We start from the raw sequence: 107,325 nt of genomic DNA, 5'->3' as shown, positions 1-107,325 counted from the left end.
AAATATGATATGCACCAACAAAACATAGTAGAGCATGCCTGTAATCCCAGCACCCTGACTGAAAGCCGAGGCAGGAAGATCAACAACTTCCTTGCCAGCCTAATACATATTCTGTACAAGATTTCACTTTATTGATCGTACTTCACTGAAAGTAGTCGGAAAACCTAGCAAACCATGCCTGGATGGATGCAGATACACTTCCTCTAATTTTTCTTCAGAGAATCCAGGAGAAAATCAACCTGGAAGAGCCTTTAACTCTGGACAAACAAGCTGCAACACCAATTCTTTTTTTTTTTTTTGGGTCCGGTCCTGGGGCCTGAACTCTGGGACTGGGCGCTGTCCCTCAGCTCTTCAGCTCACTTGAGCCACAGCGCCACTTCTGGCTTTTTTCTTTTTGCTTACGTAGTGCTGAGGAATCAAACCCAGGGCCTCAGGCATGCAAGGCAAGCGCTCTACCACTGAGCCACCTTCCCAGCCCCATGCAAGACCAATTCTTAAGATTCCCAGGTGCTTCCTACATGAGAAAACCTTCCCAGGCTCAGGAAAACCTGAGAGGCTCACTGGGAAGGCCCCAGTCCTCACCTGTGGAGGCTTCCTCTGCCCCCACCCCCTCCCCCTCCACCCGCCCCCAGCCAAAGGAAAATCCATGATCACCTAAGAAAATGTGTGAGAAGAAGGAAGAACTCCACACCCAATCAAATCAAAACACTTCCTCTGCTACATGAAGAAAATAAAGCTTTTGCCAGGCTCTGGTGGCTCACGTTTGTAATCCTAACTACTCAGGAGGCTGAGATCTAAGGATCTAGGTTCAAAGCTGGCCCAGGCAGGAAAGTCCATGAGACTCTTATCTCCAATAACCTACTCAAAAATTTTTTTTCAAAAGCTAAAAGTGGGACTCTGGCTCAAGTGGTAGAGCACTGGCCCTGAGCAAAAAGCAGCTCAGGGACACACTCAGGACTAGAGTTCAAGCTAAGGGACCAGCAAAAAGAAAAAGAAAAAAAAAAAGGAAAGCTTGTATCTAAATTTTAGGTAGCCAAGCACCGTGAAACACATCTATAATCCCAGTTCTGGGAAAGTTGAGGCAGGAGGATTAGAGTTTGAAGTCAGCCTAAACTACTTAGCAAGATCCTGTCTCAAAAAATAACAAGCATGGCCAGGCACTGGTGATGGCTCATGCTGGTAATCCTACTCTGGAATCTGTAACCTGAGGATCCTGGTTCAAATCCAGCCTGGGCAGAAAAGTCCATAAGACTCTTGTCTCCAATTAACCACCAAAAAGCTGCAAATGGAGGTGTGTTCCCTTGAGGGAAAAAGACAATTGAAGAAGGAAGGCCCTGAGTTCAAGTCCAATTCTGGCACTAAATAAAAATATAAAAATTAGAGAGTGGAGGTGTAAACCAGTGGTAGAATCTGTACATCTGAAGGCTCTAGATTTAATTCCTACCACTAAAAATGTTATTAAGAGATGGGCTAGGGCTGGGAAGGTGGCTCAGTGGTAGAGCACTTGCCTTGCATGCATGAGGCCCTGGGTTGGATTCCTCAGCACCACATAAGCAGAAAAAAGCCAGAAGTGGCACTGTGGCTCAAGTGGCAGGGCGTTAGCCCTGAGCTGAAGAGCTGAGGGACAGCACCCAGGCCCAGAATTCAAGCCCCACAACTAGCAAAAAAAAAAAGGGAGATGGGCACCTGCCATCTTGTATTGCCAGTATTAGATTCTTTCATGGTGATTTGAGAGACGCTGGGGTACAAGTGTATGCTCACATGGGAATCTGCATATTTCTGGAATTTTCTACCAGACTAGCCTAACTCCAGAGATGCTATTTTATGTACTTGTTGGTTTTGTTGCTTTTTCTGTTCTTCTTTTTGTCAGTTGTGGGGCATGAACCCAGGGCCTGGGTACTGCCCATGAGCTTTTTTGCTCAAAGTTAGCTCTACTACTTTGAGCCACAGCACCACTTCTGATTTTTTTTTTTTTTGGGGGGGGAGTCTGGTCGTGGGGCCTGAACTCTGGGCCTGGGCACTATCCCTCAGCTCTTCAGCTCAAGGCTAGCGCTCTACCACTTGAGCCACAACGCCACTTCCGGCTTTTTTCTCTTTGCTTATGAGGTGCTGAGGAATCGAACCCAGGGCCTCAGGCATGCAAGGCAAGTGCTCGACCACTGAGCCACCTTCCCAGCCCATCCACTTCTGATTTTATGATGGTTAATTGGAGAAAAAGATTCTCCCACGGGGCTGGGAATGTGTTTAGTGGTAGAGTCCCTAACATGCCCAAAGCCTTTGTTTCTTTGGATTCCTTAGCACAATATAAACAAACACCACAAGTAGAACTGTGGCTCAAGTGGTAGAGTGCTAGCCTTGAGCAAAAGAAGCTCAGGGACAGTGCCTAAGCCCTTAGTTCAGGCTTCAGGACTGGAAAAACAAAACAAAAAGTCTCACAAACTTTTCTGCCCAGACTGGCTTTGAACCATGATCCTCAGATCTCACCCTGCCCTCATCCTGCCCTCCTGAGTAGCTAGGATTATAGGCTTGAGCCAAAAGCACTTGGCTAGCTTGTTGTTGTTGTTGTTGTTGTTGTTTATTCTTTGAAACAAAGACTAAAGCAGATGGAGGAAGAGAATTGCCAGAGGAATAGACTTATACCTGCTATCCAAACAAGTGATTGACCCCACCCATCACCGAAAAAAGAAGAAACAGAAATGATGACAAGGGGGAAAAAAACTTAAGTCTCTAAGGTAAAGGCTTAGGGAGACATCACAGAGGAGCAGGAAGACCATCAGGACCAAAAGAGGAATCAAATTCCACAACGGTTGGTAGGTTGGTTTCCTGAGGACAATTACCCAGAATAAACCAAAGAGAAGAGAGAAGAAAGGGAGAAGGCTTGATTTTTCTTTAGGAAGTCGCTTCTGGGGTTGACAGTAAGTTCCAATGAGCTGACCTGCAGTGTGAATTGATAAATTAGCACTTTCCTAATTTCACTCAAATATGAATTTACAAAAGAAAAAGAAAAACACCCAATAAAAAGAAAAAAGCCTAGTCCAGTGGCTCATGCCTACAATCCTAGTTACTCAAGAGCCTGAGACCTGAGAATCATGGGTCAAAGCTATCCCAAGCAGAAAAGCCCATGAGTCTCTTACCTCTGATTAAGTACAAAAAAAAAAAAAAAGCTGGAAATGGAGTAGTAGGTCAAGTAATAGAGCACTAGCCCTAATCAAAAAAAAGCTCAGGGACACACACACACACACACACACACACACAAAAAGCTCAGGGACAGTGCCCTGGCCCTGAGTTCAAGACCCACCAGGACTAGCATAAAAAATAAAAGACAGAGCCAGGTGCCAGTGGCTCATGCCTGTAATCCTAGGTACTCAGGAGGCTGAGATCTGAGAATGGAGATTCAAGCCAGCCCCCAGGCAGGAAAGTCCATGATACTCTTATCTCCAATAAACCACCAGAAAACCAGAAGTGGAACTGTGGCTCAACTGGTAGAGCGCTCACCTTGAGCTGAAGAGCTGAGGGACAGCACCCAGGCCCAGAGTTCAGGCCCCATGACTGGACCCCCCCCCAAAAAAAAAAAAAAGAGTGTTACGGACTTTCTTGCCTGGGCTGGCTTCAAACTGCTATCCTCAGATCTCAGCTAGATTACAGACTTGAGCACTGGCTCCAAGGCTTCTTTCTTTCTTTCTTTCTTTCTTTCTTTCTTTCTTTCTTTCTTTCTTTCTTTCTTTCTTTCTTCCTTCCTTCCTTCCTTCCTTCCTTCCTCCTTTCTTCCTTCCTTCCTTCCTTCCTTTCTGTTGTGGGGTTTGAACTCTGGGCTTGGGTGCTGTCCCTCAGCTCTTCAGCTCAAGGGGAACTCTACACCACTTGAGCCACAGCGCCACTTCCAGTTTTCTGGTGGTTATGTGGAGATAGGAGTCTCATGGACTTTCCTGCCAAGGCTGGCTTTGAACTGCGATCCTCAGATTTCAGCCTCCTGAGTAGCTAGGATTATATGTGTGAGCTACCAGCCAGGTTTTCTATCATGACTTTTTGAATGTAGTACATTGATAGGTAAATAATATTTTAGTGTTAAAACCTGTAAGAGCCGGGCGCTGGTGGCTCACGCCTGTAATCCTAGCTACTCAGGAGGCTGAGATCTGAGAATCGCGGTTCAAAGCCAGCCCGGGCAGGAGAGACCGTGAGACTCCTATCTCCAATAAACCACCAGAAAACCGGAAGTGGCGCTGTAGCTCAAGTGGTAGAGTGCTTGCCTTGAGCTGAAGAGCTGAGGGAGAGTGCCCAGGCCCAGAGTTCAGGCTCCCACGACCAACCAAAAATAAATAAATAAACAAACAAAAAAACCTAGTAAAGCTTTACCTGACTCAGGAAGAGGTGAGGAACTGCCCCTCTTGAGTGTGCAGATGAAGGGCAAAGAAACTCAGTCCCCTGCTCTGAACTATACTGGGTTACATTTCCACGGCCATCCTAGCTAGGAAACACTCTAAGGAAGAGGTTGGCAAGCTTCCAGTTTTTCTTTCACTAGTTTACATCACAAGAAAATCTATTTATGTTCCTGAATCCTAAAAATCAATTATTTTATTTATTTATTCATTCATTCATTTATTTGTTGGTCATGGGCCTTGAACTCTGGGTCTAGGCTCAGCTCTTCAGCTCAAGGCTAGTGCTCTACCACTTGAGCCACAGCGCCACATCCTGTTTTCTGGTGGTTTATTGGAAATAAGAGTCTCATGGACTTTCCTGCCTGGACTGGCTTTGTACTGCATTCCCTAGATCTCAGCCTCCTGAGTAGCTGGGATTACAGGCATGAGCCACCATTACCCAGCTTAATTATCTTATTTTAAAGAGGAGCCACTTTTGCAAAAAAACCAACCCTTAAATCGGGGAGGTAGTAAATTTGCATTCTTTTCTCCAGTGGGTCCATAACCATATTTTCTTTCCAAAGATGACCAGAGTCCTGGTCCCTCAGATCTGGCTTGTGGATGAAACTATACTTCCACCACAGCAACTTCCAAATCTGGTGTGTATGTTGGGGGGGTGATTGCCCAAAAGTAGGTATGCAGTCTTTCCGTTAACTATTCCATATACCCTCTATTCTGATGTCAAAATCTTCCACACGGTACATTCACATCGTGTGTGTGTGTGTATGTGTGTGTGTGTGTGTGTGTGTGTGCTGGTCCTAGGGCTTGAACTCAGGAGGGCCTGGGTGTGTGTGTGTGTGTGTGTGTGTGCTGGTCCTAGGGCTTGAACTCAGGAGGGCCTGGGCTCAGTCTCTGAGCTTCTTTTGCTCAAGACTAATGCTCTAACTCTTTTTTTTTTTTTTTTTGGATCAGTTGTGGGGTTTGAACTCTGGGCTTGGGCACTGTCCCTGGGCTCTTCAGCTCAAGGTAAACGCTCTACCACTTGAGCCACAGCACCACTTCCGGTTTTCTAGTGGTTTATTGGAGATAAGAGTCTCACGGATTTTCTTGCCCGGGCTGGCTCTGAACCGCAAAACTCAGATCTCAGCCTCCTGAGTAGCCAGGATTACAGGCATGAGCCACTGGAGCCCAGCTTAATGCTCTAACTCTTGAACCACACTTCTGGCCTTTTCTGAGTAGTTTGTTGAAGAAAAGACTCAGGATTTTGCTGCCTAGGATGGCTTCAAACCATAATCCTCAGATCTCAGCATCCTGAGTTGCTAGGATTACAGTTGTGAGCCAGTGACACCAGCTAAATGTTCTTACAGGCACCAGTGGTTCATTCCTGTAATCCTAGCTAATCATGAGGCTGAGATCTGAGTATTACAGTATAAGACCAGCCAAGACAGTAAAGTCTGTAAGACTCATCTCCAATTAACCAGCAAAAAACTGGAAGTGAAACTGTGGTTCAAATGGTAGAGTACTAGCCTTGAGCAGAAAAGTTCAGGGACAGTGAGTTCCAGGCCCTGAGTTCAAGCCTCTTTTTATTTGTTTGTTTGTTTTTTTGTCGGTCGTGGGGCTTGAACTCTGGGCCTGGGAGCAGTCCCTCAGCTCTTCAGCTCAAGGCGAGCTCTCTACCATTTGAGCTACAGCGCCACTCCGGTTTTCTGGTGGTTTATTGGAGATAGGAGTCTCACGGTCTCTCCTGCCCGGGCTGGCTTTGAACTGTGATCCTCAAATCTCAGCCTCCTGAGTAGCTAGGATTACAGGCGTGAGCCACCAGCGCCCGGCTGAGTTCAAGCCTCTTAACTGGCACAAAATATGAAAATGCTATCTGAATCCGCAGCTGGCAAGCTCTATTCCATATATTCTATTCCTTCCTACTTCCATCACCCCTGTCCTTCAGTCACTCCACCCCAACACCAGGGCTTCCTGGCAACATAGGCCCCTGGGCTCTGCCCCATTCTCCTTTCCAATACTGCTTCTCTCCAGCATACACTGATACCCAAGGCAGTTTCTGCCTGGCATTTCAAACTCAGCCTTCTCCTCCTCCTTGCAAGCTGGGATCTATCTCATAGCCTTTCTCCTAGGATTTGAGTAGACCAAGAAAATATGGTAGAAGTACTGTTATGGTAATTCCTGATCTAAGTTTTCAGACACAGAACCTTAGTCAGCATTCTTTCCATCTTTAAATTTTTTTACTTTTTTTTTTTTTTTTTTGGGTCCGGTCGTGGGGCCTAGACTCTGGGCCTGGGCGCTGTCCCTCAGCAATTCAGCTCAAGGCTAGCGCTCTACCACTTGAGCCACAGTGCCACTTCCAGCTTTTTTCTTTTTTGCTTATGTGGTGCTGAGGAATCGAACCCAGGGCCTCGAGCATGCAAGGCAAGCGCTCTACCACTGAGCCACCTTCCCAGCCCCTACTTTTTAATTTTTTGTGCCAGTATAAGGGTTGTCCCTTAACTCTTCCACTTGAGCCACAGCTCCTCCACTTTCAGCATTTTCCTGCTTAACTGGAGATAAGAATCTCAAGGACTTTCCTGCCGGAACTGGCTTCAAAGGTGAGCTTTAGATCTCAGTCTCCTAAGTAGCTAGGATTACAGGCGTGAGCTACCGACTTCTGGATAACTTTCCTTATAAAGAGATCAGATGGCTGGGCACCGGTGGCTCACGCTTGCAATCCTAGCTACTCAGGAAGCTGAGATCTAAGGATCATGGTTCAAAGCCAGCCCAGGTAGGAAAGTCCATGAAACTCTTATCTCCAATAAACTACCAGAAAACCGGAAGTAGTACTGTTGGCTCAAGTGGTAGAGTGCTAGCCTTGAGCTGAAGAGCTGAGGGACAGCACTCAGGCCCAGAGTTCAAGCCCCATTACCAACTAACTAACTAACTAACTAACTAAATAATAAAGAGATCAAATGCAAAGGCCCAGAGTCTAATGGAGATGGAGAAGGGACCACTGGACTCCAGGTTGTTCCCACCAGGGTGGCAGATATACCACTGAAGTCATCTTGGGACATTCCAACCTGAAGCCCAGAGGCTGGGAATGTGGCTTAGTGGTAGCTTGCTTGCCTAGCATGCATGAAGCCCTGGGTTCAATTCCTCAGTACCACATAAACAGAAAAGGCTGCAAGTAGTGCTGTGGCTGAAGTGGTAGAGTGCTAGCCTTGAGCATAGGAAGCTCAGGGTAACTGTATTGGTGGCTCATGCCTATAATCCTAGCTACTCAAGAGGCTGAGATCTGAGCATCACAATTTTTTTGGGGGGGTCCGGTCGTGGGGCCTGAACTCTGGGCGTGGGCGCTGTCCCTCAGCTCTTCAGCTCAAGGCTAGCGCTCTACCACTTGAGCCACAGCGCCACTTCCAGCTTTTTTCATTTTGCTTTATAAAGTGGTGCTGAGGAATCAAACCCAGGGCCTCAGGCATGCAAGGCAAGCACTCTACCACTGAGCCATCTTCCTAGCCCCTGAGCATCACAATTCAAAGTGAGCCCCAGCAGAAAAGTCTGTGAGACTCTTTTTTTTTTTTTTTGGGGGGGGGGTCTGGTCGTGGGGCCTGAACTCTGGGCCTGGACGCTGTCCCTCAGTTCTTCAGCTCAAGGCTAGCACTCTACCGCTTAAGCCACAGCGCCACTTCCAGCTTGTTTCTTTTTGCTTATGTGGTGCTGAGGAATCGAACCCAGGGCCTCAGGCATGCAAGGCAAGCGCTCTATCACTGAGCCACGTTCCCAGCCCCTGTGAGACTCTTATCTCCAATAAACTGCTCAGAAAAAGCTGGAAGTGGCACCATGGCTCTAGTGGTAGAGCATGAGCCTTAAGCACAAAGAGGCTCAGGGATAGTACCCAGGCCCTGAATTCAAGCTCCAGGACTGGCACAAAAAAACAAATAAACAAACTTGGTTTATTATTATTATTATTATACTATTGTATTATTAACAGTAGTAATAGTGGTAGTATTAGCTCTGTGCTGTTCCTGGGGCTTAAATTCAGGGTCCTGGAGCTGTCCCTGAGCTTTTTTTTTTTTTTTTTTTTTCCGGTCATGGGGCCTGAACACGGCTTGGGTGCTATCCCTCAGTTCTTCAGCTCAAGGCTAGCACTCTACCACTTGAGCCACAGTGCCACTTCCGGCTTTTTTCTTTTTGCTTATGTGGTGCTGAGGAATAACCCAGGGCCTCAGGCATGCAAGGCAAGCGCTCTACCACTAAGCCACCTTCCTAGCCCCCTCTGGTGGTTTCTTAGAGATAAGAGTCTCATGGACTTTCCTGCCTGGGCTGGCTTTGAACTACAATCCTCAGACCTCAGCCTCCTGAGTAGTTTGGATTACAGGCATGAGCCACTGTTGCCCAGCTCCCTGAGCTCTTTTGCTCAAGGCTAGCACTGTATGTCTTTTTTTTTTTTTTTTTTTGGCCAGTCCTGGGGCTTGAACTCAGGGCTTTGGTACTATCCCTAAGCTTCATTTGCTCAAGGCTAGCACTCTACCACTTGAGCCACAGCGTCACTTCTGGCTTTTTCCTGTGTGTGTGGTGCTGAGGAATCCAACCCAGGGCTTCATATGTATGCTAGGCAAGCACTCTACCACTGACATACCTTCCCAGCCTGCACTCTACCTCTTCAGCCACAGCTCCATTTCCGGCTTTTTCTGCTTATGTGGTACTGAGGAATTGAGCCCAGGGTTTCATGCATGCTAGGCAAGCATGCTACCACTAAGCTACATTCCTAGCCCCTGTGGTATTTAATTGGATGTAAGAGCCTCATAGTCTTTTGTAACTGGGCTGGCTTTGAACTGTGACCCACAGATCTCAGCTTCCTGAGTAGCTAAAATTACAGGCATGAGCCACCAGCACCTGACTTCTTCTTTTTTTTGTGTGTGTGTGGAGCCTGAACTCTGGGCCTGGGCACTGTCCCTCAGCTCTTCAGCTCAAGGCTAGCACTGTACCACTTGAGCCACAGCACCACTTCTGGCTTTTTCTGTCTATGTGGTGCTGAGGAATAAAACTAAAACCCAGGGCCTCATGCATGCAGAGCAAGCACTCTACCACTGAACCACCTTCCCAGCCCCTTCTTTGGTAATTTTTGAAGGGACCACTGTACCATTTTCACAAAGGACATATTACTTCCACTCCTCTGCAGGGTACAGGGTTAGTTCCCTTTTCTCTTCACCCTAGGGCATTTGTTGATGCTGACCATGATTGTGAGGCTGAGGCCTGCCTTGTGAAAGTGTGCAGGCTCAGATGAGAGGCAAACACCTTGCACAACTCCAGCAGGGCAGACATTCAGGCTCCAGATATTTACCCACCCCTCACCTTGGGATTTACTTAAGGCTGACCTCTGTGCTTTGTTCCTGGAGTCCCTCTCCCTCTGCAGTATGTCTGTCCAACAATCTCAGCCATCTCAGTCCTCAGATCCCTGCTTTGGCCCACTTCATTCACTCCAAGCCATGGCTGAAACTTTGCCAAGTAGTCTCCTCTCTCTGCTTTGGCAAGCTGCCCCTTCCACCTTGCTCACAACTCCCTTCTCTGATGTGCACTTGGTCTTCAAACCTACTTCAAGATCAGCATGTTAAGCTGAGAAATGTGGCTCACTCCTTTATCTTAGCCACTCAGGAGGTTGAGAGCTGAGGATCAAGGTTCAAAGCTACCCCAGGCAGAAAAGTTCATGAGACTCTGTTTGTTTTTGGTCAGTCCTAGGACTTGAGCTCAGGACCTGAGCCTCTTTGTGCTCAAGGCTAGCACTCTACCACTTGAGCCATGGTATCATTTCCAACTGTTACTGGTAATTTATTGGAAATAAGAATCTCTTAAACTTTTCTGCCCAGGTTGGCTTGGAGCTGTGATCCTCAGATCTCAGCTTCCTGACTAACTTGGATTATAGGCATGAGCCACCTGCACACAGCTCCATGAGACTCAACTCCAATTAACCACCAAAATGCCAGATGTAGAAGTGTGACTCAAATGGTAGAGTGCCAGCCTCTAACAAAAAGCTAAGAGACAAGCCGGGCGCTGGTGGCTCACGCCTGTAATCCTAGCTACTCAGGAGGCTGAGATCTGAGAATCGCGGTTCAAAGCCAGCCCGGGCAGGAGAGACTGTGAGACTCCTATCTCCAATAAACCACAAGAAAACCGGAAGTGGCGCTGTAGCTCAAGTGGTAGAGCGCTCGCCTTGAGCTGAAGAGCTGAGGGACAGCGCCCAGGCCCAGAGTTCAAGTCCCACTACCGACCAAAAAAAAAAAAAAAAAAAAAAGCTAAGAGACAGTGTGTGTCATAGGCCCTGAGTTCAAGTCCCAAGACTGACACCAAAAGAGAGAGAGAGAGAGAGAGAGAGAGAGAGAGAGAGAGAGAGAGAGTAAAGAAAAGCAAACACTTCCAATATCACCTCTAAGAAATAAATCATTTCAAGATTCCTTCTCTAGATTGAAATCTTCACTCCTATTATTATGCCGTTATTGTAGTCGCTGGAGATACATCCTTAGTCCTTAACCATACATGAATTTTTTTTGGGGGGGGAGGGCTGGTCCTGGGGTTTGAACTCAGGGCCTGGGCACTTTCCCTAAGCTTCTTTTGCTCAAGGCTAGTGCTCTACCACTTGAGCCACAGCTCCACTCTCAGCTTTTTGGGTAGTGGATTGATGATAGAGCTGCGAGCCTGGCTGGACACCGGTGCTCAGGCCTGTAATCCTAGCTACTCAGGAGGATGAGATCTGAGGATCATGGTTCACAGCCAGCCTGGAGAGGAAACTCTGTGAGACTCCTATCTCCAATTAACCACCAGAAAACTGGAAGTGGCACTGTGGTTCAAGTGGTAGAGCACTAGCCTTGAACTAAAGAGCTGAGGGACAGCACTCAGGCCCAGAGTTCAAGACCCATGACCGACCAAAAAAAAAAAAAAAAGGAACTGCAATCTGAGACCTCAGCCTTTTGAGTAGGTAGCATTACAGGCATCTTCCACCAGCACCTAGCTCTTACATGAATTCTGCATGCATTTGTCTTCCCCATAAAACTGCCAGTACCAGGCTGGGAAGGTGGCTCAGTGGTAGAGTGCTTGCCTCCCATGCATGAGGCTCTGGGTTTGATTCCTCAGCACCACATAACAGAAAAAGCCGGAAGTAGGAGCTGTGGCTCAAGTGGTAGAGCACTTGCCTTTTCTTGAAGAGCTCAGGGACAGCGCCTAGGCCCAGAGTTCAAGCTCCACGACTGACAAAAAACCTAACAACAACAAGGGGCTGGGAAGGTGGTTCAGTGGTAGAGCACTTGCCTTGCATGCCCTAGGTTCAATTCCTCAGCACCACATAAGCAAAAAGAAAAAAGCCAGAAGTGGCGCTGTGGCTCAAGTGGTAGAGCGCTAGCCTTGAGCTGAATTGCTGAGGGACAGCGCCCAGGCCCAGAGTTCAGGCCCCACAACCGGACCCAAAAAAAAAAAAAAAAAAAAAAAGAACAACAACAAAAACAAACACACTGCCAGTACCTTGGAGGCTACAGCTAAGTCACAAACTCTAGTCTGGCCACCAGATGCCCACAGTAACATTCATTTGGAGTGAATCCTGTCTTGCACAGTCAGATAGCACCACTTGTCTGTGTGTCTGTGTGTCTGTCTGTCTGTCTGTCTATCTATCTCTCTATCTAATTATGTAATTCCTAGGGACTAATAATTACTACTAGGAACTCAGGGCCTCGCTTTCTTGTCTGGGTGTGTGTGCATGCTAGTTGAGCACTTTACCACTAAGGCACATTCCCAGCCCTACTCTGCTTTTTTTTTTTTTTTTGTCAGTTGTGGGGCCTGAACTCTGGGTTTGGGCGCTGTCCCTGAGCTCTTCAGCTCAAGGCTAGTGTTCTACCACTTGAGCCACAACGCCACTTCCAGCTTTTTCTGTGTATATGGTACTGAGGAATTGAACCCAGGGCCTCATGCATGCAAGGCAAGCACTCTACCACTGAGCCACATTCCCAGCCCTTATTATTATTTTTTTTAATGAGCCTACTGAATTAAAATTCAATTAATGCAACTTTAAAGATAAGAAAAATTGTGAAGAACCATTAAACAGCACATAAAAAAAAAACCCTTTGTGAAACAGCAAACACCAGCATACTTCTACTTATGACCTTTTGCTGGTTAATTGGATATGAGTCTCTCAGAAGGGCCTGGGAAGGTGGCTCAGTGGTAGAGCGCTTGCCTTGCATGCCTGAGGCCCTGGGTTCCATTCCTCAGCACCACATAAGCAAAAAGAAAAAAAGCCGGAAGTGGCACTGTGGCTCAAGTGGTAGAGCACTAGCCTTGAGCTGAAGAGCTGAGGGACAGCGCCCAGGCCCAGAGTTCAGGCCCCATGACCGGACCCAAAAAAAAAAAAAAAAAAAGAGTCTCTCAGATATGTCTGCTGGGTTGGCTTTAAATCAGAATCCTCAGCTCTGTGCCTCCTGAGTTGTTAGAATCTCTCTTACTCTAGTTGCCTGCTCTACTGACTCTCTATTATTTGAGTCTTGCCTCCAGTCCTCCTTTTCCTGGCTAATTGGAGTCTTGTAGATTTTCCTGCTGTGGCTGGCTTTGAACTCTGATGCTTACATCTCAGCATCCTGAGAATCTAGAACTGCCGGTGATCTACTTGAGCCTTTTTTTTCCCCCCCAGTCCTGGATCTAGACACTATCCTTCAGCTCTGTTTGCTCATGGCTAGCACTCTACCACTTAGAGCCACAGCACCACTTCTGGCTTTTTCTGTGATTAATTAGCTTTGAACAACGATCCTCAGATCTCAGCCTCCTGAGTAGCTAGGATTTCAGGCATGATCCACAGGCACCTTTTTTAAAATTGTTCTTATCAAGATGATGTACAGGGCTGGGAAGGTGGCTCAGTGGTAGAGCGCTTGCCTTGCATGCCTGAGGCCCTGGGTTCGGTTCCTCAGCACCACATAAGCAAAAAGCCGGAAGTGACACTGTGGCTCAAGTGGTAGAGTGCTAGCCTTGAGCTGAAGAGCTGAGGGACAGTGCCCAGGCCCAGAGTTCAGGCCCTACAACCGGACCCCCCCCCCAAAAAAAAAACAAAAAACATGATGTACAAAGGGTTACAGTTACATAAGTCAGGTAACTAGTACATTCCTTTTTTAGACGTCACCTTTTCTGTGCTAAAGTGTATTTATTTGTACTGTTTGCATTTTTGTTTACTTTGTGTTTTGAAATAACTTCAAATGCATAAAATAACTGCAATAAGACAAATAACTCCTATATACTCTTTACTTAGAATATAAAAATGTCTACATTTTGCCAAGTTTGTGTTAATGTCTTCCTCTCCAATATATTTATGTATATATCCAGGGCTAGAACTCAGGGGGTTTTGCACAGTCATTTGGCTTGTAATTTCAAGACTGGCTCTTTACTACTTAAGCCATATTTCTGTGCCAGTCTTTTGTTGGTTAATTGGAGATGGAGATCCTCAGATCTCTGCTTCCTGAGTACCTAGGGTTACAGGCATGAGCCTATTGTGGACTTAACATGTCCATAGTATGTATGGGACTTATATATGTGTACTCATCTGCATACAGATGTACGTATATGCACCATTGTTTTCTCTGAATGGCTTGGGAGGAGAACTGGTAGCAACAGCTCCTCTATTCCAATCATTTCCTGTGCATCTCCTAAAACATGAACATTATCTTCTACAATGCCAGTCCAGTTATCACAATCAGGAAATTTACTGTTGCTATTGGGCCATTATCTAATCCTCAAACGGTATTCACAGCTCATCAGTTGTCCCATTCATGTCCTTTGGAGTCTATTTGTTTTTTTTTTTTTCCCTCCCTGGACTGAGCCCAGGATCCCATGCTTATTAGTTGGCAGGATTCTTCAGCCTCCAGGGCTGGAGGCAGAGCTCCAGCTTGCTTTGCCTCTCAGAATCCTGCAGATGGAGAAGCCTGCAGGCCAACCATCTTATTACCGGACAGGTAACAAGCCTGGGAGACTGCCTCTCACTATACAATCAAACTCCCTCCTCTAGACTCAGAGGAGGGACTCTTTGCAAGGTCTCATAAAACCTTAAATAAACGACATGAACAAATTCCACTTTGACCACTATCTTGTTAAAATTCCTTGAAAAAGTGAACTCACTGGCTGCTCACAGTACCTGAACAGAAGCCAGGCTGCCCTCCTCCTGGTGTTTGCTGTTCACAAAGGGTTTTATGTGCTGTTTAATGATTCTTCACAAATAGCTTTTCTTGCCTTTAAAGTTGGATTAATTGAATTTTAATTCAGTAGGATCATTCTCAAAAAAAAAAAAAAGGGTTGGGAATGTGTCTTAGTGGCAAAGTGTTTGCCTCGTATGCATGAGGCCCTGGTTTTGATTCCTCAGCACCACATAAACAGAAAAAGCTGGAAGTAGTACTGTGGCTCAAGTGGTAGAGTGCTAGCCTTGAGCAAAAGTAGCTCAGGGACAGTGCCCAGGCCCAGACTTCAAGCCCCAGGACTGGCAAAAATATAAATAGGAAGATATAGCTTAGCCATGCAAGTAAAGGGAAGGCTGCTAGATCTAATGAAGATTTTTTTTTTTTTCTTCCAATTCTGGGGCTTGAACTCAGGACCTGGGCACTGACCCTGAGCTTTTGTGCTCAAGGCTAGTGCTCTACTACTTTGAGCCACAGCACCATTTCCAGCTTCTTAGTAATTAATTGGAAATAAAGCTCAGGAACTTTCCTGCCCAGGTTGGCTTCGAACCTCGGTCCTCACGTCTCAGCCTCTTCAGTAGCTAGGATTATAGGCAATGCCCAGCCATCAGCCACATTTTAGATGACTCCTTCTGGAATGACTGCGTGACAGTCCTTTCCTAGTGTAGATTTTCTGCCTCACTCAGAGCAACCTCTTGTTCCTTTGCTACTGCCCCACGAAAAGTCACCTCCTCCACCCAGCAAGCTACCTCCTTCCACACACGGTGCTGGATGTGGAGTCCTGGGCAAGGAATGTAGGAAGCACAGGTTCTACCGAAGAGCTACACTGCAGTCCATGAATCTTGTTCTTTCTCTTACATTCCATTTGGAGCACCTGAGACTAGGTTTGATTGATTACTTATTGGTGATACTGGGTTTTGAACTCAGCACCTTAAGCTTGTTGAGGATAGAATCCTGTGGTTTCTACCTGACTTTTTTTTTTTTTTGTCGGTCGTGGGGCTTGAACTCTGGGCCTGGGCGCTGTCCCTTAGCTCTTCAGCTCAAGGCGAGCGCTCTACCACTTGAGCTACAGCGCCACTTCCGGTTTTCTGGTGGTTTTATTGGAGATAGGAGTCTCACGGTCTCTCCTGCCCGGGCTGGCTTTGAACCGCGATCCTCAGATCTCAGCCTCCTGAGTAGCTAGGATTACAGGCGTGAGCCACCAGCGCCCGGCTTCTACCTGACTTTTGTTCTATCCACTGAGTGGTGTGCCTTAAAGTAGATGTCCAGATGGGATTAAAAATGCAATTGAGTTGACTTTTAATGACTATTATTATTATTATTATTATTGTGTGTATCTGTCAATTCTGGGGCTTGAACTTGGGGCCTGGGCTCTGTCCTTGAGCTTTTGTGTTCAGGGCTAGTGTTCTATCAGGAGCCACAGCTTCACTTCTAGCTTTTTTGGTAGTTTATTGGAAATGAGTCTCACAAGCTCTCTTGCCTGGACTGGCTTAGAACCATGGTCCTCAGATCTCAGCCTCCTGAGTAGGATTACACACAAAAGTCACTGTATTATTATTATTATTCTTAACATCATGTCATGTGGAGGAATATATCTCAATTATATTTGTCAGCTAACAGATATTTTCTCTGGCCCAATGATGACATAAAACCTTGTCCTTGACACACACCACGAACAATTACTTTGTTTTTGCCTGTACTAGGGCTTGAACTCAGGGCCTGGGTGCTGTCCCTGAGCTTTTTTTTTTTGGCTCAGGCTAGTGCTCTACCATTTGGAGCCACAGAGTCACCTCCAGTTTTTCAGTGACGAATAGGAGATAAGAATCTTTTGGCCTTTCCTGCACAAGCTGACTTAGAACTAAGATTCTCAGATCTCAGCTTCCTGTAGGCATGAGCCACTTGTGCCCCTCAGGCCTGTAATCCTAGCTACTCAGGAGACTGAGATCTGAGGATCTCAGTTTGAAGTCAGCCAGGGCAGGAAAGTCTGTGAGATTATCGCCAATTAAATAACAGAAAAAGCCGGAAGTGGCACTGTGGCTTAAGTAGTATAGTGCTAACCTGGAGCAAAGGGAGTCAGGGACAGTGCCCAGGTCTAGTTCAAGCCTCAAGCGTCACAAAAAATTATTATTATTTTTAAAAAGCAGGAGTAGCTCACACTTATAATCCTAACTACGCAGGAAGCTGAGAATTGAGGATTGTGGGATTGTGGTTCAAAGCCAGCCGGGGCAGGAGAGTCTGTGAGACTTGTCTCCAATGAACCATCAAACATTCAGAAGTATAACTGTGGCTCAAGTGGTAAAATGTTAGTTCTGAGCACAAAAGCTCAGGGACAGTGCCAAAGCCCTGAGTTCAAGCCTCAATACTGGCACAGGACAAAACAAACGAAACAAAACAAAAAACCAAAATGATTTCTTAAATCTGAGGCAAAAAGAAAAAAACCACCAGATGTCTCAGAATAAGATAAAGAAAAAGATCCTCATACTTTCTCTTCACCCACAAATAAATTAAAATGAAGTATGAAGCCCTGGGTTCAATTCCTCAGTACCACATAAACAGAAAAAGCTGGAAGGCTGTGGCTCAACTGGTAGAGTACTAGCCTTGAGCACAGAGAAGCTTAGAGACAGAGCCCAAGCCCTGAGTTCAAGTCCCAGGACTGGCAAAAATCAACAACAACAACAAAAAAACCAAAACCAAATTATTTAATAGAAGTAGAGATGTGTCTCAAGTGGTAAAGGGCCAGCCTCGGGCAGAAAAGCAAAGGGAGAGTACAAAGCCTGGAGTTCAAGCCCCAATACCAATACAAAACATAAATTACATAATGGAAAAAGATCCTAAATAAAGTTAAAGAAATATATTAAATCAGCTGGGTGCTGGTGGCTCACGCCTGTAATCTTTGCTACTCAGGAGGCTGAGATCTGAGGATCATGGTTCAAAGCCAGCCCCCGCAAGTAAGTCTGTGAGACTCTTTTTTTTTGGTCGGGTCTTGGGGCCTGAACTCTGGGCCTGGGGGCTGTCCCTCAGCTCTTCAGCTCAAGGATGCACTCTACCACTTGAACCACAGCGCCACTTCCAGCTGCTTTTTTCTGTGTATGTGGTGCTGAGAAATCGAACCCAAGACCTCAGGCATGCAAGGCAAGCACTCTACCACTGAGCCACCTTCCCAGCCCCGTCTGTGAGACTCTTATCTCCAATTAAGTGCCAGAAAACTGTAAGTGGCGCTGTGGCTCAGGTGGTAGAATGCTGGCCTTGAGCTGAAGAGTGGAGGGATAGAGCCCAGGCCCAGAGTTTAAGCCCCACAACTGACCAAAAAAAAAAAAAAGAAATTAATTTAAAAAATGAAGTGAATACCAACCAGGATTGGTGGTGTCAGGAAGTTGAGGTAGTATGAGATTCTCTTTTTTCTTTTTCCCTTATGCTTATCCTGGGGCTTGAGCTCAGGGTCTGGGTGCTGTCCCTGAGCTGGTGTCCTTAGCCATTTGAGCCACAGCTTTACCTCTTGCTTTTTGGTACTTAATGGGAGATAAGAGTCTCAAGGACTAAGCCGGGCGCTGGTGGCTCACGCCTGTAATCCTAGCTACTCAGGAGGCTGAGATCTGAGGATCGCGGTTCAAAGCCAGCCCGGGCAGGAGAGACCGTGAGACTCCTATCTCCAATAAACCACCAGAAAACCGGAAGTGGCGCTGTAGCTCAAGTGGTAGAGCGCTCGCTTTGAGCTGAAGAGCTGAGGGACAGCGCCCAGGCCCAGAGTTCAAGCCCCACGACCGACAAAAAAAAAAAAAAAAAAAAGAGTCTCAAGGACTTTCCTGACCCGGCTGGCTTCGAACCGTGATCCTCAGACCTCAGCCTCCTAAGTAGCTAAGATTATAAAGGAGAGCCACTAGCCCTAGGCCTAGGTTTAGATCTTTTCAAAAACGAGACCAAAATCAGAATGATACAAATTAAAGTGATTATGAACAAAATGAAAATACAGGTAACAAACAAGCACCTAAGTCAGCCAACCAGACCAGGATTTCTCAGGAGCAGGAGCCCGGCGGGCCGGACGTGACAGCGGAACCCCGCCCCGGGTCTGGGCTCGCCGCGCCGCCGCTAAGGGGCGCTCTCCGCCCCCCGGGGCTCGCGCGGCGGCCGAGTTCGGAACCGTGCGGTCGGACCGGACCTGGCGGGACAGCGGATCCCAGCGCCGCCGCCAGGTGGCGCTGTGCGCACGAGCCCGCGTGCGGTGCGGCGGCGTGGTGGGGAAGCGGCTCTCCCAGCCCAGCGCCGCTTCAGGGACCACGTTCACTTTTCCCCGCTGGCCGCCGGGAGACCGCGCCGCGTGCTGGTTGGCTGGGAGAGCCTGACGATGGCACCAACGCTGCGTCCTGGCCACAAAGGCATCCGCGTGCGGCCGGGTGGTGAGGTGGTGCGTGGAACGCCCGGACGCGGCGACGCAAGCCTTAAGGGGACGTCGCCACGTCCCCACCTGCCGGGTCCCGGGGAGAAAGGACCTGTGCACCGAGGACAGCCGCCTTTGCTGGAGTCCCAGAAATGCGGGCCGGGCTGGGGGCGGGGGGCGGGACGCGAGCGCGCGCCGCGAGGACCCTCCCGGGCACGGACAAAGCGTTAGCGTTTTTTACGTGTGAAAGCCCCGCATTCCTGCCCCCCCCCCCCGCCCCATTCACACTGGGGACCACACAGAGCGCCTCTCCCGCCAAACGCTCCCAGGTCCTCGCAGCTTTTCTTTTGACCCAGGCGATGCATACGAAATGTAGATTATTTCCCTAAACGCCGGCTTTGACATTTAATGCGATCCTAAGTAGTCTGAAATGTGGACGGGATTAGGAGGAGGCTGGGGGCCCACAGGGACACTTGGGCAAATCCCCCTAAATCCTCAGGACAATTGTGTGTCACCACACGGATTCCCTTTGCCCCAAATGAGGGGGCTAATGAACTCACTGCCTCCCCTCGGCAGACCTACTCCCAGCCCGGAGGCTGAAGTTCTGCCCCTTTCCCTGAGAAAAAAAGTTAGGTGATGGAAATGGGGGCTTTGTGCCGGGGTGGGTTGATTTCAGGAGGCCAGGTGGCTAGGATTGAGCCTGACCTGTAAGTCACCCACCTGCGCTGTGCCACTGTGCACTTCACTCCCCTGGACACTCAGAGGGCCAAGGGTGCGGAGCCAGTGACCCTCACATTAGCTCCACCCTAGGCCCTGTGGTACTCCCTGGCTTGAAAGGAAATAGCACCGAATTTTCTACCCAGCAGATTTGACTGGTCATCTAGAACCATCCACAGCCTGCTCTCACTGGGAAAAGACAGCAGTTGACAGGGTATGTCACAGATGACATGGACTAAGGGGCATTCTTTTAGATTTTACACTGTCCTATTGGGCTTACCATGAAATCATTAGGCCAGGAGCTAGTGGCCCAAAGGCTCTTACCTTCAACTAACCACCCCAAAACCACAAGTGGAGCTGAGCCTAAGTGGCAGAGCGCCAGCCTTGAGTGAAAAAGCTAAGATACAGTGCATTCAAGGCCCAGGACAGGAACACACAGGTTGCCCCACTGGAACTGTGAGAGAAAATTGAGCAGTGCAGATCAAGGGTACAGCTGGTGTGATAGAAAATGCTAAGTCCTTTTGGGTGATGGCTGGGAATCTGGTTCTAGAACCTCTGGGTGTATGGGGGGGGGGGAGATTTGTAGTTTTGTGGGAAGGCTGGAGCAGTTATCACACACACTCTTGTACAAGTGCTCCTGTGGGATCCTATAGGGAGAAGGTAGCACTGTGAGCAGGAATTTTTTTTTTTTTTTGGTCGGTCGTGGGGCCTGAACTCTGGGCCTGGGTGCTGTCCCTCAGCTCTTCAGCTCAAGGCTAGTGCTCTACCACTTGAGCCACAGCGACACTTCTGGCTTTTTGCTTACGTGGTGCTGAGGAATCGAACCCAGGGCCTCATGCATGCAAGGCAAGCACTCTACCACTGGGCCACCTTCCCAGCCCCTGCAGCAGGGGTTTTTGTTGTTGTTTTGCCAGTTGTGGAGCTTAAACTCAGGGCCTGGGCACTGTCCCTGAGCTTCTTTTTCTCAAGGATAGCACTCTACCACTTGAGCCACAGCATCACTTCCATTTTTTTCTGTTTATGTGGTACTGGGGAATTCAACCTAGGGCTCCATGCACAATAGGCAAGCACTCTACCACTAAGCCACATTCCCAGCCCACCAGCAGGAATTTAGAGGCTGTAATGAGAAGAGGGTAGGAGAAGGTACCCTAGGTAGGGAAGCCCAGGACTTCGCTTCCCAAGAGGAAGACCTGGGCAAGACAGGGGAAGAATGGGTGAGGATCCAAGAGAGCATATTCATTGGGCTACTGTGAACCAGACACAAGACATATGATAAGAACCCGCTGGTAGATGTCAGTACTTCTGAGGAGCTACTGAGTTCCCATGTGAAGATCTGGGATTAAGGCAGTAACAACAGCCAGGCCTCATTACAACCATAGGAAGTAGGTACAGTTCCACTGCTACATTGATCTTCAATCATGCCCCATCTAAGGCACAGGCATGAAAGCAGCGCCTTGTTCCGAATTAACTTGTCCTAATGACAGAGTCATGACTGGAAGCTACATCTGGTATTGAAAACCATGAGTTATTAGATATCTCTCTTTTTAGCTTTTTGTTCTGGTATTGAAGCTTGAACTCGGGGCCTCACATCCTCAACTTTTTTTTTTATTTTTTGGGTCCGGTCGTGGGGCCTGAACTCTGGGCCTGGGCGCTGTCCCTCAGCTCTTCAGCTCAAGGCTAGCTAGTGCTGTACCACGTGAGCCACAGCACCACTTCCGGCTTTTTTCTTTTTGCTTATGTGGTGCTGAGGAGTTGAACCCAGAGCCTCATGCATGCAAGGCAAGCGCTCTACCACAGAGCCACCTTCCCAGCCCCAACATCCTCAACTTTTTCTGTTCAAGGCTGGTGCTCTACTACTTGAGACACACCTCCGCTTCTGGCATTATCATGGTTAAGATCTCAGCCTCCAGAATACCTACGATTACAGGCCTGAACCACTGGCACCAGGCTTCCCAGTGGCTTCTTAAGGCTGTTGTACAGGAATTTGACCAGGAGATGCAGAGAAGCCACATTCTGAGAGGTTGAATCTAGTTTTTACTAGAAAGCCAGTGAGTGGACATGTCTCCAAAACACTCCAATGTTACTGTTAGGAATCTGAGCCACGAGGGTAGCAAAGAAAGAGCAGAAAAACAAACCAGATCAACTTTAATGAGTTGAACAGGGATGCCATGGAGACCTGAGGAGAGTCAGGAGACACAACACCTGGCACAATGGCAGCAGGGGTGGTAGGGCCTAAATAGGGTCATGGTTAGGGGGCAGGGTCACAGGGAGCTCAAGAGTTCAGAGTCTTCATGGTACAGGTCTGGCAGGTCTTGCAACCTATTGTCCAACGGCCCCACCCACCCCCTGCTTCTAGGGGTTGGGGGCCTATCACCTGGGGGTGGGCAAGTGGGATTTCACCTCTAGTTTTCTGAAAGTCCCCATCATTGCCCAAGATGCCATGATGGTGACACTTTGACCCACTATCCACATTTCAGGAGGCCACTGGAGCTGCTCAGTCAGCCTTGATCCTGAAGATTCCACCAGGAGTAGTAGCCCACTGCAGACAGTGGAAGGAGAGCTGGGGCTTATTTTTTTGCCAATCCTGGGCTTTAACTCAGGGCCTGGGCACTGTCCCTGAGCCTCTCTGTGCTCAAGGCTAGCACTCTTACCATTTGAACCACAGCACCACTTCTGGCTTTTTGTTTATGTGGTACTGAGGAATCTAATCCAGGGCTTCATGCATACTAGGCAAGCACTCTACCAGTAAGCCACACTCCCAGCCCAAGAGCTAGAACTTGAACAGAGCCAATGGGGCTCCTTCTCAGGATCTAATCCATCTTGGAGTAATGAATATAGCAAACATACCTATACTCCAGAATATATGTATAGCCAGTCGGACTTAAAAGCAGTTCAAGGGCTGGGAAGGTGGCTCAGTGGTAGAGTGTTTGCCTTGCATGCCTGAGGCCCTGGGTTCGATTCCTCAGTACCACATAAACAAAAAGAAAAAAGCCGGAAGTGGAGCTGTGGCTCAAGTGGTAGAGTGCTAGCCTTGAGCTGAAGAGCTGAGGGACAGTGCCCAGGCGCAGAGTTCAGGCCCCAGGACCGGACCTGCACCCCCCCCCCCCAAAAAAAAAAAGCAGTTCAAGCCAGGCACTGGTGGCTTAAATCCTAGCTACTCAGAAGGCTGAGATCTGAGGATTGTGGTTTGAAGCCAGCCTGGGCAGGAAAGTTCATAAGACTCATCTCCAATTAGCTAGAAAACCAGAAGTGGAGCTGTGGTTCAAAGTGGTAGAATACTAGCCTTGTACAAAAGAGCTCAGGGACTGTACCCATACCCTGAGTTCAAGTCCCAGGACCAACCAAAAAAATAGAAGTGGTTCGATTTAGACTTTTAACTCACCATGATGTGAAAATAATAAGCATGGAAAGCAACCATGCTTGGAAGTTTGATCTTTTTTGTTGTTGTTGTTGTTGGTCGTGGGACTTGAACTCTACCACTTGAGCTACAGCGCCACTTCCATTTTCTGGTGGTTAATTGGAGACAAGTCTCATGGACTTTGCTGCCTGGGCTGGCTTTAAACAGTGATCCTCAGATCTCAGCCTCCTTGGTAGCTAGGATTATAGGTGTGAGCCGCTGGCACCCAGCTAGTTTGATCTTTTCATTATGTGGCATGATCACTCTCTTGTGAGGTGGTTGGGACAGCAGCAGGGAGCACTAGGTCCTGGTCAGCCGCAAATCAGGCAAGTGTACCCAGGCTCCTCCACTTATCAAATGTACAATGGGGTTAGGTCTTGATAAACTCATGGTCAATTAAAAGTGCATTTAGCAGCTGGATGATGATGGCTCTTGCCTATAATCCCAGCTCCCTGAGTAGCTAGGAAGCTAGGATCTGAGAATTCTGTTTCAAAGTCAGCCTGGGCAGTAAAGATTGTGAGATTCTTATTTCCAACTGACCACCAAAAAGTCAGAAATGGACTTAAGTGGTAAGCTGTAACTTATGTGGTAAGCATGCAAGACTTGAGTGAAAAGGCTAAGGGAGCTGGGCACCAATGGCTCATTCCTGTAATTCTAGCCGTTCAAGAGGCTGAGATCCGAGGCTAGCAGTTCAAAGCCAGCATGGGCAGGAAAAGTCCACGAGACTCATTTCCAATTGACCACCAAAAAAGCTGGGAGTAGAAGAGTGCTAGCTTTGAGCAAAAAAGCTCAGGGATAGCATCCAGGCCCTGAACACACACACACACACACACACACACACACACACACACACACACACGCACGCACGCACGCACGCACGCACACACACACACTAAGGAATAATGCACACGCACGCACGCACGCACGCACGCACTAAGGAATAATGCTCAGGCCATGAGTTAAGCCCCAGGACAAGAATACACACATACAAGCTAAGGAATAGTGCTCGGGCCCAATTTCAAGCTTCAGTACCATTGGGTATGTGAACGACGCGCACACCCATTATTATACCCACATTAAACATAGAATATTTAGTCTTGGAAAATCAAAACAATGTCTACTATGTTTTCTTTTCTTTTTGGTCAGTCGTGCGGCTTGAACTCTGGGCCTGAGCACTGTCCGTGCTCTTCAGCTCAAGGCGAGCGCACTACCACTTGAGCCATAGCGCCACTTCTGGTTTTCTAGTGGTTTATTGGAAATAAGAGTCTCACAGACTTTCCTGCCCAGGCTAGCTTTCAACCGTGATCCTCAGATTGCAGCCTCCTAAGTACCTAGGATTACAGGTGTGAGCCACTGGTACCCGGTTACTATGTTTATTTTTTTGCTGGTCCTGGAGCTTGAACTGAAGGCCTGGGCTCTGTCCCTGAATCTCCCTGTGCTCAGGGATAGTGCTCTAGCACTTAAGCCACAGTGCTACTTCAGGCTTTTTCTGTTTATATGCTAGGCAAGCACTCTTACCACTAAGCTACATTCCCAACTCCTCTAACAAACTTTTTTTTTTTTGGGGGGGGGGTCTGGTCATGGGCCCTGAACTCTGGGCTTGGGAACTGTCCCTCAGCTCTTCAGCTCAAGGCTAGCGCTCTACCACTTGAGCCACAGCACCACTACCGGCTTTTTTCTTTTTGCTTATGTGGTGCTGAGGAATCGAACCCAGGGCCTCAGGCATGCAAGGCAAGCACTCTACCACTGAGCCACCTTCCCAGCCCCATCTAACCAACTTCTTTTGCCCAGGCTAGACTCAAACCTTGATCCTAACGATCTTTACCATAAATAAGAAGCTGAAAAAAACCAGGCACTGGTGGCTCCCGCTTGTAATCCTAGCTACTTAGGAGGCTGAGATCAGAGGATCACTGTTTGAAACCAGCCTGGGGCAGAAAAGCCCCCAAAAGATTCTTATCTCCAATTAACCACTCAAAAAACCAGAAGTGGCACTCTGGCTCAAAGTGGTAGAGCACTTGAGCAAAAAAAGAACTCAGGGACAGTACACCAGAACCAGAGTTTAAGCCCCACTACTGACCAAAAAAAAAAAAAAAAAAGGCAGCAGCTTAGAGTATCATCTGGAGTTCCATGTCACCCTGGGAAGCCAAGGAAGCCCACATCTCAAAAAAAGAAAAGAAAAAGAAATTATGCATATTGGGAGACATGAAGGAATGAGAAACCTAGAAAAAAAAAAAAACTTCAGGAAAGATGCTTTTTAAAATCCTTTTGAGGCTGGGAATGTGGCTTACTGGTAGAGTGCTTGCTTATCATGCATGAAGCCCTGGGTTCAACCTCAGTACCACATAAACAGAAAAAGCCAGAAGTGGTGCTGTGGCTCAAGTGGTAGAGTGCTATCTTTGAGTAAAAGCTCAGGGACAGTGCCCAGGCCCTGAGTTCAAGCCCCAGGACTGGCAAAAAAAAAAAAAAAATCCTTTTGAAGCACGGTGCTGGTGGCTCACACCTGGAATCCTAGCTACTCAGGAGGCTGCAATCTGAGGATCACAGTTCAAAGCCAGCCCTGACAGGAAAGTCCATGAGACTCTTATTGCCAGAAAACCAAGTGGCACTGTGGCTCAAGTGGTAGAGTGCTAGCATTGAGCTGAAGAGCTGGGGAACAGCGCCCAGGCCCAGAATTCAAGCCCTATGACCGAGAAAGAAAAAAAAATACTTTTGAGAACAGGTGCTGGTGGATCATATTTATAATCCTAGCTAAGCAGGATGCTGAGATCTGAGGTGTGGTTCAAAGCTAGTCCAGGCAGGTAAGTCGATGATACTCTAATCTCCAATTAACCACCAAAAAGCCAGAAGTGGAACTGTGGCTCAAGTGGTAGAGCACTAACCACCACCACAATGTTCTGCTTCACTATAGGCCCAGAATCAGCAGAGCCAAGTACCATGGGCTGAACACTCTCAAACTATGAGGCCAAATAAGAAACTAAAGAAAGCAAGGGCAGGAAGGAATACTTTTTTTTTTGGGGTCCGGTCGTGGGCTTGAACTCCAGGCCTGGGCGCTGTCCCTCAGCTCTTCAGCTCAAGGCTCTACCACTTGAGTCACAGCGCCACTTGCAGCTTTTTTTCTTTTTTGCTTATGTGGTGCTGAGGAATTGAACCCAGGGCCTCATGCATGCAAGGCAAGCACTCTACCACTGAGCCACCTTCACAGCCCAGGAAGGGATACTTCTGAAAGGCAAGAGTTGGTAACTCTACCAACAGTCTAGGTGATCACTAAATTGTCTGAAGCAGGTCTATATTACTTATTTTTCTACCTACAATTAGTGCATCCAGCCTATTGGCAAATTCTGACAATGCTAATTTTTTTTTTTCTATTTTTGGTCAGTCATCGGGCTTGAAGTCTGGGACTGGGCACTGTCCCTCAGCTCTTCAGCTCAAGGCTGAAGAGCCACAATACCACTTCCAGTTTTCTGGTGGTTTATTGGAGGTAAGAGTCCCATGGACTTTCCTGCTCAGGCTGGCTTTGAACCATGATCCTCAGATTACAGTCTCCTGAGTAGCTAGGATACAGGCATGAGCTACCAGCGTGCCTGGCTGCTAATCTTATATCCATGCCTTGGGAAAAGCCTTTAAATTGTGGTTTGTTCTTGTAAAGGAACTGGCAGGGATCCATGAAGTGCCAAATTGTCCCAAAGCCCGTACCTATGCCTAAGTGTATCCCATGCTAGAAAGTAACAGTCATTTCATTTGAACTTAATTATGCCTGGAAAGCTAAGTTCTTGTGCATTTTCTACTGTTATTTTTTGTGCCAGTCTGGGGACTTGAATGCAAGGCCTGGGTGCTCTCCCTGAGTGTTTTTACTCAAGGCTAGCGCTCTACCACTTGAACAAAAGCTCTATTTACAGCTTTTGGGTAGTGTAGTGGAAATCAAGGTCTTACAGATTCCCCAGCCTGGGCTGACTTTGAACCACAATCCTCAGATCTCAGCTTCTTTTGTAGCTAGGATTATAGGCATGAACCATTGGTGCCCAGCTCCAGTACTTTTTCTTTTTTTTTGGTCAGTCATGGGGCTTGAACTCTGGGCCTGGGAACTGTCTCTGAGCTCTTCAGTTCAAGGCTAGCACTCTACCACTTATGCCACAGTGCCACTTCCAGTTTTCTGGTGATTAATTGGAGATAAGAGTCTCATGGACTTTTCTGCCCGGGCTGGCTTTGAACCGTGATCCTCAGATCTCAGTCTCTTGAGTAGCTAGGATTTTGGGTATGAGCAACAGGCACTGGACTCCAGTCCTTTTTAAAACACTAAATTTAAGCCAGGCGCTGATGGCTCATGTCTGTAATCTAACTACTCAGGAGGCTGAGATCTGTGAATCACAGTTCAAAGCCAGCTTGGGCAAGAAAGTCCGTGAGATTCTTATTTCCAATAAACCACCAGAAAACCAGAAGTGGTGCTGTGGCTAGTGGTAGAGTACTAGCCTTGAGTTGAAGAGCTCAGGGTCAGCGGCCAGGCCCAGAGTTCAAGTCCCACGACCGACAAAAAAATAAAAACAAAAACAAACGAACAAAAAAACCCTACTAAATTTCACATGTGAAAATACTCCAAGAGTTGTAAGAAAGACCACAAGGCTGTTCTGACAGGATCTTGTTTTAATTGTCTATGACACATAGATCAAATAATGGTTCAAAATTAAGTCTGTCAGAGTTTAAAAGAAAAATAGCTGAAAACAAGTTTGTGAATCCTTAATTTTAAGTAACTTTCTGGCAAGAAGAATAAAACAGTCTTAAAACTGTGCTTCAAAACTTGCATCCTTTACCTCAGTCTGTTATTCATTCATTCTGCAGTGATACAAGTGAAAACACGAGTAAATACTGCCCTTTGTGTTAGGAGACTTTCTCAAAAGCAATCACTTCCTCTGAACAGCAGTGAAGGCTGGCATTTGGATGGGTTGGATTGGGTGCACAGGCTGAAACACTGGCTTCTTTCTCATTTCTGAATGTGTCTTCACGGTAGGGAGGAGCTGATTCCTTTTGATGATCTGTAAGGCCAGCTGGGTATTACCTATAAAAACACTCCATATTAAAAAAAAGCATGTAACACTGCCAACAGCAGAGACAGCAGGCTGTGAGGATCCTGTAGGCGAGGTACAATTTGTCTAAAGAAGCAGAGGTCTGAAGCCCTGATGGTATATATATGGGAAACACAAGAGAGCCCCATGGCAGCCTAAGATTTTTTTTTTTGTGTGTGTGTGTGTGTGTGTGTGCGCTGGTCCTAGGGCTCACTTCAGAGGCTAAGTGCTGTCCCTGAGCTTTTTGCTCAAGGCTAGTTCTCTGCCACTTGAGTTACAGCTCCACTTCTAGTCTTTTGCTGGTTAATTGGAGAAAAGAAGTCTCACAGCCATCCTGCCTGGGCTGGCTTCAAATCAAGAACCTCAGATCTCAGCCGTCTGAATAGCTAGGATTACATGTGTCAGCTACCGGCTCCTGATTCTGGCAATAGGTTTTTAAAATTCCTTAAGGATTCTCAGTTGGAGAATTGTTAAAATACAGGCAAGCCAGGTGCCAGGAGTAGAACCCACACCCTCACATACATAAGTGGTATAACACTGAGGGATAACCAGTAGTAGCCCTTGCTGCATTTCATGTAGAAGAACTGGATGAGTACATCTTCTTTTTTTTTTTTTTGGGTCGGTCGTGGGGCTTGAACTCTGGGCCTGGGCGCTGTCCCTCAGCTCTTCAGCTCAAGGCGAGCGCTCTACCACTTGAGCTACAGCGCCACTTCCGGTTTTCTGGTGGTTTATTGGAGATAGGAGTCTCACGGTCTCTCCTGCCCGGGCTGGCTTTGAACCGCGATCCTCAGATCTCAGCCTCCTGAGTAGCTAGGATTACAGGCGTGAGCCACCAGCGCCCGGCCTTTTTTTTTTTTTTTTGATCCGGTCGTGGGGCCTGAACTCTGGGCCTGAGCACTGTCCCTCAGTTCTTCAGCTCAAGGCTAGCACTCTACCACTTGAGCCACAGCGCCACTTTCGGCTTTTTTCTTTTTGCTTATGTGGTGCTGAGGAATCGAATCCAGGGCCTCAGGCATGCAAGGCAAGCGCTCTACCACTGAGCCACCTTCCCAGCCCATGGATGAGTACATCTTCAAGGAAGGCATAAGATTTGATTTTTCTTGAGCAAGGGTCTTTGATTACATACCATTCTGCAGTTCCAGATAGACTGCCAGCAGGATGGCCTCAGGGGGAACCTCCTTGGGATGGATCATTGAAGCCGCCTTTGCTCAGAACAAAAGACATCATGAGCAACCAACAGTTTAAGACACAAATGCCCAAGGAATGTTAAACAGAGAGAAAGAAAATAGAAAAATCTAAAGCTAAACTTACTCAAGCTCATTTCCACGGGATCCCCTCCTGTCTTGAATTCAGGGCCTAGAAGCTATCCCTTAGCTTTTTGCTCAAGGCTGGTGCTCTATCACTTGAGCCACAGTTCCATTTCTGACTTTTGGTAGTTGATTGAAGATGAATCTTATGGACTTTTCTGCCTGGGCTGTCTTCAACCAAGATCCTCAGATCTCAGCTTCATGAGTAGCTAAGATTATAGGCTTGAGCCACAGGTGCCCAGTTAAGACAGGTTCTAATATGTAGCCTAGGCTGGCTTTGAACTCATGATCCTTCTACTTTAGTCCCTCTACTGCTGAGACTACAAAGGAACACTACTAGGCCTAGTCTTAAACACAATACAATTTAGTAAAATAAACTAATTTACTTGTTTCTTTGTTGTTGTTTTTAATGGTCTTGGGGCTTGAACTCTGGGCCTGGGCCCTGTTCCTCAGCTCTTCTACTCTAGGCTAGCACCGTACCACTTGAGCCACAGCACCACTTCCAGCTTTTTTTCTGCTTACGTAGTGCTGAGGAATCAAACCCAGGACCTCATGCAAGTGAGGCAAGAACTCAACCACTGAGCCAACTTCTCAGCCTCTGTTGTCATTTCTTGGTACTGGTTCTAGGGCTTGAACTCAGGACCTGGGAGCGGTCCTCAGGTTTTTGCTCAAACTAGCATTGAACCAATGCTCCACTTCCAGCTTTGCTGGTAGATTAGTAGAGGTAACAGATCTTCCTGCCTGCACTGGCTTTGGAATGTGATCCTCTGATCTCAGCCTTCTGAATAGCTAGAATTACAGGACTGAGCCACCAGCACCTGGCCATAGCACTAGTCAGTACTAAAAGGAAAGGAAACCTAGGCTGCTTTGGTCAAGAGTACTAACATTAGATTCACTTCTTCAGGCTGTTCCTGTAGTCTTTCCCTAGCCTGAATATCAACCTGCATTTTCCAGCTAGTTTCAGTGGTTCCCATCTAGTTTGAGTTGCTTGTTGCTCCAGAGTGCTTCACTTCTTCCCTCAGTGGAACTGCAAATGTGCTTTCACAAATACAGATTGAGTGTAAATACCTAACAACAATGAAGTCACCCAAAAGTTAGGCTGAGTGAGGCAAGTGAAACCATGGTGAATTTGGAAAGGTTTATCTGAATACAGCTGTGGAGGGAGGGAGGCACTGAGGGTCAGATAGGACGGGCAGACCACAGGAGAAATGGCATGGAAAGCTGAGTGAACACCGTAGTTTGGTCCTGACGGCATGAGTGTCGTCCCCAAAGCCTGTTTCTTCAGCTCAGCACAGGCGTGCTCATGAGGTGCCTATTCCTCTCACTCAGGTACTGAGGGGTAGCAACTCAGCCCAGAACATGGGATTTTTATACTAGTAGGCTGAGCTTTAAATATACTAAAAACATCGTTACAGCACCCTGCAGATAATAAAATCTTTTCTCTTAAGTGGCTAGTAAACAGGGGTCCTTTTTGTTCTTTGTACTATCTATATGCAGCTTTTTCTAAAATAAAAGAAATCAAGGCATAATTTTGTGAAACTTCCATGGCACTTTGCTTATTGGCTATTCACACTGCTTAGTCGGGGGCAGGCGCCCTTGGAAACATCTACTGGAAGCCCTCGCCAACTCCTCACATCATGCTTCTGGTCTCCTAGGCAGGGTGGCCTCCCAATTAACAAAGGTCCAGCCACTGGATTAACCTAGAAACCAAGGGACCAAAACAAACCCCCTCAGCCCCTGAACCAGGCTTGACCCCACTGTGTCTCAGCTACAGAGGGCTGTTAAACATTCCCCAGAGTAACTTGCTATTCAACCCTTGCAGAACACTAACTGCTTTCCCCCCAAGTATGTTACTGAACCTGCTGACTGGGATCAGAAATGCTGACCAGATGCTACCAAGTTGACTGAATATTATTTGTAGCCATTTCCTATGGTTCAGCACCATCACTTTTACGAAATATCAATTTCCTTGTATTATTTATTGAAGCTGTTCTGTCTCCTGAGAGCAGGTTTAATTTCAATTTCGGTTCCTATGGCAAGCACATGTGGGCTTTCTCACTATGGGCCATTTGCACAATCTTCCCGTATTAGAAGTATTGAAATGATATAGGGTAAGGGGAAACAAAGGAGGAGGCAACAATGCCTCCTCATTACCTTGCCCATGTAATTGTAACCCCTCTGTACGGTATTTTCACGATAAAAAAAATTCTATAGGAAGTCTTGTAAGAAGCAGACATATAAGTCTATTTGTTTCTGTCTCACTCCCACGGCTTGGCACACAGTGAGCACTTGACAGGTGTGTGCTGCATGCATAGCCTTCGGAGGAATTACCCTTCCCCATGGGGGGGAGTCAATGCTGATGCCAGGTGTCCTCTAGTATAGCCCCATTCATCTTTCCAAGGATGGGTGGTCCTTTGCCTGGAGGCCTGCCATCTCAGTGGTAAAATCCAGGGGCAATTTTAGTTCAACATTACAAGCAGTCTCACTATGTAGCTCAGGCTGGCCTGGGAACTTGCAATCATCCTGCCTCTGACTCCTAAGTTTAGAGATTATAGTATAGGTGTGCAGCACTACACATGGGGGCAAGCAGCTTCATTTTCTCCTATCCCTTTTCCTTCCTGCCTCCTATTTACTTTATTTTGAGCCATACTTCCAATTCTTTTTGCTCTTTTTTTTTTTCCTTCCAGTCCTGGGGTTTGCTGTCCCTGAGCTTTTGTGGTCAAGGCTAGCACTCTACCACTTGAGCCACAGTGCTACCTTCAGCTTTTTCTGTTTATTGAAGAGTTTCACAGACTTTCCTGCCCAGACCATCTCAGCCTCCTGTGTAGCAGCTAGGATTACAGGCCTGAGCCACCAGTGCCCGGCTCTAGACTGGCTTTGAACCACTATCCTCAGATCTCAGCCTCCTAAGTAGCTAGAATGATTTTGCCTTTTTATTTTTCAGGTAGGGCTTTGCATTTTTGCCTGGGGCTGGCTTTGCTCTGCAATCCTCCAACCAACTGCCTCCTGTACCTGGGATTATAAACATTATTATTATTTTTTTCCAGTCTGGGCTTGAACTCGGGGCCTAGAGTTCTGTCCCTGAGCCTCTCTGTGTTCAAGGCTAGTGCTCTACTACTTGAGCCATAGCATCACTTCCGGTTTTTTCTATTTATATGGTACTGAGGGATTGAACCCAGGGCTTCATGCATGCTAGGCAAGCACTCTACCACTAAGCTACATTCCCAACCCATTTCTCAATTTTTTGAAGTTTTTTTTTTTTTGTCGGTCGTGAGGCTTGAACTCTGGGCCTGGGCGCTGTCCCTCAGCTCTTCAGCTCAAGGCGAGTGCTCTACCACTTGAGCTACAGCGCCACTTCCGGTTTTCTGGTGGTTTACTGGAGATAGGAGTCTCACGGTCTTTCCTGCCCGGGCTGGCTTTGAACCGTGATCCTCAGATCTCAGCCTCCTGAGTAGCTAGGATTACAGGTGTGAGCCACCAGCGCCCGGCTAATTTTTTGAAGTTTTAAGTACTAAAATCATAGGATCATAGGATGAAGCCAGGCACCAATGGCTCACATCTGCAATCTTAGTTACTCAAGAGACTGAGATCTGAGGATCTGGATTGAAAACAGTGCAGGAAGGAAAGACTGTGAGACTCTTAGTTCCAATTATCACCAAAAAGGCAGAAGTGGAGCTGTGGTTCAAATAGTAGAGCAAGAGCTATAAGCAAAAAAGCTCAGAGTCAGTACACAGACTTTGAGTTCAAGTCCTAGAATTGTCACGAAACAAAACCAAAACCCCATAGGATGAGATCTGAGAATTGCACTTGAAAACAACGATGGGCAGGAAAGTCCACGAGACTCTCATCTCCAATTGATTAGCAAAAACACTAGAAGTGTAGCCATGGTTCAAGTGGCAGAGCACCAGCCCTGAGCAAAATAGCTAAATGATAATGCCCAGGTCCTAATTTCAAGACCCAGTATTAACACCAAAAAAATAAATAAATAAAAAATCAGGAAATACTTTTCATTCATTAAGTGTTCATGTTCATATACAATGCTGAACTACAAGAATTTTTTTTTTTTTAAGGCAGGGAAAGTAATACTTTAATGTTTAAAACAAACCAACCAGATGCTTCAAATAAATTAAGAAAAGCCGTAACTTCGAATGATTTGCCTGCTGCTTGTAAGAACAAGGCAGCTCAGATTCTTGTGTGGCCCTGTGGCCTTGCCTCACCTGGTGCAGACACTTCCGGGCTTTGTCGTACTCGCTCCTCAGGCAATACGCACTGCCTAGGTTGAACAGCATCACAGTCCGGGCAGAGTTGACAGAACTGGGGTAGCACTGTGGGGCCCGCTTCCCAGCTGGGGAGAAAGGGTAGACATGAAAAGGCTGGGTAAGAGCAACCCAGCCCACCACCCAATCCACTCAGAATAAAGCCAGCACTGTTCCTCAGGCTCACAAATAAATGAAGGACACAAAAGATGTAGGGTCTAAGTCTTTGGGATGCAGGCCAGGCTACTTTAGTATTTACAAAACTTCTTACTTACAGGACTCCATTGCTTCATTGTCACCCTTGTCTGATCCTACAAATACATGAAAATAAATCTGAGGGATAGGACAACAGAGTGTATCTTCTAAAAGCCTAAGTTTCTTTATGAAATGGAAACCTAATGTAGCAAAATTTGTCATGATATCACCTTTCATGTAGTGGAGGTTGTAGTAAAGATGTCAGAATGCCACCCACACCACCCCAAGCCTGAGTGCTAACCCTGAATAAAGTGAATGCTACTCAATTTCACTTCCTCTAAAACTTAAATATAATCTGAAATTGGCTTTTTGAATATAGTACTTTTATTACTGCCTGGATTATGGAATTGGTTCAAACCAAAATTATAGTATCAGAACCAAGTCAAAATGAATCTTAAGCTGGGCATGGTGGCACATATCTGTAGTTCCAGTGACTCAGGCAGCTAAGGATGACCTGAGCCCAGGAGTTTGAGGACAGCCTGCACAATATATTGAGACCCTGTTTCTTACCAAAGAAATAGGAGAGGACAGAAAGAGAGGACAAGAGAGAAAAGGAAAGGGAAGGGAAGAGAATTTTCCTGACTCTACCAGCCTTCAAAAGTAAGATATGATAATCAACTCCCAGGTTTACTTAACAAGTAATTACTTCATTAAGTGCAGCCAAAAAAAAAATGTGACTTCCACCTGAGACTTCCTACCCTCCACACCATGCCCTTAGATTTCCTCACATCCTGATTATGACAGGAAGAACTGGCAACAGTGACCAGTTCTGATCAAGTGTGTCCTCATTAACCTTGGTCCTGCTCATTTGAAGAGATCCCTAAGGAGACATCAGTGACATTCTCTGGGTTCAAATGAGTAATAGCATCGGATATTCTGTCGAGAGAGATGAGGGCTTCTGCAGCATATAAATGGCCCAAAAACCTAAAATGAGAAAGCAGATTTCACACAGAAAAAAAGTAGGTCATCACAAAATATCACATGTATAATAATACTGGACATATTATATTACTATATACTGCGTTTTATATAGTTCCTGTTGTTCAGTTGAAATCTAAATATATTTAGTTAAGATAGATCAATTAAAGGTTGTGCCACTCAAAGACATGCTTGTCTTTTATAAATATCTTGCAGAGTACCTGCGTAGAAAGGAGGAGGGACTGAGTTCCAACCCTAGCACTTGGAACTGGAGGTGTGGCTCATTTTTGTCCTGAGTGAAAAAGCCAAGCCAGAACTGAAGATCTAGAGTTGAAGCTCCAGCAGTGCATCTGTGGTATACACACACACCCACCAAGAAGTGGCAAATTTATGCTGTTCAATTAAGTTAGAGAATATTATACACACACACATGCACACATACACACATATGTATATATATATGTATATTGGTAATGGGGTTTGAACACAGGGTTGGCTTGCTTGCTTGGTTGGGAGCTCTATAACTTTAGACACATTTCCAGCCAGATTTTGGCTGGTTATTTTTGGAGATGGAGTCTCTCAAACTTTTCTACCCAAGTTCCTTGAATCTCAGCCTCCTGAGTAGCCAGAATCTCAGGCTTAAGCCACCAGTACCTGGCTTCTTCTTTTATATTTTCAAGAAAACCTGGGTTATGTTTGGGGAACACTATTTTGAAAGAACACTTAGCAATCAACATTAATTTTAGATGATCCCATAAATTAGTTTATAATATTGGACTAGAATCCAGGGCCTTGTACATGTTAGACATGTAGTCCAACACTGAGCTACATTCTCCATCTAGTTCCTCCCCATCATTTTTTTTTTGTGCTGGGCTTCTACTCAGGGCCTGAACTTTTCTCACACAAGGCTGTCACTCTACTACTAGAATCACAGCTCTACTGCCAGCTTTTTGGTGATTAATCGAAGATAAAAAGTCTCAAGGACTTTCCTGCTTAGGCTGGCTTCAAACTGAACCTCAGATCTCAGTCTCTTGAGTAGCTATAGGCATGGGTCACTGGTGCCTGCTAGCTTAAATTTTTTTTGTCATTGTTGGTCATGGGGCTTGAACTCAGAGCCTGTGTGCTGTCCCTGAGCTCTTTCCGCTCAAGGCTAGTGCTCTCTACCACTTTGAGCCATAGCACCACTCCTGGTTTTCTGGTGGTTAACTGGAGTTAACAGTCTCACAGATTTTCCTGTCCAGGCTGGCTTTGAAACCTGATCCTCAGATCTCAGCCTTCTGAGTAGCTAGGATTATAGGTGTGAGCCACTGGGGCCCTTGGCTTCAATTTTTTTTGGGGGGGGGGATCCAGTCACAGAGCCTGAACTCTGGGCCTGGGCGCTGTCCCTCAGCTCTTCAGCTCAAGGCTAGCGTTCTACCACTTGAGCCACAGCGTCACCTCCGGCTTTTTTTCTTTCTGCTTATGTGGTGCTGGGGAATTGAACCCAGGGCCTCAGGCATGCAAGGCAAGCGCTCTACCACTGAGCCACCTTCCCAGCCCTTCAAATTTTTTTTTTTTTTTTTTTTGGGTCCGGTCGTGGGGACTGAACTCTGGGCCTGGGTGCTGTCCCTCAGCTCTTCAGTTCAAGGCTAGCACCCTACCACTTGAGCCACAGCGCCACTTCCGGCTTTTTTCTTTTTGCTTATGTGGTGCTGAGGAATTGAACCCAGGGCTTCAGGCATGCAAGGCAAGCACTCTACCACTGAGCCACCTTACCAGTCCCCCAGCCCTTCAATTTTTTTAAGATAAGAAAGTATTGGCAGATTCCTCAGAGTATGACCTCACAATTCTAAGTGTACACATAATAAAGGCCATTAAAAGGCAAAAGACAAATAGTTATACTTAACATTTTAAATATAAGCTACACAATAAATGGAAAAAAAAGTAACCGTTAAGGCTAAGGGCATGGCTCAATTAGTAGAGTGCCTGCCTAGAAGCAAGAGGTCCCAAATTCAAACCCACTAGCACCAAACAAGCCCACAAGGCAAACCAAAACAAAAACTGCTCTATATTTTATATGGCTTTGGATAAAATTTTCAGATCAGCATCATAGGACAAATTCAAAGCATACTGTTTTTTCCTTACAACAGAAAAGACAACAATGCCATTATTACTGCAGAAGTATCTAAACAGCCTAAACAACACTGTCCTGTGGGCATGGTACAGCATGAGAAAGCACAAAGTTCTTGTTTGTCTATTTAAACTGCACTCTTCAAAACAGATTATCATGTGGATCAACTTTCTTCCCCCCGGTTGTGGGACCTAAACTCTTGGTCTGGGTGCTGTCCCTCAGTTCTTCAGCTCAAGGCTAGCGCTCTACCACTTGAGCCACACCGCTACTTCCAGCTTTTTCTTTTTGCTTATGTGGTGCTGAGGAATTGAACCCAGGGCCTCAGCTGAGCATGCAAGGCAAGCGCTTTACCACTGAGCCACCTTCCCAGCCCCTCAACTTGCTTTTTTTTTGGGTCCGGTTGTGGGGCCTGAACTCTGGGCCTGGGCGCTGTCCCTCAGCTCTTCAGCTCAAGGCTAGCGCTCTACCACTTGAGCCACAGCGCCACTTCCGGCTTTTTTCTTTTTGCTTATATGGTGCTGAGGAATCGAACCCAGGGCCTCAGGCTTGCAAGGCAAGCGCTCTACCACTGAGCCACCTTCCCAGCCCCTCAACTTTCTTTTTTAATGGGTCTTTTCTTTAGAATTCTGCTTATTTCAGGGCCCAAAGACCTAGCAGCAAAACTAGAGTCCAAAGTGTGTTTCTTAACACTCAGCCCAGCAAATGCCATTCTCCAATCCTTAAGAGCCAACAGAGAAAAATATGTCTATGGCTAAGACATGACATGAAAGTCTGTAAACTTACAAATACATATTCTACTGGAAGAGTAAGGAGTAGTAGTGTAACAGCCCTGAGAGAAGGTGGGCCAGGGACACACAGGGCAAGTGACACTTACTTAAGAGATCCGGACAGCTTGGGTTGCTGAAGAAGTTTATCTGCATGGTTCAAAGCCATAAGGTTATCCCCTAAAGCCAGGGCCACATAAGCACTGCAAGCAAGTATAGAGCACCTAGAATATAAGAGCAAGAAGGGCCAAAGCCTTCAGTAAAACTTGATAATGGTTCCATCTGCCAAATAGCAGGAAAGGTTCTAATTATAACTATGACAGACTGGACGCTACAAAAGAAAGGGGAAACAGTAACACTGATGTTAAGAATTGGCTGCATACTGTGGCTCCTATCTATAATCCCAGGTATTCCAAAGGTAGAGATTAGGAGGACACTGGTTCAAAGCCAGGTCCAGCAAAAGTCACTGGCCACCAGTGGCTCACACCTATAACCCTAGCTACTGAGGAGGCTGAGATCTGAGTATCACGGTTCAAAGCCAGCTGAGACAGGAAAGTCTATGAGACCACCACAAGTTGTGCCGTGGCTCAAGTGGTAGAATGCTTGCCTTGAACTGAAGAGCTCAGGCACAGTGCCCAAGCCGAGTTCAAGCCCCATTATCAACAAAAGAAAAAAAAGCAAGAAAGAAAATGAAAATTTAATGGAAACACTATGAAGCTTTTTTTTTTTTTTTGCTTTGGTTACTGAGTACGTAATTTTAAATCTGAAACATTTACAGAAGAGAGGAGTATGAGGGCAGGCAATCTCCCAGAGGTTTTCCTGGTGAACCTATTAGCAATAACCCTGAGTGTCCAAGAATTAGCTTCATCACAGTGCCCCGACCCCCCCACATGGAACAGCCCCTAGGAAAGGTCTACTCTCCAGCAGAGGACACAGAGGTCCAGGGAGACAGGCTTTTCTAGTTAATTTATCTCTCATCTCCAGAAAGAAGGCAGTGGTTAGGTCTGTATGACAAGATCAGGTATGTAACTTAATTTCTTCTGTTTTTATTTTAAAATGGCAATGAGAATCCATTCATTCAGGAAGTACACAGGGCATTCAGAAGGTGGAGGCAGGAGAATGGAGAGTTCTAGGCCAGTCTCAGACGTACAGAGCAAGACCTAGCTCTAAAACAAACTAGCACAAGATGCCTGCCATATGTTATATATTTACCGTTATATAAACAAAGAAAAAAAGGCTTTTAAATGTCTCTTCTCTAGAAGCTGAAGACCACATTTCAGGGCAGTAACAAAGCTTAAGGTCCACTTTCCTTTGCTAAAGATTAATGTAAAAGGTGAAGCATAAATACATAGTTTCCTACCCTTAGAGCAATTTTTCACCACTCTGTAGTAACAGATGAACTGGAACTTGTTAGGGAATACAGGTTATGCTGAGCGTGGTGGCACACCTCTGATAGGCTTCAACCTTTGAACTTAGGATCTCTAGGCCCACTTGGAGCCTCAGTTTTCTTCCTGTCTGACAGTTTTGCTGAGGAAGCTGATTATCTACCTGGCTCCCACAGCCAGGGGACTGTGCCTGTATACCTTGGGGCTTACAGTCCAGGACTAGGCTGATTTGCAGCAGGCTTGCTGGGAAGAGCCTGCCCTGGCCTCTCCTGACAGTGGGTGGGCTATTATTGTTCTAGCCTACTGTCAAGTCCACTTTGGGTCCAGAAATCAGTCGTGTAAAATTTGCAGCAGGACTGTTTTCTAGCAAGCAACCAATAATGACAAAAAAAAAAAAAAGATACAAATCGGTTTTCCTCATCTTTTAAGTGACCTCACGAAATCATCATAGGATTAAAGATTCTATGAGTACACTAATCATTCTATTAAAAGTAATACTTCAACACCTGAATAAAACACTGGGGGATGGGGTGGGGCTCACAGGTAGATCGCTTGCTCATCAGGCCCAGGCTCTGGTTCACTACTAGGCCCAGTGGCAAAAACAACCACACTGGGGCCAATGCTCTCACAGAGGCATATGGTAAGGATTAAACAAGTTTCACTGCCCAAAGCCCAAACCAACCTTTAGTGTCTTCCCCTGCTACCTCAGTCACTCCTAACTCCACTCTCACATATGAGAAAGGTGCAATCGCCGCAGACTACATGGCTTTATCTAGCAAGCCCTGGAGAATTGCTGAACTAATTCAGATCATTCCAGCTTTAAAGTGGCCTCTCAATGCACACTATTTCCTTATGTCACTGCCCCATTTGCTTCCACAGACACTCAGTGGATGTGACGGTTCATCAGACTGGAAGAACACCACCACTAGGGCAGAGGTAGCTTCTGCCACCTGGGGAGGGTCTGACAAACCTGCCTCCACCTTCCACATGCTGCAGGGACTAGCTATAGGCTACAGACCACCAACCCCTGAAAAAGAAGAGGGAGAAGCTGGGTGCTGGCGGCTCATGACTATAGTCCTAGCTACTTAGGAGGCTGAGATCCCAGGACTGCAGTTCAAAGCCAGCTTGAGCAGTGAAATCCATGAGACTCTTATCCCAAAGAAAATATCAGAAAACCATTAGTGGTGCTGTGGCTCCAAGTGGTAGGGCACTGGCCTTAAGGGACAGCGCCCAGGCCCTGAATTCAAGTCTCATTTCTGACAAAAAGAAAAGAGAAAAAAAGAGGGAGATAGGACAGGCAGAGGGAGAGGAAAGGAAGAGGGAAAGGAAAAGGAAGAGGGAGAGTAATAGGCAGATGAGAAGGAAGGAATGGGAATTGCTTTTCCCTCTCCTTAAAACACCAAATTACAATCAGCTTTTTTTTTTTTTTTTTGGGGGGGGTGTCCAGTCGTGGGTGGGGCCTGAACTCTGAAGAGCCTGAGCTCTTCAGCTCAAGGCTAGCGCTCTACCACTTGAGCCACAGCGCCACTTCTGGCTTTTTTCTTTTTGCTTATGTGGTGCTGAGGAATCGAACCCAGGGCCTCATGCATGCAAGGCAAACACTCTACCACTGAGCCACCTTCCCAGCCCCTACAATTAGCTTTTTGACTGGGCATTATAACCTTTGAAAACGTATATCCTCTGAATTAAATGTAATCCAAGTACCTGAAATAGTAAACCTTAAAAGAAGTGAAAGTTTGTGAAATCCAGTCAGTTATAATTTGCCAAAGTACAGTAAATTTATAATGAAATTCCATAGTAAAGAGTATTTGAAAATTGATTAGGCTAGAGCAGTGTGGTTCCAGTGGTAGGGGAGCCTGTCTAGCAAGTACAAGGCCATGTTCAATTTGTTTTGCAATTCATATCTATGTTTGGCTCTAAAACTATCCCTCTTGCTCAACATCTTGCTTAGAGTAACACTTCTGTCTAAAAACAATCTTCTGGGATTTTGAACTCAGAATCTTGTTCTGTTTTTTTTTTTTTTGTAGGTCGTGGGGCTTGAACTCTGGGCTTGGGCGCTATCCCTGCGCTCTTCAGCTCAAGGCGAGCACTCTACTGCTTGAGCCATAGCACCACTTCAGTTTTTCTAGTGGTTTACTGGAGATGAGTCATACAGACTTTCCTGCCGGGGTTGGCTTTGAACTGAGATTCTCAGATCTCAGCCTCCTGAGTAGCTAGGATAACAGGCGTGAGCCACTGCCGCCTGGCCAGAATCTTGTTCTTGTTAGGCAGGTCCTCCACAACTTGAACCATACATCTAGCCCTTTCTGCTTTAGGTATGTATGTAGGTACATACATATGTATGCATGTGTGTATATATTTGGTGTGCATAAGTCCTGGGGCTTAAACTTAGGGCCTGGGTACTATCCTTGAGCTTTTGTGCTCAAGGCTAGTACTCTTATCACTTGAGTCACAGCTCCACTTCTGGCTTTATAGTGGTTAACTGGAGATGAGAGTCTTATGGACTTTCCTGCTTCTCCCAACTCCTTTGGCTGGCTTCAGATCTCAGATCTCAGCCTCCTAAGAAGCTAGGGAATACAAGAGTGAGCCGCCACTGGCACCTACCTCAGTATTTTTTAGATAGGGTCTTTTGCTGTTACTCATAAAGGCTTTGAACAATAATCTTCCTACTTATGCCTCTTGTGTAGCATAAACCATCAAACCCAGCTTATTCTTTTTTTTTTTTTTTTGTCAGTTGTGGGGCTTGAACTCTGGGCTGGGTGCTGTCCTTCAGCTCTTCAGCTAAAGATGAGCACTCTACCACTCAGCTACAGAGCTACTTCTGGTTTTCTGGAGGTTTTTTGGAGGTAAGAGTTTCACAGACTTTCCTGCCCGGGCTGGCTTTGAACCATGATCCTCAGCTCTCAGCCTTCTGAGTAGCTAGGATTACAGGCGTGAGCCACCAGCACCTAGACCCAGCTTGTTCTTGAGATAGGCCTGTGTTAGCTTTTTGCCTGAGCTGGCTGTGATTCTTCTCTATACTCACGAGTAACTGGGATGATAGGTATGGGGCCTAAGGAGTTATCTGGCCTAATAGCCCTCTCCTGTATCACTCTGAATGTAGCTGCTTGTCTTCTTCTCCTTTAGCCCACTGCAAAATGCTCAACTCCATCCCATCTGTGAGGCCCTTTTGCTGCATGAGGCCCGGTGTGGACAGGATCTAGGAACTAGGTCATAGTTGTCTGGGGAGAGGGGGGACATTACTCAGCCTCTAAATGTTGTGGGAGGGACCCTGGCAGTCCTGCCTGTTCCTAGCTGCTCTTTTCCCTTCAGCTCCCAATCCCTACCCTGGGCCTTTGGACATTAGCTCCAATTAACCCAATTCCATTTACCCAAGCCTAAAAAGAATCTTAGTGATAAACATACTTAAGCACAAACATACCCTATGATAAGAGTCCAGTACAAAGAAATGAAAAAACTTTTTTTTTGGTGGGGGGGTGAAGGGAGTCAGTTGTAAGGCTTCAACTGGGGGCCTGACCCGAGCACTGTTCTTTTTTTTTTTTTTTTTTTGGGGGGGGGGTCTGGTCGTGGGGCCTGAACTCTGGGCCTGGGCACTGTCCCTCAGCTCTTCAGCTCAAGGCTAGCGCTCTACCACTTGAGCCACAGCGCCACTTCTGGCTATTTTTACTTTTTGCTTATGTGGTGCTGAGGAATCGAACCCAGGGCCTCATGCATGCAAGGCAAGCACTGAGCCACCTTCCCAGCCCACTCTTCTTGAGGTCAAGGCTAGTACTCTACACCAATTTGAGCAACAGCTCCACTTCTGGTTTTCAGGAGATTAACTGGAGATAAGAGTCCCATAGACTTTGCTGTCTAGGTTGGCTTCAAACCATGATCCTCAGATCTCAGCCTCCTGAGAAGCTAGGATTACAGGTGTGAGCCACCAGTGTGTGGCAAAAAACTTTTTTCCCCTCTGGTTTTCGTGGTACAGGGGTTTGAATTGGGGCCTCACATTTGTTCTTGGCTCTTCTGCCTTGGCATTCCAGAAGCTGAGGCACAGGTATATGCCACCTTACCTGGCTCTAAATAAGTTATGTTGTTGGTTTTGTTTTGTTTTTTGTCAGTATGAGGCTTGAACTCAGGGCTAGGGCACTGTCCCTGAGCTTTTTTCACTCAAGACTAGTGCTCTACCACTTTGAGCCATAGCACCACTTCTGGTTTTCTGGTGGTAAACTGGAGATAAGAGTCTCAAGGACTTTCCTGCCTGGGCTGGCTTTGAACCATGAACCTCAGATCTCAGCCTCCTGAATAGCTAGGATTACAGGCATGAACCACCTGCACCTGGCTTAAATAACTTTATTTTCACCAAATAGCACTGTGAAGAGCTCCAATACCACCCAAGAAGCAAATAAAATGCATAAAACTGCTGGTCGCTGGTGGCTCATACCTGTAATCCTAGCTACTCATGAGGCTGAGATATGAGGATCATGGCCCAGGCAGGAAAGTCCTCAGGAAGCTCCTATCTCCAATTAACCACTCAAAACCCAGAAGTAGTGTTATGACTAGAGTGCTAGTAGCTAGTCTTGAGCATAAAGAACTTAGAGCTAGTACCCAGGCTACAAGTTCAAGCCCTATGACCAATCAAAAAGAAAAAACAAAACAAACTAAAATGAATGCACTAAAATGCTTATAAACTCCATGCCACCACACGTATCTGGATTCATGTCCTGGCTTCTGTCACTTGTCTCTTCTCCCGTCACCATGGCATCCCAATCCAGATCTCCTATGGAGCTGAACTGGTTTCTTGGTATTGTTTTTGTTTTTACCTCTCTGGCCTTCATGGTGGTTTCCTAACAGTGTTAAGTATATTTGCTGGCTGCTGGTCTTTGAGACAGGAGTCCACCATGCAGTTGCTGGCCTTTTAATAAAGACTATAAGATTCAACCTCTCAAAAAAAAATGCTTATAATACTTAATCATCTGCTTACTTCATCTGGTATAAACATACTGGGCCAGGAGAGGTCCTTTGTAACTGAACATTATTATCTGAAAGAACGAATTAACATAATTCAGCTAGACTTAATTATGTTTGGATAAAATATTTGCTATTATCCATTTCGAGGCCTCTCCTTAAAAAAAAAAAAAAACTAAACGTAGCATTTTTTATTTTGAATTATTATTTTTTGGCCTGTCCAGTGGCTTGAACTCAGGGCCTGGATGCTGTCCCTGAGCTCCTTCCTTTAAGCTCAAAGCTAGTACTCTACCACTTGAGCCCAGTGCCACTTCCAGCATTTTCTGTGCTTTAATTAGAAATATGTCACATGCTCTCCTGCCGGGGCTGGCTCTGAACTGAGATCCTCAGATCTCAGCCTCCTGAGTAGCTAGGATCACAAGGGTAAGTCACCAGCAACCAAATACTTTGAGTATTTTGATTGTAATTTCCCATGTAAGTTCCAACACTGTTTCCTACACATATTCTAGTTCTGCTGTACTTGTCTCCAGATTCTAGCATAGCCTCCATTTTAATTTACTTTATTTGGTTAAATTACTTGTGTGTCAGTACTAGCTTTTGAACCTAAAGCTTTGTGAACTCAATTAGATTTCTTTTTTTTTTTTTTTTGGGTCCAGTTGTGGGGCCTGAACTCTGGACCTGGGCGCTGTCCCTCAGCTCTTCAGCTCAAGGCTAGCACTCTACCACTTGAGCCACAGCGCCACTTCCGGCTTTTTTCTTTTTGCTTATGTGGTGCTGAGGAATCGAACCCAGCCAGGGCCTCATGCATGCAAGACAAGCACTCTACCACTGAGCAACCATCCCAGGCCCTCAATTAGATTTCTGCTCACAGCTAGGGTTCTATCATATAAGTCACAGCATCATTTCCAGAATTTTGGTGGTTAATTGAAAATAAGACTTTGGGACTGGGAAGGTGGCTCAGTAGTAGAGTGCTTGCCTCGCATGCATGAGGTCCTTGGTTTGATTCTTCAGCACCATACAAACAGAAAAATCTGGAAGTGAGTGCTGTGGCTCAAGTGGTAAAGCACTAGCCTTCATCTGAAGAGCTGAGGGACAGTGCACAGGCCTAGAGTTCAAACCCCACGACTGCCAAAAAAAAAAAAAAAAGAGAAAAAAAGAGAGAACTCATGGATTTTTCTGCCCTGGTTGGCTCCAAACCTCCACCCTCAAATCTTAGTCTCCTGAGTAGCTAGGATTAAAGACAGGAGCCACTAGTATATGGTTTAATTAGAAATTAAAAGTATGTGTCACTGAAGATGGGAACTTGCTAAGCAAGTACTCTACCACTGAGCTACAACCTCAATACCTCTGCTTTAATCCTTTTAAGACAAGCAACTCTTGAGGCTGAGAAGGTGGCTCAGTGGTAGAGCGCTTGCCTTGCATGCCTGAGGCCCTGGGTTCGATTCTTCAACACCACATAAACAAAAAGAAAAAAGCTGGAAGTGGCACTGTGGCCCAAGTGGTAGAGCGCTAGCCTTGAGCTGAAGAGCTGAGGGACAGTGCCCAGGCCCAGAGTTCAGGCCCCACGACCGGATCCCCTTCCCCCCCCCAAAAAAAGACAAGCAACTCTAAAATGACCAACCTGTATTTGTTTTCTATTTTAGTTTCTTTAGTCCCTTTCTGTGTACAAACCAATGTTCTCTGTTCAGCTTATTAGAATAGTCACTCCATTTTACAGAATGAGATGTTGTTCTTGTTAAAAAAAAAAAAGGCAAATCAACATCTTTTTTTTTTTTGTCAGTCGTGGGGCTTAAACTCTGGACCTGGGTGCTGTACCTAAGCTTTTCAGCTCAACCACTTGAGCTATAGTGCCACTTCTGGTTTTCTGGTGGTTTAATGGAGATAAGAGTCTCTTGGACTTTCCTACCTGGGCTGGCTTTGAACCGTGATCCTCAGATCTCAGCTTCCTTAGTAGCTAGGATTACCGGTGTAAGCCACCAGTGCCCAGCTCCTAACTTTGAGAAATCTTAATAGTCTAACTGCAAAAACAAAGAAAGACTGGAGATGTGACTCAAGTGGTAGAGTGCCAGCTGTGAGTGAAAAAGCTGACCAAGAGTTTAATGGAGCCAAGGTAAGAGCATAGACCAATACACCAAAAATAAAATAAAACAAAACAAAAAGCAAGGAAAAAATAAACCTCGAAAGAAAGTGGCACCAGGCATACAATGGCAGTGAACAATGAAGGCCAGAAGATGGTGCACTAAGGAGGCTGTGAATGCCAATCACAATGCAGGCATCTTTTTTTAACACTGGGTATTCAATTCATAGTATTAACAGCAGAGAAAGTAAAAGCCAATATGCTCATTTCAATAGATGTAATATTTACTGTGCTTTAGATACTTACTTTAAGTTTTCTAACTCTTGTTTTCTTAATGGAGAAGAAGGTGGGGCTGGAATGAATTTGTCACCATCATGGCTTTTGCTACTGAAATAGAGACAAACTGGTAATTATGAAAAGGAAACAAATTAAGTATAAATTTACTTTGCTTATCCTCATCTCCATGCAATCATTTGATAAAGATATAAAAATAATCAAAACAATGGAAACACTTAATAATTAGGTCTCTCTAACATGTTAAAGGTAAATGTATATTCTTTTCTCCAGCATGCAAATTTCTAAATAAGAATTATCTCTACTTTATAAAGGAAATTACTTGTGTTTTTATACATTTCTCATTCCAAAATTAAATTAGAAATATAACGTCCAAAAAAAGAAAGAAAGAAATATAACACCCTTTGTTATGATTTACAACAGAGAATTTTGGAAATTCTAGTTGAAGATTTTAGGCATCTATCTGAAAAAGAAGTGGACTTAGTAAAGTCCTGAAAGGATTTTGCTGGGAAGACAGGGAAAACACTACCTGCATGTTTCACTGCTTTCGCTGCTTTCTGTGGTCCCTCCTAGTTGATTGCTATTTTTAGACCCATTTTCCTGCTTTGGGTCTTGCTGTTCTTCAGGTAAGAGCAACAAGGCATTTCTTAGACAAATGGCTGCAAACTCCATACTGGCAACAGGAATAGCTGAAGACTGCCCATCACTTAGAAGAACAAAACTACATTAGCTAACCAGATGACATAAAAATAAACAAGACTTTTCTATTTTTAGAAATAACATCAATTAACTGTTAACAAAAACTTTATCCTTTGCTAGGTGAAATTTTAACAAAAAGTCTAAATGCTAGACTAGAATGCTGAAGAACCTCCATCCTCGCATTACATAGAAGATGTAAAAAGTGTAAGTAATGGATTCCAAGTCTATACATTGGCATAACTCTGGGAAGGACACCACATATGGTGACAAACCTTCAAGTTTATCTGCAGTGTCCATTATTAGTGCAATAGAGGAATTAACAACAGGGAAACTGTAATGAAGTAAGAAAGAATGGGAATGAAACAAAGAAAAGATTTTCACATTTGAGCCTTGGATACTCTTGGCTTTAAAAGCTGCTTTACAGGACTACGGGTGTGGCTTAGTGGTAGAATACATATGCTTTGCATGAATGAGGCTCTGGGTTCCATCTGCAGAAAGGATTTTGCTGGGGAGACAAGGTAACAGTACCTGCAAGCTTAACTGCTTTCATTTCCCCATCTTCCTCATCAAAGTAAATTACATTATAGGTTAAGTAAGACTCAAATGCCCTATGCCATGTACTACTACTAAAACTGTGAAAATCTTTTTTGTTTTGTTTTTGGCAGGGCCTGGATGTTGTCCCTAAGCCTCTTTGTGATCAAGGCTAACTCTACTACTTTGTGAAAATCTTTTTTTGTCTTTGTTGATGAGGACTGAACCAGGACCCCATAAATATTAAGCTCATATTTTATCACTGAATTAATTACACTACCAGACCTGGAAAAACCATTCAGTTCTCTCTCTCTGTGCCAGTAAAAGGGTTTGAACTCAGAGCCTTGGTTTTTAGCTGGACCTTTTCTGCTCAAAGGTGGTATTCTACCACGTGAGCCATACCTCCACTCCTAGCTTTTTGTTGGTTAATTGGAAATAAGAATCTCTTGGAAGTTGGGCGTTGGTGGCTCATGCCTGTAATCCTAGCTACTGAGGAGGCTGAGAGCTGAGCATCATGGTTCAAAGCCAGAACAGGCAAGAAAGTCTGTGAGACTTTTTTTTTTAATATATTTTTTTTGGGTCCGGTTGTGAGTCCTGAACTCTGGGCCTGGGTGCTGTCCCTCAGCTCTTCAGCTCAAGGCTAGCGCTCTACCACTTGAGCCACAGAGCCACTTCTGGCTTTTTTCTTTTTGCTTATGTGATGCTGAGGAATCGAACCCAGAGTCTCAGGCATGCAAGGCAAGCACTCTACCACTGAGCCTGTCTGTGAGACTCTTATCTCCAATAAAACACCAGAAAACCTGAAGTGGCGCTGTGGCTCAAGTGGTAGACCACTCCCTTTGAGCTGAAGAGCTCAGGGACAGTGCCCAGGCCCAGAGTTCAAGCCCCACGACCAAAAAAAAAGAAAAAAAAAGAATTTCTTGGAGTTGTCTGCTTGGGCTTGCCGTCAACCACCATTCTCAGATCTCAGCCCTCTGAGCAGCTAGGATTATAGTGTAAATCACTTACACCTGGCATTGGTCTGGAACTCTTCATCCTCTTGTTACTGCCTCCAGAGTACTGAGATTACAAGTGTGTATCATTATAACAGGCTCCAAATTGGGATTATTATTATTTTACATAAGGAAACAATTTTTTTTCTCATTTCTTTCTTTTTTTTTTTTTTAGTGCTAGTATTGGTACTTGAACTCAGGACTTGGGTGCTATGTCTGAGCTTCTTTTGCTCAAGGCTAGTAGTGCTCTACAACTTGAATCACAGCTCCACCTTCAGTGTTTTTAGGTTTTGGAGTTTTGTGTGCTGGTTTAAGGGGCTTGATGTCTGGGCTTGGGCACTGTCCTTGAGCTTTTGTGCTCAAGGTTACTGCTCTACCACTCCACTTCAGGTCTTTTCTTTAGTAAAGAAAGCTGGGGGGGCTGAGAAGGTGGCTCAGTGGTAGAGTGCTTGCCTGCATGCATGAGGCCCTGGGTTCGATTCCTCAGCACCACATAAACAAAAAGAAAAAAGCCAGAAGTGGCGCTGTGGCTCAAGTGGTAGAGTGCTAGCCTTGAGCTGAAGAGCTGAGGGACAGCGCCCAGGCCCAGAGTTCAGGCCCCATGACTGGACCCCCCCCCCCCCAAAAAAAAATTTGCTGTTGTCCGTTTGTTCTGATTTTTGACACAGTCTCACTATGTAGCTTAGTCTCACTATGTAGCATATATATGTGTATATATATCTATATATATATCTTTTTTTTTTTTTTTCTCTTCTCCCCTTGTCAGCTATGAGGCTTGAACTCTGGGCCTGGGCACTGTCCCTGAGCTCTTCAGCTCAAGACTAGTGCTCTACCACTTCAACCACAGAGACATTTCAGATTTTCTGGTGGTTATCAGAGATAAGAGTCTCACCGACTCTCCTGCCCGTGCTGGCTTTGAACTATGATGCTCAGATCTCAGCCTCCTGAGTAGCTAGGATTACAGATAAGCCACCAGTGCCCTGCTTCCATTAGATATTACTTAAAAGTTCAATCAACAATCTGTACATGGGACAGTTTCTATATTACTTTGGTTGTTTTATGTATTAACAAATTTTCCCTAGTACTAAAACTTAATTTTAAAATATTTTTGTAGCCAGGCGCTGGTGGCTCAAGTGGTAGTGCTTGCCTTGAGTTGAAGAGTTCAGGGACCAGCGCCCAGTCTGAGTTCAAGCGCTATGACTGACCAAAAAAATTAAAATAAATAAATAAATAAATAAATAAAATTGTTCCCAAGAACAATGAGAAAAATGACTAATTGAAAACAATCTGTGGGCCAGGCACCGGTGGCTCACGCCTGTAATCCTAGCTACTCAGGAGGCTGAGATCTGAGGATCGCGGTTCAAAGCCAGCCTGGGCAGGAAAGTCTCTGAAACTCTTATTTCCAATAAACCACCAGAAAACCGAAGTGATGCTGAAGCTCAACTGGTAGAGCGCTCGTCTTTAGCTGAAGAGCTGAGGAACAGCGCTCAGGCCGAGCTCAAACCCTAAGACCAACAAAAAAAAAGAAAAGAAAAGAATCTATGGGGGATGGGAAGGTGGCTCAGTGGTAGAGTGCTTGCCTTGCATGCATGAAGCCCTGGGTTCAATTCCTTAGCACCACATAAGCAGAAAAAGCCAAAAGTGGCACTGTGGCTCAAGTGGTAGAGCACTAGCCTTGAGATGAAGAGCTGAGAGAGTGCCCAGGCCCAGAATTCAGGCGCCATGACAGGCCAAAAAAAAAAAAAAAGAAAAGAAAAGAAAACAATCTATGGATTTTTCAAGTCCTTTGTATAAAATGGTATAGTAGTGTTGGGATAAAACAAACAGTCCTACATACTTTAATCATCTCTAGAGTTTTAAAATCCCTAATACAATGTAAATGCTATGTGAAGAGTTGTTACATAGTACTGTTTACATATAACAACAGACATGTTCAGAACAAACACAATTTTTTCCATGAAAACACAATGTTTTCAGACTGCATTAGTTGAATCCATGGATGGAGAACACATAGATACAGGGATGGAGAACACATAGATACAGAGATGGAGCCATCTGTCCAGGAACAAATTCCCCATTTCATGGACGTAAAGATTGATACGAAAAGGAGACACCAAGATGCCCTCTTCTGGACATTCTGAATAATAGAACCAAATAAACTACAATTTCTTAGTACATGAAAATTTTTAGCACCCACAAATATAATAAGTCAAAATCACATGGTTAGATTAACATTCATTAACCTATGTGTGAAGATCTATTTCTTCTTCTTTTTTTTTGGTCAGTTGTGGGGCTTGAACTCTGGGCCTAGGCACTGTCCCTGCGCTCTTCAGCTCAAGGCGAGCACTCAACCGCTTGAGCCACAGCGCCACTTCCTGGAGATCTATTTCTGAAGCAGCAGTAAAACCTAGTTACTGAGTGGTCCCTCCTGTGAAATGATAAACTCTAAGTATATGTCTATACTTAAAGTACATTGTGTCAAGCAGTATTAAACATATACTTGCTCTTGGCAAAATACTTACTTATATACAGTATTCTGTATGGACTGTGATGCCAGAACAATTTTACGGTGATAGCCTTGACCAACAATAGATTGTACAATTCCCTTTTTGCTTGGAAGACCTTTAGTTTCTTGTTCAGAACTCTATAAGATAAAACAGTTCAAAATAAATGTAAAGGAATTTAAATTTAAGATGTGTTAAGAAAAATAATCCAGTATTTTAAAAATTACTGTTGTTGTCATTTTAGGAAGGATCGTGCTAAAAACTCAGACTGATCTCAAACTTGCTATGAGCTATAAGTCATTCGCTTCTGATGCTAGATCTTTTCCTTCTTAAAGAAGCAACACATTGTCAGCAACATATAAACAAGCTCAATACAAAACATAGCCACAATGCTAGATTTGCAGAAAACTAAAATCTCTAAATCATAAGATCAGTAAAGCCAGGTGCTGGTGGCTCATGCCTATAATCCTAGCTACTCAGGAGGCTGAGACCTGAGGATTGCAGTTCAAAGCCAGCCCAGGCAGTCCATGAGACTCTTATCTCCAATAAACCACCAGAAAACTAGAAGTGGTACTGTGGCTCAAGTGGTAGAGCGCTAGCTTTGAGCTGAAGAGCTGAGGAACAGAGCCCAGGCCCATAGTTCAAGCCCCATGACCGACCAAAAAAAAAAAAAAAAAAAAAATCAGTAAACACTTAAACTGAAAACAAAAATAAAAATATATACATAGATACGCATATATGTACATATATATCCTAAATTTAAATATATATATACATATATATCTATAGGTATACAACGTATACCTGTATGTATACTATGCATACCTACATATGTATTATACATACATATCTATAGGTATACTATCTATGGAAAACTTTGCATATTTTTCTCAGATGTGTTATTTCATTGTGAGCTTGGCAGCACCAATTTCACTTATAAACTACCTTCCTTTTTTTTTTTTTGGGGGGGGGGTGTCAGTTGTGGCACTTGAACTCAGGGCTTGGGCACTGTCCCTTGAGCTAGTTCAAAGCTAGCACTCTATCACTTTGCACCACAGCACCACTTCTGGTTTTCTAGTGGTTAAATGGAGACAGAAGTCTCATGGATTTTCCTGCTTGGGTTGGCTTTGAACTGTGATCTTCAGATTTTAGCCTCCTGAGTAGCTATATAATAGGTGCCTAGTCCTCCTCCAACTTACATTCAGATGAATTTCCACTTAGTCATCCCAATGGACACTCAAATTCTCATACAGAGGAAAACCTGGAGTCAATCAATATGAACTGTCAGATCTAAATTTTACATTGCACAAGCATCTAAAGAAAATCATCTAGCTGGGCACTGATGGCTCACGTCTTTAATCCTAGCTACTCAGGAGGCTGAGATCTGAGGATCGCAGTTCGAAGCCAGACCTAGCAGAAAAGTCTATAAGACTCTTATCTCCAATTAACCACCAGAAAACCGAAAAAAAAATGTTTAAAGAAAAGCATCTAAAGTAATTCTGATTTATAGTAACTACACAAGACCCTCAACAGGTAAATTCAGTAAAGGGAATAGCAAATTCTGGAGATTCTTTTACTGGGTGACTAAGGCAGTTCTTGATATCTAGTCTGGCTTTGAATTCTCAATCCTCTTGCCTCCTCCTCCTGTGTGCCAGAATTACTGGTATATACCAGTACAAATTCTGCCTAAATTTATCACTTAATTAAAAAACTAATAAAAGCTGAACTCTGGTGGCTCATACCTGTAATCCTCCTGGCTACTCAGAGGCTGAGATCTGAGGATCATGGTTCAGTCAGCCCAGGCAGTAAAAAAAAGAAAAAAAAAAAAAAAGGAAAAGAAACAAAGCATTTGCCAGGTACCAATTAACCAACGTGAAGGCTGAAAGTGACGGTGTGGCTGAAATGGTAGAGTGCTAGTCTTTTTTTTTTTTTTTTTTGGTCGGTCATGGGGCTTGAACTCTGGGCCTGGGTGCTGTCCCTGAGCTCTTCAACTCAAGGAAAGGACTCTACCACTTGAGCCACAGCACCACTTCCGGTTTTCTGGTGGTTTATTGGAGATAAGAGTCTCATGGGGGCTGGGAAGGTGGCTAAGGGTAGGGGGCTGGGAAGGTGGCTCAGGGTAGAGTGCATGCATGAGGCCCTGGGTTCAATTCCTCAGCACCACATAAGCAGAAAAAGCTGTAAGTGGCGCTATTGCTCAAGTGGTAGAGCGCTACCTTTGAGCTGAAGAGCTGAGGGACAGTTCCCAGGCCCCACGACCAACAAACAAAAAAGTCTCACGGACTCACATGCTCTACGACCAACAAACAAAAAAGTCTCACAGACTCACATGCCTGGGCCGGCTTTGAAACACAATCTTCAGATCTCAGCTTCCTGAGTAGCTAGGGTTACAGGAGTGAGCCATTGGCGCCCGGCCTTAAGTGCAAAAAGTTAAGAAAAAGTAAAGTAGCAACCCCTCTACCCTCCAAAAAGGAGAAACGCAACATTGGTCTCTTCCTTCCTGGTATAGTCAATCAAATCATGTAAGTACCAAGCACACATGCTTCCTTAAACCACTGGATTCATTTAGCTGCTTCTCAGAAAGTGCTGTTTAGCAGAACCTCAACATCCTACATAACCTGTGGTAGGTGTGTGAGGCAAGACTTCAGGTTGTTATACCAACCCAACCTTCACATATCCAGGGAGCACAGGAAGAAAGGGGGGATAGAAATGGGTTCACACAGACATCTGATAATTACATATTTGTCTTTTCCTCCCACCAACTCTTCTTAATTTAAGATTTAGAAGGGTTCCACCAATTCTTGTTTGGAGACAAAACACTGATATAAGCCAGCCCATTCCCACGGCCACTGTGAACATTGTTTCAAAGAGAAACAGCCTGGTATCTATGAAGTATATTGTCATCACTGACCCAGAAGTGAGAGGCCCAAGCACTGAAGGAAATGCAGTTGAACACAGGTGTTTCGATCCCAGTGTGGGCCCTCAGCAGATGGCTTATCAGATCCATAGCCATCACCATTCCAATAAACAGGGCCTTCTCTCTGGCTTTAACCCTTGTATGACCTAGTTACCCAGATTTCTAGCAAATGGCTTCTTTTGGCATGTGTATGTGCTGGTCCTGAGACTTCAGGACTTAAGCACTGTCCCTGAGGCATTCATTTATTTATTTATCTCAAGACTAGCAATAAAACTACATCTCCATTTTTGAGTCACAATCCTCAGATTTCAGCCTCCTGAACAGCTAAGATTGCAAACATGAGCAGCCACCAGCAATTGGCTGCAAATGACTTTTTAAAACTAATTTCCCCTTCAACTTATAAGGAACAGAAGACTATCTTTATAAACTCAATGAGAAATGATGTCTGACATGTTCCCAACAATTTTCTTCTACCCATGTAATAAACATTAGGAAGGAGAAATGGAGGCTCTAATCAATCCCAAGCAGCACTCACCCCCTTATTGGCAGCAATACAGCATTCAGCCAGCCTGAGCCAAAGTCGGGGATTTGCATGATAAACCTGAACAGCTTCAATCAAACACTCAAAGGCAGCGAGAGGCCTTCCAATGTGAAGAAGCTGAATTCCACAGTTATATAGCAACTCGTACCTCTTGTTGGTTAGTAACGTACACATGGGTCTTCCTGAGAATTTTTTGCCTAGTAATGAAAATTTGAAAACAAATCATTAAAGTAAGAGTTATATAGCGCACATTTATTTTACAAGGTAAACACTACTATATATTTTTTTAAATTTTTTATTGTAAAGATACTATACAGAGGGTTACAGTTACATGAGCAAGGTAATGAGTACACTTCCTATTGAGCAGTTACCCCCTCCATTGTTTTCCCCCTACCATCCCTTCCCTCCCTACCTTCCCCGAGGTTCTTTTTTTTTTTAAATTGAAACACTACTATATTTACTACCAATAATGACTTGAAGTAATAATCAATACCCCCCGTAGATATTCTCAGGAGGGTAAAGATCAGAGATAATAAGACTCCTTTGACACTTCCACCTTTCTAAGCCTTATTTATTTTGTCAGTAGTTGGGCTTGAACTCAGAGTTTGGGCACTGTCCGAGTTCTTTTACTCTAGTGCTCTACCACTTTGACCCATAGCACAACTTCTGGTTTTTGAGTGGTTAATTGGAGATGACTATAGGCATGATCCACTGGCACCCAGCTAATTCTTATATTTATTTTCAGTTTGGCTGTGTGTGTTTTTTTTAAACACGTGCTACCACTTACTCAATGATTCAAAGTAAGATCCCTATAGTCTGGAATACATTCTCATTGTTGGGCACCGGTGGCTCACGCCTGTAATCCTAGTACTCAGGAGGCTGAGATCTGAGGATCATGGTTCAAAGCCAGCCTGGGCAGGAAAGCCTGTGAGACTCTTATCTTCAATAAACCACTAGAAAACCAAAAAACCACTGTGGCTCAAGTGGTAGAGCACTAGCCTGAGCTAAAGAGCTGAGGGACAGCACCCAGGTCCAGAGTTCAAGCCCCACGACTGACTGAAAACAAAAAACAAAAGAACCCCAAAACATTCTCATCAGTTAACCAATTTTTGTATTAGGAAGTATAAAACTAGCTAGGCACTAGTGAATTATACCTGTAACTGAGGATCTAGGTTCAAAACCACTCAGGAAACCACCTCAAAAAAGCTAGAAGTAGAGTTGTGCCTCAAGTGGTAGATCCCCTATCTTTAAGCAAAAACCTATGCCGAGTTCAAGCTTCAGGACTTGCATGCATCACACATGCACTCACAGTAAAAAAAAAAGCTGCTTGATTTTATGCATTTCAGATCAAGAATGCAGTAATATAAACATCAAAGGATGAATTGCAGGAATTTGTATAAAGACTGTCAAATATTGCCAATGGTACTATTTGTAAAACTCAGTGGATAGTTTGTAACAGAGCTAACCTGGCTCAGACAAAAAAGTAGTTTGTGACATTATAATATGGGATTACCAATTCTAAATCCATGAGAAATTAAATATAAATTTTTTTGGGGGGAGGAGAGGGATTGAACCCAGGACCTGTATCTTATCTATTTCTCTCCAGGCTGGTGCTCTACCACTTGAACCACACTTCCACTTATAGCTTTTCTGAAGTGTCTAATTAGACGTCATGGACTTTCCTGCCCAGGCTGGCTTTGAACTGTTTATACTCAGATTGAAGCCTCCCAAGTAGTTAAGATTGCAAGTATGAGCCACTGACACCCACCTAACTTAAATATTTTGCTAAGTTACTCCTAACACCCTGCTGTTCAAAATAGCAGTGTCGACTAAAACTCAATACAGACAAATTTGTTGGGCAGATCTTTCTTCGTAGAGCCACATTATGGCATATATTTGGCAAAGTGCTTGTTCTCTAATTATGATTTTCTCAATTAGTAAATGCAAACTGTCCCCTGTGTAGGGCTTACCTGGATCAGTGCTACCTGAACTGAGCTGTGCACAGACATTGTCATTCTCCTGCAGAGCCTTCTTAAAATAGAATATTCCTAAATTATGCTTGCTCATGGCAAAATGAATACAACCAAGATTATTCCAAAACATGCATCTCAAGCATTCACCTGAGAAAAACACAAATAAATTAGTTTATCGCCTTTTTTTTTTTTTTTTTTTTGGTCAGTTGTGGGGCTTGAACTCTGGGCCTGGGCACTGTCCCTCAGTTCTAAAGCTCAAGGTGAGCACTCTAGCGCTTGAGCCACAGCGCCACTTCTGGTTATCTAGTGGTTTACTGGAGATGAGTCTCATGGATTTTCCTGCCCAGGCTGGCTTTGAACTGCAATCCTTAGATCTCAGCCTCCTGAGTAGCTAGGATTACAGGCATAAGCCACCGGTGCCTGGCTACTGCCAAATTTTGATCTAAACAATCCCTCAAAAAAAATTAGGGGGCTGGGAAGGTGGCTCAGTGGTAGAGTGCTTGCCTTGCATGCATAAGGTCCTGGGTTCGATTCCTCAGCACCATATAAGCAGAAAAGGCCGGAAGTGGTGCTGTGGATCAAGTGGTAGAGCACTAGCCTTGAGCTAGAGAGCTGAGGGACAGTGTCCAGGCCCAGCGTTCAGGCCCCCTGACTAGCAAGAAAAAAAAAAAGAAAAAGAAAAAAGAATTAGGTTCCATGTAATATAAATTGTTTGTAATTCCACTTAATCCCTACAGAACAATTCATGAAGCATTAGTAATTCAGATTTTTTTTTTTTTTGTCTGTCGTGGGGCCTGAACTCTGGGCCTGGGAACTGTCCCTCAGCTCTTCAGCTCAAAGCTAGCGCTCTACCATTTGAGCCACAGAGCCACTTCCAGCTTTTTCTGCTTATGTGGTGCTGACGAATTGAACCCAGGGCTTCTTGCCTGCAAGGCAAGCACTCTTATCACTGAGCCATCTTCCAAGCCCTAATTCAGATGTTTTTAATACTTCAGCTGTTTGTGTTTGTGCTGGTATTGGGTACTAGGCCAGCTTTTCCACTCAAAGCTGTCACTCTACCATAGCTCTACTTCTTGCTTTATTGGTAGTTAAGTGGAGATAAAAGTCTTATGAACTTTCCTGCCTGGGCTGGCTTTGAGCCCTGAACCTCAGATTTCAGCCTCCTGAGAAGCTAGGATTATGGGTGTAAGTCACCAGAACCAGCTTCAATTTTTTTTTTTTTTTTGGTGCCAGTCGTGGGCCTTGGACTCAAGGTCTGGGCACTGTCCTTGAGCTTCTTTTGCCAAAGCTAGCAAGCTACCACTAGAGCCACAGCTCCACTTTCAGCTTTCTGGTAGTTCATTAGAATAAAAATCTTAGTTTTGCTAGGCACTGGTGGCTCATGCCTGTAACCCTAGCTACTTAGGAGGCTGAGATCTGAGGATTGCTGTTCAAAGCCAGCCAGGGTAAGGAAAGTCCGTGAGACTCTTATCTCCAATTAACCATTGGAAAACCTGAAGTGGAGCTGTGCCATTGTGTGGAAGAGCATGTGCCTTGAGCTGAAGAGCTGAAGGACAGCACCCAGGCCCAGAGTTCAAGCCCCCCGGCCAACAAAAAATCTTGTTTCCAGTCTGGCATGGTTTTAAACCATGAACCTCAGATCTCTGCCTCGTGAGTAGCTAGGATTATACGAGTGAGCCACTGGTATCCAGCTCCACAATTTTATTTATTTATTTATTTATTGCTAGTCCTCGGTCTAAAACTCAGGGCCTGGGTATTATCTCTGAGTTTCTTTTGATAAAGGCATTGTGACTAAGCATCTTCTCATGTCTGTTGGGCATATGGAGTTCCTTTTTTTTTGTTGTTGTTGTTGTCAGTCGTGGGGCTTGAACTCTAGGCCTGGGTGCTGTCTCTGAGTTCTTCAGCTCAAGGTGAGTACTCTAACCACTTGAGCTCAAGCCCCACAACTGACAATAAATAAAAATAGCTGGAAGCCAGGTGCCAGTGACTCACGGTTGTAATCCTAGCTATTCAGGAGGCTGAGATCTGAGGATCTTAGTTCAAAGCCAGCCCAGGTAGGAAAGTGGGTGAAACCCTTATGTCCAAATCACAGAAAATCAGAAGTGGAGCTTTTGCTCAAGTGGTAGAGCATTAGCTTTGAGCTGAAGAGCTGAGGGACAGCGCCCAGGCCCAGAGTTCAAGCCCCATGACCCACAACAATAAAGAAAGAAATAAAGCAAGCAAGCAAGCGAGAGTGAGAGCGAGAGAGGGAGGAAGGAAGGAAGGAAGGAAGGAAGGAAGGAAGGAAGGAAGGAAGGAAGGAAGGAAGGAAGGAAGGAAGGAAGGAAGGAAAGCAAGCAAGCAAGCACAGTAAGCAAGCTGGGGTTGGTGGCTCACTCCTGTAATCCTAGCTATGCAGAAGGCTGAGATCTGAAGATCACAGTTCAAAGCCAGGTTCAAAGCCAGCCCGGGCAAAAAAGTCTATGAGACTCTTTTTTTGATCTGTTCTGGGACTTGAACTCTGGGCTTAGGCGCTATCCTTCAGTTCTTTAGCTCAAGGCAAGAGCTTTACCACTTGAGCCACAGCACCACTACTGGTTTTCTAGTGGTTTATTGGAGTTAAGAGTCTCACAGACTTTCCTGCCCAGGTTCCATGAGACTCTTATCTCTAATAAACAACTCAGAAAACTGGAAGTGGCACTATGGCTCAAGTAGTAGATTGCTAGCCTTGAACTGAAGAGCTAAGGGACAGCCTAAGTCCAGAGTTCAAGCCCCAGGACCAAAAAAAAAAAAAAAAAAAAAGAGCTTAGGGATAGTACCCATGCCCAGAATTAAGAGTTCCAGGACCAGGGAGGAAGAAAAAAAAAAAAGATCAGGGGGAGCTGGACACCAGTGGTTCATGCCTGTTTCCTAAGATACTCAAGAGGCTGAGATCTGAAAATCATGGTTCAAAGCTAGCCCAGACAGAAAATTCCATAAGACTCCAATTAACTACCAGAAAATAAGAAGTAGTGCTGTGGTTCAAAGCAGTTGAGTACTATAACTGAGTTTAGCTTAGAGACAGTATCCAGGCCGTGAGTTCAAGCCCCAGAGCCAACAACAACAACAAAAGAGATCAAGGAGAATAAAACAAGCAATAGGAGGGAGAACAATGTGAGGGATAACACGTCTTTTACCTGTTTTCATAAATCCTGGATGTTCAGCAATGTTTGAACTATTTAATAGTTTCACAGCTTTTCGGTAATTGCCCCTTAAGTATTCAAAGTTACTTTTAAGAAACAGGGAGGGTGCAGACTGCAAAGAAAATATAAACGTTAATTAAAATTTGCTTTTAGGTACCTAATGTACCCAAACTGTAATTTTACTGTTGCATAGGTATGCATAACATGAGTTAGTCAAGTTATGGCTAGACATGTTTCTAGGATAAGGGACTAGGACTATGGATAAAGCATATGTGGCTCACTCCTGCAACACCAGTTACTCAAGAGGCTGAGATCTGAGAATCAGTTTGAAGATAGCCCAGGCTGGAAAGTCCATGAGACTACTATCTCAGAAAAAGCTGTAAGTAGTGCTGTGGCTCAAGTGGTAGCGTGCTAGCCCCGAGCATAGAGAGGCTCAGGGACGGAGGTGAGGCCGAGTTCAAACTCCGGGAAGGGGGTAGAGGGTGGCAAAAGGGGCCAAGGGGGGGCGGGAAGCATGTACCAAGCAAGCCATGTGACAATGAGTTTGATCTCCAGTCAAAGTTTCTAAATTTTTCACTGCTCTTACAATCTAAAAATTGATATGTGTCAAGAGAGTACTTTGCAAACAGAAACATTGAAGTCTACCAAAAATATATTAGAGAATCAACTAATATAAACTTTATAGACCACGAAAGACAATTTGTCCCATGAGTTAGAATGTGTTTTTGACTTTAAGCCTCACTATCTCACAATACTGTAAAATTTGTTAAAATTATGTTATCACTTAATCATAATAATTTGCAAAAAAAATTGTATCCTGCTACTTTGCTGAAGTGGTTTATAAGTTCTAAGAGTTTGGGGTGGAGTTTTTGGGATCACTTAGGTTTAATATCATGTTATCTGCAAAAAGGGATAGTTTAACTTCTTCCTTTCCTATGTGGATCCCTTTAATGTCTTTTTCTTGCTTTATAGCTCTGGCTAAGGATTCCAGAACTATATTGAAGAGGAGTGGTGACAGTGAGCATCCCTGTCTTGTTCCTTTCTTTAGGAGAATTGGTTGTAGTTTTTCTGCATTAACTATAATATTGGCTATTGGTCTGCTGTATATGGCTTTTATTGTTTTAAGGACTGTTCCTTCTATTCTGTTTTCTCCAGAGCTTTTAACATGAATGTTGTATTTTATCAAAAGCCTTTTCCACATCAATGGAGATAGTCATGTGGTTCTTGACCTTGGATCTGTTGATATGATGGATTTATTGATTTACATATGTTAAACCATCCCTGAATCTCTGGGATGAAACCTACTTGATGGTAACGTATGATTTTTTTTGGTATGTTTCTGGATTCTGTTGGCTAAAATTTTATTGAGGAGCTTTGCATCTGTGTTCATCATGGAGATTGGTCTGTAGTTCTCTTTTTTTGTTGAGTCTTTGCCTGGTTTGAGGATGAGTGTGATACTGGCTTCATAGAATGTGTTTGGGATAGCTCTCTCTCCATTTCTCAGAAGAGTTTGAAGAGTATGGGTATTAGTTCCTCTTTAAAGGTCTTTTAGAATTCCATACTGAATCCATCTGTTCCTGGGCTTTTCCTTGTTGGAAGACTTCTGATTGCTTCCTCTATCTCATTGGATGATATTGGCTTATTTAATTGATTTATTTCTTCTTGGCTAAGTTTGGGCAATTTGGATTTCTCTAGAAATTCATCTCTTTCTGCTAGGTTTTCCTTCCTTAGTGAGTATAGAGTCTGGAAATAGTTCTTTATAACTGTTTGGATGTCTTGGATGTTTGTTGTGATTTTTCCTGTGGTGTCCCTGATCATATTGATTTGGGTCTTCTCTCTCTTTTTTTAGTTAATCTTGCCAGAGGTCCGTTAATTTTACTGATTTCTTTCAAAAAAAACCCCAGCCTTTTGTTTTATTAATTTTATCTCGCTCCATCTAGGAACTTTAGGTTCAATTTTTTCATGCTTTTCTAGCAGTTTTAGTTGCAACATAAGATTATTTACCTGGTCTGCTTCTATTTTTGCCGTTGTAGGGCTTGAACTCTGGGGTTGGGCACTGTCCCTGCTCTTCAGCTCAAGGCAAGCACTCTACCACTTGAACCATAGCACCACTTCTGGTTTTCTAGTAGTTTATTGGAATAAGTCTCACAGACTTTCCTGCCCGGGCTGGCTTTGAGCCTCGATCCTCAGATCTCAGCCTCCTGAGCAGCTAGGATTACAGGCATGAGCCAACGGTGCCTGACTGTTTCTATTTTTTTGCTGTGTGCACTGAGAGCAATAAATTTGCCCCTCAGGACTGCTCTTGCCATGTCCCACAGGTTTCTTTGTGAGTAGTATTCATTTTCATTGAATTGTAGGAACTTTTAAATTTCTTAATTTTTCTGTTACCCAGGTGTTGCTCAGAAGTGTGCTGTTCAATTTCCATGTATTTGAGTAATTTCTATGGTATGCTTTGTTAGCAAGAACTAGCTTGATTCCACTGTGGTTGGATAGAATACAGGGGATTATGTCAATCATCTTGTATTTGCTTAAATTCCTTGTATGAACTATGATATTGTCTATTTTGGAGAAAGATCTATGGGCTGCTGAGAAGAATGTATACTGGGTTCTAGGGTGGAAAACTCGGTAGATGTCAATTAATTCCGCCTGAGATATGGCATCATTTAATTCAGAGGCTTCTTTGCCAATCCTCTGGTTGGTAGATCTGTCCTCTGGTGAGAGTGGAGTATTTTTTTTTTTTTTTTTGCTGGTCATGGGGCCTGTACTTTGGGCCCGGGCACTGTCCCTCAGCTCTTCAGCTCAAGGCTAGCACTCTACCACTTGAACCACAGCACCACTTCCAGCTTTTTTTTTTTTTCTGCTTATGTGGTGCTGAGGAATCGAACCCAGGGCCTCATGCATGTAAGGCAAGCACTCTACCACTGAGCCACCTTCCCAGCCTGAGAGTGGAGTATTAAGTCTCCTAATATTATTGTATTTGGATCTATTTTATTCTGTAAGTCTGAGAGTATTTGCTTAACATATTTGGGTTCACCAATGTTTGGGGAATATAAGTTGATAATGGTAATACCTTCTTCTTGGATCGTTCCCTGTATTAATATGTCTTTGTCTTTTTGTATTAATTTTAATGAAAAGTTTATTTTGTCACAGATACCAGATGGCAACTGCTACCTTCTTGCTGGGAGCATTTGCATGGTAGATCTTTCTCCATCCCTTCACTCGGAGTGTTTTTATCTTTGGCTGTGAGATGGGTCTCTTGAAAACAACAAATGGATGGATCTTGTTTTCTGATCCAATCTGCAATTCTTTTTCTTTTGATTCGTGAATTGAGCCCATTAATATTTATGGTTATTATAGAGAGATGCATTGTGTTTCCTGTCATTTTCCTGCTTTCCTAAGTTTTTCTTTTTTCCTTTCCTCCTGTGGTAACTAAGCTAGACTATTAGTGATATCTGTCTGATGTGGATCCCTGATCTTGATTGTTTTCTTCAGGTTTTATTTCTCCCTCTTAATATTCTCTGAAGTGCTCACTTAATGTTTATGAATTTAGTTTTACTTTACTATTAAAAATTTTAGTTTAGGGGCTGGGAAGGTAGCTCAGCGGTAGAGTGCATGCCTTGCAAGCATGAAGCCCTGGGTTCAATTCCTCAGCACCACATAAACAGAAAAAGCCGGAAGTGGCGCTGTGGCCCCAGTGGTAAAGCGCTAGCCTTGAGCTGAAGAGCTGAGGGACAGCACCCAGACCCAGAGTTCAGGCCCTATGACCGGCAAAAAAAAAAATTTAGTCTCTCCATTGAATGTGAATGCTAGGTTCACTGGGTATACCAGGCTGGGTTGGCAGTTATTAGTTCTCAGGGCTTGGATGGTACTTTCCCGAAAGGCTTTGCTTGCATTCAGTGTCTGTGTAGAAAGATCTGCAGTGATTCTGATTTTTTAATATAATATAGCTCCTACTTTGCTTTTTTTTTTTCTGTATGCAAGATTGTTTCTTTATTATTCAGATCTGTCATTTTTACTGTAATAGTACCTGGCCTTTAAAAAAATTTTTTTTTAAAGAAAAAGAGTCTTTCTGTGCTATGATCCTCCAGCTTTAGCTTTCTGAGTTGCTTGAATTACACACATGGGCCTCTAGGCCTGACTTAATTGGAAATTAGACAGCAACCATCTTAATGATTATCAGAAAAGATTAATGATTATCTGTATATATTAGACAGAAAAGCACCTTTTGTTAGAACCCAAACAGAAATAATAAAATATTTTCCAAATAGGAGAAAGAGTCCATGTATGAATGGAAAAATTTTCCAACAAAAATTTTTGTTTAGTTGGGTGCTGGTGGCTCATGCCTGTAATCCTAGCTACTCAGGAGGCTGAGATCTGAGGATGGCAGTTCAAAGCCAGCCCAGGCAGGAAAGTCCTTGAGACTCTTATCTCCAACTTACCACCACAAAACTGGAAGCAGCACTGTGGCTCAAGTGGCAGAACACTTGCCTTGAGCTCAAAAGCTCAGGGACAGTGCCCAGGCCCAGAGTTCAAGCCCCATGACCACACACAAAAAATAAATAAACAACAACCAATAGTACTTAGCTAGAATGCAGATGCATGCAGAGGATCTAGACCTTCCCAAGAGCATACCTGCACTTCCTATTCTATTGTTTATTCACTTCAGCTTAGAAACAGACTTTCTGTGTAAACCTTGCTTTTGCTCTGCCTCTGCCTTCCAACCACACCAGAGTGCTGGCCACTAAAGAAGGTGGGTTTTCTTTTCTTTTTAATTTTAAAGAATGATTCAATAATAGAAAATTTAAAACAGATTGACTGTCCTTCATCCATAACGGAAGCTGGGTTTTCAACGACTATCTAGGTTGAAATAGCATGAGGCACATCTACCTTTATTCTTTTTTTTTTGTCAGTCGTGGGGCTTGAACTCAGGGCCTGGGTCCTGTCCTTGAGCTCTTTCACCCAAAGCTATTGTTCTACCACTTTAAGCCACTGGGCCACTTCTGTTTTGTTTTGTTTTTGCCGGTCATGGGGCCTGAACTCTGGTCCTGGGCGCTGTCCCTCAGCTCTTCAGCTCAAGGCTAGCACTCTACCACTTGAGCCACAGCGCCACTTTTGGCTTTTTCTGCTTATGTGGTACTGAGGAATCGAACCCAGGGCCTCATGCATGTGAGGCAAGCACTCTGCCACTGAGGCACCTTCCCAGCTCCTGATTACAATTTCTTATCAAGGTTTATGTCTGTTAGTAATAACAGATCGAGAGAAATTATTTCCAGTTGAATCCAGGTCTTTAAGCATGTTAAGCATGCTATAACACTCAACTGAAAAAAATTATTTAAAACTGACAAATACTCATACTCTAAAGAAGCCAAAAGTTTTAAACAATAGAAAAATCCAGAAAGAACTTACATTTCCAGCTGTATTCATCACTGACTTGATTTCCCTTTTGCATGCTTTCAGGGACTTCATTTGGATATAAGCTCTTACTTTGTACTGAAAAGGAAAAAAATGCTAAAGTTTGACTTTCTAGTTAAGGAAATTAATCTGTTTAGAACATAGTTATATACAGCAATTACTAAAGTGTTTAAAATTATCTTTATCATCCAACACATTCTCAGGCTATTTACCATCAGTAACCTAAAAAATTACACTGTACTATTATCATAAGCAAAACAGGAATAAATGTATTTCTAAATTACAATCCTTCAAAATCAACACACGCTGCTTTGAATTATATAATGCTTTAAAAAATTTCTTGTTGTCTCACTATTCCTAAGTACAAGGACACATGTGATACAGCCAGCCTTTGACACATACAGCACCTAAAGTATACATAACCACCTGTAGACATGCACAATACCTGATGTATCTTTGATTTTGCAGCTTCTATTAGAGCTCCACTTTCAGCTTTATGATTAGATCCATCTTTGTTGGTATTATTACCACTCTGTAGAATGATGAAAAAAAAATCAGTCAAAACTGACCATGACTGATTTCTAAGCAAGCTAACAGACCCTAGAGTATTGTCAAAATGCAGAACCCCAGGACCCACTCAGGGATTAAGGCTTCATAAGTATGGAAACTAGTTCTGAGAAGTTCACAGCTGATCATAAAGATGGACTTGGTTTAAAAAAGTCTATATCTTCCTACATTTCATAATAGGTCATATCTTTGCCTTCTTAAAACTTTCTCTGCTTCATTGACTTTTGTTTCCTGACCGAGTAATTATCAAAATTAACTGATTCAGAACTTCATTTGAAAAGAAAAATCAGATTAGTTTATATTGTACAACAGTAAAAAATAACCATATTACAGCTTAGCTAAAAGTACTAAGGGAGTAGGAGCCACATGCAAGGGTTTTATTTTTAACTGTTCTGGGAATTGTGTACAACCTTGAGAAAGTAATTTAATCTTCATAAAGAAACATCTTTTTCTCAAAATATTTAAAAAGTGTTTCAAATATTTTATGCCAAACATGTAATAATGAAGACATCTTTTTTGGTAGTTAACTGGAGATAAGAGTCTCACAGGCTTTTTTGCCTGGGCTGGCTTTGAACCATGATCTTCAGATATCAGCCTCCTGAATAACTAGGATGACAGGCATGAGCCACTGGCACCTGGCATGAAGACATTCTTACAAATGAAAAGATGTTCAATATATACCCTTAAATACAAATCCAAAGCAAAATTATTACAATGTACCACATTACACCCACTAAGATGGCTAAAACTTTTTAAAAAGACAGACAAAGCATCAGGGCACAGGTGGCTCAAACTTGTAATCCTAGCTACTCAGGATGCTGATATCTGACAATTAAGGGTCAAAGCCAGCTCAAGCAGGAAAAGTCCAAGAGACTCTTATCTCCAATTATAGTGTTAGAGAACTAGCATTGAGCAAAAAAGCTAAGGAATAGAACCCAGTAGTGCCCTAGTAGTGGCACCAAAAAAAAAAAAGGCAAACCAGGATATGAATTCAAGACCCTGTTCTGTAACAACAAATACCTTTATGAGAGCTGGGCACCGGTGGCTCACGCCTGTAATCCTAGCTACTCAGGAGGCTGTGATCTGAGGATCACAGTTCAAAGCCTAGCAGGGTAGTAAAGGGCCTATGAGATTTTTTTTTTTTTTTGCTGGTCATGGGACCTGAACTCAGGGCCTGGGCACTGTCCCTCAGCTCTTCAGCTCAAGGCTAGCACTCTACCACTTGAGCCATAGAGCCACTTCCGGCTTTTTCTGCTTATGTGGTGCTGAGGAATCGAACCCAGGGCCTCATGCATGCAAGGCAAGTGCTCTACCACTGAGCCACCTTCCCAGTCTGAGACTTTTTTTTTGTCGGTCATGGGCTAGATCTCTGGGCCTGGATGCTGTCCCTCAGCTCTTCAGCTCAAGGCTAACACTCTACCACTTGAGCCACAGCACCTCTTCTGGTTTTCTGGTGGTTTATTGGAGTTAAGAGACTCACACATTTTCCTGCCCAAGCTGGCTTTGAACTGTGATCCTCAGATCTCAGCCTCCTAAGTAGCTAGGATTACAGGCGTGAGCCACCAATGCCCGGCTTGTGAGACTCTTCTCTCCAATTAACCACCAGAAAATAGGAAGTGGCACTGTGGCTCAAGTGGGAGAGCACTCACCTTGAGCTGAAGAGCTCAGGGACAGCACCCAGAACCAGAGATAAGCCCAACAACCAAAAAACCCCCCAAAACCTTCATGAAGTGATGGTGGGAAAGTAGAATAGCAGATCTAATTTAGAAAACTATCTGGTAGCTTCTCCTAATGTTAAATGTGGAGTTACCCTATGACTCATGATTATAAGCCTAAATATATACTCCAAAGAACTAAAAATGTATATTCACATGGTAATTAGCACATGAATATTCACTGTAGCATTATTTATAAAGCCTAAAATGGAACATAACCCAAATGTCCACCAACTGATAAATGGATTTAAAAATATGGCATATTTTGTCAGGCATAGCCTAGTATTTTCAGCTACAAAAGTGATAAAGTACACGCAAAAAAAGCACCAAGCACATACTACATATGGAAGAAGCTTGAAAACAGCATATTACGTGAAAGAAGCCAGTCAGGAATAATCACATACTGTCTGATTCCATTTGTATGTAATGTGCAGCACTGGGAAGATCAATGGCAGGCAGGTCAGTGGCAAGGGGAAATGGTGATGAGTACATGGCTTCTTTTTGAGGTAATGAAAGTACTCTGGAATCAGACAGTGGTAATGGCTTACAACTATGTAAGTATATTAAAAATAAACTAACCTGTACACTCTAAATGGCCTTTTATTGAGTTTAGACAATAACAAACTGCAGCTACTAGTGTCTCACGACTGTAATCATAGACACTCAAGAAGGCTGAGATCTAAGGATCAGTTTGAAGCCAGGCCAGGCACTGAATTCCATGAAATTCTTGTCTAGTCCTGGGGCTTGAACTCAGGCTCTGGGCACTGTTCCTGAGTTTCTTTTGCTCAACTAGCACTCTGCCATTTGAGCCACAGTGCCACTTCTGGCTTTTTCTGTTTATGTGGTACTGAAGAATTGAACCTAGGGCTTCATGCATACTAGGCAAGCATTCTACCACTAAGCTACTTTCTCAGCCTCCATGAGACTCTTGTCTCTAATTAGCCAGCAAAAAAAAACAGAAGTGGAGCTGTGACACTAATCTTGAACAAATAGCTCAAGGGACATCCCCAAGCCCTGAGTTCCAGCCCCAGTACTAGCACACACATACACCCCCCCTTGAAAAAAAAAGTAGTTTATATGAATTATAAATTACATCTCCAAAAATCAGTTAATAGACAATCATTTTATTTTACTTTTGTTAGTTGTAGGGCTTGAACTCTAGGCCTGGGTGCTGGCCCTCAGTTCTTCTACCACTTGAGCCATAGCGCTATTTCCGGTTTTCTAGTGGTTTATTGGAGATAAGAGTCTCACAGACTTTCCTGCCCAGGATGTCTTTGAACTGCAATCCTCAGATCTCAGCCTTCTGAGTAGCTAGGATTACAGGCATGAGCCACCAGCTTGGCTTAGACAATTATTTTGTAACTACAAAGACAAATCATACTTTTAAATTTTAGTTTGATTATCCGGAACACTCACCTCATTTTTTCCATTTTTGTTATTATTTCCCTGAGAAATCATTTTTTCTAAGACAGCCAGAAGATGCAAAGCTTTCTCAGCTTGGTAGGTTAATATATACAAGTCTACAAGCAGAAAACACACTGCTTGGGCAAATTTTTCTTCTGGTGAGAAAAAAAAAGGAAAAGAAATGTCATAATCCCAAGTCAAAAATATACCTCAAACTATTGTTAAAAAGAGTGCAAAGCTCTATAGGACAAAGCTTAAACGTTTCATCAAGTGATACATGCCAGTGCAACCATGAAGGAAAGTAGTGTACTGAAGTGGCAGCAAGGCCATTCTATTAGGGTCTCAAGGTCTTTCATGCCAGGTATTACTGACTCACCCTTTGTGAAATATCTACAAGATGTCCATGTAATGAGGAATACTAATTTAGGTGGGAAGAAACCAGAATTCTGGTTTTTGTTCTGCTTCTTACTACATGTTTGATGTTCACAAATTACTTTCTGGACTTCCCCTGCCTGACCTGTAAAATACAGGACTACTTTACCTACATGAAGGAAAGGATGTCTTGAAGTTCTATCTACTGTATCTCTAAAAAGGCTTATGCTCTATGAACTAGACTTCCTTTCCAATCACAGAAATAGAATAAAGAAACAGCTTGATTTTGGAAGCTCAAAGAAGCAAGGTGTAGAACCTATGAGAAAATTAAGACTCCTAAGAGGGAAATACAGGTAACCTGTTGTGACATAAGACCATTCCTTTTAAAAAATGAAGATAAAATAAAAACTGTAATGAAAAAGTTAAAGTCTAAAAGGTAGCTGCTATAACTCAGAACAGAACATTTTAAAAGCATTTAAAGAGTAGAATCCTTTACAATGACAGTCCTAGAGTACACTTCAGACCTGAAGTCCTCCCCAGCTCCTGCTCTGCCCCTTGCTACTGCTAACTTCATCAGTTACTACCCTCCCCACCTAGCTTTACAAGCCAATCTACCTTCTCTCACTCAGCACTGGCCCTCACTTTGCATAAAACATTCACACATGCTGTTTTCGATAGTCTCAGCAGCAATGTTTTCCTCGAGGAATCACAACTCACCTTCTTCCTTCAGGTAGCTTTCCAAATATCAACTCACCTAGGCCTTTAACATCCAGGGCCAATCTCCATCTTCTTACCCAATTTTAGCTTTAACTCACAGCATCCAACAACCACACAATAAAAACTGTGTTACTTTCTCTCCCATCAGGATATAAACTTAAGGAGGGTAAAAGTATCTCTGTGTACCAGGTTCTTAAACTGCTTTTGCTGAAAAGCATTGACTCCTAACTTGAGCTCACAAACTGAAAGGGTCAAAGTGTGGCATCTCTGCCTCCCTTTTCTATTTCCTTTACCCTGACTCATTCTTTCCAGCAGTTACCTTGGAATCTAGGAAAGACAGGACTTGATAACATGTTTTTCAGGAGGGAAGGAAAATGAACCCCCTGCCTGGACAATGACTTGCTTATCCTGACCAGAGATAAGCTCACAAGAACCCCTACCAAAACCAGAGAGATAAAGATCTAGAACACACTGTTACCCAGACTGCTTAGAAATTACATATACCTCTCTCTGGACCCAATTCTTCATCTAATTAACTAAAACTGCTACTGAAGGGTTGAAGTGCTTATTTTGTAAGCATCCTTTCTCTGCCCTCAGCAAGTTCTTCTTGCTCTTGTGAAGCAAGAGTCCTTGTGTGAATCTTTCTAATCTTTACTACTCTGTTCTCAAGTACATCAGGAAGCAATCAGTTCTATGCTATCTATACTATGTCTGAATACAAACATTTCAGTTAGGCAACAGAAATTAATGACTATGCTATCTTCTAAGATTCCAACATGCTCCTTACTAAATGCATTAGAGAAAGGACACAGTTCATTAGGTAATGTTTAGACAGCAAAGAAAAAGTAGTAAGTCTTCTTAATATGTGCTGAGTGAGAGAGAAAGAGAGAGAGAGAGCGCGTGAGTGAGAGCGAGAGTGTGCATGCATGCATGCACACGTGCTAGAGTTTGAACTCGGGGACTCACACTCTCACTTAGCTTTTTTGACTCAAGGCTGACATTCTATCACTTGAGCTACACCTTTACTTCCAGCTTTTCGTTGGTTAGAGAAAGGATTCTCTCAGATTTGTCTGCCTGGGCTACCTTTAAATCACAATTCTCAGATCTCAGCCTCCTGATTAGGTAAGAGTATAAGTGTAGGTGACCAGCACCTGATTCTTCCCAATATTTTTTCTTTTCTTTTGTTTTATTTTGTTGTAAAGGTGTTGTACAGAGGGGTTACAGTTACATAAGGTAATGACATTTTTTGTCAAACATTGTTACCCATGCCTTCGTTTTTCTCCCACTATTCTTCCAATATTTCTAGTAGTTGTCATCAAATTTAGGTGGGATAGGGTGCCAAAAGGATATGTAATTAGTCTAAATGTATGTATTCTTACATATTGTGAAAACCAACTTGGAAAAAACTGAGGTGAATCTAACTAGGTTATCTAAGTAAAAGCAGTAGAGCATGTTAGAAGGAACTTTTTTTTTTTTTTTTTTAATGTACTGAGGTTTTAACTCAGGGCCTTGTATTCACTAAGCAGATGCTTTACTCCTTGGGCCATTGTCCCAGCATAGCTGGGATGTTAGATCTCTCCAGCTAAGAAAACTTTTGACTTGACAAATAACATACCAAAAGGTTCTATGAACTGATAAAGTTTTTCACCAACTGAGATAGCCTCTGTATACTGCCGCAGATGATAAAGAATGACTGCTTGGTTATAATACAACATGCTGTTTTCAACATCATCTAATCCATCCATTTCTTCAACAGCTGAGTGGACCTATAAAATAATCAGTGGAGAACGTGTTCTAACAACTATAAGGAATAAACAGCAAGGAAATTCATATAGATAAACAGAACATAGGCCACCATTTCCTTCTTGCAATTCTGGGCCCCTGCATGCAAGAAAAGCAGCCTACCCCCCAATTACATCCCCAACATCAGCATATTTCCCTCTTTCCCATGCCTTAAACCTTTCTTTCAAGACAGCTCTACATTGTTCAGCTGTTCTTCAATTCCTAAGCTCAAGTGATTCTTCCTCCTCAGCCTCCAGAGTAGATGGAAAGGTAGCTATGTGGTCCAAAGTCTGACTTCAACATTTTTTTATTCAGATTTTTAAATTTTCCATAGTACCTCTCTAGTTTAATAATTTCATTCATCTATTTTACACACCATAAGATTCTGTTAAGTATTTTTTTTCTTTTTGTCGGTTGTGGAGCTTGAACTCTGGGCTTGGGTGCTGTCCCTCAGCTCTTCAGCTCAAGGTAAGTGGTCTACCACTTGAGCCAGAGCGCCACTTCCAGTTTTCTAGTGGTTTACTGGAGATAAGAGTCTCATGGCCTTTCCTGCCTGGGCTGGCTTTGAACCATGATCCTCAGATCTCAGCCTCCTGAGTAGCTAGGATTACAGGCATGAGCTACCGGTGCCCAGCTCAGTTAAATATTTTGTTTGTCAGTCTTGGGGCCTGAACTCTGGGCCTGAGCGCTGTCCCTCAGCTCTTCAGCTCAAGGCTAGTGCTCAACCACTTAAGCCATAGTACCACTTCTGGCTTTTTCTGTGTATGTGGTGCTGAGAAATTGAACCCAGGGCCTAATGCATGCAAGGCAAGCACTCTACCACTGAACCACCTTCCCAGCCTTCTTTTAAGTATTTTGAGGGGACAAGGCAAGGTAATTCTTTTCCTTACCACTAAGAAGATATCCTTCCTACTTTAACTGCCAACATTGCTTTTGAGTGGAATTCTCACTTCCTAGCCTGATGAGGTTTTTAAAAAATTTTTATCATGAATTTGAAGAGACTACAAGTTGAATTTGAAGCGACTAGAAGTTAGTAGGCAAAACTTAAAATGATTTTTCCCATAAAAATGTTACGCATGGCCAGGTACCTGTAGTCCTAGCTACTCAAGAGGCTGAGATCTGAGGACCAAGGTTTGAAGCCAGCCCGGGTAGAAAAGTCCATGAAACTTTTATCTCCAATTATCACCAGAAAACTAGAAGTGAAGTTGTGGCTCAAAGTGGAAGAGCACTAGCCTTGAGCAGAAAAGCTCAGGGACATCACCCAGTCCCTGAGTTGAAGCCCCACAACTGACTAAAAACAAAGTTATGCATGGGCCTTGAAGTGTGTCTTAAGTGGTATCATGTCTGCTTTACAAGAGCAACGCTATGAATGCAAATTCCAATACTGTCTCCCTCCAAAAAAAGTTATGCTATAACTCAAATATACCTCAAAGTGGTAGAACATTTGCCCAGCAAGTTCAAGGCTCTAAGTTAAATTGCAAGTACCAAGAAAAACAAAATAAAGCCAGGTGCTGGTGGCTCACACCTGTAATCCTAGCTACTCAGGAGGCTGAGATCTGAGGATCATGGTTCAAAGCCAGCCCAGGCAAGAAAGGCCGTGATTCGTATCACCAATAAACCACTCAGGAAACCAAAGTGGTGCTGTGGCTCAAGTGGTAGAGTGCTTACCCTGAGCTGAAGAGTTTAGGGACAGCGCCCAGGCCCTGAGCTCAAGCTCCATGAATGACAAAAAAAAAAAAAAAAGCAAAAAATGACAATGTGTAGTGACTTACATCTATAATCCTACTGAGGAGGCAAAGACCAAGAGGATCATAGATAGAAATCAGCCCAGGCAAAAAGGTATTAAGATGCCATCTCAGCCTATAGCTGGACACAGTAGTAAATACTTCTCATCCCAGTTATGTGGAAGGCTAAAATCAAGACAAGAGGCTTGCAGTTCCAGGTCAGCCTAAGCAAAAAATGATTGCAAGGCCCCATTTCAACACAATAAGCTGGGCACAGTGATGTGCCTCCCATTTATGTCAGGTCACACCAAGAGGATTGATGGTCCAGGCCACCCAGGGCAAACAGTGAGACCTTATCTCAAAAAAAAAAAAAAAAAAAAAAAAGAACAACAAAACAACAGAGCAAAAAGGGGTAGGGCTGTGGCTCAAGATTAGAGTACCTTTGCAACTTTTGCTTTAACTCTTTTTTTTTTTGTTGTTGTTGGTTGTGAAAGCCCACGACTGACCAAAAAAAAAAAAAAAAAAAAGATTAGAGTACCTGTCTATCAAGCATGAAGACAAGTTCAAACCCTAGTACTGTTAAAATAAATTATTTTTAAATTATGAAAGCCATGTCTGTAACCCTGGCTAACTCAGGAGTCTGAGATTTTGAAGATGGCAGTTAGAGCCAGAAAAGGAGGAAAAGTCTACCAGACTTCTCCAAAATAACCAGCAAAAGCAGGTGCTAGTAGTTTATATCTGTAATCCTAGCTACTCGAGAGGTTGAGATATGAAGACCGTGATTCAAAGCCAGCCCAAACAGAAAAGTCTTCAAGAGTATATCTCCAATTAACCAGCAAAAAGACCGAAGGCTTGGTTCAAGAGGTAGAGCCAACAGTGAGCGAAAAGGTCAAGTGAGAGGATGAGGCCGAGTCAAGCCCCATACACACACACACACACACACACACACACACACACACACACACACACACACACACACACACACACACACACACACACACACACACACACACACACACACACACACACACACACACACACACACACACACACACACACACACACACACAGCAGGCATGGCTCAAGTAGTAGACTGCTAGCTCAGCAAGCCATGTAAGTGTGAAACCCTCAGTTAAAACCCCAGTACTAAAAAAAAAAAAAAAAAGTTATGCTGAATGTACGTTTAAAAAAAACTTGGCTCAGGGCTGGGGAGGTGGCTCTGTGGTAGAGCGCTTGCCTTGCATGCCTGAGGCCCTGGGTTCGATTCCTCAGCCCCACATAAGCAAAAAAGAAAAAAGCCGGAAGTGGCGCTGTGGCTCAAGTGGTAGAGCGCTAGCCTTGAGCTGAAGAGCTGAGGGACAGCACCCAGGCCCAGAGTTCAAGCCCCATGATTGGACCCAAACAACAACAACAAAAAAACTTGGCTCATGCTTGTAATCCTAGCTACTCAGGAGGCTGAGATCTGAAGATTGCAGTTCAAAGCCAGCCCAGGGAAGAAAACTCAGTATCTCCAGTAAACCACCAGAAAACCAGAAGTGGTGTTGTGGCTCAAGTGGTAGAGTGCTCGTCTTGAGCTGAAGAGCTGAGGGACAATGCCCAGACCCAGAGTTCAAGCCCCACGACTGACAAAAAAACAAAAATGAAAACCAAAAAAACACATTGAGCTAGAAAGGTGGCTCAGTGGTAGAGTGCTTGCCTCACATGCATGAGGCCCTGCGTTCGATTCCTCAGCACCACATTAAACAGAAACAAGCAGAAGTGGTACTGTGGTTCAAGTGTAGAGCGCTAGCCTTGAGCTGAAGAGCTGAGGGACAGTGGCCAGGCCCAGAGTGCAGGGCCCACGACCGATACCTAACACAAAATTGAAATAATAAAGCTGGGAATTGCAGTGTGCTACAGGAGACTTAGGCAGGAGGATTTCAGGTTGCAGGCAAACCTGGACTACAAAGCAAGACTCTGTCTCAAAAAAACAAAAAATAGTTAATCACTTACATGACAGATTTACTATGTTAAAACCTCATACCTCCGGAACAAATATTACCATTTTATAAATAAGAAAACTAGAGCAGAAATTTATTTATTCAATTATTTATTGATTCATTTGCTAACACCAGGACATGAACTTAGGGGCCTCCTGCTCCACTATGGACTGCTTGCTTAGTAGGCTCTCCAAGCACTTAAGCCACAATTTTTTCCTCATTAATTGGAGATGAAAGCTGGGTGATGGTGGCGCAGGCTTTTAATTCCAGATACTCAGGAGGCTGAGATCTAATGATCATTGTTCAAAGCCTGACTGGGCAGGAAATTCCGTGAGACTACTGTCGCCAATTAACCACCAGAAAACCAGAAGTGGTTCTGTGGCTCAAAGTGGTATAGAGTGTTAGCCTTCGGCAAAAGAGCTCAGGGACAGCACCCAGGCCCCAAGTTTAAAGCCCACAACTGACCAAAAACAAACAAACAACACACACACGCACACGCACACGCACACGCACGCACAGACACACACACAAGGAATCTCAATAACCCAGGCTGGCTTTTGAAACTATGATCTTCCAGGTCTCAGCCTCATAAGCAGCTAAGATCAAAGCACCTAGATCAAAACAGAAATCTTAATTATGTTGTCTAAGACCAGGCTAGAAAGTATATTTTCAAGGTTTGTTCCCATATGTGAAATATGAAATATGGTAATGCATGTCAGTTTATAATCCTAGCATTCAAGGTTGAAGCTGAGGCAGGAAGCTCTCAAATTAGAGTCTACCCTGGGCGACCTACAAGATTCTGTGACAAAACTAAAAACAACAGGAGCTGGGAATGTGGCTTAGTGGTAGAGTGCTTGCCTACCATGCATGAAGCCCTGGGTTTGATTTCCTCAGTACCACATAAACAGAAAAAGCTGGAAGTGGTGCTGTGGCTGAAGTGGTAGAGTGCTAGCCTTGAGCAAAAGAAGCTCAGGGATGTGCCCAGGCCCTGAGTTCAAGCCTCAGTACTGGCAAAAAAAGAAAAAAAGAGTGTGTTTGTAAATAACAACAACAAAAAAAGTACATAGACACTGTCATATTGGAAGTTAGAATCAACTTTTCTACAACTATAACATCTATAACATCTATACTAAAAGAAAAAAGTCCAAATATTTTGCATTTTAGAACTAACGACATTTACATATTAAAGTTATATACACCCTCTAAATTTCACATCCATTCCATAATTCCAGGTAACACATAGAATTGTACAATAAGTCACAGTGACTTATTAAATTTTTTGATGTTTTGATTCAGATTTGGTAGCTCATTCTGTTCTAGTTAATTAAAAATTAGATAGGCAATAAACCACATGTAATATACCTTGCTTCTTGAAATAACTTTATGCCAATAAAATTAATAAGAAGTGTTTCACACATATTAGAAATTATAGACAACAAATCATATTATTTTGCTTAACATCGTTTATAAATCAACACAATTTTTTATAAATTCATTCATCACCTGATTCTTCAGCTGGTTAAGTGTTTGTCTCAAATTATCTGTTGTTGTCTGATTACTTTTAAAAAACTCAGCTACTGCTGTATTCAAAATTATTTTATAATCGTCTTTGTTTATATCTTGTAGACAGGCAAGGTGTTGCAGACAGGCATCATAATTTCCAGACTAAAAAGAAAACAAAAAAATACATATACACACACAACATTACACACCAGCTTTAGAACAATACATCATTTCCATTTCCAAATATATTTTATTCATCTTTACCTTATTATTTTTTATTTTTTGCATCTGGTCGTGGGGCCTGAACTCTGGGCCTGGGTGCTGTCCCTCAGTTCTTCAGCTCAAGGCTATCACTTGAGCCACAGCACCACATCCGGCTTTTTTCTTTTTGCTTATGTGGTGCTGAGGAATCGAACCCAGGGCCTCAGGCATGGAAGGCAAGCGCTCTACCACTGAGCCACCTTCCCAGCCCTCATCTTTACCTTAAAGATTCTTTCTTTTTCCTTTTTTTTTTTTTTTGGTGGGTCATGGGGCTTGAACTCTGGGCCTGGGCGCTGTCCCTCAGCTCTTCAGCTCAAGGCTGGTGCTCTAACACTTAAGCCACTGCGCCACTTCCAGTTTTCTGGTGGCTTACTGGAGATAAGAGTCTCACTGACTTTCATGCCCCAGATAGCTTTGAACCATGATCCTCAGATCTCAGCCTCCTCAGTAGCTAGGATTACAAGTGTGAGCCACCAGCACCTGGCTCCTAAAAATTCTTTTATTTTTTGGGTCCGGTAGTAGGGCCTGAACTCTGGGCCTGGGCACTGTCCCTTAGCTCTTCAGCTCAAGGCTAGCGCTCTACCACTTGAGCCACAGTACCACTTCCGGCTTTTTTCTTTTTGCTTATGTGGTGCTGAGGAATGGAACCCAGGGCCTCAGGCATGCAAGGCAAGCGCTCTACCACTGAGTCACCTTCCCAGCTCAAGATTCTTATACAGAGTTTCTCTAAGCATACTAAGTGAAGTCACTAGGTAAAGCAATACTTTGGATAATTAAAAAAACTGTTGCCAGGACCTGGTGGCTCATGCCTATAATCACAGCTACTCAAAAGAGTAGGATTTTTCTCTTTTAGGAGGTTGAAATCTGAGGATCTATGTTTGGAGTCAGCCTGGGCAGGAAAGTTCCTGAGACCCCTATCTCCAATTAACCACCAGAAAACTGGAAGTAAAAAAAATAAAAAATTAAAAAAATTAAAAAATTAAAAATAAGAAAACTGGAAATAAGATGTGACTCAAAAGTAGTAAAGTGCTAGCCTTGAGCAGACAAGTTCAGGGACAGCACCCAGACCCTGAGTTCAAGTCCCACAACCATGATGTTTGTTTCTAAGACTCAACTCTGACATTGATGGATATATCTATATCTATGATGCATCTATATGTGCATCTAGCAGGTATAAATAGCAGAGGCTAGACAAGAAAGGGTAAACTATTACTCCAAATTTTAATTTCTACCAAATATACTTTGAATACATATTAAATTCTTCTGCTTATATGTACATAGCTTAATAAACAAGTAAGAGTTTGAACTCAAGGCCTTCTGCTTGCTAAGAAGTGATCTACCCACAGCTCTTGTTTGCTTTAGTTATCTTTTGAATAGGGCTGATTTTCTGTCCAGGGCTGGTTTGGGATCTTAGCCCTTCTATTTATGCCTCCTAACAGTTGGATAGCAGGCACATACCACCACACCTAGTTTGTTGGTTGACAGACTGAGTCTCTAACTTTCAGGAGTTGGTCTTGAATTAAGATCTCCCCAATCCCTGCTTCCCAAGTAGCTGGGATTATAGGCTTGAGCCACCAACGTAGGCTAGGATTCTTATCCTAGCCATATTCTTTCTGTTGTTGCTGGTAGTGGGCATGAGTGTTGGGTGCTGGGTGCAGGTGCTCAAGGCTAATGCTCTACCACTTTGAGCCACAGCTCTACTTCCAGTTTTTAGGTGGTAAATTGGAGATAAGGGTTTCCTGCCCATGCTGGCTTTGAACTATGATGCTCAGTTCTCAGCTTTCAGAGTACCTAAGATTTCAGGCGTGAGGCACCAGCACCTGGCCTTCCCATATTCTTTAGTGCCAGAATAGTTGAAATTCTGATAAACTTTGAGTCCCCTTTAAAATACATTTAAAGACACTGAACAGAGTAGAGAAATGGAAAGACTGACCCACACATTTACAAATCTAAATTTAAAGACTCAAAAAACAACAGCGTGAAAGTTAAAACATGTTTATGAAAACACAAACTTGCAAATGGTTCAAAGTCTTTCCATTCCTTTCACCATATTTAAGTTTGAAAAAACGTTTTTCTTAAATCTTAAAATGAACCTTTCAGCCGGTCATCGGTGGCTCACGCCAGTAATCCTAGCTACTCAGGAGGCTGAGATCTGAGGATCAAGATTCAAAGCCAGCCCCAGCAGGAAAGTCCGTGAGACTCATCTCCAATAAAACCACTAGAAAACCGGAAGTGGCACTGTGGCTCAAGCAGTAGAGCACTCGCCTTGAGCTGAAGAGTGCAGGGACAGCATCCAAGCCCAGAGTTCAAGCCCCAGGACCAACTCCCCTCCCCCCCCCCCCAAATGAAACCTTTCTAAACTCTGAATTATAACAGGGCAAAAATTATAAATTTATGAATTCACTATAGTGAAAGAGAAGTCACTTACCGTGAAAGCCTGGAAAGCCCCAGTGGACAGCTCCTTCTCCTGATCAGTGATCCCGGAAGACTGGCCTGTCCCTTCATGCTTCTCCATTCCCTGATCTGCAAACACAAGGTTTACAGGTATTTAAAAGCCAAAGTACTACAAAGATTTATCCCTATTTCTCTCTTTCTTTGTGGTGCTGTGGATGGAACTCCTGCTTCAAGCATGTTAGGTACCTGCTCTATTTCTGAGTCACCTCAGCCCCTAATTGCTATCTCAGTATCAGCTAATCAGCATAGTCAGTCCCCTGAAAACTTGCCCAATTAGAGGAAGGACCCAGGCTATTGACCAGAAAGTCCAGGCTGAGAATGCTGTTTCATTCAGCAACACAGAGAGTCCCACATATCCAAGAAACAATGCCAGATTCTGGAGAACTTTAAAAAAAAAAAAAGACAAAAACAAAACAAACCAAACAAAAACCTACTGGTTTTTGAATTTCTTATTTATATAGGGATTTTTCTTTTCTCTGCACAAAATTGTTCTCCAGCCTAGAAAACAAAGCCCTCTAAAACACAGATAGGAAATCCTTTTCTTTTTCTTTTTTTTTTTTTTTGTCGGTCATGGGGCTTGAACTCTGGGCCTGGGCGCTGTCCTTCAGCTCTTCAGCTCAAGGCGAGCGCTCTACCACTTGAGCTACAGCGCCACTTCCCGTTTTCTGGTGGTTTATTTGAGATAGGAGTCTCACGGTCTCACCTGCCCGGGCTGGCTTTGAACCGCGATCCTCAGATCTCAGCCTCCTGAGTAGCTAGGATTACAGGCGTGAGCCACCAGCGCCCGGCTAGGAAATCCCTTTCTGAAATTAGAAGCTGTTAGTAAAACTATATATAGAGGATGGGAATGTGGCGTTGTAGTAGAATACTTGCCTAGCATGCATGAAGCCATAGGTTGAATTCCTCAGTACAACATTAACAGAAAAGGCTGGGAGTGGTGCTGTGGTTCAAGTGGTTAAGGGCTATCCTTGAGCAAAAGAAGCTCAGCCGGGCACAAGTGGCTCACGCCTGTAATCCTAGCTACTCCGGAGGCTGAGATCTGAGGACTGAGGTTCAAAGCCAGCCCGGGCATGAAAGTCTGTGTGAGACTCTTATCTCCAATAAACTGCTCAGAAAAGTGGAAGTGGCGCTGTGGCTCAAGTGGTAGAGCGCTCGCCTTGAGCTTTAGAGCTGAAGGACAGCACCCAGGCCCAGAGTTGAAGCCCCATGACTGACAAAAATAAAAACAAAAAAAAAGTATATGTAAGCTGGGCGCTGGTGGCTAACCCCTGTAATCTTAGCTACTCAGGAAGCTGAGATCTGAAGATCGCAGTTCAAAGCCAGCCAGTGGCATTGTGGTTCAAGTGGTAAAGCATTCGCCTTCAGCTGAAGAGCGGCGGGACAGTGCCCAGGCCCAGAGTTCGAGCCCCATGACCAACCAAAAAAACCAAAAACCAAAAAACAACTATATGTAGAAAAGTAACTGACATGTATTTGCAGAATAAGCCCCAACATGCAACAAGATGGAGAGGCTATGTTTTCAACACAGAAACGGAAGGGGGTTGCACAGTGAGACAGAAACAATGACTGAGATTAAAATGACAACTAAAATCCTAATGTTCTTTCTGATAATAAATAGATGACCTGAGACTGGGGAACTGTTGAAAATCTGTTTCCTTATGTAGTAAAACAAGGGTCAATATGAAATGACTTACAGGATTCCTTCCAATGCAAATTCAGTAACCTCAAACAACCTTCTGTTAATAGATGTTTGCATCCAAACCGTCAACAGATGTAGCAATGGACGCGACGAATGGTAGATCATTCTTGTCCCCTACCTTGGCCACACCACTACCATCAACATCACCCTACAGGCTCTCCAAAAATGATCTTTTGGGGGAAGAGATGTTATGGGGTTTCCTATCAGGGACTCTCTCTTGTTAAGCAGGGGCTCTACTAATTTAGCCAAACCTGTAAGCCTTCTTTGCTATATTTTTATTTTTGTACTGGTACTAGGAACTTGAACTCTGCTGTTGGACTGGGACTTGAACTCTATTGTTTTGAGCTTTTTTGCTCTACCACTCTGAGGCACAGCTTCACTTCCAGCTTTTTGGTGGCTAACTGGTAAGAAGAATCACAGGCTTTGCTGCTGAAGCCATTTGGCTTTGAAAAGCAATTCTTACAAACATGAGCCATCAGTGCTGCTCTTGCTTTACTTTTCAGATAAGGTCTTGAGTTTATAGACCAAGACCTGCTTCAGACCCTAGCCCAGTGTTCCCAGGTGGCTGGGACTGGAGGCACAAACCACTATACCTGGCTTACTGAGATCGTGGGTATCATTAACTTTTTGCCTAGACTCATCTTAAACAGAGAACATTTTCTATCTTCCAAGTAGCTGGGATTATAAGCATGAGTCATTCCGCTCAGCTTATTTTTTTTAATACTGGTCATTTATTTAATAAAACACCTAAGAGACTAAAACTGCTATATATGCTATAGAGATGTGAGTTATACGCAGGGTTCCAGCATTCATGAAACTAAAGATTCCTCAAGGAGACAGAATTTAAACACGTAATTCCAATCTGAATAATGCTATGCTCCATAAAACTATCCACTTATGTATTTATGATAGAGTGAAGCCAGGCTGGGAGGTAAGGTTGGTTTCAGAAGTTCTGAGGATCTAAATTATGACAAGGAAGGAAGCAAGCATGCAAAGTCCTGAGCAAACAGGACCCCAAATGTAAACCTTCCTACAGCTTTGGAACAAGCACTATTCCTTCCAGCCTCTTCTACAGGCCAGGTTCTAGTTTATCATACTATGTGCTTCCCATCCCACATTACTCATGATTTCTGAGTCACTATCACAATAACAACAGCCGTTAAAATTTATTGGGTACTATCTGTCAGGCAGACTGGAAACACTTCAGAAGGTTTATTAACTCATTGAATCTTCACTTTAATCCTCCAATTGGACTGAAACAAAAAGCTGTAAGACCGGTGGCCTAGGTTCACCATGCCAACAACCAGTCTCAAATTCTAGCAGATTTGCTTCTCAACATTTGAGTGCCATAGTGTCCCCAGGGAAGTTTGTCCTAAGCCTGAGGTATACGAATGAAAAGAGAATGGAAGACCTCAGGAGGTGCACACTTCCCAGCTTCTTTACTTCCTCCTTTTCAAGTGGCTGGCTCAGACTCTTGTTTTTTCTTTGCTCTTATTAATATAAAACCTCTTTCACCAAACAGTGCGATTTGAATCATGCACCTCTTTCCCAGAGAAATCAGACATTTATTAATTACTGGGAAGAATAAGAAGAAACAGCCAGTGGCTCATGCCTATAATCCTAGTTACTCAGGAGGCTAAGATCTAAGGATTGTGGTTCAAAGCCAGCCCAGGCAGGAAAGTCTGTGACTTTTTTTCTTTTTTGCCAGTCACAGAGCTTGAATTCTGGACCTGGGTGCTGCCCCTGGGCTCCTTTTTGCTCAAGGCTAGCACTCTACCACTTGAGCCACTACACCACTACTGGCTTTTTCTATGATTTATTGGAGGAGACAATAGTCTCAACAGACTTTACTGCCCAGGCTGGCTTTGAATCATGATCCTCAGATCAAACCACAATGCTCAGATTTTAGCTGCTTGAGTAGGTAGGATTGTAGGCATGAGCCACCAGTGCCCAAACCAACCACCCAAAACTGGAAGTTTCACAGAGGCTCAAAGTGGTAGAGTGCTAGCCTTGAGCGAATCGCTCAGGAATAGTACTCACACCTGAGTTCAAGTCTCATGACTAATAAAAAATTAAAAAAAATTAAACATTCCAACTAACAAGACACGTAAATAACGTCACCAACATGGAAACTACAACTTGGCGTAAATAACTTGCTCAAGGATATCCAGGAAGCACTGAAGGTAAAATCTGTACTAGTGTCTATAACTTCTCTATATTCCAGACACTTGCTGGGAAATTCCCCATAGAGTTCCTCTGCTCACTTGCTCCACTTTTCCCTTCTCCTTTTACAAGTCTGCCAACATAAAGTCAGAGTAGAGCTAGTAGCTCATGCTTGTAATCCTAACTACTCAGGAGGCTGTGATCTGATGACTATAGTTTGAAGACAGCCCACAAAGACAAATCCAGGAGATTCTTATCTCCAAATAGCCACCAAAAAGCTGGAAGTGGAGGTGCGGCTCAAGTGGTACAGTGCCTAGAGCTCTAAGCATGAACAAAAAACCTAAGGGACAGTACCCAGACTCTAGTACTGGAAAACAAAACAAAATATGGAGTCAGACTGGGGCAGAAGCGAGTAGAATGCTTCTCCAGTTTTCTGTCCCAATGTTCTGTTTCATCTGTTACAAGCCTGCCCCACATCCTACACCTCCTAAGACCATTGGGAAGCTCATCCTTCCATATCAGTTTTCTAAGAATGGTCTAGAGGGGCTAGGAATGTGGCTTAGTGGTAGAGTGCTTGCCTGGAATGTATAAAGCCCTGGGTTTGATTCCTCAATACCACATAAATAGAAAAAGCCAGAAAGGGCGCTGTGGCTCAAGTGGTAAAATGCTAGCCTTGAGGAAAAGAAGCTCAGAGACAGTACCCAGGTATTGAGTTCAAACCTCAGGACTGGCAAAAAAAAAAAAAAGAATGGACTATATAAAGTTCCTTTATCCTCAACAACCTTCTGTTCTCCTCTTTAAGGATAGCCTAAACGGCCAAGGTCATTCATTTCTAGTGTTTCTCAAACACTAGAAACTTGCATAAAGAGGAGGAAATAAAATTGAAACAATAAATAATACTGCTTGTGTGGAAGGCTAAGGCAGGAGAATCCCTTGAATACAAGAATTCAAGACCAGACTAGGTACCCATATTGAGACAAAAAACCAAATCAAACAAAACAGAAAGAATAAATAAGTTTAAAAGGGCTATGAAAGCCAGGCGCTGGTGGCTCACGCCTGTAATCCTAGCTACTCAGGAGGCTGAGATCTGAGGATCGCGGTTCAAAGCCAGCCCGGGCAGGAGAGACCGTGAGACTCCTATCTCCAATAAACCACCAGAAAAACCGGAAGTGGCGCTGTAGCTCAAGTGGTAGAGCGCTCGCCTTGAGCTGAAGAGCTGAGGGATAGCGCCCAAGCCCAGAGTTCAAGCCCCACGACCGACAAAAAAAAAAAAAAAAAAAAAAAAAAGGGCTATGAAGATAGCCCTGTCCTCAGTGGGAGGACAGTTGACTAGTATTTGCAAGTATCAGGGTTGGATCCCCAGTATCGAAAAAAATAAAGAAAAAAAAAAGGCCTACATGATCTGATGTGAAAAAATATCCATGCCTTCCCAGGCATGTTGAAACATACTGTTATTTTTAGCACTTGGAAGCCTAAGGCAAGAGGATCACAAGTTGGAGGCCAGATGGGACTATGCAGCAAGACACTAAAAAAACCCTGAATCTTGTAAATAAAAGGAACAAGAATTGGGCACCAGTGGCTCATGTCTGTAATCCTAGCTACTCAGGAGACTGAGATCTGAGGATTGTGGTTTGGAGTCAGCCCAAGCAGACTAATCTATGAGATTCTTATTGCCAATTAGCTAGCAAAAAGTATCAATTAATATACAGTTCCAGTGGCAGAGCACCAATCATGAATGGAAAAAGCTAGTGAGAACATAAGCCCTTGAATTCAAGCTCCAGTATCAGCACATTTTTTTCTTTTGGAGGTCAGTGGTGCAGCTTGAACTCTGGGCATGGGTGCTGTCCCTCAGCTCTTCAGCTCAAGGCTAGTGCTCTACCACTTGAGCCATAGTGCCACTTCCTGTTTTCTGAGTGGTTTATTGGAGATAAGAGTCTCATGGACTTTCCTGCCCGGTCTGGCTTTGAACCGTGATCCTCCGATCTCAGCCTCTTGAGTAGCTAGGATTAAAGGCGTGAGCCACCAGGGCCTGGCTACCAGCACATTTTAAAAAATTAGTCTCATAAAACCAAATACCATGTTTTGTAAAGATATATAACCCATATATGTGTATCTTAGTGAATACGGAATGACGTCTGGAAGGATATACAGCAAATATTCAATGGTTAACCTCTGGGGAACTGGAGGAGAGAGAATAGAGATGGCTTTGAGGAAGGAAGAGATTACTTTTTTAAAAGACTTTTTAAGGGCTGGGAAGGTGGCTCAGTGGTAGAGTGCTTGCCTTGCATGCATGAGGCCCTGGGTTTGATTTCTCAGCACCACATAAGCAGAAAAAAAAGCTGGAAGTGGCACTGTGGCTCAAGTGGTAGTGCGCTAGCGTTGAGCTGAAGAGCTGAGGGACAGTGCCCAGGGCCCAGAGTACAGGCTCACAACTGGACCCCAAAAAATAAAAAATAAAGACTTTTTAAAAGTTTTATTTTAAATACCTACCTAAAAGTGACATAAGATTTCAGGAGTCAGACCACAGCCTGGACTGCAGTCATATTTATGTTTTCCCCTGTCACTGGTGATGACAGGCATGCATAATGAACAAAGCCATTGTACTTCTGCCTGGTGTGGCCTCAAACTACTATCCTTGTATCTCCACCTCCCAAGTAGATAGACTAGCTTATGCCACCTCAGCTGACGAATGGTGCATTTTGGATAACTGCCTAGAAACCTATATTCTAGTGAATAGAACTAGTGTTCACAAAAGTTCTGAACCAAAGTTGAGAACTTTGGGAAGCCCAGAGTTGGCATATGTCAGCAATTAGTAAAGATCCAAACTTCCCCCTTTCAAGAAGATAAAATGATGCAATTGAACACAAGTCCTGGAATCAGGACTTTTTGGCTTAAAGAGTATTAAGGTTTGTGAGGCAAAAGCTCTGAATATTACCAAGGTCAGCCATGTTCTTTTTTTTTTGGGTCCGGTTGTGGGGGCTGAACTCTGGGCTTGGTCGCTGTCCCTCAGCTATTCAGCTCAAGGCTAGCGCTCTACCACTTGAGCCACAGCGCCATTTCTGGCTTTTTTCTTTTTGCTTATGTGGTGCTGAGGAATCGAACCCAGGGCCTCATGCATGCAAGGCAAGCGCTCTACCACTGAGCCACCTTCCCAGACCCCAGCCATGTTCTTTAGGCCATAGGAAAAGCAAAGTCAAGCTTATGGGTAAGCAGTCTTCTACCTCTAAGCAATGGATATTGCTTTTGGATAGATAAAAGACACATCGTAGAATTTTGTGCATACACTGTCTAGTAAGAAGGCAGCAGTTACAAGCTAATGCATAGAACATTTTTAAAAAACTAATTATAAAGTTAATACTGTTCCTTGTAGAAACTTGGAAAGTGTATAAACATGCAATAAGGAAAATAAAAGCATTAGTCCCACTGACGTTTATTTCTTTTTCCTTTTCTATCTTTTTTTCAGTCGGCCCTGGGGCTTGAACACTGGGTCTGGGCACTGTCCCTCAGCTCTTCAGCTCCAGGCGAACGCTCTACCACTTGAGCCACAGCGCCACTTCCGGTTTTCTGGTGGTGTATTGGAGGTAAGGGATTTCACGGACCTCCCTGCCCGGGCTGGCTTTGAACCGCGATCCTCAGATCTCAGCCCCGTGAGTAGCCAGGATTACAGGCGTGAGCCACCCGGCTCGGCTCTGAGCTCCTTTTGCTCCAGGCTAGCCCTCTACCACTCGAGCCACAGCGCCGCTTCAAACCGACCTAGTGGATGTGCTCAGCCCCTCCGCGCCCAGGGCCGCGTCCACGCCGGTGCCCGCCGCCCCCACGGCCAGCGCCCCACCTGCAAGCTTGTCTGCAGCCATCTTCCCGCCTCGGCTCGGGTTCTTCCCTGCAGGTGGCGTGGCCCTGTCTCCCGCCGCCGGGCTGGCCGGGGTCTTGAGAACTCGTCGAGCAACTAAGAGCCCACCCCGGCTCCGGGTCCCCCGGTTCCGGCCTGAGGAGCGGGACGACGGCGAGCTGAGGAAGTGACGGGGAAGAGTGCCGGTCGTCTAGCAACAGCTACAGCGTCTCTCCCTGAGGTAGAGCCAAGGTCCAGGCCACACACAGCTTCCGCCCCACAGTGTCCAGGGGAAGAGCACTTCCGGGGCGTGGCCAGCCGCGAGGGCCGCCCGGCGTGGGAACTGCGGCTTGGCCCCGCCCCGCGTCGGCGTCTCTACGCGCCCGGACCCCGGAAGTGCGTGAGCGCGCGTCAAGCCGGAAGTGCGGATCCCCTATTAGGACTTGAGTGAGTGGGCGTGCTTACTCCGCGTGTCCGAGTGGAACAAGCGAGGGTGGGGCCCGCGGTCCCGGGGTCTCTCACATTTGTTTTATCTTTTAGATCATTTATTATGTTTATTGTCAAGGTGATGGACAGGGGGGTTACAGCTACTTGAGCTTGTTGCCCCCCACTCTCATTTTTCTCCCACTTATTTTGGTGTGCTGGTCCTGGGCTTGCACTCAGGGCCAGGGCGCCCACCATGAGCTTTTTGTTCAAGGCTAGCGCTCTCTACTTTAGCCACAGATCCATTTCTGGCTTTTTGGGTGATAAACTGCAGGTAAGTTTCACGGTCCGGGCGGCGGTGGCTCACGCCTGTCATCCTATCTACTCAGGAGGCTGAGATCTGAGGATCGCGGCTCAAAGCCAGCCCGGGCAGGAAAGTCCCCATGAGACATCTCCAATTAACCATCATAAAACGGGAAGTAGCGCTATGGCTCAAAGTGATGAGTGCTAACCTTGAGCAAAACTGCTCAGGGACAGCGCCCAGGACCACACCTCAGGCTCCACAACTGACTCTCCCACCCCTCAACCCCCCAAAAAAAAGGTTTCTCGGGCCCCGGTGCCGGTGGCTCACACTTGTAATCCTAGCTACTCAGGAGGCTGAGATCTGAGTATTGCAGTTCAAAGCCAGCCTGGGCAGGAAAGTCTGTGAGACTTTAATCTCCAATTAACCACCAGGAAACCGGAAGTGGCGCTGAGGCTCAAGTGGCAGATTGCTAGCCTTGAACAAAAGAACCTGAAGGGTGGCGTCCAGGCCCTGAGTTCAAGCCCCAGGGCCATCGGGAGCAGGGTAAGTTTCACAGACTTTCCTCCCCCAAGTTGGCATCAAACCGCGATCCTTACATCTCAGCTAGCTAGGATTACAGGTGTGAGCCACTGTCACCAGGCCTCCCTTATTATGTGCCAAGTGCTGAGCCTGCATTTGGCCACCAAATTCCACAACAATCTAGTGAAGGAAGTGCTGCTACAGGTGTCCGTTTAGAAAATACTTTAAAATTTGTAAACAGGTGTTAGTTATATAGAAAATTGCCAAAGGGGGCTGGGAAGGTGGCTCAGTGGTAGAGTGCTTGCCTTGCATGCATGAGGCCCTGGGTTTGATTCCTTAGAACCACATAAGCAGAAAAAAGCCAGACGTGGCGCTGTGTCTCAAGTGGTAGAGCACTAGCCTTGAGCTGAAGAGCTGAGGGACAGTGCCCAGGCCCAGAGTTCAGGCCCATGACCAACCAAAAGAAACCAAAACAAAAACAGAAAATTGGCAAAGGTGGTTCATAAAGATCAATTATATTCACGTGGTTTCCCTTATCGTTAATGTGAAGTTAAGTCACTTGTAAAAAGAATGAGTTTGGTGCATCACAATTAACTAAATACATTTGTATTTTTCTCTTTCTGTCCCAGGATCCCAACCTTGCATTCATTCTTCATGTCTTCTTAGGTTGTTTTGGGCTGTGATATCTTCTCCAAAATTTTCTTGGTTTTGATCATCTTAGATAGTTGGGAGGTCAAATCATTTTATTTAGGCTTAAAGGTGGAGAAGAGTTGAAAAAGCATTGGAATCTGAGCTCTGATTTCCTTGACCAGGATCTTCCTGGCTTGTCATCTCAAAAATCTTTAAGCACTAATTCTTGAATATAATCACCCTCCCCTCAAATAATCTCCTTGTTAACATCAGCAGTGGTTGTTCATTACTCCCTATCCCTAAGCATTAATCGATTTTTTTTGTTTGTTTTTGCTGAAGGGACAGAACCTGGACCCTTGTCAAAGGCAAGAGATTTACCATTGAGTTACTCTGGCCTGCTACTAGTATTCTAGTATTTATATGGATATGGCCCATGGATTAGCCTATTCTGTACATCTCCTACAAAGAGAAGCACACAATATGTAACCATTTATGTCTAGCTTTTTTTTTTTTTTGTCAGTTGTGGGGCTTGAACTCAGGGCCTGGGCCCTGTCCCTGAGCTCTTTTGCTCAGCTGCCACTCTACCACTTTGAGATACAGCTCTACTTCTGGTTTTTGAGTGGTTAATTGGAGATAAGTCTCGTTGGGACTTTTCTGCCCAGGCTTGCTTTGAACTTTGATCATCAGATCTCAGCCTCCTGAGTAGCTAAGATTACAGGCATGAGCCACCAGTGCCTGGCACTTCTTTATTTTATTTTTTACTAGTCCTGAGGCTTGAACTCAGGGCCTGGGCAATGCTCCTGAGTTTCTTTTCCTCAAGGCTAGTGCAATACTATTTAAACCACAGCACCACTTCTGGCTTATTCTGTGTATGTGGTACTGAGGAATTGAAACCAGGGATTCATGCATGCTAGGCAACCACTCTACCACTAAGCCACACTCCCAGCCTACCCAGTGCTTATGTTACCATAATATTTTTAGAGTTAATCAGTCCTATAGCTAATATCAGCTCTGTGTGTGTGTGTGTGTGTGTGTGTGTGTGTGTGTGTGTGTGTGTGTGTGTGTGTGTGTGTGTGTGTGTGTGTGTGTGTGTGTGTGTGTGTGTGTGTGTGTGTGTGTGTGTGTGTGTGTGTGTGTGTGTGTGTGTGTGTGTGTGTGTGTGTGTGTGTGTGTGTGTGTGCTAGTACCAGAACTTGAACACTGAAGGCCTCCTGTTCTCACTGGAGTTTTTTACTCATGGCCCATGTTTCCAGTCGGTCCTTTTGTTTGTCAACTTGAGATAACGAGTCTTGAGATACAGACTTTTATCCCTGGGCTGGCTTTGAATCATGATCCTCAGATCTCACCCTCCAGAGTAGCTGGGATTATAGACATGAGCTACTGGCAGGCCCACCTTCATTCCTTTTTTCTTTTTTTTTTTTCTTTTTTTATTCTGTCTTTTGTCTTGCCACAGCGCTTCATTTCCCTCCCGCCCCTGTTTTGGTACTAGGGCTTGAACTCAGGTCCCCATGATCTATCTTGTTGTACTTTTCCCCTTACAGATGATTTTCTGTCGCTTGAGCCTTACCTTCTTTTCCAGTTTTTTACTAGTTGACTGGCAATAAGAGTCTTTTATATTTTGCTACCCAGGCTGGTTTCAGACCTTGATCCTCAGATATCAGCCTTCTGAGTAGCTAAAGTTACATTACAGGAATGAGCTATCACCACCTAGCAGCTTCATTCCTTTTTTTTTTTGTCGGTCATGGGGCCTGAACTCTGGGCCTGGGCGCTGTCCCTGAGCTCCTCAGCAACGCTAGCACTCTACCACTTGAGCCACAGTGCCACTTCTGGCTTTTTTCTGCTTATGTGGCACTGAGGAATTGAACCCAGGGCCTCATGCATGCGAGGCAAGCACTCTACCACTGAGCCAACTTCCCAGTGTTCATTCCTTTTTTTTTTTTTTTTTTTTTGGGGGGGGGGGGGTCCGGTCATGGGGCTTGAACTCGGCCTGGGCGCTGTCCCTCAGCAATTCAGCTCAAGGCTAGCGCTCTACCACTTGAGCCACAGCACCACTTCCAGCTTTTTTCTTTTTGCTTATATGGTGCTGAGGAATTGAACCTCATGCATGAAAGGCAAGCGCTCTACCACTGAGCTACCTTCCCTTCATTCCTTTTTATATAAACAAATAATATGGTATGGTAAAGATTTGTTTGTTTTTTGTTTTGAGTCTCATTCTGTAGCCTTGGCTGGCCTTGAATTTGTATCTCTGCTTCTAAAATGCTAAAATTTCAGGTGTCACCATGCCTGACTCTTCACATTTTATCTTAATTAGATGATGGAGATTTGGTTTCTACTGTTTGCTATTATGAACAATGTTATTATGAATGTCAATGTACAAGTGTAGGTGTGAACGTATGTTTTCAGTTCTCCAGAGTCGGATTGTTGGGTCATATGGTAACTCCTAGGTTAGCTTTGGTGCTGGTCCTAGGACTTAAAATCAGGGCCTGAACTCTGTCCCTGAGCTAATTTTACACAACGCTAGCATTCTTATCGCTTGAACAACAGCTCCACTTCTGACTTTTTAAAAAATGAGTGCTGAAATCCTAGCTGCTTAGGAGGCTGAGATCTGAGGATTGTATTTCAAAGCCAACCCAGGTAGGAAAGTCTGTGAAACTCTTACCTCCAATTAACCACCAGAGTTCTAACCCTGAGCAAAATAGCTCAGGGACACACCTAGGCCCTGAGTTCAAGCCCCATGTCGGAAAATAAAAAAGTCACACAGACTTTCCTGTCCAAACTGGTTTTGAACCAGCAATCCTCAGATCTCAGCCTTCTGAGTAACTAGGATTATAGTCACGAGCCATCAGCAATTGGCTCTGGTTTAGCTTTTTGAGGGACTACCAAATTGTTTTCAAAAATGGTTGCATCCTTTATGTTCCTAGTAGCAGTATATGGGAATTCTGATTTCTCTACATCCTCACCAAGCCTTATTATTCTTTTTCCTTATATCTATATCTATGCATCTCCTAAAGTGATATATTTCAATGTGTTTGTGTGTGTGTGTGTGTGCTACTCAGTGTTTGAACTCAGAACTTCATGTTCTTAGTCATTTGAATCTGGTGCTCTACCACTTGAACCACACCTCCATTCTGACATTTAGCTTCTTATTGGAAACAGTGTCTCCCCGATGGCATTGCTCAGTCTGGCTTCAAATCCTCTAGCTCTTAGTCTCCTTGTAGTGTGGATTTGCAAGCATGACCCATCAGTGACTTTCCTCACTGCTTTTGTTAATGAGTTTAAGCAAGAGCTTAGATACTGAACTTCTCTTCATATGCTTATTGACAATTTGTATATTGTTCTTTGGCAAAATACTTTTAATTGGCTTGTTTTTTTTTAAATTTGTTTGCTTGTTTGGGCTGATACTGGGGCCTAAACTCAGGACCTCTCGCTTCCCATTGGCATTTTCTGCTCTTAGGTAGTACTCTACCACTTGAGCCAGACCTCCACTTCTGAATTTTTTTCTAGCTAATTGGAGATTTCATCCTTGCAGATCCTTGCCAGTCTAGGCAACAGGGTTCAAGGCTAGTTTGAGCTACATAGTGAGAGCCTGTCTCAAAAAAGAGATGGGGAGCCAGGCGCTGGTCGCTCACGTCTATAATCCTAGCTACTCAGGAGGCTGGGATCTGAGGATCACGGTTCAAAGCCAGCCTGGGCAGAAAAGGCTGTGAGACTCTTATCTCCAATAAAAACCACTAGAAAACCAGAAGTGGCGCTGTGGCTCAGGTGGTAGAGAGAGGGCTGGGAAGGTAGCACAGCGGTAGAGTGCATTCCTTGCAAGCATGAGGCCCTGGGTTCGATTCCTCAGCACCATATAAACAGAAAAAGCTGGAAGTGGCGCTGTGGCTCCAGTGGTAGGGCGCTAGCCTTGAGCTGAAGAGCTGAGGGACAGCGCCCAAGCCCAGAGTTCAGGCCCCATGACCGGCAAAAAAAATAAAATAAAATAAAAATAAAATAAAATAAAAATAAAATAAAAAATAAAAAATAAAATAAAAAATAATGATAAAAAAAAAAGAGAGAGAGAGAGAGAGAGAGAGAGATGAGGCTGGGTGCAGGTGGCTCACACAGGAAAGTACCAGAGACTTTTTTTTTGGGGGGGGGGTCTGGTCGTGCTTATGTAGTGCTGAGGAATCGAACCCAGGGCCTCTGGCACGCAAGGCAAGCGCTCTACCACTGGGCCACCTTCCCAGCCCCCCAGAGACTCTTATCTCCAGTTAACCACCAGAAAACAGGAAGTGGAGTTATGGCTCAAAGTGGAAGAGCCACTAGCCTTGAGCTGACAAAAAATAAACATGACTGACAACAAACAACCCTGCCCCCTGATTTTACAGACTTACTTTAGGGATCCAGAAGGAAATGAGCAGAGTCAAAAACTAGTAATTGTACAAAGTTTGAATCCTTGTCTTGGATCTAAAAGAAAAGAAGCCAGGCACCGGTGGATCACGCCTGTAATCCTAGCTACTCAGGAGGCTGAGATCTGAGGATCAAGGTTCAAAGCCAGCTTGGGCAGGGAAAGCCGTGAAATGCTTATCTCCAATAAACCACTAGAAAACCAGAAGTTGCACTTGGCTCAACTGGTAGAGTGTTAGCCTTGAGCTGAACACCTGAGAGACAGCGCCCAGGCCCAGAGTTCAAGCCCCATGATGGACAAAAAAGGAAAAGAAAGGGGCTGGGAAGGTGGCTCAGTGGTAGAGCGCTTGCCTTGCATGCATGAGACCCTGGGTTCGATTCCTCAGCACCACATAAGCAAAAAGGAAAAAGCTGGAAGTGGCGCTGTGGCTCAAGTGGTAGAGCGCTAACCTTGAGCTGAAGAGCTGAGGGACAGCACCCAGGCCCAGAGTTCAGGCCCCACGACTGGACCAAAAAAAAAAAAAAAAAGAAAAAGAAAAGAAAAGAAAAACCAGTGGATCTGGAAAAGAATCAGTGTCCCTGGTTCCTTCCTTCCTTCCTTAATTTCTTCCTTCCTTTCTTTCTTCCTTCCTTCCTTCCTTCCTTCCTTCCTTCCTTCCTTCCTTCCTTCCTCCTTTCTTCCTTCCTTTCTTTTTCTTTCTTTTGTTTATGTGGCACTGAGGAATCTAACCAGGGCCTTATGCATGCTAGGCAAGCACTCTACCACTAAGCCACCTTCCCAGCCCCAAGTGTCCCAGGTTTCTAAAATTGTTCAAAAGATCCTTAGATCAGCTCAGAGGCCTAATTATAGACATCTAGGCTCAAATCTAAAAGAATATTTTACACCTTACTCTCTTCCACAGCTACCGTTGCCATCTGTGCCAATGCCTCACATTCAGCATGGACATTGTTGCTTAGAAGTGACAGTCAGCCTCTTCACTGACCTTGAAAATGGTGCCTAGTTTTCAGCATACCATTCATATGTATGGCTTGTTTAATTCCATAGGTATTTAACAACACCTCTTTATTATACCATGTGTGACTTTGCTTCTGTATTTACTTGAAAACACAACTTTAGAATTGACCACTAGGTGGCACCATCTCATAAATTATACTATAGGGTAGACATTCAAAGATAGATTTCTTTCTGAGATTTCCCTCAAGAGTGTCAAGTTTGCTGGATGCTGGTGGCTCTGGTGCTGGTGCTCATGACTGTAATCCTAGCTTCTAAGGAGGTTGAGGTCTGAGGATTGCAGTTCAAATCCAGCCTGGGCAGGAAAGTCCATGAGACTCTTATCTCCAATTAACCCCCAGAAAACTTGGAGCCGTGGCTCAAAGTGGTAGAGTGCTAGCCTTGAGCAAAAAAGCTGAGGAACAGTGCCCAGGCCCTGAGTTCAAGCCCCATGACAGACAAAAACAAAAGTATCAAGTTTAAAGTTGTGGGTCAAGTCCTGATACGAGTTTAAAGAACTTAACCAAGTGATATAGACAATTGATTGTGTAGTGCCGGTGGCTGGGGTCTCTCCTTCTCTGCTCTTTTTTTTTTTTTTTTTTTTTTGTCAGTTGTGGGGCCTGGGTGTTGTCCCTTAGCTCTATCAGCTCAAGGCTAGCGCTCTACCACTTGAGCATCAGCCCCACTTCTGGCTTTTTCTGCTTATGTGGTGCTGAGGAATCGAACCCAGGGCCTCATGCATGCAAGGCAAGCACTCTACCACTGAGCCACCTTCCCAGCCCCTCCTTCTCTGCTCTTTAGTCTGTATTAGTTGAATATCTTTCTTGTAGATCAGTCAATCTTTTCAAGAAATGGATCTTTCTTGAAGTGAGAAGAGACTGAAACAGGGTCTCACTATGTAGCCCAGGATGCTGACTTTGTATTCACATCTTTCTGCCTCAGCCTCTCAAGTGCTGGAATTATAGGCATGTACCACCACACTTGGCTAGAATGGCTCTCCTACCTCTATGTAAACCATTCATGTGCATGTGTGTTTCCTCAGTGGAGTTGGTTCAGTCTTAGAACTTATCCAATAGTCGGTAGTGCACAAAACACCTTTGTCCCTTCATTTATCAGTAAGACTGAAGGAAAATCAGAAGGACCACAGAATCTATGCCTTAGGGCAGTACCTGAAGCCAAGGACACACTACTTAGAGTAGATAACACCAATGGAAATAAATCAAGACATCTTGTCCTGTGGGTTTTTGATTGTCCCTGGCTCTTTGCTACTGTTACCTTCCGTTGGTGATTGAGCCATATTTCTTAAACCCTGCTGCTGGCAGGTGGAAAGTTATTCAGCTGCAGTTCTCCCTGCATCTCATCCCTGTGCTCTTGCTTTCTGCTTTTCCCTCCCCAGACTCTGGTACCCACCATCACTCTTTCTACTTCTACAAGTTCAACTTTGGTAGGTTCCGTCAAGAAGAAAGTTTGTCTAGTATTTGTCTTTCTGTACCTAGCTTATTAATAATCAGATTATCTTTTTTTTTTGTTCGGCCGTGGGGCTTGAACTCTGGGCCTGGGCGCTGTCCCTCAGCTCTTCAGCTCAAGGCAAGCGCTCTACCACTTGAGCTACAGCGCCACTTCCGGTTTTCTGGTGGTTTATTGAGGTAGGAGTCTCAGGGTCTCTCCTGCCCGGGCTGGCTTTGAACCTCGATCCTCAGATTTCAGCCTCCTGAGTAGCTAGGATTACAGGCGTGAGCCACCAGCGCCCGGCTTAATCACATTATCTTGTGACCTGGAAATCCTATTGCTGGATAAATACTCAAAGGAAAAGACATAGGCCCAGCTAGAGGTACCCGAAGTACCATGTTCATATTCATTGCAGAATTCTTTAGATAGCCAAGGTATAGAAACAGCCTACTAGCCAGGTGTCAGTGGCTCACGCCTGTAATCCTAACCACTCAGGAGGCTGAGATCTGAGGATCATGGTTCAAAGCCAGCTGGGCAGCAAAATCTGTGAGACTCTCCAATAAACCACCAGAAAACCGGAAGTGGCGCTGTGGCTCAAGCGGTAGAGTGCTCACTTTGAGCTGAAGAGCGCAGGGACAGCGCCCAAGCTCAGAGTTCAAGCCCCAAGACCAACAACAACAACAAAAGAAACAGCCTACTTGTTGTTGTTATTTGTTTTGTTTTTGGAGGCATAGTCTTAATATGTAGCCTGGGCTGACCTCAAACTCATATTCTTCCTCCCTCTGCCTGCCAAGTGCTAATATTATAGGTGTGCACCATTAATCTTGGTAAGTCTGTCATTTTTTCTTTAGTGGTAGAGGGATTTGAACTCAGAGCCTTTTTCTTTTTTTTTTAGATCTGAGACTGGTTTTCAAACCTGATGCTGTTGCTCACTGAATGGCACTCTCCCAACTGAACCACGCCTTTAACCCAAACTCGGAGCCTTGTACATGTTAGACAATGCTCTACAGCTGAGTCCTGTCTCTGGTCCTTTTTTTGTACTAGATTATTATTATTCCTATTATTATTATTAATTTTTGCCAGAGTTTAAACTCAGAGCCTCACTTGAACTATATCTCCCACCCTGCTTTCCATCCTGGTTATTTTGGAGATGAAATCTCACAGACTTTTTGCCAGAGCTAGTCTTGAACTACAATCCTCTAAATTTCTCAGCCTGAGAAACTAGGATTTATAGATATGAAGCTACCCACTGATGCCTAGATCTAACAAATTTTTTTCTTGTCAATAGTGGGGCTTGTGCTCTTGTTTGACCTTTTCATTCACAGCTGGCACTCTACCACTTGAGCCATGCCTCTGTTTCTATTTGCTAGTCGGCTTGGGCTGGCTTCATACCTCAATCCTTAGTTCTCGGCCTCCTGAGTAGCTAGGATTACAGGTGTGAGCCATTGGTGCCCAGCTAAGAACAAGTTTGAGAAGAAAGCCTAATTCTAAAAAGGCCATTCTAAAATGATATCAAGCCTGGTGCCAGTGGCTCACAACTGTAATCCTAGCTAAGATCTGAGGATCAAAGTTTGAAGCCCATCTGGGCAGAAAGTCCAAAGAGACTCTTATCTCCAATTAACCAAAAAAAGCTAGAAGTGGAGCTGTGGCTCAAGTAGTAGAGCATTAGCCTTGGGCAAAAAAGCTAAGGGAGGGCTGGGAATGTGGCTCAGTGGTAGAGTGCTTGCCTAGCACACATGAAGCCCTGGGTTCGATTCCTCAGTACCACATAAACAGAAAGAAGCCTGAAGTGGCTCTGTGGCTCAAGTAGTAGAGCACTAGTCTTGAGCCAAAGAAGCTCAGAGATAGTGCCCAGGCCCTGAGTTCAAGCCTTAGTATTGACATACACACAAGGGAAAAAAAAAATTTTGGCAACTCTTTTTAGATGGGAAAAGCCAGAAAGAATGAAAGGTATATCTGGCCAAAAAAATTTTTTTTCCCTGAGGATTACAGGTAGTTGAATGGGCCTTACCCCTCTTATCCACCCAAACCCATTGTCAAAGGATTAGGAGTCAGTCACTAGACTGACCTGGGCACCTGTATTCCCCCAGCTCAGAAAGAACAAAGGCAGTGAGTAACAGCTCTCATTTTAAAATTTTAACTCCCAGTTCTTGCATAGGAAGCAGGAAATGCTTCTCTTTTTTCTGTCCGTCCCTATATTATCCCTATTACACTGAAATAAATCCTTGCTAAAATGTTCACTTTGGGTGACTGTGCTATTGTGAGATATCCCAAGTGCTTTTCCTGAGTGGATTTGAAGGACTTATGATTTGTGTGGAAACTTAGAGGTAGAAGAATCCCTTATTCATCTTCCAGTGATGCTTTGATATTACACAAATAACACTCCTGGGAGAGAGTGAGGGAGAGGAGGACACTGTCCAAAAAGAAATGGACTTTTGGGCTGGGGATGTGGCTTAGTGGTAGAGTGCTTGCCTATCATGTACAAAGACCTGGGTTCCATTCCTCAGTACCTTATAAACAGAAAAAGCCAGAAGTGTTGCTGTGGCTCAAAGTAGTAGAGTTCTAGCCTTGAACAAAAGAAGCTCAAGGACAGTGCCCAGGCCCTGAATTCAAGCCTCAAGACAAGAAAAGAAAGAAAGAAAGAAAGAGAGAGAGAGAGAGAGGGAGAGAGGGAGGGAGGGAGGGAAAAAGAGAAAAATAGAGAAAGAAACAGAAAAAAAGAGACTGTTTGCCTGACTTATGTAATTATAACCCTCCTACATGTTACCTTTGTAATAACAATAAAAATTTTAAAGCTAATTTTTTTCAATATTGGGAAAGAAAAGCAAATAACAGTTCTTATCCAATCTTCTTTTCTTTTTGTTGGTTGTGAGGCTTTAACTTGGGTCCTGGGCCCTATCCCTGAGTTCTTTTGCTCAAGGCTAACACTCTACCACTTTGAGCCACAGCTCCACTTCCGGTTTAAGAGTCTCCGAGGTACTTTTCCTCAGGGCTGGCTTTGAATGGTGATCCTCAGATTTCAGTCTTCAGAGTAGCTGGCATGATAGGTGTGAGCCACTGACCAGCCAAGTGTTTGAAGTGCGCTGGATAGAATGCAGATGTAAGTACTGAGCCCTTCTGATATTCCCACTCATGTGAAATTTGAACCATGGTCTGAAAAAGAGATAGCCAATCAATATAGTACAGGTAAAGGGAGACAGCCAATCAGCAAAATCCCCACTCACCTCATAAAAGCCTGTCCCAACCCCATAACTATGTAGCAATAGCAATGCTTTGTTCCCTTAGCTAATTGCACAGTGTCTGCCTTGTGCTAGCAGCTTAATAAGCCTCTCTTTATCTTATTCTCTTGGGTTGGTAAGTGTGTTTACCAATCCACAGCTCAACAGTAAACAAAAGAATGTGGAAGAAATAGTTGTATTGTCAAAACTTATAGAATTCACAAACTTTATAGACCACGATAATGACAATGTGCCTCATAAATGTTAAAATGTGTTTGTAACTTTAACTATCACTATCCCACAATACTGTGAAATCTGTGAAATTTATGTAATCACTTAGGCTCAATAAAAATTATTTTTGCTGGGCGCCGGTGGCTCACACCTGTAATCCTAGCTACTCAGGAGGCTGAGATCTGAGGATCATGGTTCAAAGCCAGCTCAGGCAGAAAAGTCCATGAGACTCTTTTTTTGTTGTTGTTTTGTTTTTTGTTTTGCTTTTTGTTAGTGGTGGGGCCTGAACTCTGGGCCTGGGCGCTGTCAGCTCTTCAGCTGTAGATGAGCGCTCTACCACTTGAGCCTCAGCGCCACTTCCAGCTTTTTCTGCTTATGTGGTGATGAGGAATCGAACCCAGGGCCTCATGCATGCAAGGCAAGCACTCTACCACTGAGCCACCTTCCCAGCCCCCTCCATGAGACTCTTATCTCCAATAAACAACTCGAAAACCAGAAGTGGTGCTGTGGCTCAAGTAGTAGAGTGCTTTCCTTGAGCTGAAGAGCTTAGAGACAGCGCCCGAGCCCAGAATTCAAGCCCCACGACCGACATAAATAAATAAATAAAAATGTTAAAAAAGTAAACAAAAGGTAAGAAATGTACGCATTATCCTGCCCATGTAATTGTAACTCCTCTGTACAGTATGTTCACAAATAAAATTAAATTAAATTTAAAAAAGTAAACAAAAGAATCCACAACAATTTTCATATCCATTTGAGATTTTCCAAATCCTGTATGGTTTAAGTGGCTTTTTTTCTATTCATATTAGATTTTTTTTTTTTTTTTGGTCGGTCGTGGGGCTTGAACTCTGGGCCTGGGTGCTGTCCCTCAGCTCTTCAGCTCAAGGCGAGTGCTCTACCACTTGAGCTACAGCGCCACTTCCGGTTTTCTGGTGGTTTATTGGAGATAGGAGTCTCAGGGTCTCTCCTGCCCGGGCTGGCTTTGAACCTCGATCCTCAGATCTCAGCCTCCTGAGTAGCTAGGATTACAGGCGTGAGCCACCAGCGCCCGGCCATATTAGATATTTTTAACATTATCTGGCTCTTAAGTATACACTGGTCCCTCTATCCCCTTCTCTCCAAAAGAAGTTTCTTTTAGGTTTGGGAAGGTGGCACAGTAGTAGAACGCTTGCCTTGCATGCATGAGGCCCTGGGTTCGATTCCTCAGCACCATATAAGCAGAAAAAGCTGGAAGTGGCACTGTGGCTGAAGTGGTAGGGAGCTAGCCTTGAGCTGAAGAGCTGAGGGACAGTGCCCAGGCCCAGAGTTCAGGCCCCATGACCAACAAAAAAAAGTTTAATAATGAAAGTCTGGGCCAGGCACTGGTGGCTCACGCCTGTAATCCTAACTATTCAGGAGGCTGAGATGATGTTCAAAGCCAGCCCAGGCAGGAACGTCCATGAGACTCTTAGCTCCAATTAACCACCAGAAAACTGGAAGCAGTGTTGTAGCTTAAAGTGGTAGAGTGCTAACCTTGAGTGAAAGAGCTCAGGGACAGCACCCAAGCCCCAAGTTCAAGCCTCACAACCGACAAAAAAAAAAAAAAAAGAAGAAGAAGAAGAAGAAGAAAAAAGTCAGCCTTGGTGCCGGGTCCTCATGCTTGTAATCCTAGCTACTCTGGAGGTTGAGATCTGAGGATTGAGGTTCAAAGCCAGCCCAGGCAGCAAAGTCTGTGAAATATTTATCTCCAAATTGACCACCAAAAAACCAGAAAGGGAACACTAGCCTTGAATGAGAAAAGTCAGGAATAGTTTCCCAGGCCCTGAATTCCAGCACAAACAAAATGACTAAATGTTTCCATCGTCTGAATGTATATGTCCTGCTCATCAGAGAAGCTGGTAAGCTAAGAGAAAGTTTAACAGAATGGAAAACAGCAGGGCATGTTCTCCTTTCTGTTCTGTTTTCAATATAATTATTGTCTAGACACAGAAACAAACACCCAGTGGTTCTGAGTAATTATTTCTATTGTTTATGCTGTTGAATCAGTTTGGAGGGGAGGACTGGCTAATGAAGAGGTTGACAGTGTTCCCTCCTTCCCAGTCAGCACAGATTGGGACAAATAGGGCTTTAGAAATATAAACAGTGATTTCAGTGTCTTCATTAACCTATCCCTTGATTCCCATCTGTGTCTGTCTGTCTATCCGACTGTCGGTCCATTTGTCCATCCATCTGTCTGCCTATCCGTCTGTCTGTCCATCCATCTGTCTGTCTGTCTTATCTATTTATGCTTGAACTCAATGTCCAGGCGCCGTCCTTTAGCTTTTTCTGATCAAGACAGGAATTCTACCACTGAGGCACAGTTCCACTTCTGGCTATTTAGTGGTTAATTGGAGATCAATGTCTCACAGATTTGTCTATCCAGGAGCCAAGATCTGCAGATCTCAGCCTCCTGAGTATCTAGGATGATAGGTTTGATTTCTTTTTATTGTACCCTGAGTATGAGTTTCTAGTGAAGTTAATAGCTCAAGAGAGCTGGTGAACATGACTGGTTGTACTTTTTTTTTTTTTGGTCGGTTGTGGGGCTTGAACTCTGGGCTTGGGTGCTGTCTCTCAGCTCTTCAGCTCAAGGCTAGTGCTCTACTGCTTGAGCCACAGTGCCACTTCTGATTTTCTGGTGGTTAATTGGAGACAAGAGTCTCATAGATTTTTCCTCCCAGGCTGGCTTTGAACCACAATCCTCAGATGTCAGCCTCCTTAGTAGCTAGGATTATAGGTGTGAGCCACCATCATGGCTCAAGCAATTGAGTACCTACCTAGCAATCATGAAATTCTGAGATTAAGTCTTAGTATGTGGCCAAGTGCTGGTGGCTAACTCTGTAATCCTAGCTACTCAAGAGGCTGAGATCTGAGGGTCACAGTTTGAAGTCAGCCCAGGCAGGAAAGTCCACAACACTCATTGCCAATTAACCACCAGAAAATCGGAAGTGGTGCTGTGGCTCAAACTGGTAGAGTGCTAGTCTTCAGTGGAAAAAAACCTCAGGGACAGCACCCAGGCCCTGAGTTCAAGCCCCACAACCACCACCAGCAGCAACAAAAAGAGTCCAAGACCTTAACAGGTACCCACCAAGAAGATACACAAATAGCAAATACACAGATGAAAAGATGTTCCCGTCTGGTATCATCAGGGAAATGCAAATAAAGCAGTGAGTGTATATATTAGGAACAGTGATAACACCAAACATTGGCAAGGCTGCAAAGAACTCTCATTTCTTACTGGCAGAAGTACAAATTAGTACATATACATTGGAAGACAGTTTGACAGATTTTTACAAAATAAAACATGTTCTCTCTATCCAATTTTTGTGTTTTTGTTATTGAGATAGGGTCTCAATATGTTGCTCAGGTTGGCCTCAGTCTTGAGATCCTTCTGTTTCTGCTTCCTGAGTGCTGACATTATAGGCATGTACTAACATACCTGACTAATACATTCTCATTACATGATCAAGCAGCCATGTTTCCTCATATTTATACCGATGAGTTGAGAACTTATGCCCACACAAAACTTCACATACAAATGTTTTTAGTAGATTTGTTCATCATTGCTAGAAGTTGGAAGCAATCAGGTTATCCTTCAGCAGATGAATAGATGTACAAACCATGCTACCACATGACATTTAACTAGTATTTAGTGCTAAGACATAGCCATCAAGACATGGAAAAAGCCTAATGTTCTGTGTAGGTGTGTGCATGTGTGCGCGTGCATGTGTATGCGCTCTGCTATGGGCTCAGTGCTGTCCTATAGCTTTTTTCACTAAAGGCTGGCATTCCACTCCTTGAGCCACATAACTCTACTTCTGGCTTTCTCCTGTTTAATTGGAGAAATGGGTCTCCAAGATTTGTCTGCCTGTGGCTGACTTCAGACCTCTCAGATCTTGTCTTCCTGAGGAGTTAGGATTACAAGCATGAGCCATGGGTGCTGGGCCCTAATTAATGCAGTACTATGCCAAATATATGGCAGTCTGGAAAAGGAAATAGAGACAGTTAAAAAATCATGGGGCAAGGACAGTGACAGGGAGGCAGAACTGGGCAGAGCAAAGAGGGTTGTTCCTGGGTGAGGAGCAGTGAACTTCAGAAACTGAAGATAGAAGAGTACTTGAGAAGGATTTATCTTTTTTTTTTTTTGTCAGTCCTGGGGCTTGAACTCTGGGCCTGGGCACTGTCCCTCAGCTCTTCAGCTCAAGGCGAGCACTCTACTGCTTGAGCCACAACACCATTTCCAGTTTTCTAGTGGTTTATTGTAGATGAGAATCTCAGACTTTCCTGCCCAGGCTGGCTTTGAACTGCGATCCTCATATCTCAGCCTCCTTAGTAGCTAGGATTACAGGTGTGATTACAGGCGTGAGCCACTGGTGCCCAGCTCTTTTTTTTTTTCTTCTTTTGCTGGTCCTGGGGCTTGAACTCAGGACCTGAGCTTTTTTGCTCAAGGCTAGCACTCTACCACTTGAGCCCACTACCACTTTCGCTTTCTCGGAGATAAGAGTGTCATAGAAGCCGGGCGCTGGTGGCTCACGCCTGTAATCCTAGCTACTCAGGAGGCTGAGATCTGAGGATCGCAGTTCAAAGCCAGCCCGGGCAGGAGAGACCGTGAGACTCCTATCTCCAATAAACCACCAGAAAACCGGAAGTGGCGCTGTAGCTCAAGTGGTAGAGCGCTTGCCTTGAGCTGAAGAGCTGAGGGACAGCGCCCAGGCCCAGAGTTCAAGCCCCACGGCCGACAAAAAAAAAAAAAAAAAAAAAAAAAAAGAGTCTCATAGACTTTCCTGCCCAGTCTGGCTTTGAACCATGATCCTCAGATCTTAGCCTCCTGAGCCACTTGCAACCAACGTGGGGTTTTTGTGTGCGTGCTGGTCCTGGGGTTTATACTCTGGGTCTAGCTCAGGCATTGTCCCTGAGCTTTTTTTGTGTGGTTAAATGGAGATTAGAGACTCTCTGACTTTTCTGCCCAGGCTGGTTTCAAACCACGATTCACATCTCAGCCTCCTGCATAGCTAGGATTGCAGACATGAGCCACAGGCACTGGGTTGGGCAGGATTTATTTCAATATTTCAAATATACATCCATTTGTCCTTTCCTAGCCCTATAGTCTTGTTAGGGAAGTGCAACAGAGCTTAGCCATCTCTAATATCCTAGGGATCGAATTTCTTCCTTTCCTTCCTTGCTTCCTTCCTTCCTAATTTCTTTCCTTCTTTTCTTTGTTGTGATTAATTGGAGATAAGTCTCACCGACTTTCCTGCCCTGGCTGGCTTTGGATTGAGATTTTCAGAACTCAGCGTCTTTAGTAGCTAGGAACACAAGTGTGAGCCACTGATTCCTGGCCCTAATCTTGCTGATTTCAAATTTTAGTTCTAGTAAAATAGTGATATTGGGCTTTTTTTTTTTTTTTGGTAATAAAGCCAAATCCTAGAAAACCCTTGTCATGAATTTTTCTAGTACCACAGTTTGAACTCAGCACCATATACTTGCTCTGTGGTCCTCTACAACTGGAGCCATACCTGTGAGATGGAGTCTCAGAGACTCTTCTGCTTGGTCAGGTTTCAAGCTGTGATTGTCATGATCTTAGCCTCTTGAGTAGCCAGGATTACAGAAATGGGCCACCAGTACCTATCTCACCATGAATTCTTACTTCATAACTGAGTCCAAATCCTACTGTCAGTTTAGAGTAGTTACTTTAAGTGCACACACTTTAGATCAAGATTGCCAGGGTAGGAATCCCAGCTCCACAAGGATTAGATGTATGAGTTTTTATACTAGCTCTTTATTCTCTCTAGGCTCGTTTCGAGGCAGCAATGGTACTGGGTTTATAGGATTCTACTGAGGAGTAAGTGCAATATTACATTAACACATTAGAAACGGTGCCTGGGATGAGGAAAGCAATCAGCACGCCACATTTTGCATGGTTTTCTCTGTCTCTTGGCTGTGATGAAGTCTATTTTGGCGTATGAAGTTAAATTTTAATTGCACAAGAGAAGCCATGTAATAAGTTTTGCGGGGGAAGTTTTTTGGCATACAGTTCAGGTAAGTATGTCTTCATCTGTTTAAAAAGCAAACAGGACAGTTCTTTTTTTCCACAATGCCTCCTGGGGAACTTCTCCATCCAGTCACTAGGTGGCGCCTGGGTGGCTTCAGAAGAATAGAACATTCCGGTATTGCTGGCTGCGAGATGGATATGCGGGTGAGGTTTAATGGGGCCTGCAAGGAATTTACCAGCGGTTTTAAAGCCTTACCTGCCAACATTGTGAGATCAGGAGATCTCGGAAAAATCATGATTTCCAGGCTCCGCGTAAAGCAGGAGATCCGGCAGCCTGAGCCTGCACTCTGCAAAGCCCCGCAGCTCTGCGTCGCCCTCTGCCGGCCGCTGTCCGGAAGTGCCACTCGGCGGCGCGCTCCCTGGCCAGACTACCCTGTGGGGATTCACAGCCCCTGATTAGTCCAGTCCCCAGTCACTCCCTCCTTTATTTATTTTTTTTGGTCGGTCGTGGGGCTTGAACTCTGGGCCTGGGCGCTGTCCCGGCGCTCTTCAGCTCAAGACTAACACTCTACCGCTTGAGCTACAGCGCCACTTCCAGTTTTCTGGTGGTTTATTGGAGATGAGAATTTCCCGGACTTTCCTGCCCAGGCTGGCTTTGAACTGCGATCCTCAGATCTCAGCCTCCTGAGTAGCTAGGATGACAGGCGTGAGCCACCGGCGCCCGGCTCTCTCCCTTTTTGATGTGGAGTCTGTACTCCTGCCGAGACAGTGGGGTCCGAAACGAATCTTCATGTTCAGGCAGACCCTGATACGAGTCTTGTTTCGTATTTTGTTGTTTTCAGGGATGATAGCTTTAGAAAAAGAAAAGGCAGAGGGGAGGTTTCTCGGGATTTGGGGCACTAGTAATAAAAGTAAGATGGGGAGGGGAGATGAGTTCACCAGGACTGTGGAAAGTTGCCCAATTATTTTGTGGGACTATTTGTACACTAAAAAGCAGGTAAAGATCCCCCCCAAGCCCGACTTTTCATTTACAACCTGTTAGGAAAGATCAAGCACACGAAAGGGAAGAAAGCAGAACTGAGACTTAAAGAGATCGGACCTGATGTCATTCATCACTGAAGGAAGCCACCAAGTACCACCAGAGTCTGAGATAAAATTGCTCCAAGGCATGTGCTTCCTGGTATGGACTTCCAAGAATGGCTCTGCAGGAGGGGTGGAGGTCAGGTGGACTAGCAAGGCAGCCTGGGATTGTGAGAACAATGCAGATTCCTGTCCCAACCTCTGTTCATATTTTGGCCTATACCCTCTCAGCCCCTTTTTTGTATACTTAGAGATGGACTTAATTCAGTAAAATATATGCAAGCCCTATGCTGAGCACTTACACTTACCCAGCCTCCTTTGCAACTAGGTTGCTGTCCAATACTCATCCCCCAAGATAGACTTTTTGCAGTGACCAGAGCACATGTGTGAAATTCTCATGAATGAGCACATAGAAGCTGTTTGTAACATAATTTTTCAAACAATACTATTTCTAGTGTACCTGTACCTGATGTATGGAGACTTAAAAACAACAAACAACTCTCACCATTAAGAACACACTGAGTGGGGCTGGGAAGGTGGCTCAGTGATAGAGCGCTTGCCTTGCATGCCTGAGGCCTTGGGTTCAATTCCTCAGCACCACATAAGCAAAAAGAAAAAAGCTGGAAGTGGCGCTGTGGCTCAAATGGTAGAGTGCTAGCCTTGAGCTGAAGAGCTGAGGGACAGCGCCCAGGCCTAGAGTTCAGGCCCCACGACCGGACCAAAAAAAAAAAAAAAAAAGACACTCAAAAGCCAAGCATCAGTGGATTACACCTGTAATCCTAGCTACTCAGGAGGC

At 44.3% G+C, this 107,325-nt stretch overlaps 1 protein-coding gene across 4 annotated transcripts; it reads right to left on the bottom strand.

Annotated features, from left to right (window-relative positions):
• Window positions 1-27,652: 27,652 nt before the first annotated feature.
• Cnot10 (CCR4-NOT transcription complex subunit 10) lies at window positions 27,653-87,571 on the bottom strand. 4 transcript variants are annotated; one of them, XM_070006493.1, is made up of 19 exons: window positions 87,295-87,571; window positions 79,575-79,669; window positions 76,886-77,047; window positions 71,513-71,663; window positions 68,821-68,963; window positions 65,568-65,654; window positions 65,117-65,200; window positions 59,705-59,822; window positions 56,547-56,696; window positions 54,571-54,773; window positions 51,137-51,258; window positions 46,922-47,098; window positions 46,405-46,485; window positions 37,797-37,910; window positions 34,688-34,818; window positions 33,915-33,950; window positions 33,601-33,728; window positions 29,203-29,278; window positions 27,654-28,069 (listed from the first exon to the last, which is right to left on the bottom strand). In XM_070006493.1, the coding sequence occupies exons 1-19, from the start codon at window positions 87,314-87,316 to the stop codon at window positions 27,915-27,917; spliced, it is 2,235 nt and encodes a 744-aa protein (XP_069862594.1). In that variant the 5' UTR covers window positions 87,317-87,571; the 3' UTR covers window positions 27,654-27,914. The 4 variants fall into 4 exon arrangements, with proteins under 4 accessions (XP_069862597.1, XP_069862594.1, XP_069862595.1 ...); XM_070006494.1 differs by having other exon boundaries at window positions 46,405-46,482; XM_070006496.1 differs by lacking the exon at window positions 33,915-33,950 and having other exon boundaries at window positions 27,653-28,069; window positions 46,405-46,482.
• Window positions 87,572-107,325: the final 19,754 nt, after the last annotated feature.

The sequence above is a fragment of the Dipodomys merriami genome, unplaced genomic scaffold (genome assembly GCF_024711535.1).
Source record: "Dipodomys merriami isolate MVZ:Mamm:240054 unplaced genomic scaffold, mDipMer1.0.p SCAF_7, whole genome shotgun sequence".
Lineage (NCBI taxonomy): Eukaryota > Metazoa > Chordata > Mammalia > Rodentia > Heteromyidae > Dipodomys > Dipodomys merriami.
The sequence above is the reverse complement of the archived record's forward strand: the minus strand, read 5'-3'. Positions and strand labels throughout refer to the sequence as shown.

Excerpts from the sequence above, each read along its gene's own strand:
- Cnot10 (XM_070006493.1), bottom strand. The coding sequence starts at position 87,316 with ATGGCTGCAGACAAGCTTGCAG. Across the intron at positions 77,048-79,574 it reads GGGCTTTCCAGGCTTTCACG|TCTGGAAATTATGATGCCTG; the intron begins GTAAGTGACTTC and ends TTTTCTTTTTAG. Across the intron at positions 65,201-65,567 it reads CAAAATCAAAGATACATCAG|TACAAAGTAAGAGCTTATAT; the intron begins GTATTGTGCATG and ends TTTCCTTTTCAG.